Source organism: Monodon monoceros, unplaced genomic scaffold, assembly GCF_005190385.1.
Source record: "Monodon monoceros isolate NGI ecotype Baffin Bay Population unplaced genomic scaffold, NGI_Narwhal_1 Super_Scaffold_16, whole genome shotgun sequence".
In the NCBI taxonomy this organism is placed as follows: Eukaryota; Metazoa; Chordata; class Mammalia; order Artiodactyla; family Monodontidae; genus Monodon; species Monodon monoceros.
The window spans coordinates 105855577-105999755 of NW_021703772.1; positions in this window are offsets into that span (position 1 = coordinate 105855577).

Sequence of the window (144179 nt, forward strand, 5' to 3'; positions counted from 1 at the left end):
GTACTCTTATCTTTAGAAATTACCTCTTCTGGATTAGACTATGAACTGTTTGAGAAGGGATTTTTTTTTTAATTGAGGATATGGTATTGAAGGTTATATTTGGGATTTGGAAGCAGATAAAATATATTTGTACCTGAATTCAAATACTCAACCCCACACAAGCTGGGTGCTCTTGAACAAATTTCAAATTTTTATTGTCCTCACTCCCCTGCCCATTATAAATAGAGACAATAATAGAATCTACCTGTGCAAAGTTTAACTATGCTACTCCATTATATTGTTGACTTGGCATTCATATTGCTTGACTAAGCGGTCTGCTGGGGCCTTAAAATTACATAGCCCTTCATATAAGTGCATGATCTAGATAGCAGCTCACAGAGGTACAAGTAAAGGTAAGTTCCCAATGTGACTTCGCTACAGTCTTTGGGATAAAAAGTCTTCCCTACCTTCCAGGGCCCTCCCTTCTGTGCTTGTTAGATAGAACCCCCATGGAGCTTATCATAACCTGCACTTTTTGGTTTGAATTGACCAATCCAACCTTAGACTGAGAATTCCATGGCACTCCACCCATAGAGCTTAATAAAGACATGTGCCCTGGGCCCTGCCACTGTCTCTGACTGCACCTTTGCTTTGACCTCCCTGTGTGGCCCCTCAAGGCATGCCATGTACTTTCTCCAGAACCAGTGAGTAGTAAATTCTCTATTTCATTTCCTTATGGTCTTTTGTTGAACCAAAACACACCATCTGACACCCTGGGGCTCTACTTAACTTAAATATTAATTTAACAAAGAACACAGCACTACCTAATAAAAGTTTTGTAATAATTAAGATGACTCACATATCACCATAGAAGACTGTCTGACACACCAAAAATTTAAATAGGTATTAGTTGTAATTCTGGCTATTAGAATAGTGAGTCACAATATGGTAATGAGTGGCACAGCTTTGGGATACAACAAGTATTAGAAATAATAAATATAGATATAGTAGCCTTCATAATTGAAAAAAAATAATAACCATGTCTACTTCTTCAAAGTACTCGAGTATCGAAACATATAATTGTTTTATGATCTTACAGAAGTTGTTCCCATTTACCCTCTCTTTTCCGATTCTTTTATGTGCACCTTTATTCTATGGAAATAAGCTCAAGTGGCTGGCTCAGAATTAGGATAAGAAATTGAATCTTGGGACATTGCATTACTACATACTCTTCAAGAGTGTTATTCAGTAAGTTCAAGCTTTACAAAGAATTATCTCTTAAGTGATTAGATATATGCTTACTAAACTTAAGGAAGCATATTTAAAAAAAAATTTCTCCAGGAAAAATAAGAAATAATAAAAACAAAAACAAGAAGGTTAAGAATTGAAGAATACTGGTGTAGATAGTGGAAATACACCACAGTAAGAGAGAGCCACATAAATCACCAAAATTGCATGCTGACTTCTGTTAAGTCTCCAAACTATGATAATTTTTAGGCTTCTTAAAATATCATGCCATTCTCATTGTGTGATTGTTTTTGTTCCTGTTCCATAACTATTATCTCTCTACTCTTTGACAAGTAATTCAAACCTTTGAGGTTTGACTTTGTAATCATACTCTCTAGAACTTCATTAGATTCAGTTTTGTGCCTGTCCTAAAAATGGTACTTTTTAAAAGTGTTGCTTCCCATCTACTGAAGATCAAATGCAGCAAAACCCTCTGACCTTTGAAAATGTGGGTGTAATAGTCAGATTGAAGGACAGAAATCAAACAGGAGATGGATGAAATAAAATCTGTTTTATGACAAGCATTGATCTTTTCTGTAGCTGCAAATTCCCAGGAAAGTTTTCCTTGATTTCCAAGGTCATTAAGCAACAGAATAGAGACAAAGTCAAACTAACTCTATCTGCCATTCTGAGTGAAGATTTTCCATTAGTCTGGCAGCTCAACTACATAACAGGTGTGTGACTTTGGGAGAACTTCTCTTTCCTCTTTAGGAAGAGTGTGACTGTTCAGTTTGATAATTTTTTTCAAAGGGATTTCTATTTATAGGATTACATTTTAGGAGCTGGTCTATGGCAAGTGTTCCAGGAGTGATTAACAACCTTTTGGATACCATGTCCTTATTGGAGAAGAGGAAAAGAGGGCATGTAGTAGGCAGAAGGAGGCTGATCGATAAGCATGAATAGATTGGTCTATGTCTCCTACTCCTCCCTCCAATCTTATAAGTTGGTTTTATGGCTTGTGAATGCTGCTTTTTCAAAGCATTTATAACATTTATAACTACATGAGCAGAAACATGTGAAGGATGTTCTTGAGAGATTCAGAATTATTGTCATAAAGAAGAAAGTGTTAAATGACTCCCTCCTGTGCCAAACTCCTCTCTCCTGGGTACAAGTCTTCATGGGGCAGGCCATGACTCAGAGTACTTGGAAAGGATTGTGGAGATCTGGGTCACTAGTGTATGTTGAGGGGAGGGTGTGCTAGGTAGTTCTGAGGTCAAATTAACATAGATGATAGTAGGGAAAGGGAAACAGATGTGGGCTTCATTGCCTAGGAGCAGAGCCAGATGGGTGTTGGAAACCTCAAAAAAGATGAAATCCAAGGACTGTATGTAAGATTGGGGTCTCAACTATTAGCTCTTAGCTGTATGATTGCTTTAGTGGGTAAATCAGTTGGATGGATACAAACTATAATTTTATTGATATAAAGTTATCTGGTAATTAACTATAAAATATCTCTTCACCTGTGTAAAAAGCATTGTGTGAGAGGCATCCTACTTCCCAGCAGATCCTCATTTAAAATGCAAATGCTTTAGCTTATCCTATCCTTTTATTCCATTTCTCTTTATGAGATCAAAACACAGAATAGCTATTATTATGGAAACACCACCAGACTTGGGACCAACAAAGAGATCTATCAGGTACTAGCTATTTGACATTGAGCAAGTTAATTCACCTCTATTAATTTATGTAATAATGGGTGTCTTTTTCACAATAATATATATTAAAAGCTTCTATTATGTTTACTATTACAGAATTGGTATATTCCACATATTAGGTGAAACTTTGAAAGGAAGCAGATATGATTATACTGGACAAGGCATTAGTTGGTTGAGAAAGAGGGTGTATTACTCTAGCCAAGAGTTAGAGAAGACAAGAAGGCCAGAGAAAGACCAGGAATGTGCCAGGAGGGAGCAGCAAAGGTGGTCTTGAAACCAAGCAGGACCTTGTGAGGCTCCTGGGCATGAAAGACTTTCTGTGTCCCCCACTTCTTGTTTGTAGGAAATAGGCTTCAGCTTCTATGACTTTCCCTGAGTTCCAAAGGGCAGGTTCCAACAGTTGTTAATCAGGGAAGGAAGGGGATGCAGAGACAAGAGAGGAGCTGTCAAATGGTGGTGCAGCCTTGGTGCAGGGTCCTGGTTCCCCCTCAAGGGATACACATAACAATATCTTTGAGCTCTTCTGCAAAACAAAAACCCCCACCTAATAGAAGTTAACTAGTTGATAACACATTCTTCATTCCAGAGAAGGTCACAGTTTGATAACCTCGAGAACCACAAAGCTCATCAGGAGACCACCTGAGGACAGATTAAAGGAGTGCAGGCCCTGCACACACCCTGATCCTGATCAGCAACCCAGCCCTTGAACCACTGCTATAAAACTCCTCACTAGGTCCCCCTGGGTTAGGACACACAGTTTTTGAGGGCATGAGCCTGCTGTATCCCCCTTTGCCTGGCAAAGCAATAAAGCTATTCTTTTCTACTTCACCCAAAACGCTGACTCCAAGATTCAATTCAGCACTGGTGCACAGAGGCAAAATTTTCAGCATCAGTCTTACAATGAATACATTGCAACTTCCAAACTCATGGGCATTCTGTCACATATTTCTTTCAGTTTGACCTTGGACCACAACTGTCTCGTAGAGTGACACTGAAGAATTGAGTTTGCCATATTTTGGTTAATATGCAGCTCTAGTCTTTGACATTATGGTAAGAAGTTTCCTGTATGATAGACTAATAGATTTACTTGAAAAAAACTGGAATCCAATTTCTATCTCTGCATTGACCTTCAGGATGTCCATTAGCAGTTAAGCTGTATATTGTTTTGGAGAGTTGGCAATAAATTAGGAGATAAGAGTAAGGTACTATAGTTAAAAGAGAAAATAGTGAGTGAGCAATAGAGTAATTTCATTCTGTGGTTCACTCCTCCATATATCCTTCAAACACTAATTAACAAAAGCCATAGATTTACCTTGCTTGATGGAACCGTTCAATTAAAGTTAAGCTATAGTTTAAGACTAATGAGTGGTTTAAGACAGGAGATTTTGTGACAGGACATCATTTTAATATTCGAGGGAGATGAAATAAAGTGCAACAAATTCTCTGTCATAATGGGCTTATTTATAATAAACCCTTAGGAAACCTCATTTCAGTTTACCTGCACTCTTAATGAATAGTGAGCAAGTATATTTTTCTAAAGGATAGTATTGAAGTCACTCAATTTCTTCCAATGATATTTGGCACCTCACACTATCTGAACTTAGAATGTTCACTAGAAATCTCTAGTGATAATAATCATTCAATACTCATGTAAAAATGTCTAGTATTTAGCAGTTCTCTTTCTTTCATTCTGGATCCAGGTAATAAGGACTCTCCCTCAAGAGTTAGTGATAGTGAGGAAAGCAGGAAGTCATAAAGAATTAATAGTGAGGAAAAGTTCGTGTTGTTGTTTAATATTGTATATGCATAGAAGAGAAAAGCCATGGAGGAAGAAACACCTGTGTTGGAGTTTGGAAGATGAAGTATAAACAGAATTTTATGAACATTATGGAGAGCAGGGAATAGGAGGGCAGGAGACAGAAGTAGGAAGGAAAATTTCAGCAAATGTGAAGGTGAATTAGAAAAGACAACACAGAACATGACAGCAGACTCAATTAACCCTTGTTCATAAAGAATTATTCACTGCTTCACTTTTTGATAATTTTACTGATACTTTGTAAGATGTATGTAAGGCATTTATAAATCATCTTTATTTGTTAGGTTATGTGATGTATAACAGTGCATCATCACATGATATCATGAAAATAAATTTGATTTATCAAATCCTTGAAAACTGAATAACTATTGAATAGCTCCAATAATTGGCATCATATACAAAATCATTAAAATTTTATGTTATTGGAAAAGCTTCATGAACTAAAGGTTCAGAAAACTAAGGTCTAGTCATACGTTAAAAAGCTGGTAAATATGATGACAGTAATTCACTCTTCTAGTAGGATCACTGTGTAGAGAGAGAGAAAATAGAAAGAAGGAAATAATGCTTGTTTGGGTAGGTATATAGCAAAGTGGTTTCAGAAAAGCACACATATTGCTCTGGCCTTCATTCTTATAAGCAAGGAGTAACTGCTATACCTTAGGAAACTTCTAGGTAGAAATTAATAAAGCTGATTTATCTTTGGATCCATAAATCTCAGTAGACATGGCATTGAGCCTGGTTAGTCAGGAGGTATGCTCACCCATTCCATCTGTGCTTTGGATATATTTCCAGTCCTTAATGCACTTTGATTATCTTATATCAATATAAAATTCTTATTTCTTATGAAATATAGCTTCTATGAAAACTATTTTCATTTGTTTATAATTTTAAATAGTTATCATTTCATGGGCTCTGATCTAGGCACACAGAACTGTAAAATGGCCAACCCAATCAACTATTTAGTTACTGAAAATATACATATTAAGGAAAAGAAAGAAGATTTGGGGGAAGCCATTATATGACTTTTAGGTGTCTATATTTGGAAGACCTCAGAAAAGGAAGGTTTCTTCATTTGCTCCCACTATATCCCACCCTTTTTCCTCCACTATGTCAATACCTTTTATGACAAGGATAATGCCAAATATTCTTAATGCATTAAAATTAAAGTATTTAAAATAATGTCAAATAAAATCTTCTTTAAAACCTTGATCTAATGAACAATCCATTTTATCCTCCAGAGAGGTTCTATAACTCTTTGTAGATAGCAGACAGTGATACTCTCTTTTCTTCAGTAACCAATGAAGGCTAATGGTTGCATTTAAACTAGAATTTAGATTCACTCAGCCCTGACATTATGCTGAAGGATATTTAACTGGCCTTTGCGGGTCATAAAATAATTACTACTGAGAGACCATACAACAGAGCTACCTGCATGAGGCTCAGAAGGCAAAATAAATGCTTTTTTATAGACCCTCAGTTATGTTAATTAAAGACTAATATATTCTTTAAACTTCTTGAGGTAATACTACTTACTATTTTGGATCCTGGTGATGGTTTTGTTTTAATGCCTGAATACTGAAAAATTTTGTGGCATTTAGAAAGTGATGTCTGTATCTTAAATTGTAAGTGTGATTTTTGTTAAATTTAAACTTTTTTAATGAGGACTATTTCCTCTGCATTATCCTCAAAGAGATTATAGAAAATTGGTATAAATTCTTCTTTAAATATTTGGTAGATTCACCACAGAACACATCTGGGCCTGATGTTTCTGTTTTCAATGATTAATTACAGATTTAAATTCTTTAATAGATATCAGTCTATTCAGATTATCTATTCCTTCTTGTATAAATTAAGGCAGATTATGTCTTTCAAGTAATTGGTCCATTTCATCATAGGTAACCTAATTTATGAGCATAGAGTTGTTCATAGTATTCCTTTATTACTGTTTTAATTTACATGGGAACTGTAGTGATGTCATATTTCATTTCTGATATTAGTAATTTGTTTTCTCTCTCTCTCTCTCTCTCTCCTTAGTATGGCTAGAAGCTTATTGATTTCATTGATCTCTGCAAAGAAACAGGTTTTGGTTTTGTTGATTTTCTCTACTGATTTCCTGTTTTATTTTCATTTATTTCTTCTTTCATTTTTATTACTTACTTTCTTCCACTTTACTTTGGATTTAATTTTTCTTTTTTTTTTTTTTTGGTCAAAGATAGAAGCTTTGATGACTGATTTTAGATCTTTCTTCTTTTGTAATATATGCATTCAAAGCTATAAATTTCCCTTTAAGCACTGTTTTCACTGTATCTCACAAATTTTAATAAATATGTTTTAATTTAGTCCAAAGCATTTTACAATTTTTCTTGAGATGTCTTAATTGATCCATATGTTATTTAGAATTTTGCTGTTTAGTCTCTATGTGTTATAAGATTTTCTAGTTATCTTTTTGTTATTGATTTCTAGTTTAATATTATGTTGGTTTGAAAGCAGATGTTGTATGATTTTCCCTTGCCAAAAGCCTGAAGAAAATTTTCTACAATATTTATTGTGGGAACCTGGTTGAGCTCTTGTTGGTAAATCTCACAGAATTGCAGGGGCCCCTCCATGATTGGGTCCCTCTGGAGTTTTTAACTCATAGTCTTCCACACTGCAGCTCCAGCAATTTGTCAATTACAGTTCAGGTTTTCCTAACCTGCTGCAAGTTCCTGAGGTGGTTTCTCCTGGTGAGTCTCTGTTCCAGTAAGCTGTGATTCCCTGTATTCATCTGTCTCTCCAGTCTTGGGAATAGTCTTTCCCCTATTTCCTCTCTTCCTTCATAGTTCCAGAAAGAGCTGTTGATCTTTTTGGCTGTTCAACTTATTATTTGTTAGACTAGAGTAGTGTCTTCCAAGCTCCTTTCATGTGGAACCAGAAAGTGGTCGTTTCCTCCTGTCATTTCTTTATCCTTTCTTTGTCTTCTATTTTTTGAAGACTAGTGTGTGTGTGTGTGTGTGTATGTGTGTGTGTTGTGAACAACTGTTGCTAGATCATTTTTCACTGAATCTCATTCTTTTTTTCTTTGCCTACTTTCCATTAGATATACAAACTTCTCTTTTGTTGGTTAATATTATAATTCTATTTTCATTCTACTAATTAACCCTGCTTATGTCCATTTTTCTCTGTCAAATTCTAAATGTAGCAATAGGTGTGTCTTCCTCTTAAAAGGAAAAGTATCTTAGCATTTGTCACCTCCCTTATTTCACACCTTGTGGGTATCATCTAGAGTTTTAGTTTAAGATTGTTATAAACCCATTCTTTTATTGTTTTTGCCATTTTGCAAACAGTGTGTTTTCTTAAATTCTTTACTTACTATTTATTTTGACATATCCTTCTGAATTTTTTTTCTAATGAGTGGAGCTATTCTTCCAGACCATTTTACAGGATATAAAATTGTGCTTTATGATTCTGAGTCCTTATATTTTGGTTTATTTTTGCACTCAAAAATATTTTTGAAGTGTTATTTCTTTAAAAATAAAATAAATAAATGTTTATTTGTGTGTATAATAGTGGTTTTATTGAGGAGTCTTTATCATCTCATCCATTTTTAAGTTTACAGTATAATAGTGTTAACTGTATGCATATTACTTTTAGGGAGGCTTATTCCAATTTTATTCTTATTCCAATGTAGAATGTTTGTGGTTCTTTGAATACTCTCTTTTTCATGGTTATCCTTAAATTTCACTCATGTGATATTTCCTTTTCCCATATTTATCATTTAGTACTCTGTGTGCCCAGAGATTTTTGGCTTTTCATGTCTTAAAAGTCATTTCCTTTTTTAAAAAAATCCCCTTTGTTTACTTTTTTCTCTGTCCTTTGGTGATTTTATTGTAAAAATATCAATGTTTCTACCTCTATGACATAATGTTCTTTTAAATTTTCACCTCTTTCAGCCTTCCTGATGCCTCCTGGCAGACTGCTTTGGCCTCTTCCTCCAGTTCATCAATTTGAATATCTTGTCACAGATCACCTTTTGCACTATTTGAAATAATCCTTTATTTTACCATTTAAAAATTTTACCTTAATTTCTACATTTTCTGGTTTCAATATTGATTTTTCTTATGTTTTTACTGGGAAGGGTGAAGGAGAGTTCATTTTCCTTATGTCTTAGTTCATCTTACTTTATTAAATATTTTTTTAGTCTCATTGTTTTGAGGACAAATGCTTGGATTTATTCTTAAGTGAGACTCACAATGTTTGTCTTTTGTTGAAATAATTTCATTGATTTGCATTTTTGAACTGACATATGTTTTATGCATTTATGCTTTAAATTTACAATTTTTCTTCATTTGAGTATTGATTTATCTTTCCCCCCACTCCCCACTTTGTCTTACTTTCACTGGACTGTCCATTCCTTTCAGTATTTCTCTTTCTCATCTATATCCTCATCTGGAAGTTTGGCAGTTCTACTATGATTTTCAGTTCAGCTACCGTTTGCCATCTTCTCTTTAACTGGTATATACAAATTGCTATTTCCTTGGTCGTATATTTACACTACATAATATTTCTGCTTCCAATCAAACAACTTAATTGCCTATATCTTTTCCTTCACCCAACAGTTATGATTTTCTGAAAATCTATATTTCTATTTTTCTCTCTACAAGATTATGGGGTTTTTTTCCCTGATATATTTAGACCATTATTCAATTTTCCTTTTTAATATATATTCTCTGTTCCAACAAAAATTACTAATGTCTTACAAATTCACAATTATATTATTATCTATCATTTTAAAATACTCTATATATTGTGAGATTAATTCTTTACTTCTGTTTATCTACTCCTTTTATTTATTTATTTATTTTACCTTGAGATCAGTCTTCTAGTTTGTTTTCATTTGGTTCTAATAGTTGAGCAATTATTTTTGCCATTTTGGGTACAAAGTTCATGTATTTTCTGTTTTGTGGAAATATGATTCTAAAATTCTAGAGTGATGTCCTGTTTGCTGTTGTTTTATTCAAGCAAGCTGTATTTCTATCTGGGAGTTTGTAAAGTTTAATATGTATCTTGGTCATTCAAAAATTTCATCAGAAACCTTTATATATATAAATAAGGGAGGTGACAAATACTAACTTTTATACATATATATACAATCTCCTCCCTGGAGCCAGTTGTCCTCCTTCAGTGTGAATAGAGAAGCCACAAAAGTTCTTTAAAAATATAGTCCACGTCTGCCATTTCTTCTGTTAGAACAGCTGTTGCATTATATTATGTCTCAATATCAGCTATTCAAGTCTCCCATTCATTCTCTCAGTTTTTCCATATCTGTGGGGTTTTGCCTGCATTGTAAGATTCTTCCAGTTAATCTTTTCAACTACTAATTCAGGTCTCAACAGTGCTTATTCTTTTTGTTTTAGTTCATCTCATGTTATGAACTTTTGGAAAATAACTTCTATATCTGGACAGATTTTTTTCTGTATTTGTGTGCAAATATACTCTAAATAAATGTTCCCTTACTTACTTTTTTGTTGCTGTTTTTGTTGAAATTCTCTTTATTCTTGTCCACATTTTTGTAAATTTGGCCCTCTTTCCTCAGTTTACTAATTCTCATTAATCTTGATTTGTGTTCTCATTATGTCAAGCTACTTGAATATCCCGAGAAATGCCAAATAAACCTTTAGTGGAAAGCAGTAAAGGTTTTGGTTCTGGCTGTTCTGAGGTGAACAAGCTGCATAACTAAGACCCCACTCCCTGTCTACCCCTTTACCCCTCTACGGAAAGTTGAACTCTGCTTTCAGGCCTCTCTGAGCACACACATTGGGGAGCAGTCCCCAGCACCTCCACAGTCTGTGGGAAATCTTTCCCCAGTACTATTCTACTTTACAGGCCACTGATAATACCATCTCTTAATTACAGTAGCAGTTCACTTGGACTTATGATGGCTAGACCAAGTCCTCCCATGTTTCCTCTTCTTTAATCTTTCTTAGTTATATCCATATAGATATCAAAATAATTTTGTTAATACTACCAAAAATATATAAATAAAAGAAAATAAACACACTTTGTTTTTGTTGTTGTTGTTATTGTTAAGCCATTTGAAAATAAAAAAAAAATCATCCTCAGCTGGAATCACCATACCACCATGTTTTTGTGGATGTAACTGTGATGCTGGCACACAAGCACTTAATCTGTTTGCCAAATCAGTTTTTTTTATCACCTTAATTATATTGCTTACCACATGTTGAATGCATGTATACATGTATGCATGTGGTATGTACTTATCTACCTAATAATATCTATTCATATCAGATCAATCTATATAAATCTGCAGCTTATTTTATTAGATTGAGATATAATTGACATAAAATAGCCTATTGGTTTTAGGTGTAAAACATAATGATTTGATATATGTATACATTGCAAAGTGAATACCACAGTAAGTTTAATTAACATCCATCACCACACATAGTTACAATTTTTTTCCTTGTGATGAGAACTTTCAAAAGTTAGTCTCTTAGTAACTTGTAAATATAAAATATTGTTAACTATCTTCATCATGCTGTACATTACATCCTCAGGACTTATTCATCTTATAGCTGGAATTTTGTACCTTTTGACCACATTCACCCAACTTGCCAACCTCTCTTCCCCTGCTGCCCACCCCCTGCAACCTCTAAACTGTTCTCTGTAGGTATGAGTTTGGTTTTTGTTTGTTTGTTTTCTAAATTACACATATAAGTGAGATCATGCACTACTTGTTTTTCCCTGTCTGACTTATTTCACTTAGCATAATGCCCACAAGGTCCATCCATGTACTTGCAAATGGCAATATTTCTTCTTTTTAATGACTGAATTATATATATATATATATATTTACAGGTTTCTTATCCATTCATTCATTCATCAATAAACACTTGGGTTGCTTCCCAATCTTGGGTATTTTAAATAATGTTTCAACGAATATGAGGGTAAGCACATTTTTTGGAGATAGTGATTTTTGTTTCCTTCAGACAGATATCCAGTTATGGAATTGCTGAATATAATAGCTCTATTTTTAATTTTTTGAGAAAATTCAATACTTTTTTCCATAGTGGATGCACCAATTTATATTCCCACCAACAATTTAAGAGTGTTCCCTTTTCTCCACATCCTCACCAAAACTTGTCATTTTGATAATATCCATTCTAACAAATGTGAGGTGATATCGCATTAGGTTTTTGATATGCATTTGCCTGATGATTACTGACGTTGAGCATCTTTTTATGTACTTGGTCATCTGTATGTTTTCTTTGTAAAAGTGTCTATTCAGATTCTTTGCCAATTTTTAATCAGATTGTTTATGTGTTTTTATGCTATTGAGTTTCATGAGTTCTTTATATATTTTAGGTATTAACTCCTGATAAAACAAATGATTTGCAAATATTTTCTCCCAATATGTAAGTTGTCTTTCCATTTCATCAATAGTTTTCTTTGCTGTGCAGAGCTTTTAAAATTTGATAGAGTTACAGTTAAAAAATTTTTTTGCTATTGTTGCTTTTGGTGTCAACTCCGTAAAACCATTACCAGGGCCAATATCAAGAAGATTAGTACTGATGTTTTCCTCTAGTTTTATTATTTCAAGTCTTACATTCAAGTCTTTAATTTATTTTGAGTTAATTTCTGTGTATGGTGTAAAACTGTGGTCCATTTTCATTCTTTTGCATGTGACTATACAGTTTTCCCTTTATCAACTACTGAAGAGACTGTTATTTTCCCTTGCATATTTTTGTCATAAATTGATTACCAAATATGCTTGAGTTTATTTCTAGGCTCCATATTCTGTTCCATTGATCTACATGACTGTTTTTATGCCAATACAATACTCTTTTGATTACTATACCTTTGTAATATAGTTTGAAGTCGGGAAGTGTGATACTTCCAACTTTGTTCTTTCTCAAGATTTCTTTGGCTATTTGGAATCTTTTGTGGTTCCATGCACATTTAAAAATTTTTGATTTTATCTTTGTGAAAAATTCCTTTAGAATTTTGATAGAGATTTCATTGAATCTGTAGATTGCTTAGGGTAGTATGGACACTTTAACAGTTTTAATCCTTCTACTCCATGAGAAAAAATGTCTTTCGATTTATTTGTGTCTTCTATTTATTTAACCAAAGTCTTATAGCTTTCAATGTAAAGCTCTTTCACCTAATTAGTTAATGTTATTCTTAGGTAATTTATTCTTTTTAATGCAATTATAAATGGAGTTGTTTTCTTACATTTGGGATTTTTGATTGAAAAAAAATTAAATCTTTAGAGCAATCTGTATACAGTTATATATTTACAAGATTGAATCTTCAACTCTATTTAGTCACACCTTTAGAATTTTTCTCAGTAGTGTTTTAAAGTTTCCTACTTAAAGTCTAGAAGAGGGTTTTTGTTTCTGTTTGTTTTTATATATTAATCTTTAACATTTTTATACTATAGGACTACTTTATATATTTTTAAAATTTCTAACTAATGCTGGGTATAAAACATTATTTTCCATCAATTTTTAATTCAGCAACCTTATTAAACTATCTTCTTATGCAAATAATTTTACTGTAGTATCTCTTAGGTTCTCTTTTCTTTGCACTTAATTATATCAACCAAAAAATAGTAAAATTTTTACTTCTTTCCAATTTTCTCTCTTTTTTTGCTGCTTTATCCTGCATTGGTGCATTGCTTAGGGACTTCTGTCCAATAATCAATAGAAGCAGTGAGAATAGCCTCCTTGTTTTCTCCCCAATAAACCAGTGAAAATTTTAATGCTTTACCAACATTAATAATGTTTGCTGTAGATAAAAGTTAGATACCTTTACAGATGAAGAAAATCCACTTATATCCAAAGTTTGCTTTCCTTTTAATGAATGTATATTAATTCTTATTGATAGTTTTGGCATATGTTAAGAAATTCTATGATTTTCCCTCTGTTGTGTTAATATTTTAAGCTATATTAATTGAATTTTAATGATAACACATTTTTCAACTAAATTTTTCATATTTGATTATATAATTTTTATTTATTTATTGCTGAATTAATTTTGTTCATATTTTCTTTATGAGTTTACTTCAATCTGAGTACATGTGGCTTGTAATTTGATTTTGTTAAAATATCCTTGCTAATGCTTTGTTATCAAGGTTTTACTGGTTTTATAAAATGAGTTGGAAATATTATTTCTTCCTTAAATATTTGGTGAAAAATTTACTGGTAATACCTTTTGGAACTGGAAGTGTGAGGACATTTTTAAATCCTTGTTTTTTAGTAGAACTAAGATTAATCCTTTTTTCTTTTTCATTCTATATTCATTTCATCTAAATACTTAAATTTGTCTGCACAATGTTGTTCATAATATTCTCTTATGATCATTTTAATGTTAGTGAGGAATGTCATTTATTTCTGATTTCTTATTGATTATATTTTGTCTGCTTGTTTTGTTATTCACTGAGAGGGATGCTTTCAAGTCTCTGACTATGATGGTGAGTACCATTGTTGCTGACTGAGTCCCTCACCACTGCACAGCCCAGCTTATTGCAACAGTGCTCACAGTAAATACCTCCAAGTCTCTGGCTTGAGTTTTACTTTACCGTGCATGAGTGGCAAGCTCTAAGAACCAAGGTATTTAAAGCTAAGAGGAGAAATCTTTCTCTCATAAAAAATAAGTATTAAAGCTTCCTTACACCTCAGATGGAATTGTTGTAAGGTAAATTGACTATTGGAGTTCAACAGTAGCACAGAGCCTCAGAAACCCATAGTGGGAACTTACACAAAATTTTCTGGCTTTTTATTTTCTTGGTCTCACTTTCCCACTTCTTAAGACCTCTTCAACTCATCTCTCAAAAGACTACTTGTGCCTAAATATATTTGACCTTCTTCAAAAGAAGTCTAAATTAAAACAATTCTTCCAGCATTTTTCAAATTGTATCCATTGTGTGACAATATGCAAGGGTGTACATATTTCAAACCATTATACTTCTAGATAAACTGAAACATTTGATATTTATGAAGCTAAATATCTATAGTAAAACTTGGTGCCTTAGAATCTCTTTGCTCTGGATGGATACAACTTCACCAGTTGTATTTGTTTATTTAGACTCGTTATTATTTTTATATTTTTGATCTTCTTGTAAATTTATACTCAGATGTCTTTTGATAGCAGCATATACAAGTAAGTAAGTCCCCTACGTACAATAGAGTTCCACACTAAGAGCACGTTCATAAGTCCAATCTATTCATTAAGTCCAACAAAGTTACCCTAGGTACCCAACTAACACAGTTGACTATATAGTACTCTACTGTAATAGGCTTATAATACTTTTCACACAATACATAAAAAACAAACACAAAATATAAAGAAAACATTTTTAATCTTATAGTACAGTACCCTGAAAAGTACAGTAGTGCAGTACAACAGCTGGCATCCAGGGGCTGGCATCGAGTGAACAGGCAGGAGAGTTACTGACTGGAGGAGGGAGAGGAGGTGGGAGATGGTAGAGCTGAAGGATTGTCAGCAATAGGAGACAGAGGGCAAGCTGCAATTTCACCCAGACCTGATGTTGATGGTACAGGTTCTGATTCCTTGCTGGATTCAATTCTATCTACCCTCTTGAACAAACAATACAGTGATGTCTGCGTAGTAGCTCTTTTTTTCTCATCATAGATGACAGGGTAGTACTGGATTGCATTTTGAACGGCTGCTGCAAACTTCGTGCATTACTCTATGTTCAGGTCCTTTGTCTCAAAAACTGTGTCTCATCAAAGAAAGAAAATCTCCTTGCCACTTCCTGCATCATGAATCTCTTCATTCTGCAGTTACTTCTTCCTCTTGTCTCTCTTCATCCTTTCTCTGGGTATGTTCACATCTTTGGAAGTTTGCAACTTGAAGGTTCATATGTAAGGGATTTAACTGTTTTTCAAAGTCTAAACTCAAAACATTTGCCTTTTAGCTACAGTATTTATTCAAATTATATTAAGTATAATACTGATATATAGAGATTTAAATATACGATTGTATCCTAAGCTTTCTACGTGGCAGCTTCTATGACATTTTCCCACTTCATCATTTTTTGAATAGATTATTTGTATTAAACCATTTTCTTTCTATAAATTTAAAAAGTATGCCCTCAGTTATGTAATCTTGTATAGATTATTCTAAGAGTTAAAGCATAAAACCTTGATAAAGCCTTATCAACATACAAAATTATCTGGCAACTTTTTCCTCTTCTCAGCAAATGTGAAAACAAAGTATTTAATTTCATTAAAGTACCTTCAGAATTATATGACATACTTATGTTCAGAAACATGACAGGGAGGTCAAGAAAGTAAAGTGAGGATTTATCTAAGCGATAGTACACTCTCAAGGGGAAAGTTGGCAGGCTCAGGTGAGTAGCTCTGCCCTGAGTTTCTTTGGCAAACTGGTTATGTGAGGTGTAGAAATGAAAGGGTGGAGTCCTCATTGGGGAAGGAGGGACTTGAGGGTTGTACTCCCTGATTTTCATCCCAGCTCCACCTTCCGGAGGGAAATTTCTGTCCTTATTTAGCCTTGATGGGAAGTGTCATGGCCTCAGTGTATGAAGGGAACCTCTTATCTACAAGGTTCATTTAATTGTAATAAGAGCATAATGAGCAAAAGGTTACATTCAGTTGCTGGAGATTCTCCACTTGTCCCACATTTCTTTGTCTAGCTTTAGAACACTTATCACCCAAAAATGTGTGGTTTTCTGTCAGCCTAGAAGTTTCTGCTTTTCTTTGTCTGACCAAGGACGCCTGTTGTTTACAAGATGTGTGGTTTCATGCCATCTGGTTGGTACCCCCCTTCTTCTTCTCCTACCTAGCTACCTGCCTGCTGTAACACTTATAATTTTGTTCTTCTCAGACATGTAAATTTCAGAAAGCAATATTATTATTATTACTATTTTAATGTTCATTTAAATTTGCCTATATATTTATTATTTGTTTATTGCATGCTTCAGTTATGACCTTTTTTTTTTTTTTTTTGCGGTACACGGGCCTCTCACTTTTGCGGCTTCTCCCATTGCGGAGCACAGGCTCCGGATGCGCAGACTCAGCGGCCATGGCTCACGGGCCCAGCTGCTTCATGGCATGTGGGATCTTCCCGGACTGGGGCACGAACCCATGTCCCCTGCATCGGCAGGCGTACTCTCAACCATTTCACAACCAGAGAAGCCCCAGTTATGACCTTTGATCTGAAATTATGTTGTTTTTTCCAGAAGAATGTCTTTTAGATTGTCTTTTAATGTAAATCTACTTGTGTTAAATTCTTATTTGGATATTCTTTGATGTTTTAGATTGTATTCTTATGAAATACTTTTGCTAAATAGAGTTAATAATATTAGAACTTTAACATGTTAAGACTTTTGGTTGTTATTACTTTGTTTTTGTCTGAGTCAAATATTAGTGTTGAGAAATAATTTTCTGGTCAAACTATTTCTACTTTGAAAATAATGTCTATTGTCTTTAACTGCTTTTAACATTTTATCTTTGCTATGTTTCTCTAATTTCACCCTAATGCTTTAGGTATGGATTTCTTTATAGTTTTCTGCTTAGGATTTACTGGGCTAGTGGACTTCCTTTTTCATTTGTTATGAAAAAACTTCAGCCATTATATCTTCAAATATTACTAACTTACTCTTTCTCTATTTTCATCTTTGACTTTAATTCAACCCATAATAGGCCTTTAAATGATTTTTTTTTATTTTTCCAGTTTTATTGAGATATAATTGACATATAGCATTTGTGAATTTAAGGTGTACAACACGATGATTTGATAGATGTGTGTACTGCAAAATCATCACCACAATAAGTTTAGTTAGCATACATCACCACACAGTTACATGTTTTCTTGTGATGTGGACTTTAATATTTGATCCTAACAACTTTCAAATGTGCCATATTGTTAAGTGTAGTCACCATGCTGTACATAACATCCTCAGAGCTTAATTGTCTTACATGTGGATGAAGAATGTCACCTGACATATCGGTAAACAAATGATGTTGTGGCCATCAAGCCATCAGACGCTGTATCCACCCTCAGCTGTGCACCCTGAGGGGATTCAGGATGGAGAAAAACAGGACACTGGCCCTAGATAGTTAAGGTACACATCAAAGGAATGATTTCAATGAGCCCAGACTGTTACATCTTCCCATACAAAGAAACGTGCTAAATTAATTAACTTGACAAGTCTGGTTTTCTGTAATTAATAGTAATCTTTTGATGCTCTGACTACCTGGTTTGTGTTACAAAAACTCCTATAGGTCCTGACATCTCCCTGACCTCTTCAGAGCTGCCCCTCTGAGCTAACTGGAGGCTGTCTTCCGGGCTTAAATCCTCAGAAAGTCTACTGAATAAAAACATAATTCTCAACATTTAGATTGTGCTTTTTTTTTTTTTTTTTTTTTAGTTGACATAAAACTGGACATTTGTACTCCCTAAACCTCCCATCTCTGGCAACCACAAACATGTTCTCTGTTTCTGTGAATTTAGTTTTATTAGATTCCACACATAAGTTAGATCAAATGGTATTTGTCTTTCCCTGTCTGATTTATTTCACTTTATCCCATGTGTTTCTATCTTATATCCTGTATTTTATATATTTATGTCTTTCCTTGATTTATTACACATGCTTTCTGCTCATTTATATTAGGTTGCTAACTCTCTTTTGAATTGTGACTAAGCAGTTAAAAATTTGTTCATTAAGTTTTAAATTTTGGTTATTTTATATATTTAGTTCTAAAGTATTGATTTTAAATTTCAAAATATAATAGTGATATGTTTACTGATAATATTACAATGTTGTTAGATTTCAAAGAATGCCTCCAAGATCCCCACTTCCTGATATACACATACCTCATACTCCCCAGAACTGTGAATATGATGGACTTTGCTGTGAGAAACAATTGATATGCCTTTGCTAGTTTTCAAGATGGAGGAGAAGAACTATGAGACAAGGAATGTGGGTAGCCTCTACGTGATGAAAAAGGAAAGAAAATGATTTTTTCCCTAGAGCCTACTGAAAAGAATGCATCACTATCAATGCCTTGACCCTCTCTCACATTCATGGTAGTCTTAAAAATCAGCAGCCTTGCAACCAGCAGAAGAGTTAATGGGGTTTGGAACTCCTCAAAATGTCAGCATGTTTTGCAGCTCTCTGGAAAAGCCTTATTCTCAGAGCATTGTGATTTTTTGACCTGACTTAGAGCTCTTTCCATGGGAAAAGTGCTGTCTCTAGGGTCTTTTCAGAACAATCAGAAAAAATTAGTAACTGTTAAAGGCAGTTACTAATATTGCAAATTTCTGAGGCCATGATATTGGGTTAGGAAACATTTTAAAAGCCTGGTCAAAAATTAAAAGAAATACCTGAGCTATTAGATGTCTATAGAGGGCTTCAAAAAAGTTCTGACGTACCTGGGATTTCTAGGAGGTCATGCATTTTTGCAAGGCAGTGTGTGCACTAGCTCAATCTTACACTTCTGCCTGACTTTTCTTGCTCACTTTGAGGACCTGCACAAGCAGGAAGTGAATGCTAAAGCAGAACTGTAAACATCAGAGTGTTGAAGATGCACCTCATCATAGTGCCCCTCATGAAAAGGTGGAACTCATTGGTTCAAGACGATTAAGGATAGTTGTGAACAATCTTTTGTTTATAAGTAAGCTAACCAAGCAGAGACATCAGTGGTAGCATACTACAGGGAATAGAGATAGAATAGAACACAAAAAAATGGGGTCCAGAAAAGTAACTAAACAAGCAATATAGCAAACACAAGCAATATAGCAAACACAACAACAACAGACTCTGGAAGTTGTATCTTATTTCCAGAGTCACTATATTTATATTACTTTAAATATCCAGTTTTCAAGCAAATCATGTATGAGACACAAAACAAACCAACTGTAAAATAGAAAAAAGGGGAAAAAAATAATAAAATTGTGCAAAGCCACTAAATTGTGAACAAAAGAATATATATCTAAAAAGTAATGAAAAAAGAACACTTTAATTAATGAAGAAACTTATGTTGTTTCTAAGCAGAAAAAACTTTACAATAGAAAGATGTTATTGCTCTAAAAATCGATTTAAAAATTTAACTGAGATTAAAATCTCAGTAATAACAATATTGGAAGTCCTAAAGTAACCTAACTTATTGCAAAAGTAGTCTGAAGGAGAAACAAACAAAAAAAAATGGGAAGGGGAAATAATAATTAAGAACAATGTGAATTATTGTATCAGAAATTACAACATACAATTAAATCAGAGTGATTAAAACAATATAGTGTTCACCAAGAATTTGAAAGTAGATCAAAACAGTACAGTGGTCCAGAAATCAAACTGAACATACAGCGATGTAGCATGTGTTAAATGTTGCATTTCAAAATGGTAAATATAAAATAGACCAGTCAATAAATATTGTGGGAATTGAATAGTATGGATCTGGAAAAAACATAAGTCAGGTGCATAAATTAATTATACGTTAAAAATTGAGATGTAGTAAAGAGCAATTTATTTTTAATTATAAGAAACTATTATATACAGAGATTATATTATAAAGAATGGCTTAAAGAAGGATACTATGAGAACAATACAACATTTTAAAAAACATAAAGAAAAAATACATGTGAGTTCCCAAATTAAAAAAAGAAAATTGACTGGTAAAAATACTAAATAGAAAATAAATAAATGGGAAGATATTCCATGTTCATGAATAGGAATACAACATTGTTAAGATGCCAATACTCTCCAAAATTATATACAGATTCAATGTAATCCCAATTAAAATTCCAGCTTCTTTTTTTCTTGAAAAAATGGCAAAGATGATCCTCACATTGATATGGAACTGTAAGGACTCCAAATAGTCAAACTATTCTTGAAAAAGAGGAACAAACTTGGAGGACTCACACTTCCTGACATCAAAAGTTACTATAACAATTAAAACAGTATGATACTCACATACGGACACATATATAGACTAATGGAATAGAATAAAAATCCTGGAAATAAATCCTCAAATATATGGTCAATAGATTACTGACAAGAGTGCCAAGACTGTTCAATGGGTAAAGGGAATTATTTTCATCAAATGGTGCTGAAAAAACTGAATATCCATTTGGAAAAGAATGAAGTTGGGCCCTTATTTCATACCATATATAAAAATGTACCTCTCGGGCTTCCCTGGTGGTGCAGTGGTTGAGAGTCCGTCTGCTGATGCAGGCGACACGGGTTCATGTCCCAGTCCAGGAAAATCCCACATGCCGCAGAGTGGCTGGGCCCATGAGCCATGGCTGCTGAGCCTGCACGTCCGGAGCCTGTGCTCCACAGTGGAAGAGGCCACAACAGTAAGAGGTCGTGTACTGCAAAAAAAAAAAAAAAAAAAAAAATGTACCCCAAATGGATCAAAACGTAAAAGCTGAAGTTATAAAACTCATGCAATAAAGCAATGGGGGAAAATTCAGGACATTGTATCTGACAACAATTTCACAGATGTGACACCAAAATCTCAAGCAGCGAAATAAAAAGTAAATAAATTAGACTTCAACAAAAATAAAAACTTTTGTGCATCAAAGGAAACTATCAAGAAAATTAAAAGTCATTCTACAAACTAGGAAAAATATTTGCACATCATTTATATGAAAAGGATTTAAAATCCAGAGTATATAAAAATCCTCAAACTCAACAATGACAACAACAAAAAAAACTAAACAAACAGAAGAAAACAATAAAAATAGGCAGTGTTTGAGTAGGCCTTTCTCTATAGAAGATATACAAATAGTAACCACTTGAAAAGATGCTCAACATCATTAGTCATCAGGGAAATGCAAATAAAAATCACAATGAGGGGGACTTCCCTGGTGGTCCAGTGGTTAAGGCTCTGCACTTCTACTGCAGGGGGTGTGGGTTCAATCCCTGGTTGGGGAACTAGGATCCCACATGCCGTGGAGCATGACCAAAAACAATCACAATGAAATGCCATGTTATATGCATCAGAATGCTACTAAAAATAAATAATAATTTTTTGGCAAGGACATGAAGAAATAGGAGCATGTGCATTTAAGATGGGAATGTAAAATGATGCAGGTGCTGTGAAAGACTGTCAGTTACACAAAAAAGTTGTACATAGAATTATCATTGATTTGGCAATGCCAATCTTGAGTAGTCATTAATTATAAACAGAATTATATAATCAGAATTAAAAGCAGAGATGCAAACACATATTTTTATAACAATGTTTATAATAATGTTATTCACAACAGCCAAAATGTAGAAACAATCCAAATGTTCATCAATAGATGAATGGATAAACAAAATATAGTATATAAGACAATAGAATATTATTACTCAGCCATAAAAAGGAATGGATTTTTGGTATATGTTACAGCATGGTTAAATCTTGAAAACATGCTAAATGAAATAAGTCAGACACATACAATAAGGACACACATTATGTGTGTGTGTCCCATACCCCATATCCCTATATGGGATAGGTAGGATAAGCCAATTCATAGGGACAGAAAGTAGTGTAGAGTTTGGGAGAAGGGGAAAGAGAGAGATGGGATGTTATTGTTTAGTGGATAGCGTTTATATAGAGAATGATGAAGTTTGGGTATAGATAACGATGACGGTTGCACAACGTTGTGAATGTACATAATGGAGCTGAATTATATACTTAGAGACTGTTTAAATGATAATATAAATATAATTATGTATTCACCAAAATGGAAAAATATATCTTAGGGAAACATTTTTTTAAAAGATAAGTGACAAGTTACAAGAAAATATTTTAAACATATATACAAGTTAATAACTATAATAAAATATATGAACAGTTTTCTTATATGAATAAGAATTAAACATCCATATAAAAATATAAAAATTATATGAATAGTAAATTTAAATTAGAAGAAATATCAGTGACCAATAAGTATATGAAAATTTTCCCATCTCATCAGTAGACTCAGTAAGAATGAAAACAATGACCTGATTAAAGAAAAATAAATAAAAGAATCAATCCAGTAGTTTTTTAAATGTAGGAAAAATAGTTAATTATAGATAGCTCATGGTAGCATACATTGGAATAGCACTTTTGAATGCAGTTCAGCAGTTGTTCTAAAAATAAACAAATACATATTAAAGGAAGTGAAAAAAGAAATCAATCTGATCCTCTGATCCAACAGTTCTAGATAATTATCTTACAAACATATGTCCACATGAGAAAATGGTACATATTGAAAAATGTTTATTGCAGCATTCTTTAAAATGACAAATATACTGAATACAATCTAAAATTCCATTAGCAGAGAAAACTGTGAAAGACTGAAATTGGCATAAAAGATAACTTGTGGCCTGTCAAGCACACCCTCTAAGTTATCTCTGTCTGTCATGGTCTTTGAACAATTCTGTAAATTGAAGTGAACTAATAGCAGGTTCATTTACATATAAATGCAAATGAATTGAATCTATTGGATCTGTAAATATTGGCTAATTTTGTATGTATCTATAAATTCATTTTGGTTTATGTATCTATAAATTCATTTTGATGGTGTTTGTACGAGTGTGTGTGTGTGCGTGTGTGAGTGTGCTGGATTCTCCTTTGAACCAGTTCCAATATCTTACTGGTTTAATTAACTGAGGAACTAAAGAAAGTCTTTGAAATGTTTTCACTTTATGGTTGTATAAGAGTCTTTATATTACCCTTTAAAAGTTATCCTTTAACATCATAATTAGGAAATTATTATTCATCTATATTAATAGAAGTTTGTTCATCTATATTCAGAAATACCAAGGAGTTAAAGGAATGATTCTGAGCCATATATTCTGTTTTGGAAATTTCTTTAAGGAGTATCATTATTAAATAAGTTGCTACAATATATACAATAACTTCTTTCTTAAAATTTGCATATGTGGAAGGTATATAAATTTAAATATGTAGAAGAAATACATTTACACTGCAAACTGTTAACTAAGGTTGATTATATGATTTATCATCGAATTGGTACACTTCTATGAATGGAAAATGTTGCCATTACTTTAACAGTCACAGTTACCCCAGATCAGCAGGTATAAATTGGCATGTATGGCCACTCAATTCCTAAGAATTGTTACTTCTGGGAAAGATAGTGTAATTTTTTTTTCTAGTCATCTTATTATTAAAAAAATTAAGAATGTAGTCATTTATTCTTCTACATTTTTAAATAGAAAACCGTTTTTTAACTGGCTGAGCTTAAAAGTGCTGTTTGAAATGCAAGTTTGATTACATTATGGCTAATAAGTCAAATCTTTAACAATGGGGACTGATTAAATGTATTGTGTCACAACTGTAAAATAAACTATTATATGGCTTTTAAACATACCAGTTTTAGGGCTTCCCTCGTGGTGCAGTGGTTGAGAGTCCGTCTGCCAATGCATGGGACACAGGTTCATGCCCCAGTCCAGGAAGATCCCACATGCCATGGAGTGGCTAGGCTCGTGAACCATGGCCACTGAGCCTGCGCGTCCAGAGCCTATGCTCCGCAACGAGGCCACAACAGTGAGAGGCCCGCGTACTGCAAAAAAAAAAAAAAAAGAAACATCCTTTATAGAAAATATAAAGTCATATGCTGTCCTCTGTCCATTGTAGAAATATAAGTATTGTTTGGCTGGTTGGAGGTATTTCAATCTGTACCAATGCCTAACTTTTATAACTGAGGAAACTGAGGCCCTAAGTTATAAATTGACAGGCATAAAATGACTTGGCAAACCAATGGCAGAACCAATTCCTGGATACATGGTTTTCTGACACCTAAAAATAATTAATTATTTTTAATTATTAAATTAATAACATTTTTGTAAGCATAGGGTTATTCCAGTTACTTATCAAGAATTTTTAGGAGATAGCCAAGATGGTAGCATAGAAAGACCCTGAGATCAAATCCTCCCAAAGACATATCAAACTTATGACTACTTACAGAGCAACTTCCTTTGAGAATAACCTGAAGACTAGATGAAAAGAGTTTCCACAACTAAAGACACCACAAGGAGACAGGTAAGAGGGGGGGATATGGTATTGTCAGGACCTACACTCCTGAGTCAGCAAACCCCAAACAGGAAGAATATCACAATCATAGGGGTTTTCCCCAAGGAGTGAAGAAACAGCCCAACATGAAGCTCTCCAGCTCATGGGTCCTACCCTGGGAAGATGAGCCCCAGGATGTCTGACATTGAACCAATGGAGCTTTTGTTCAGGAGAGCTGGAGAGCTATAGGAAACAGAGACTTCATGCTTAAAGGGTACCTGCAAAAATCTCACATGCTCTGAGTCACAGCACAGAGGCAGCAGTGAAAGTAGCCTAGGTCAGGCCCACCTGTGTATCTTGAAGAGCCTCCTGAAGAGGAAGGAGACAACTGGGACTCCCCCAGGGACATAGATGTTGGTGGCTGTCATGTTTGGGAACTTGTTCTACTGCAGTAACACTGATGGTGGCAAGTGCCATTATGTAATCCTCCCTCTAGCCCATTAGCAACAGGGAACCAGCCCTGCCCACCAAGAGTTTGGTAGCAACACCAAATATCCCATGGCCATGCAGACAGTGGAGGAAGGGTCTGGTCCCTCCCTTCAGTGGGCCAAGACCAGCCCCAATGTTCCCTGGGTTGTACAACAGAGCTGTACTGAGAATCAGCCCCACCCTCCAGCAAGACAGCACCAGCCCCGAGACTCCCCACCTTGAGGAGCACACAGACAGCCATGCAGGAAGCCAACTTTGTGATCCAGCTGGCCTGAAGCCACCACATGAGGCACAGCCTCACAGACAACTTGGCCAGGGGCTAGCCCCACCTACCAACATGTCCACAGTGGTCAGCCCCACCAGAAGAGAAGGCACACAGAGTGGGCAACCCTAGAGCACATATCTCTGGTGACTGGAGAGGACCATACTGCTAGGCCACATAGAACATCTCCTACATAAGGTCACTTCTCCAAGATTAGGAAATGTAACTGACCTACCTAACACATAGAAATAAACACAGAGAATTGGGCAAAATAAGGAGAAAGAGGAATACATTCCAAACAAAAACCAGACATAACCTTAGAAAAAGAACTAGATGAAGTAGAGATAAGTAATCTACACAATAAAGAGTTCAAGGTATGATTATAAAGACTTTCACCAAACTTGGGGGAAGAATGGATGAATACTGTAAGAATTTCAACAGAATTAGAAAATATAAAGCAGAACCAAACAGATCTAAAAAAATACAATTACTGAAATAAAGAAAAATACACTAGTAGGAACCAAAAGTAGATTAGATGATACAGAGAAATGGGAATCACCAAGATGAACATAAAAAAGAAAATTAAAGATGAGTATATATTAAGAGACCTTTAGGACAACATATAGTATACAAACATTTGCATTATAGTGGTTCCAGAAGGAGAAGAGAGAGAGAAAAGGGAACAGAAGTTATCTGAAGAAATAGCAGCTGAAAACTTCCCTAATCTTGGGAAGGAAACTGACATCCAGGTCCAGGAAGCACAGAGAGTCCCAAACAAGATTAAACCAAAGAGATCCACACCAATCACATCATAATTAAAGTGACAAAAAAATAAAGATCAAAAGAAAATCATAAGTGTAACAAAAGAAAAACAATTGGTTATGTTAAACACACACACACACACACACACACACACACATACACAAAACTTCCATAAGAATATGAACTGACTTTTCTGCAGAAATATTTCATGTCAGAGTGGCAAGATATATTCAAAGTGATGAAAGAAAAAAACAAACATTCAACAAAGTATACTTTACCCAGGCAAGGTTATCATTCAGAACTTAAGGAGAGATAAAGTGTTTTATAGACAAGCTAAAGCTAAGAATTCAACTCTAGGCAGAAAAGAAAAGGTCACAGTTAGAAATATGAAAATTCAGAAAGAAAACTCTCATTGGCAAAGACAAATATGAATAAAGTTAGACCAACCACTTATAAAGCTATTCAGAAGCTTAAAAGACAAAAAAGACAAAATCATCCACATCTGCAATAAGTAGTTAGGGGCAAACACAAAAATTATAAAATATCATGCCAAAAACATGAAATGTGGAGTAAGAGGGTTAAAATTGCAGGGCTGTTAGAATGCTTTCAAACATAAGAACACATCAACTAAAAATAATCACATTTGCATATAGGTTACTATATATAACCAGCATGGTAACCACAAGTCAAAAAACTATAATAAATACGCACACCAAAAAAGAGAATGGAATACAAACATAATATTAAGATGGTCATCAAATCACATGGGAAGAGAGAGAAAGAAGAAGAAAAAGAGGAAAAAGAACTACAAAAACAATCAGAAGACAATTGGCCAAATGGCAATAAATACACATCTATCAATAATTTATTTAAATGTAAATGTACTAAATGCTCCATTTAAAAGACATAGAGCACCTGAATGAATAAAACAAACAACAAAAACAAAAAAAGACCCTTATATATACTACCCACAAGAGACTCACTTCAGATATAAAGACACCCACAGACTGAAAGTGAGGGGATGGAGAAAGGTATTCCATTCAAATGGAAACAAAAAAAAAAGCTGGAGTAGCAATAAGTATATCAGAAACTATACATAAAAACAAAGACTGTAACAAGGGACAAAGAAGGACATTACTTGATGATTAAGAGATCAGTGTAAGAAGAATTTATAACAATTGTAAATATATATGCACTCAACATAGGAGCAACTAAATATGTAAAGGAAATATTAATAAACATTTAAAAAGAAACTGATAGTAACACAAAAGTAGGGGTCTCTAACATGCCATTTACATCCATGGAGAGATCATCCAGACAGAAAAAATCAATAAGGAAACATTGGCCTTAAATGACATATTAGATGAACTGAATATATATATATAATGAACAACCTAGAATAAATATATTATATATATATATATATATATAAAATAAACAACCTAGAATAAATTGATAAATTCCTAGAAAAGTATAATTTCCAAGACAGAATCAGGAAAAAATAGAAAATATGAACAGACCAATTACCAGTAATGAAATTGAACCAGTATTAAGAAAAATTCCCAAGAAACAAAAGTCCAGGACCAGATGGGTTCACAGGTGAATTCTGCCAAATATTTGAAGAAAAGTTAACATCTATCTTTCTCCAACTCTTCTTAAAAATTGAAGAGAAAAGAATACTTTTGAACTTATTCTTTGAGGCTAGCATCACCCTGATACCAAAACTAGACAAAGACATCAAGGAAAAATAAAATTACAAGCTGATACTACTAATGAACATAGATGCAAAAACTCTCAACAAAATATTAGTAAACCAAATTCAGCAATGCTTTCTAAGGATATATGATGGTCAAGTAGGATCTATCCCAGATATGCAAAGGTGGTTCAGTGTCTGCAAATCAATCAGGGGGGTATACCACATTAACAAATAGAAGAATAAAAATCATAAAGTCATCTCGATAGATGCAGAAAAAAACCTTTGAAAAAATTCAACATCCATTTATAATAAAAACTCTCAACAAAGAGAGTATAAAGGGAACATATTTCAATGTAATAAAGGCCATATATAACAAACTCACAGCTAACATCATACTCAATGGCAAAAAGATGAAAACATTTCCCCTTAGACTATGATAAGGCAAGTATGCTCACTCTGGCCCCCTTCCATTCAACACAGAAGGCACAACAATCAGACAAATAAATAAATGAAAGGAATCCAATTTGGAAAGGAAGAATTAAAATTGTCAGTGTTTGCAGATGACATGATATTATATATAGAAAATCCTAAATATACTACCAAAAAACTATTTAGAACTGATCAATGAATTCAGTAAAGCTGTAGGATACAAAGTTAATACACAGAAATCTGTTGTATTTCTCTACATTGACAATGAAATATCAGAAAGAGAAATTAAGAAAACCATTTACAGTTGCATCAAAAATAATGAAATACCTAGGAATAAATCTAACTGAAGAGATAAAAGACTTGTATTTTGAAAGCTCTAATACATTGACTAAAAAAATCGAAGCTGAGGGATACACATGAAAATATATACTGTCTCATGGACTGGAAGAATTAATGTTGTGAAAATGACCATACTACTGAAGAATTAATGTTGTGAAAATGACCATACTACTGAAGGCAATCTACAGATTTAAAACAATCCCTATGGTAATACCAAAGGCATTTTTCACAGAACTGGAACAAATAATTCTAAAATTTGTATGGAAACCCAAAAGACCCTGAATGGCCCAAGAAATCTTGATAAAGAAGTACAAAGCTGAAGATATCATTCTTCCTGAGTTCAAAGTATACTACAAAGTTACAGTAACTAAAACAGTATGGTACTGATCCAAAAACAGACACATAGATCAATGGAACAGAATAGGGAGCCAAGAAGTAAACCCATGCTTATATGGTCCATTAATCTATTGTAATAAAGGAGGCAAGAATATACAATGGGGAACGGACAACTTCTTCAACAACCTCTTCAACAAATGGCGTTGGGAAAACTGGACAGCTACATGAAAAAGAATGAAACTGGACTACTTTTTCATGCCATATATAAAAATAAATCAAAATGGATTAAAGACTTAAATGTAAGACCTGAAACCATAAAATTCCTAGAAGAAACATAGGCAGCACACTCTTGACATTGGTCTTAGCAATAATATTTTTTGGATCTGTTTCTTCAGGGAAGTGAAACAAAAGCAGAAAGAAATAAAGATACTTTGTTTAGTCAAACATCAGAGTAAAAAGCTTTTGCACAGTGAGGGAAAGTATCAACAAAATAATAAAGTAGTCTACTGAATGGGAGAAGAAATTTCAAACAATATATCCAATAAGAGGTTAATATCAAAAACATGCAAAGAACTCATATAATGCAATATCAAAAAAACAAACAACCCTATTAAAAAATGGGCAGAGGATCTTAATAGACATTTTTCTGAAAAAGACACACAGGTGGCCAACAGACACATTAAACTATTCTCAACATCAGTAATCATCAGGGAAATCAAAACTACAATGAGAAACCAACTTACACCTGTCAGAATGTCTATTGTCAAAAAGACAAGAAATAACGACTGTTGGAGAGGATGTGAAGAAAAGAGAACCCTGTTGCACTTTTAATAGGAATCTAAATTTGTACAGACAACTATGGAAAACAGTATGGAGTTTCCTCAAAAAATTAAAAATAGAACTACAACATGACCAGCAATTTTACTTCTTGGTATTTACTTAAATAAAATTTAAAAAAACTATTTCAAATAGATATATGCACAACAATGTTCATTGCAGCATTATTTACAATTGCCAAGATAAGGAAGCAACCTAAGTGTCCATAGATAGATGAACAGGTAAAGAAGATGTGTGTGTATATATATATATATATATATATATATATATATATATATATATATACCCACAATGGACTATTACTCAGCCATAAAATATGAGATCTTGTCCTTTTTGACAACATTGATGGATCTAGAGTGTATATGATAAATGAAATAAGCCAGAGAAAGAAAAATGCAGTATGATCTCACTTATACATTTAATCTAAAAAATAAAATAAAAACAGGCCCATAAATACAGAAAATAAATGAGTGGTAGCTAGAGGTGGGTGGGGGGAGAAATAGGTGAAGGGGATTAAGAGGCACAAACCTCCAGTTATAAAGTAAATAACCACACTGATGTCATATGCAGCATAAATAAAATAAATAACCACACTGATGTCATATGCCACATAAGGAATATGGTTAATAATACTATAATAATTTTATATAAATTGGGTCAGTAGGTTACTTAACTTATCATGGTGGAAATTTTATAATGTATGCAAATATCAAATCAGTATAACTGAAAGCAACATAATGTGCATCAACTATATTTTAATTTAAAAAATAACAGTCTTAGTTATTTTAGGATTACTCATGGATCCCAGCAGTTGGTGGAGATGTTTTCCCTGCCTTCCATTGGTAACTAGTTTGGATGGTGATTTTGATGATTCATACCTAAGCCACCATGACAGTATCAGAAATGATGAGTAATTGCTGGTATTCAGTTGGTAGGCACAAAATTACCTTGTTTTGACAGTTTTGCACAATTAAATACCTGTGTTTCCCTTGGTGTTTTCCAATTAGTAACCAAGACCTTGTTTATATAACTCCTTTAACCTGCCTTGACCAATATTATTTAAACATCTTTGAGTTTCCATCTCTTCAACAGCACCTTTAAAACAGACTTAGCCTAATTTCATCAGGTGGTTGATAAGAGTTCCTTTCTAATGATGTTTGAAAATCCTACTGCTTGGTATAGAGCACTGAACTTGCTCAGTTGATGGTCTTCTTCTTCCTCCCATGCAAGCCTTATTACACTGGAGAGATTCCTGTCATTAGAGAAAGATTGGCAGAAGAATTAAGGGCTGAGCTGCAAAGTAATTGTAACTCGAGGATCCATTCCCTAAATAGTCTCAAAAAAAGAAGTATTTTTTCAGGACTAGATATTATCTGTAGCATATGGACACACTGATATTAACTAACTCCTCTCTGGCTCATGTTTGTCTCTTTTGTTCACTATTCCACAGTGACCAGCCCTCTGTTGTGTCCAAGATACATATACAGTGTTTCTGAATGTAATTTTATCCTGGATATTTTTCCTTATCCATTATTAAAAAGAAAGGGGAAAAGTTCACAACTAACCTTAGGGTAATGGGTTAATTTTGTAAAGTCAGGAGTAAAATATTGATTTATATAGTAAATAAACTAAAAGAGACAATCACATTTTTGAAATCAAAGGTTGAGGAAATCTCTTCATTCTAGGGTGGTCTTTGTCAATTTTACAGAAAAGCCTTTAGATCTGGCTTAAAGAATGGATACACAACTTACAGAGCCTTGGCTGAAACAATATAAAGCCCTACACTTCCACACTTATGAGTCAAAAACTTTCACCTGCCAAAATAAAACACTTAAGACACATCAATGTCTATTTTATGAATGAACATGTTCTATCACTGCACCTTAATTTTAAATGTGTCATGGATCTGCTTATCAATGTCCCATGCTGAAGAGTGACTTCATGTTGTTTGTCAAAGGTTTGGCTGGTAGGAGAATGAATATGAAATGATTATGGTATATTATACTCTGTAAAGAGTCTATGGTGACTCCTGAGGGGACTGGAGGAGAACAGGTCCACCCTTCACTAATGAAAATCAATGTAGAACTGCTCAGTGTCTGCATCTCATGAAAATCCCATAATTGACTTTTAAGGGATAATCTTATTAAACTTTGAATTTCTCTTTCCTACACAGTTCTATTTCACTCTGCCAAATATTTAGTAGAAAATATTAATTTTATAATGTGCACATTGACATCTTGGGGAAAAACTTAAATATCTTATAAAAAGGTAGCAACAAATCAAAATGATGGCATACCCACTCAAAGGTTTGTTATAAACCATTGGAAAAGATTTAGATAAGGACAACACCATGCAATGAAAAAAAATGCCTATATGAAATGAAAGTAAGGAGTGTCAGTTGTTTATGCAAAATGATTAGTTAAGTGTATAAAGAGAACATATCTAAATTGGTAATAGCAACAGAAAGATTTTTAAAAGATTTTTCCTTCTTCATACTCACTTTTTAGTATTTCCCAACCATGTTTATAAATGTTTGTTAACTTAGAATTGAGAAATGATTGTTTTCATCCAAAATATAAAAATCATGGTTCTGATTTTTAAAGAAAATCTACAATTCATTTTTCTTATGATTTACCCCACCCCACTCCTGAGTTCAAATTTCCTACTTTTATTTTTAACAATATTTTCATGTTTGTGTATGTTTGGTTTGGTTTGGTTTCCTTTTTCTTTTGTTTTTTGGATCCAATGTTGTTGTTGTTGTTTGTGGTGGGAGTATGTTATTAATAATCACCGACTTTCACAAGCCACCAAATAGCCCTTATAAGCAAACGCTCTTAGTTGAGCTTTACTTATGAATTAGATGTTAAAACTTTACTTTTTCCATGCAAAACAACTTTTTGTTCTACCAAATTTCTTCACAAAGAGCAATAATACAAGAATTGAGACCCTGATATTTTGTCCAACCCTCTCCTTTCTCTCTTATTTCTAGATTCATCTAGGTCTTGTTTCTTATCAAGGCCAAAAGGTACAGAGAGATGAAGAAAACATAATAAGGTTGATAATGTAATGATAGCAGCTAACATTATTTGTGCAATCTCTCTATGCTAGACATTATTCCAAGTATTTTATAGGTGTTATATCATTTATTGCTCTCTTTTAAAATAAAAAGGAAGAAACACTACTCTCTTTTCCTGGGCTTCATACCTGCATGTTTAGCAGCATAGAGATCTTGAGAGACAGCTCCACTTATAAGTCTCTGACCTCACTTCTAGAAAGTTCAAGAAGACACTTCACTGTCTCGTTTGTAACTCACTGCTTTATTCTCCTACTATTTCTCATTTCTTTAGCCAATCAATCATTTATTAAATGTATACTCTATAGGCACTGAAGGTACAGAAAATAATAATTAAAAAAAAGAAAATGGCTGCCCTCATGGCATTTATGTTGTTAAGGGAGGAAAAATAAGTGAAGTATTTAATATGTCATAGAGTGATGATGGTTTTACCCTGAGAAAAATACAGCAGGGAAGTTGGGGGAGAGAATGATGATGTGTGGGATTTTAAATAGAGTAATTTGGACCAGTCATGCTGAGAAAGGGAAGTGTAGCAAAGACCTGAAAGAGGTGAGCGAATGAGCCTGAGCCATATTACCTGGGGGAAGGTCATTATATTCAGTGAAACAGCAAACTCAAATGCTCTGAGGCAAAGCACACCCAGTAGAAGCCGGCTTTTCCTAGTGAAACCTTGAAAGAAGTGATGCTGGATATAGGCAGAGTGGGCCAGACATGAAGGCACAGATGTTTCAGGGGCTAGATTAGAGACACAGAAGCCATCAGAAGGACTTTGGTTTTTATGAGTATTTGGGGGAAACTGTTAGTAGATTTCATCCAGAGAAGTAGCATAGTTTTACATGTGTTTTAAAATAGAGTCTCTATTATGGAGGGAATAGATCACATAGGGGAAGTGACAGAAGCAGGAAGCCCAGGGGTAATCAAGTGAGCGGGTGATTTTAGGAGACTACGGTAATAATCCGATAGAGAGATTATGGTGACTTGTTTCAGAAGAGTAGCAGAGAAGTGGTAGGTTCTGGATATATTTTGAAGGAGGAGTCAAAAGGATTACTGAGAAATCAGAGGTGGGGTATGATAGGAAGCAGGGAGTACAGAAAGACTAAGCTTTTTGTCCTGAGCACCCGTAACAATGGATTTGCCAATTATTTAGTGATTTTTATGAATTACCTATCACGGCTTAAAATATCCCAAAACTTAGTGACTTAAAACAGCAGACATTTATTATCTCACAGTTGTTCCTGGGATCACTTATCTGGGTGTGGCTTAGCTGGATCCTCTACTTCAAGTCTCTGACAGGCTGCAGTCATGGTATCAGACAGACCCATGATCTCAGCACCAAGCTCAAATGGGGAAGGATCTGCTTCCAAGCCATATATGTGGTTGTTCGCAAGATTCAGTTTCTTGCAATTGAACTGGAGATCTTAGTTGCTTGCTGGCTGTTGACTGAAAGCCACCTTTACTTCCTTCTAACATGGATCTCTCCAACATGACAGTCTACTTTATCAAAGCAAGCAATAGAATGAGCGTCAGTTAGTAGACATTTTTTTTGTAACCTAATCACAAAGGGATACTTCTATGCATACTCTCTTAGCTAGAACCAAGTTACTTAATATGAAGGAATTATACATGGCAATAAATACCAGGGGAATATTTTGGGGGGAGGAATATTTAGATGGCTTCTCACTAACAGGATATTTTTTCATAAATCACTTTATTTGTATGTTACTCATAATAACCCTCTGTATTGATCACCATTTCAATTGTTTTAAAGATTAAGAAGATGAGGTCCCTAGACTTAAGTGATTTATCCAGAGTTACAAAACCAGTAAAATACAGAATTTGGATTCAACTACAAAGCCTAATTCCTTTCCTCTGCAAGGATACCTCATTTTCCAAGTTTGGTTGGCTGACTACCCAAGAAATAACATTTCTTGGATAGTCAGCCCAAGAAATAAGGTAGTCCCAAGAGCCTTAAGGAATACAGACAAGTTATATTTCTCTAAAGCTTGACCTGTGGCATCCTTGAGTTTTATTCTTTAAGATATCAGACATTCACAGATCCTTCTTGGACCTGATTAAAGAAGTCAATTCAATTAAATTTAATCAATATTTACTCAGATCTACTTTATGACAGGTCCTGTGCTGGACATTAAAAATACAAAATGAGTGAGAAAAAAGAAATCCTGTCCATGTGAAGCTCAATATTATAAGAGAGAGTTTAAAGAAAGGGACATTCAGTACCCCTTTTACACAGTCCTTTATGAACACTTAATTTCTTCTGAGGTTAATACTAGTTGTCACTGGAAGCAAAGGAAGTCCAGAAAAAAAATATTATCTGTGTAACTATGGACGTTCTCAGCAGAACAGTTCTGCTTAGGCCCTTCCAATATGTCTTCTCCCTCCTGCTTCATCTTAGAAAGCAATTTATATTCTCTCTTCTCTTTTGCACCCAAGCACTGCACTTCATGAGAATAGTGAAGAGAACTCAACACTTGATTTCACAAAGACCTCTTAAAGGAAACCGTAAAGACAAGGGTCTAAGAAAATCTCTAGAAAAACCCACAAATTACAGCTAAGTGTACATGCACTTGGCATTATCTAAACCTCTTCTGATCATAATTGTGGAATAACTGAAGTTGAATGTGTTTGCTGAGGGCTACTTCTCAATTGTAATTCTTCACTTAAATAAAAGAAAGAAAATTAAAGACCAATTACATTATTGTTATAGAAATACTCTTTAAATCCATGTATATATATATATATATATATATACACACACACACTGTTTACCATCTGAATTAGCAAAGATAATATGAAGAAAGAGGAAAGATAAATATAATGATATAAATGATTTAATAGCAGTCCTTAACTGAAAGACTCTTGAAGGTGAGTTGTACCTTTTGATCTAAAAATGTACTTTCCCAAATGACACATTTCTTTATAAAGATGCCCCTAAGAGGGCATAAGAAGTTAAATTAATAATATTTATTTTCATGAATTGAGATGCCAAAATTAATTAGAAAATGTGTTTGATCACAAAAAAAACTACCAATTTTCTCCCTGTTTTCCATGATGAATTTAAATATGTACTTGATAAAGGACAGCAAAAAGGGAGAAAAAAATCACGACATTTTTTGAGGATGTTACAAGGACAAGCATACTTGACAGCATATTTATTAAGAAATCCATTATATTTTCTTATTTCTTCTGTATGACCAGTATGATTTTGTGTTTGTAAAACAAAGCCATTATTAAAGTTATATAACAAGATAGTGCAGTTCTATTTATTAAATGAAACAGGCAAGTTTACTCATCTTTTGATATTCACCTGGATCTAAGTTCCATATGTATAAATCAAAGTCAGTTACTTTGGGCTGGGGAGAGATAGAGGTTGGTGGGAGAAGTGAATGAATACAGATATTCACTAGGAAGTTGACCATGAAGCCATCATCACCGGGGAAATATTTACTGATCACCTCATCTACTCTGGTAGCTTCCAAGCACAGAACAAAATGTAATAGTTAGTTCACATACGTTTGGTGTAGATTATCATGGTGCAGTGGCTGCTGGTAATAGTGTTTTTGTTGAAAAAACTAATGTTTCTTTAAAGACACAGTCAATTCCTCATAGTTATTTATAGAACCATATAACCATAACAGGCCAGAAAAAGAGAAGAAGTTCTGATGTTATAGACTAGCACATCCATTTGATTAAAGACCTCAATGTATTAAGAACTTACCCAAAGGCATAAGGTAGCTATTGTCAATGGTGTTGGTTATACATTCAGATATCTTCCTCCTGACTTTGCCAAGTGATGATGTCTTTCTCTTAGCTCATCTTTATGGGAGAGCACACTGTCTTCTCTATTCAACACTATATATGAAATCAGTGAATCTTCATGAACAAGTGGAAATTTAAATAAAAAAAACACTGCAACACCATATAAATTAGCACCCAAGACATGAAATGTTAAGGTATAAATATACCAAGTTATATGCAATATTTATATGAGGAAAACTATAAAACTCAAAGGAAGTATATTAAAGAAGTAAATAAATGAAGTAATGTTCCATGTTCATGTATAGAAATACCAGATATTGTCAGGATGCCAGTTCTTCCTAACTTGGTCTATAAATACTACATGATCTCAATCAAAAGTTATCTTGTGGATATTGAAAAACTAATGCTAAATGTCATGTGGAGAGCAAAAGCCCAAAATAACCAATGCAATACTGAAAAGAATAACAAAGTTGGAGGACCAACTCTACCCAACATTAAAACTTCCTCTAAAGCTCAGTATCAAGACAGTGTGGGTCTGACCAAAACAAAAACATAACAAACAAACAGAAACTACTCAATGGGACAGAATATAGACCCATAAAAATGTAGTCAATTATCACTGACAAAGAGGAAATGGTAATACAATGAAGAAACTATAGTTTTTTTTCAAGAAATGGTACTGGAACAACTGGATATTACATGCAAAACAAATTTAAAAAGGAACCTAGACACAGACTTTACACACTTTAAAAAAATTAACTGAAAATGAATCACAGACCTAACGTAAAACTAAAAATCTACTAGAAGATAACAGAGAAGAAAACCTAGATGACCTTGATTTTGGTGATGAGGTTTTAGATATGACACCAAAGATGCAATACATGAAAGAAATCTAGATAAGTTGGGTTTCATTAAAATTAAAAATTTCTACCCTGCAAAAGATACTGTCAAGAAAGTGAAAAGACAAGCCACAGACAGGGAGAAAATATTTGCAAAAGACATATCCAATAAAGGATCATTTTCAAAAATATACAAAGAACATATAAATCTCAACAATAAGAAAACAATCTATTAACAAACTGAATTCAACAATACATTAAAATAATTATATATCATAATCAAATGAGATTTATTCCAAGGATGCAAGGATAATTCAACATCCACAAGTCAATCAATGAGATACATCACAATACCAAAATGAAAGATAAAAACTATATAATCATCTCAATAAATAAAAAAAGAATTACACAATTTAACATCCATTTATGATTAAAAAAAAACCCTCAAGAAAATGAGTATAGAGAGAAATACCTCAACATAATAAAGGCCATATATGACAAGGCAAGATAACACCAAACTCAATGGTAAAAAGCTGAAACTTTTCCTCTAAGATGAGGGACAAAAGAAGGGTGCCCACTTTCACCACTTTTATTCAAAATAGTATTAGAAATCCTAGCCAGAACAATTAGACAATAAAAATAAATAAAAGACATCCAAATTGGAAAGTAAGAAGTAAAACTGTTACTATATGCAGTTGTCATAATATTATTTGTAGAAAACCCTAAAGAATCCACCAAAAATAACCTGTTAGAAATAATAAATGAATTCAGTACAGTTGCAGAATACAAAATTAGTATACAGAATTCTGCTACATTTCTATACACTAATAACAAACTATTAGGAAGATAAATTAAGAAAACAGTCCCATTTACAATTGCATTAAAAAGAATAAAATGCTTAAGAATAAATTTAACCAAGAAGTTGAAAGATTTATACAATAAAAGCTGTAAGATGTTGATGAAAGAAATTGAAAAAGACATCAACAAATGGAAAGATATTCCATGTTCACTGATTGGAAAATTATGAGCATTAAAAAGCCCATACTACCCAAAGAAATCTACAGATTAACTGCAATCTCTGTTAAAATTCCAATGGCGTTTTAAACAGGAATAGAGCAAACAATTTAAAAATTTGTATGGAATCACAAAAGACTGCAAATATCTCAAGCAATCTTGAGAAAGAACAAAGTTGGAGGCATCAAACTTTCTGATTTCAAATTATATTACAAAGCATTAGCAATCAAAACAGTATTGTATTGGCATGAAACATACACACAGATCAATGTACCATAATAGAGAGTCCAGAAATAAACCTAAGAGTATATGATCAGTTAATTTATGACAAAGGAAAAGGATGGTCTCCTCAATAAATTATGTTGGGAAACCTGGACTGCCACATGCAAAAGAATAAATCTTGACCACTAACACCATACACAAAACTAACTCAAAATGAATTAAAGACATAAGACCTGAAAACCAAAATACCCAAGAAGAAAACACAGGCAGTAAGCTCTTTGGAATCAGTCTTGGCAAAGATTTTTTTGGATTTGACACCAAAATCAAAGGCAATAAAAGCAAGAATAAGCAAGTGAGATTACATCAAACTAAAGAACTTCTGCACAGCAAAGGTAACCATCAACAAAATAAAAAGACAACCTACCAAATGGGAGAAAATATTTGCAAATCATATATCTGAAAAGGGGTTAATACCCCAAAATATAAAGAACTCATAAAACCTAATTTTAAAAAAATCCAATTAAATAATGGGCAGAGGATTCAAATAGACATGTTTCCAAAGAATACATACAGATGGCCAACAGGTATATGAAAAGGTGCTCAACATCACTTATCATCAGGGAAATGCAAATCAAAACCTGAGATATCACTTCACACCTGTTAGAATGGCTGTTATCAAAAAGACAAGAAATAACAAGTATTAACAAAGGTGTGGAGAATAGGAAAACCTCATGCAGTATTTGTGGGAATGTAAATTGATGCTGCCATCCATGTAAAACAGTATGAATGTTTCTCAAAAATAAAAAAAAAATAGAAGTACCATATGATCCAGTAATTCCACTTTTAGGTATTTATACAAATAAAATGAAAACACACTAAGTTGAAAAGGTATATGTACCCTCACATTAACGGAAGCATTGTTTACAATAGTCAAGATATGGATACAACCTAAGTGCCCATCAATGGATGGATGAATAAAGAAAATGTGGTGCATATATGCAATGGAATATTATTCAGCCATAAAAAATAATGAAATCTTGCCATTTTTAGTAGCATAGATGGATCATAAGGACATTATGGTAAGTGAAGTTAGTCAAATCAGACAGAGAACAATAAATACCATATGGTGTCATGTATATGTGGAACTTAAAAAAAGAAAAAAAGGAAGCTTGTAGGTACAGAGAGTAGATTAACAGATTAGTGGTTGCCAAAGTGTGAGGGAGTGGGCAAAATGGGTAAAGGGGGTTAAAAGTACAAACTGGAAGTTATAAAATAAATAAGTCATGGAGATGCAATATACAAAAATAATAACAATACTGTATTTTATATTTAAATTTTTCAAAAGAGTTGACCTTAAATATTCTCATTACAAGGAAAAAATATAACTGTGTGGTTACGTTATGTTAACTAGTTCTATTGTTGTGATCATTTTGCAATACATACATATATCAAATAATTATGTTGTACCCCTAAAACTAATATAATGTCTTATGTCAATTATTTATCATTTAAAATAATGATAGTCTGACTTCTAACTGGACTTAAATATTCAAAAATGGGCATACCTATACTCCTAAGTAAAAATAGAGTTATTAATTTATTAAACATTCTACCAAAATTTGACAGCAGCTAAATGCCTGACAAATTTTATGTTTCAAACCAATATTTGTCATGCCTATGAGACACAAATCTACATGGGTCCAGAGTAATGCTCTTTATGATTCATTGGGAAAGTTGGCAGGAAAAAGAATATTAGTTTACTTATAGCTTTAGTTAATCTTTTCTTAGCATTTGTTCTATATGCAGGGCATGGTTTCCATAGAGTCTCAAGGTAACCTAAAAAATGCTGTTAACAGCCCTTTCATAGAAACTTGAGAAATTATCCTTTAGAAGTCAAGATATATTATGGATATAATGACTCAAGATTATTTTAAATAAGTACACTTTGTCCTAGGTTTATAAAGCTCCAGAAACTCAGTTCCTCAATCAAGAGGAGAGTGGAAAGTGTGGCTTTTAATGTCAGTCTTTTCAGTCATGATAAACACATCTTGACATTTTCAAGCTACCTCAGAATTTATGGAATCATGAGTAACATTTCATTTTTGAGGATTCCAAGTTAGTTAGTTTTTAAAATAATAGGGAAATCTATCATGACTTTAAAAGGCACTAGTGAGAATAATATCAAGAGTGTCTTATAAAGAAATGTCTTACAAACACACGAGATACGAATATATAGAACAAAAGAAAGTCTATGTGCAAATATATGACCTGTGGGCAATTTTACCTTAAGAAAATTGTCAAATCCCTAGCAAAGATGGTGGACAGGGAAGTATTTACAATTGTCCCTATTTTTCTATAGGTGTTACTCCATTATAGATTAATATTTAATGTTATGGATGAGTTATTGGGCAAGGATTACAAGCTCAAAATAGATTTTCAATTATATATTCCTCATCTCATAAGAAGCAAAGCCAATAAGAATGATGTTCTGATTTTTAAAAAATAATAAAAGAAAACAAACAACCTTATTAAAAAATGGGCCAAAGACCTGAATGGATACTACATCAAAGATATAGAGATAGCAAATAAGCATATAAAAAGTTGGTCCACATCGGATATCATTAGGGAAATGTAGATTAAAACAACATTGTGACACCAATACACACCTATTAGAATGGCTAAAATTCAGAACACTGACTTTGCCAAATGTTGGCATAAATGTGTTAAAATAGGAATTCTCATTCATTGCTGGTAAGAATGCAAAATGTTATATCACCTTTGAAGACAGTTCAGTAATTTCTTACAAAACGAAACACACTTTTACTATAATATCCAGCAATAGCACTCCTTGGTATTTACCCAAAGGAGTTAAAAATGTATGTCCACATAAAAACCTACACACAGATGTTTAGAGCAGCTTTATTCATAATTGCCAATAGTTGGAAGTAACTAAGATGCCCTTTAGTAGGTGAATATTAAACAAACTGTGGTACAAGCAGTGAAATATTATTCAGTACCCAAAATAATTGATCTATCATACAATGAAAATACATAGAGGGAATTAAATGCATATTACTAAGTAAAAGAAACCAACCTGAGAAGGCTTCATATGACATTCTGGAAAAGGCAATACTATGAAGACAGTAAAAAGATAGGTGGTTGCAAAGGGTAAGAGGGGGAAGGGGTGAATCGGCAGAGCACAGAGGATTTTCGGGCAGTGAAACTACTCTATACGATACTTCATAATGGTGGATACGTATCACTATAAATTTGTTAAGCCCATAGAATGTACAACATCAAAAGTGAACCCTAATGTAAACTCTGGATTTGGAGTGATAAGGATGTGTCAATGCAGGCTCATCAATTTTAACAAATGTACCACTCTGATGGGGGATGTTGAAAATGGGGGAGACTATGTATGTGTGAGGGTAGGAAATTTATAGGACATCTGTAAATTTCTGCCCAATTTCGCTGTGAACCTAATACTGCTCAAAAAATAAAGTCTATTTTTTTAACAAAAGACATATCTCATAAATACTAAAGCAATAAAGAAGACCACTACAGACATCATAGATTTTCTTTCATTCTATTTGTATCTCTTGTATGTTTATAGGACATCCTTGATAGTATTCTTGCTAATTCCCTTTTATAACCATAAGATATTTAGAGGACTGGTTTAGGAAGTCCAACAGCCTAAAAACATCAACTCCAGAGAGAAAGAGAGAGAAAGTGAGAGACAGAGAGAGGAAGGGGAGAGAGAGACAGAGACAGAGAGAATAGAAGATGTGGTGGGAAGAAATTAACAAACTATCCAGACCTTAGGGACATGAGTTTTGGGAATGCAAGAGTTCACTGAATTTCCATCATTATAGTAAAAAATTAAACATAAAAAAATGAAACCTCACATGAAAGCTCATCATAGAAAAATTGTAGACAATTAGCAATAGGGAAAAATGGTAAAAACATATAGAAAAAAGAATAAAATGCTGTTAAACATCATGTGTATCAAGGTGGAAATGACTTTCTCAACAGCACTGGCAGGCAGAAGACAATGGACAATGCTTCAAGTGTTTATTTGAAGGAAACAAATGTGAGCTCAATACCAAACAAAACTTTCAGTAAATTGTGGAGGAATTTTGAGACTACAAGACTTTTAAAATTTACATTCCATGTATATTTTTTCAGGAAGTACGAGAGGTAGGTTTTATAAAAATAGGGAGTACACAAAATAAGACATTGAATCTAGAAATGGATTCCTCCAAATATCTTTTAATGTAATTTCAATTCAAATCTCAACAAGATTTAATCACAGAACTTGATATTGTGATCCTAGAATTCACATGGATGTTCAAAGGGCCAAGAATTGTCAAGACAGTTTGGGAAGGGAAGAGAAGGAGCAGAGTCTTAGTCAATGAGATATTAGGACTTCTCCAGAAGCTGTATTTCTTAAGACAATAAGTTGTTCTCAGCAGTGACTGGGAAGAATTTAGAATATATTAGCATTACAGTAGAGAACTGAGAATCGAACTCACCAATATATGGGGAGCTGATATATCACTGTGATACCAATGTAGATCAAATAGTTGTAGACAGAAATAACTATTCAATAATTGGTGTTTGGAAAGCTGGTTAAAAATATGTAAAATATGAATTAAGGCTTCTGTCCCATACTATAATGAACAATCAACTTCAGGTAAATTAAGTATCTTCATATGAAATAATTAGTATTAAACTTTGACTAAAATGTAAAAAAAAATAAATATCCATATTGCAGACATAGTGAAGTATTACTTAAGCAAGACAGAAAAAGCATACATCTGAAAAGAAAGGATTCAAGAACTTGATTATTTTCAATTTCAAAACTTCTTTGATTCAAACCACAATATAAAACATCTGAAGATAAGCCATGGACTAAAAAAGATGTATATAATCAAAACAAATTATGTTTTATAGTATAATATAACATAATGAACATTAAAATAATGTACATAATAAAATGATTTAGTATTAAATATATTTAAAAGTCCTATAAGTCAATAGGAAGAATATGGAGACCAACATTTATAAATAATTCATTCACAAAGAGGAAATCTAATCACAACCAATGAAAAATGATTTTCATTAGTTCACCCCTTAGTTTCTATGGCGTGATACTTCTCTTTTGTCATCTAGCCCTCAAAACACAAAACAAAAATCATATGTTTCGCTCTGTAAGGACTGCTATCTATCACAGTGGTACCTAAATATTCCTGAATTTAGAATCACCTGAAACTTTTGGTAAAAAGTCAGAATTTCCCTTCATTATTTACAGCGTCAACGATTCTCTGGTAGGACTCGAATAAGCACCTCAGGCAATTCTTTTTGACTGTTCTTTGATTACTTTGTACCTTATCTTTCTTCTATGGGCATCAAGCCTAGATGGTGGATATTCTATGAAAGCCAGTCAGTTAATTTTCTGGATCACAAGACACACTCCTCCTTGGTACCAGACAGGCTCACAGAGTTACAATGATAAAGTCAAAGCATGACACAACTTCAAACCCAAACAGGGAAGTGACACCAATGTGTTAGAACCCCACTCTTTGATATTGACCAAGAAAGAAAAAAAGGAAATAACCCCAAAATCAATTAATGGGGGCAAGGAAGATGGAGCTGGAAAAGCAGGGCTTGGAAAACATAATGCTGAAAGCACAGTTGAGGAAGTTACCCTCCTGTATCATTTTGTAGGGGTAGTCTATTTTTTTTCCCTTTCAAAGGCAATTTGATAGTTCTTTTTTTTATTTGTTTTTGCATGCATGTCACAATTCTTTTCCTACTCATCTCTACTCCTTTCTTTATACTATTATTCCAAAAGACAAGACTGTTCGTTATCTTTGTAAATTATGGTGATTAGTACTTTAGATATTATGTTGAAAGCCGAGGGCTTTCAAGTCTAGTTTACTGTCTCTGTGTAATCTCCTTCATTCCATCAGGATGAGGACTCAGGAATCCACAAAATTCATGCACCCCAGAACTGAGCATAATTGAGGGGTACTGTCATCCATGGCCAAATCACACAGGCACACATAGACACACACACACAGTGCTCTTTCATGTAATGTGTAAGCTCATTTATATCTTATGTGACAGGAAATAGTTTTCTATCCCTAAGTGAAACAATGCATTTAGTAATTTGATGGTGGGGGTAAGGAAGTATTATGTTTAATTGGAGTTGTCAGGTATGAGTCCCTTCCCTCAGAAATTAAAATTCTTTTCTGTTTTAAAAGAGATCTGATTTATAGTGCTTCAAACCATTGTCACTTAAATTTCCAATAATGATTAAAATTCTTTTCTTTTAAAATTAGAATTGTCAACGCCTTGACCTTTGAGAAGGTTTCTTAGAAATAGGGCCTACATTTAAACTTTTTTCTTTAAAATGTGGTATTGGATGTTAACTTTGACACCATTCTGAGCACTGTTAACAATACCTGGAAAGTATTTTGAGAGATCAGTGGAAAGTTAAACATTCTAAATTTAACATGAATACATTTCTTTTTGATTTAGAAAATAAAATCAGATTTTTCAAAGTAAAGAAAAAAATGTATCCTATGAGACAGGAAGAATGCTGATCTGTGCAGATGCTTTTTAAAATTACAGGTGTTCTGTAGTAGAAATAGACTTTGCAGCCCTAAAGATAGATGTATGTTCAAGTCCTAGCTTAACCACTCTAGTCTTGGAAAAGACAGTTGAATCCTTCTTCCACAGTTTTTCCGTGTGGACAGGTACATTGTAGAGTGGTTATGAAAACCAGAGATAATTCATGTACATTAATCAGCATGATACTAAAAGGTGGTCTAGAAATAGAAGCTGTTGTTATCAGGGCATGGAAACTATGTCAGTCCAAAAAAGAATTGAATATTTGTCCTTATAGTATTATATTTATACATATTATATATATATATATATATATATATATATATATCAATACCATATTGACCTAGGGTATGGTATGTAAGTCAGCTCTGGACAATGACATGTAAGATAAGTCTTCAGACTGAGGGTGGAAGAGAGTTCTGGGAAATATTTTCATCTCAGAAAAAAATGGAGTTTTATGAGGAAAAAGTCTCCTGCCATCTTGTCTTCTTGCCTCAAAAATGGTATTGGTGACGGAAGATGTTGCCTGGAGCATAGCAGCCACATTAGACTTAGAGATGACAAGGTAAAAGGTTGTGGAGGACGGAATTATAAAATAGAGACACCAGGGCACCAGGTTTGAACACGTCTGTCCTCTCTCTCAAACGTTCCATGGATTCCCATCTCACTCCCTGGAAAATACAAAGTCTAATGGCCTGCAAGACCCAGGTGAAATGTGCCAGCCCTTCCATCTTACTTCCTAGGCTTCTCAATAGCTTCTTCTGTTCCAGACACACAGCCCAACTTACTGTTCCTCGAATGTGCCAGGCATGCATTTGCATCAGAGCCTTTGCATCTGCTGTTCCCATCGCCTGGAGTACCTTTCCCTCACAGGTGTGCAAGATGCTCCCCCACTTTCTGCAGGCCTCTGCTCCAAGGTCACCTTCTCACACACAATCCTCTCTTTTAGGTTCTCAGCTTCTTTGTCCTCTTGCCTCTTGCCATTCTGCCTGGAAAACAAAAACAAAAATAAACAAACCCTGGATCCTACATTCAGACTTCTTATTTAGATTAGTTGCTATGATTGGTTTTCAATCTTAATCTACTATATAATTCTGTTACAGCAGCCTAATCCTTCTACAGCATCAGAGAAGGACTTATACTCACTTTTCCAAGCTCCCCTAACTGGTAGGGCCTGGATACACATGACCATGTCTCAGCCACCAAACAGATGCAGCCACCTGGATCTTGAATCTGGAGTTAGTGTCACAAAGAAGTAAGGATGAGGGAATTCAGGTCTTCAGTGCCAGCAGCATGGTGTCTGCCCTGTTGTGGGGAAGCAGCGGCTATTGCATCCCTGGAGGGTCAGGAGCAATGCCTCCCAGGCAGGCTGCCAGGAGAACTGAGGGGATTCTCTGTGGTCCTGGTTACCTTTCCCCTCTACATCGCTCCATGCTTCCCAAGCTTGGTTCTCCAGCTTTCCTGGGGAATCTAAGAGTTCCCATTACCCTTCTAATACATTCAGACTAAGTTGGTTTCAATCACTTGGAACTGAGGATAATAATTGATACATAAATATTCTTGTGCCTAGTCTAGGAAGGTCTAAGGTGGAACTCCGGAACATGGATTCTGGAAAGATTCCCCTGGTGGTTCACATTGTCAACTAAATTTGGAGCTTCCTGGACAGGTGACCTCTAACGTATTTTTCACTGTTGAAATAGTTTCCATTTCTGTTTTATGCTTCTTAGATGCAGATGAAATGCCCATTTTCAAGCTCTGTAGGAGCAGAATTAGCCTTTGGTGAAAACTCTGTTAGCTAAATTTCCTATAAGAACCCCTTCACCCCACCTGTTTTCCATCCCATCTTCAGCTTTCTTGTACTCAGATGCTCATCTTCTTTCTCCCAGTGCAGAGGGCCCTCCTCCCTGCCCCTCTTCCCTACCCCGGCTCCTTCACCAGAAGCCCTGTTCAGGACAGAAGGGTTTGATAGCAAGCATTCCCTCTTTAGTGTGAATGTAAGCCATTTTTTTCTCTCTTAAAAATATTTATATTTAGCTTTCTATTTCAATGTGGAAAAAACTTTATCCTTAGGAAAATGTGAACACCATACCAATAAAATGAATGGGTTTTATTTATGAATATAAAGTTTTATTCAGGAATTCAGGAGTTGGGAAGAGTTTCTCTTATCCTAAACACATGTGAAGTAAGATTTCCTAAGATGGAGAATATAAATTACTCAATTTGAAACTGTGTTTAGATATTTCAATAGCTAAAATAGATATTTAATAAAATAGATATTTCAATAGTTTGAGGAAATAATTAGCTGTTTGTATTAATTCAGATTTTGAACTAAGATAAATGAATAAATATAACAAGGACATTTATTCTGGGTCAAACAGGAAAGGGTAAAAATTACCTTTTATTGAATGTATCTAGATTTGACACCAACAAGTACAAGTCTCCAGAAAAGACTCTGCTTCCCTTAATCATAGGGTCTCAGACTTGGAAAGGAGCTGAAATGTTTCCAGATTAGCCTCTCGCTCATTTAGAAGTTTTGTTGCTGTTTTTTTTTGTTTGTTTTTAACAAAGGATCTACCAACTAGTGAATTTTGCCTTTGCATAGACATTACTACATACTTTGTTTCTTTACACACTCACAATGATCTTGTGAGGTAAGTAATATGCATTAATATACATTAGTCAGAGGAAAACCCCGAGGTTCAGAAAGTTTAATCAGTTTATAATTACACAACTTGCTAGTATCAGAGCTGGAATTCAGATTCACGCTCTGAAACAAAGTGTCTTCTACTACCTTTTGCAGTTACAATTTAAGAGAGAAATGTCCAGGAGTCACCCCTGGGAATTATGAGTTTCAAGGAATAAGAGATTTGTGAGTAGAGGCCCTTAAGCCTTCATATATTTAATGATCTACTCTTCTGATGAGAAATTAAACCTTTTCCTTGATGACCAGGCTGTGAAGACACTTTGATCCTCTAGGAAGAGCTTCGGAAAACTCTCACATATATGCATATGCATTGCTTCTCAGCCGAGATGAGTGTGTAGAAGGCTTTAGGACAGGGCTGCATTTCATTCATCTCCCAACATATATCCCAGTGTCTGACTCAGAGATACCTCAGTAAACATGTGTGGAGTCCCTCACAGCCACAGGCAGTGTTCCGAGTAAGGAAAATAAAAGGTGTAAAGTGGTGTGTTGATGTCTTCCTGCCCAGTGCTTTTCCAGATCTGAAGGAATTTATGTCAGCACAAATCTTTCATTTACAGAATTCCATCCATGCTGTGTGTTCTGGTTCAGTCTTAGGAGATATGTAGAGTTTTGCAGAACAAGCACTACTTAACGTTGGGAAAGTAGGTGGGGAATCATCTCATTCCCTTTTCCTGGAGCACTAGCTGACAATTCTTCAAAAGTTGAGAGATACTTGAAACCCAATATGTTGTTTTTTTTTTTTCTTTTTTTCGGTACGCGGACCTCTCACTGTTGTGGCCTCTCCCGTTGTGGAGCACAGCCTCCAGACGCGCAGGCTCAGTGGCCATGGCTCACGGGCTCAGCCGCTCCACGGCATGTGGGATCTTCCCAGACCGGGGCACGAACCCGTGTCCCCTGCATCGGCAGGCGGACTCTCAAACACTGCGCCACCAGAGAAGCCCGAAACCCAATATATTGAAGTGAGATATTAGGAACTTATTCTACTTGGAATCCTTGACTTGATGAACAATTAAATTGTATTCTTACTTTGAAACTGCAGAATTGAGAGAGCCCGGTTACTCTGAGCATCCTTCTTTAGAGTATCTTCTATGGCAACATTTTTGTAGGAAAGTAATTTCACCTTACTGTTGGAGAAATTCTGCCTTTGTGTATTAGCAATATGTTTTGTGGGGCATTATCCTTTTGAGGTAGGAGATAGATGGGCTCTAGGCTGAGCAGCTGCAACCAGCCTCCTGCTGACAATTTGAGATAAGATAACAGCAGGACTAGAGCCCTGACTGAGTAAAAACCACATTTTTCTCATTCATGTGGTCAAGGGGCTTTCCCAACCCACACATGCACAGAGAAGGTACTCAGCAGTCAAAGGAGGGAGTGGGAGGATGCCAACCTTCCAGAAACCTTTGCATTTGAATCCATCTTGGGTAAAGGATGCATGTGCACACCGGGGAGGACCCTGAGTCAGACAAAATATGGGCATAAGCAAAATGATTGGCCAAGAGAGAACCCAGAAATCTGCCCTCATATAAGTGATTTAAGCCACCCTTATTGTGCATGACTTACTCCAAGTCTGCCCGTGTGTTATTCCACACATACTTTGCTTCTAATAAATGCTTTATCTGCTTCACATCTGTCTGTTTGCTGAATTATTTCTTCATAGAAGACAAGCGCTGAGGTCCTGCTTCAAGCCACCTCACCCCTTGCCTCCCCGAGATCACTTTGAAGACAATAAATGACATTTTGTGAAGATACTAAAGATCATTTATAAAGTGATTTCCGTTGAGAAGTCAGTAGAGTGAACACAAGCTTCGGAGATAGGCAATCCTTTGTTCAAATCTTCTGCTGACATTTACAAGTTAGGTAGTCTTTTCAGGCAGTTTAATCTTTCTGTATCTAATTTTCTGTATCCATAAAGTTACAATAATGATAGTTAACCTCACTGATATGCTAGAAAGATCAAATGTGTTTATGTGCATGTATAGTTGCTATATAATTCCTAAGATGTACAATGCTTCACCAACATTTCTTCTTCACATTGTTGAGTAAAATAACATCAAATTGTTGATGCTATGTTATGGTTAGAGAGAGATAAGGCTACTTGACAGAAGGAGTGCCAATGACTTTGGGAAAGTCATTTAACCTCATAGAAACTTCAGGTTTCTCATCTGTTAATGACAATAATAGCTTTAGAATTTCATTGTTATCGGGGAAATGAAATCAGAGTGTGTCATTCACCCAGAGACTGAAACACAGAAGCATGTAAGGAAGACTTGATGTGAGCTTGCTAACTGTAGTCAAAGACATCACTGGTGACATTGAGAAACTCACTTTAAAACACATCAAGTCTTTCCGAGAATACATGTACGATCTAATGGAAAAGGTCCTGGTTAGGAAGCAAGATTTCCTTCAGAGTCATTTTGACTCTGTTCCTTAATGGTATTTGTTGTGATCTTCTGCATTCAAAGGCTATAGTCATTCCACTTGCCATATGTTTATGATACTGGAGAGTCGTATCTTGTCTCATCACAGAAAGAATTCAGAGATGAGACAGGGAGGTCAAGAGAGAAAAGTGAGGATTTATTCAAGTGATAGTATGCTCTCAAGGGGATAGTGGGCAGACTCAAGTGAGGAGCTCCCCTGAGTTTTCTTGGCAAGCAAATTATGTGGGGTGTAGAAGTGAAGGGGCAGAGTATTCATTGGGGCGGGAGTGGTTTGGGTGTCGTATTCCTTGATTTTCATCCCAGCTCCACCTTCCCGAGGGGAGAAGGAATTTCTGTCCTTATTTACCCTTGATGGGAAGTGTCATGGCCTCGGTGCATAATGAGAACTTCTGATCTGCAAGGGTCATTTTTTGTAATGCAAGCACATTATACAACAGGTTACACTTGGACACTGGAGATTCCCCCCTTTTCCCACCTTTATTTGTCTGCCTCCAGGACCCTGATCACCCCAAAACATGTGCTTTCCTGTCAGTCTGGAGGTTTCTGCTTTTCTTTGCCTGCCCAAGGACCCGTGTTGTTTACAAGACGTGTGGTTTCCTGCCATTTGGCCTGTATCCCATTTCTCTCCTCATATCTAGATATCTGCCTGCTTTAGCATTTATGCGACATGGCTTAATATAAGTTCAAAACTGTACAATTGTCTCTCTGGGAAGCTTAAGCTGATCTTATCTCACTAGTGTAACTTCTTTAGTTACATTCTGAGTCATCTTCTACCATCACATGAAGAAATTAAATTAAGGAACCTGTCTTACTGGATAAGAAAATGTCCATTTTATTAACTTATTACAAAAGCCAATAAAATAGTAGATGCGTTGAGCAGTGGCTGCCCTTTAATCCTCCACCTGAAAAATGGGGAACTGGGTTAGATATTTCTCTTAATGTAAGCTTCTGCATAAACTTCCACACTATTTCTTTCAAGGTAGACAGAGATTGCAACTAAGAGTCTTGACCACAATTAGTATTGCCAAGTATTATCATAAAAGTAATTTCTACGGTAAGAGTGTTGAGAGTTTATAAAAATAGTCACATACAGTCTTGGTGTTTTATAAATATAAAAGTAAACAGACCAGATTTTACAATTTTGGAGATACTTGAGAAACCTTTTAAAAAAACACTGTAGTAGTTACAACCAAGCATTATAACTAAAATCTCCAGTCCAGCATGGACAGACAGTACATCTTTTGAGCACTTTTTTGTTGTTTGTTCATTTAACCTTGCTCATATCTAACTATCTCTAGCTACAAAAGAGAAACGAGAAGCACAGTAGCGTGAGCACAGGTTTTGAAGTCAGATGTATACTGAAATCTTGATCTGTTACCTAGTAACCGGGTAACTTTGGGGAAGTTATCTACCCTTCAAATCTTCAGTTTCTCTATCTATAGCATCAGAATAGTAGTGATTATTGAAGAAGGTTTCTGTGTGGATCAAACAAGATAATGCATTTAATATTTCAAGCTCAGTGCTAGAATATAACAGCCCAACTACTATAAGTGTGATTAACATTTTTACTATGAAGCTAGTCATTATGAAGAAGGAATTGATAGGGGAAGCAAAAGAAGAATGAAGAGAAGTATAAAACTAATCTAGCCAATCTACAGGTCATTCAACCTCTTGGAACAAATATTAGTATAAGTAAAAAAGTATATTATTACAAGGCCTACTATAGCTTTCTGTGTAAGAGGCCTTATTGACACTGTGACAGACACACACAAATGGATCATTCCATTTAACCTGTGAAAAGTAACCTGTAAAAAAGCATTTGGGAGGAAGCTATGGTTTACATTTCTTCTGTGTTCCTCTATTACAGAGCTGGCATTCTGGTATTAGGGTGATTTATTTGTAAGTAGTCAACGTTTTCTTCATGTTAAAGATGCTCTTATTTTGTTTTCAATGTTTTTATTCTTGTTGGTATCATAAACATCAGATATAACTAGGCAAATGAATTGTGTAGAATAAAGCCCTATTACAATTGCTCAAGAAAAGACTATCTTCTCAGAATTCTGACTGCCTCACCAATCACAGATGGGGATGCCTTGGGGCGCCATGGCCCGTCTGCTTTGCTGACGTGAATAAACCCATGAGCAGGTTTTAAGAGAAGAAGGAAAGATAATTCCTCAATTAAAAATGTATGGGGACCTTGAGCTTGGCAGAATACAATTACTCAATTTGGAAAAGAGCCAAGATATTAAGGTTAACCATCATGCCTGAAAACATTATATATGTCTTGGGACATTTTTAATGATCACTTTCTTTCAGTATTTCAACATCCACTTACAATCCCAAAGCCCCCAAAGTGGGAAGCACTACACAGAAAGAGTCATTCCAACCCAGTATGACAGGGTCTGAATCAAATCTGGCAGGTGGTTGAAATGCTTCAAGGACAGAGATGCTGTGTTCTCAAGGACCATGGTCTCTCCAAGAAAATGAAAACTCCAATCTCAGAGTTGAGGCACCTTCTGGAAACCTACTCTCAAGTGTTCAGAGAATGCTCTTGGCTATTTTCATTATTACAATTGTGTCCAGGTGAGATAATGTGTGATGTCTCATTTGTAACTCCCCTGGGCTAGGCTTGGTAAGGGAGGATATCAAGGAAGAGCCCATCTATCAGGATCTGCTGTTCACCCAGGTGGATCCAGAGTGACCTATCTTCTTCACCCTGTCACCTTGTCATATAGGTTATGATGTTCAGACTCGAAAAGGCCACCTTGAGGAAGAATAGAGGGTATTCATCATTAGTCATATGAGGAACGTTCCATAGAACAAAATCAAAGTTCCTTAGGGACATCAGAGGCTGAACTGAAAGTTATAATTAATCAAGAAAGGGAAAAGTAGGTACATTTCATCTGACAAACTGTACCTTGGGAGGATTATAATTGGCAAGTCATGACATTATAATCTGTGCAAGGCATTGAAATGCTGCTGTTTGATTTCAGGTGACCTTATGTGATTGCAGAAGGAAAGTAATGAGCCTCACCAACTGCTAGCCAGAAAGAATAAGAAAAGGAAATATTGTTTATGTTGATTATATCTATTGATTCTCCTGAGGAAACTCATAATATTTTCCCCCAATTTTTCATGATGGGGTGTGGTGGCTGGCTTGTGCCAGGATCCCAGAGGACTGAGTATTCACAGATGACCTTCTACTGAGACAAAGGAAGACATGAAATTTGGGAAATAAGGACTCCAGGGGCACTGCACTGATCTCCAGGGAGAGTCAGAAAGACAGCAAATCCAGAGGGCCCAAAGCAGAAACTACCCCAGGACAGAGAGCCAAGAATCTGCTCTCTGGAGACATGACAGTGGATATGCTGGGATCCAGTAGGAGTGACAAAGACTGGACCTGAGAGGACATGACTCTGAGGGTCACATGGCTGCAGAAGACTTCTTGTCAGGGATGGCAGGATTGTGTATTGTGGGTATGTTACTGAACTCAGATTCTGCTGTTCACCCCTCAAAAGCCAATAATTCAAGAAGAAAGTGTCAGTAGAAAGGAAAGGTGCTTTAATCAAAAAGCTGGCAATCAGGGGAGATGGTGGACTTGTGCCCAGAGACAAACTCCCAAGACTCTATTCAGCCATGACAGTTTTTAAAGGGAAGAAAGGAGGAAGAATCTCAGTGACTCATGGAGGCAGGATGTTGGGTTCTGCATCCTTCTCCATTACGTCCAGACTGGCTGACTCTCTCTTCAGATGTTATCTTGCCCACGTGATCTGCCTACAGGATTCCTTGTGGGGAGGTGTTGGGGGTAGAGAGCTATTCATTTTTTAACTGCTTAATTCTTCATTCTTACTTCTTTTTATCTAGGAAAAAAATCAACACGTTAGACAAGGCATGGTGTGCATTCAGGAGAGCATGTCAGGAGTTAGTTTCAATTGCTTAGTGATCTCATTTCTGTAATTAGGTACTTTTAAGGTTAGAGGGGAACAGAAATGGCAAACAGGAAAGGGGCAAAAGAGTTGCTTTCAGGCACTTCAACTTGGCTTAATATTAGACCTTATGGATAAAATAAGGTAACTGCCTAGTCAGCCCCGTGTGGTAGATAAATAGATAAAAATTCTTTGCTAACATTTATTTTTCATATACAGCATGATTTTTAAGTTTTTCAATTCCAGAAGGATTTTAAACTTCAGTTAACATCAAAGAATATGAGCATCTTTTTAGCAGCAAATGAAAAATGTACTACAGGTTTTTCAGACAATTGCACAGAAAGTAGGAGATTCATTCAATCACTCCAATCCCCCAAATTATTTCAAAGTTCTCATTTTCATTTTCTTTCTGTAAATATGTACTGTTACATACTTTTAAAATCATCATAATCAGCATCATCTAAAAGAAAACTGTAAAAGCATCAAGTGAACCAGACATCCAATTTTTAGATTCAATATTTGCTTAAATTACAGATGGTCACATATTTGGTTAGAAAAAAAATTAGTATCTGCCTCTGAGGCATCACTAAATCTATTTTCTTCTCTGGTTTCTGTTATGGCTTCATACTAAGATTCATTCTCTGTCTAGCTCATTCTAGTGGATAGATTTGTTTGACAATAGAGCCATTTACATAAATTAGAATTAACCAGAAGAGGAAATATTTTGGATCTTCTTCCTCAGCTCCATGTTATGAAAATAAAGAACAAGTTATATTTCAAGTCTGAACGAGATATCAGTTTTTTTTTTAACACCTTTATTGGAGTATAATTGCTTTACAGTATTGTGTTAGTTTCTGCTTTATAACAAAGTGAAGCAGCTATATGTGTACATATATCCCCATATCCCCTCCCTCTTGCATCTCCCTCCCACCCTCCATATCCCACCCTTCTAGGTGGATGCAAAAAACACCGAGCAGTTCTCCCTATGCTATGCAGCTTCTTCCCACTAGCTATCTATTTTACATTTGGTAGTGTATATATGTCCGTGCCACTCCCTCACTGCATTCCAGCTTACCCTTCCTCCTCCCCTTGTCCTCAAGTCCATTCTGTATGTCTGTGTCTTTATTACTGTCCTTCCCCCATGTTCTTCAGAACCATTTTTGTGTTTTTTCAGTTTACATATAAATATGTTAGAATACAGAATTTGGTTTTCTCTTTCTGACTTACTTCACTCTGTATGACAGACTCTAGGTCCATCCACCTCACTACAAATAAATCAATTTCATTTCTTTTTATGGCTGAGTAATATTCCATTGTATATATGTGCCACATCTTCTTTATCCATTCATCTATCGATGGACACTTAGGTTGCTTCCATATCCTGGCTATTGTAAATAAAGCTGCAATTAATATTGTGGTACATGACTCTTTTTGAATTATGGCTTTCTTGGGGTATATGCCCAGTATTGGGATTGCTGGGTCGTAGGGTAATTCTATTTTTATTTTTTTAAGGAGCCTCCATACTATTCTCCATAGTGGCTGTATCAATTTACATCCCCAACAACAGTGCAAGAGGGTTCCCTTTTCTCCACACCCTCTCCAGCATTTGTTGTTTGTAGATTTTCTGATGATGCCCATTCTAACTGGTGTGAGGTGATACCTTATTGTAGATTTGATTAGCATTGCTCTATTAATTAGTGATGTTGAGCAGCTTTTCAAGTGTTCCTTGGCCATTTGTATGTCTTCTTTGGAGAAATGTCTATTTAGGTGTTCTGCCCATTTTTGGATTAGGTTGTTTGTTTTTTTTTAATATTGAGGTGCATGAGCTGTTTATATATTTTGGAGATTAATCCTTTGTCCTTTGATTCATTTGCAAATATTTTCTCCCTTTCTCAGTGTTGTCTTCTCGTCTTGTTTATGGTTTCATTTGCTGTGCAAAAGCTTTGAAGTTTCATTAGGTCCCATTTGTTTATTTTTGCTTTTATTTCCATTACTCTAGGAGGCGGATCAAAAAAGATCTTGCTGTGATTTATGTCAAAGAGTGTTCTTCTTGTGTTTTCCCCTAAGAATTTTATAGTGCCTGGTCTTACATTTAGGTCTCTAATCCATTTTGAGCTTATTTTTGTGTATGGTGTTAGGGAGTGTTCTAATTTCATTCTTTTACATGTAGCTGTCCAGTTTTCCCAGCACCACTTATTGAAGAGGCTGTCTTTTCTCCATTGTATATCCTAGCCTCCTTTGTCATAGATTAGTTCACCATAGGTGTGTGAGCTTATCTCTGGGCTTTCTATCTTGTTCCATTGTTTCTGTTTTTGTGCCAGTACCATATTGTCTTGATTACTGTAGCTTTGTAGTATAGTCAGTCTGAAGTCAGAGAGTCTGATTCCTCCAGCTCCGTTTTTTTCCCTCAACACCGTTTTGGCTATTTGGGGTCTTTTGTGTCTCCATATAGATTTTAAGGTTTTTTGTTCTAGTTCTCTAAAAATTGCCATTGGTAATTTGATAGAAATTGCATTGAATCTGTATATTGCTTTGGGTAGTATAGTCATTTTCACAACATTGATTCTTCCAATCGAAGAACATGATATATCTCTCCAACTGTTGGTATCATCTTTAATTTCCTTCATCAGTGTCTTATAGTTTTCTGCATATAGGTCTTTTGTCTCCCTAGGTAGGTTTATTCCTAGGTATTTTATTCTTTTTGTTGCAATGGTAAAGAGGAGTGTTTCCTTAATTTCTCTTTCAGATTTTTCATCATTAGTGTAAAGGAATGCAAGAAATTTCTGTGCAATAATTTTGTATACTGCAAATTTACCAAATTCATTGATTAGCTCTAGTAGTTTTCTGGTAGCATCTTTAGGATTCTCTATGAATAGTATCATGTCATCTGCAAAGAGTGACAGTTTTACTTCTTCTTTTCCAATCTGTATTCTTTTATTTCTTTTTCTTCTCTGATTGCCATGGCTAGGATGTCTAAACTATGTTGAATAATAATGGTGAGAGTGCACATCCTTTTCTTGTTCCTGATCTTAGAGAAAATGCTTTCAGTTTTTCACCATTGAGAATGAGATTTGCTGTGGCTTTGTTGTACATGGCCTTTATTATGCTGAAGTAGGTTCCCTCTATGCCCACTTTCTGGAGAGTTTTTATCATAAATGGTGTTGAATTTTGTGAAAAGCTTTTTCTGTACCTATTGAGATGATCATAAAGATTTCTTATTAATTTATCATTAAGATATATCTTGAACTTTTTCTTTCAATCCTACTCAGATTTTCATAGGTCTCACCTGGATCCCTAAAATTGCCTTCTATCTGCTACCCTGCCTCAAATATTGTTCCTTATAAAGAATACATGTAGCAGCAAGGGTGATTTATCTGAAACACTAAGGCAGCTGTTTCCTTCAATTGCTGGTAGCCAACAAGCCTTTAATGCCTCCAGTTCCATGTATACACAGAGCTGATGTTTCCTTATGCTTCCTATGGCAGGTCATATTTCTATTCTCATGCTGTTTCTTCTGTGTGGAATATATCCTTCACAACCACCATACTCTCTTCTCTTCTTTCTTTTCCTGCTAAACATCCCATTCTCTTTTCCTGGATAAATCCTATTAAATAAACAGGACCCAGCTAAGATTCATTCTCTAGAAGCTCCTCTGACCTCCATTCTGTATTATCTCTCAGGTCTAGGAGTTTACAGACTAAAGTTGCTGACCCCTGAGCACATCATGCTGCTCTTTATCAGAGCATTGCCATGTTATATGGAAATCTTGTTCCTATATGGCCATATCTCCTTCAATTCAACAAAGTTCACAGAGGCTTATCTGAGGCTTTGCATGTATAGTGTTTGTCTGGCATAAAGTGGGATTCACTGTGTGTTTGTTGAATTGAGTTGTAACTTTCATTGAACTTCAATGAGTTATCAAGCAGAAAATTCAACATCTGTTTCTTATCAAGATTCTAAAATGTAAAATGCCATTTTAAAGCAACCTTGTCTCCAGAAAATGCTTAACTCTTCCTCCTTCTAATAGAGTGGATGTCACTCCCTCCTACATTACCTTTATACCTGTACCTCAGCTATCACAAAAAAATAATATTGCATATTAACTTATATACAATAAGAATTGCATTTTAACTCATAATGGGAACTCATATGTTCCCATTACTATATTCATATTGGGTATGATGAGAGGAACTATTTTTTATCCATTCCTACAGATGCATGATTTAGCACAGTATATTATACACTACTCAAATTGTTTAAATTGCTAGTCATTTTAACTCTGCTAGTAGGAGACATTTCAAGAAGACATGAGGTAGCATAATCCACTGGGTTCTTCACTAGTCTCAGATTTCACACTTAATTTCTGGCTTTCATTAAGTTGATTCCCTAGAAGAATTTGTTTGGAGATTACCTCCCAAATAGAATTGTTATAAAATGACATAAAATCATAAATTGAAAATTTGTGTTGCATGCCAAAAGTTCTATTAAAATGTAAAATTCTGAGTGGTATCACACTAAATTTTATCACCATTATTGCCATCATGGTCAGTATCGTATTCTATTTAAACAGCTGTATTGAGTTGGTTGCCTAGTGCTTCTGTGAAATGTCTTTGAGAATGTGAATAGGAGGTTGTATAGCAACACAAGCAGAAACTGATTGGAACTCCATCATTTGGAAGGATATCTGTTATTTTCCTCCATTGCTTTGCTTTATTCCCTGAGTGCTTGTCTAATTCCCTTTTCAGTCTAGGAGTACAGCTTTTGCAGCCTCAGAGATCCCTTTGAATGAGAAACTTGGCTTGGGATAAACTAGACCTGAACCTACACAGTAGGGTGGGGCCAGACCACAAATTAACTGCACTCCAGTGAGTGCTGTGAATTTGAGGAGTTATTTCCCAGGCATCTGAATTAAGGATTAGGCACTAGGCTGGCTGGGACTTTGAATCTCATCTTTGTTACTATGTTTCTCTTTTCTCTCATCCTATCAACTTGAAGCTAAAACCTTGAGGTTAAATTTATCATTTTTCACCTCAGAGTAGACACTCCTTGAATTTCTAGTGTGAAGTTTATAAGCCTTTATACAGTTCACTGGTCCCTTACTGTAGATTTTTCTTGCCTCTGTGATTCACCCCATTACAGTTAATATTTCTATCCCCAAACAAAAAAATATGGAAGTGCCACAAAACCTCTCTTGACATTTACAGTTTCCAAATAAACAAATCTATTAAGACTCTCATCATGTTTTTTATTTATAAACATAATTTATCTAGTCTGGATTTTCTCTTGGTTGCTGCTGTATCTTCACTGTTTCCCTAGAATATATCTATCTATCTATCTATCTATCTATCTATCTATCTATATATATATGTATACATATTTTATATATAGAGAATATATGTGTATATGTATATAATATATATTTAATTATAGCCATATTTCTTTGACCACTTTAAGTTCCTCCCACCTTAGAAATAAAATTTTTTCATTAAGATGCTCATCAGATAAAATATTTCCCCCCAAATATATATTTACTCAAGTTGCTTTAGAAAAGTAAATTTGTGTCATATTGTGGGCTATAAGAGATGCTGGCAGCTGTAAATCCATGTCAAGAAGCTTGCAGTTTTTTTGTGTTAAATGGTAAAATATATGCTAGAGTATCTTCTTCTAATTAGTTAGTGGATAACCCTTTACAGTAATCCAGAATTATTGTCTTAAGGGAGATGTCACATGCAAAAGCCATGTAGCCTTTGATTGCACCCCTTTTCCATCCTCTTCAGAGCCATGATGAGCTGGTATTCACCTTGACACTTCCTTCTGGCACCTTTGTTTTTATACTTCCTCTGACAGGATTAAAATATAAACTATTAAATATTTTTAAATCAATATGACTTCATGATTCTTTATTAAATAGTAAGGTAATATTTGTTTTCATTACTTCTTTATGTAATAACATAAATCAGAGAGGTGGAGTCAAGGTGGGGGTGTGGGAAGACACCAAGTTAGCATCTCCTCACAACTAGGGCACCTGCTGGCTGCTAGTAGGGGATGCTGATGCAGATGGAGATGGGAGAGAACCCCAAGTGAACTGGTAGGATGTGGGGGGACTGAGGGGGGAGGAGAAGTGGAGGCCAGACGAGATCGGGGACCCTGAGGTCAGGGAGATCAGGAGAGGCAGGCAGGAGGGGCACTCTGGGACGAGTGGGAGAGGAGTAGAGAGTGTTTGCCCCACCCTCTCGGGCCCAGTGAGACTGTTCAATTCCCATATGAGGTCCCCTGGCTTCTGAGACCAGGGGTAGGGGGCACGCCTGGGCCTCTTCTGTTCCTTGAGGCTGAGCCCCACCACCCCACAGCCCCCAGGGCCTTTTCCAGCCCTGTGGGTCCTAAGCATAGGTCCCGCTCCCTGCCCAAACCTCGCCCTTGCTTAGGCCCCACACTCCACAGCCAAGGCATTTTCCCCATTTCTTTTTTTCTTTTTTCTTTTCTTTTCTTTTCCCTCCTCCTCTTTTTCATTATTGTGGTACTATTGTACCTTCTGGTTGCTGTTTCATCTATATTTTTATTTTTATATTATTTCTAACATATCCATTAGTTTCCTAGTCTAATTTTATTTTTTACTTTGTTATTGTTCTCTCTATCTTTTTTCTTTTTTTTTTTGCTTTGCCACCCTACACGGCTTGTGGGATGTTGGTTCATGAGCTGGGTGTTGGGCCAAAGATCCTGCAATGAGAGCTCTGAGTCTGAACCACTGGACTAACAGAGAACCTCAGACTCCAGGGAATATTCATCAGAGTGAGGTTTCCCGGAGGTCCTCATCTCAACACCAAGACCCAGCTCTACCCAACAGCCTACAAACACCAGTGGTGGAAACCTCAGGCTAAACAACTAATAAGACAGGAACACAATCCCACTCATTAAAAAAAAAAAAAAAAAAAAAGATGGCAAAAAAATATGTCACAGATGAAGGAGCAAGGTAAAAACCTACAAGACCAAATTAATGAAGAGGTAATAGGCAATCTACCTAAAAAAGAATTCAGAGTAATGATAGTAAAGATGGTCCAGAATCTCAAAAATAGAATGGAGGCACGGATTGAGAAAATACAAGAAATGTTTAACAAACATCTAGAAGAACTAAAAAACAAACAAACACAGATGAACAACACAATAATTGAAATTAAAAATACACTAGAAGGAATCAATAACAGAATAAATGAGACAGAAGAACGAATAAGTAAGTTGGAAGACAAAATGGCAGAAATAATGGCCAAGGAGCAGAATAAAGAAAAAAGGATGAAAAGAATTGAAAATAATTTCAGGGACTTCTGGGACAACACTAAATGCACCAACATTTGAATTTTAGGGGTTCCAGAAGAAGAAGAGAAAAAGAAAGGTTCTGAGAAAATATTTGAACAGATTATACTTGAAAACTTCCCTAACATGGGTAAGGAAATAGCCACACAAGTCCGGGAAGCACAGAGAGTCCCATTCAGGATAAACCCAAGAAAAAACACACCAAGACACATATTAATCAAACTAACAAAAAATAAATTCAATGAAAACATATTAAAATCAGCAAGGGAAAAACAAAAAATAATATACAAAGTAATCCCCATAAGGTTATCAGCTGATTACTCAGCAGAAACTCTGCAGGCCAGAAGTAAGTGGCAGGATATACTAAAGTGATGAAAGAAAATAATTTACAACCAAGATTATTCTACCTACCAAGGATGTCATTCAGATTTGATGGAGATATCAAAAGTTTTCAGACAAGCAAAAGCTAGGAGAATTCAGCACCACCAAACCAGCTTTACAACAAATGTCAAAGAAACTTCTGTAGGTGGGAAACACAAGAAAATAAAAAGACCCACAAAAGCAAATGCAACACAGTTAAAAAAAATGGTAATAGGTACATACATATTGATAGTAACCTTGAATGTAAATGGTTTAAATGCCCCAACCAAAAGACACAAACTGGCTGAATGCATACAAAAACAAGACCCATATATAGGCTGTCTACAACAGACCCACTTCAGACCTAGGGACACATACAGACTGAAAGTAAAGGGATGGAAAAAGATATTCCATGCAAATGGAAATCAAAAGAAAGCTGGAGTAGCAATATTCATATCAGATAAAATAGACTTTAAAATAAGACTGTTACAAGAGCTAAGGAGGGAACTATATAATCATCAAGGGATAAATCCAAAAAGAAGATATAACAATCATAAATGTTTATGGACCCAATATAGCAGCACCTCAATACATTAGGCAAATGCTAACAATCATGAAAGGAGAAATCAACAGTAACACAAAGATAGTAGGGGACATTAACACCCCACTTACATCAATGAACAGATCATCCAAACAGAAAATAACAAAGGAAACACAAGCTTTAAATGACACAATAGACCAGATAGATTTAATTGATATTTATAGAACATTCCACCTGAAAGTGGCATAATACACTTTCTTCTCAAGTGCACACAGAATATTCTCCATGATAGATCACATCTTGGGTCACAAATCAAACTTCGGTAAATTTAAGAAGATTGAAATCATATCAAGCAACTTTTCTGACTACAACACTTTGAGATGAGAAATCAATTAGAGGAAAAAACTGTAAAAAAGTTTTGGAGACTAAGTAGTGCACTACTAAATAACCAAGAGATCACTGAAGAAATCAAAGAGGAAATCAAAAAAATACCTAGAAACAAATGACAATGAACACATGAAGACCCAAAACCTATGGGATGCAGCAAAAGCAGTTCTAAGGGGGAAGTTTATAGCAATTCAATCTCCCCTCAAGAAACAAGAAAAATCTCAAATACACAATCTAATCCTACACTTAGAAGGAAGAACAAAGAAAATGCAAAGTCAGTAGAAGGTAAGAAATCATAAAGATGAGAGCAGAAATAAATGAAATAGAAATGAAGAAAACAGTAGCAAAGATAAATAAAACTAAAAGCTGCCTCTTTGAGAAGATAAACAAAATTGATAAACCCTTAGCCAGACTCATCAAGAAAAAAAAATAGAGGACTCAAATTAGAAATGAAAAAAGGAGAAGTCACAAAGGACACCGCAGAAATACAAAGCATCATAAGAGACTACTGCAAACAACTATATGCCAATAAATGTGATAACCATGAAGAAATGGACAAATTCTTGGAAAGGTACAATTTTCCAAGACTTAACCAGGAAGAATTAGAAAATATAAACAGACCAATCACAAGTAATGAAATTGAAACCGTAATTAAAAAACTTCTAACAGACAAATGTCCAGGACAAGATGGCTTCACAGGCGAATTCTATCAAACATTTAGAAAAGAGCTAACGCTTCTTAAACTCTTCCAAAAGATTGCAGAGGGAGAAACACTCCCAAATTCATTCTACAAAGCCACCAACACCCTGATACCAAAACCAGACAAAGATATAACAAAAAATGAAAATTAGAGACCAATATCATTGATGAACATATATGCAAAAATCCTGAACAAAATACTAGCAAACAGAATGTGACAGCACATTAAAAGTATCATACACCATGATCAAGTGGGGTTTATCCCAGGAATGCAAGGATTCTTCAGTATACGCAAATCAATCAATGTGATAAACCATATTAACAAACTGAAAGATAAAATCTACATGATCATCTCAATAGATGCAGAAAAAGCTTTTGACAAAATTCTACACCGATTTATGATAAAAACCCTCCAGAAAGTAGACATACAGGGAACTTACATCAACATAAGAAAGGCTATAGATGAAAAACCCACAGCCAACATCGTTCTCAATGGTGAAAAACTGAAAGCATTTACACTAAGATCAGGAACAAGACAAGGTTGCTCACTCTCTCCACTCTTATTAAACAAAGTTTTGGAAGTCCTAGCCATGGCAATCAGAGAAAAAGAAATAGAAGGAATACAAATTGGAAAAGAAGAGGTAAAAATGTCACTGTTTGCAGATGACATGATACTATACATAGAAAATCCTATAGATGCCACCAGAAAACTTCTAGAACTAGTCAGTGAATGGTAAGGTTGCAGGATACAAAATTAATGCACAGAAATTTCTGACATTACTATACACCGACAATGAAAAATCAGAAAGAGAATTAAAGAAACAATCCCATTTACCATCACAACAAGAAGAATAAAATACCTAGGAATAAACCTGCTTAAGGAGGTGAAAGACTTGTACTCTTCAAACTATAAAACACTGATGAAAGGAATCAAAGATGACATAAACAGATGCAGAAATATACCATGTTCTTGGATTGGAAGTATCAATATTGTGAAAATGACTGTACTACTCAAAGCAATCTACAGATTCAATGCAATCACTATCAAACTACCAATTGCATTCTTCACAGAATTAGAATAAAAAAATTTGCAATTCATATGGAAACACAAAAGACCCTGAATAACCAAAGCAATCTTGAGGAAAAGAAAATGGAGCTAGAGGAATCAGGCTCCCTGACTTCAAATTATACCACAAAACTACAGTAATCAAGACAGTATGGTACTGGCGCAAAAACAGAAATACAGATCAATGGAACAGGATAGAATGCCCAGAGATAAACCCACACACATATGATCACCTAATTTACGACAAAAGAGGCAAGAACTTACAATGAAGAAAATACAGCCTCTTCAATAAGTGGTGCTGGGAAAACTGGAAAGTTACTTGTAAAAGAATGAAATTAGAACACTACATAACACCATACATAAAATTAAACTACAAAAGGATTAAAGACCTAAAAGTAAGATCGGACACTATAAACTCTTAGAGGAAACATAGGAAAAACACTCTTTGACATAAACCACAGCAAGATCTTTTTTTAACCCACTTCCTAGAGTAACAGAAATAAAAACAAAAATAAACAAATGGGACTTAATTAAACTTGAAAGCTTTTGCACAGCAAAGGAAACCATAAACAAGATGAAAAGACAATTCTCAGAATGGGAGAAAATATTTGCAAATGAAACAACAGACAAAGGATTAATCTCCAAAAGATACAAAGAGCTCATGGAGCTCAATATCAAAAAAAGCAAATAATCCAATTAAAAAATTGGCAGAAGACCTAAATAGACATTTAACCAAGGAAGACATATGAATGGCCAAGAGGCACATGAAAAGATGTTCAACATCACTAATTATGAGAAATGCAAATCAAAACTACAATGAGGTATCACCTCACACTAGTCAGAATGGTCATTATCAAAAAATTTAGAAACAATAAATGCTAGAAAGAGTGTGGTGAAAAAGAAACCCTCATACACTGTTGGTGGGAATGTAAACTGATACAACCGCTATGGAATACAGTATGAAGGTTCCTTAAAAAAATGAAAGTAGAACTACCATATGACCCAGCAATCCCAATACTGGGCATATAGCCTGAGAAAACCATAATTTAAAAAGAGATATGTGCCACAGTTTTCATTACAGCACTATTTACAATAGCCAGGACATGGAACCAACCTAAATGTCCATCGACCAATGAATGGATAAAGAAGATGTGGCACATATATACAACAGAATATTACTCAGCCCTAAAAGGAAACGAAATTGACTTATTTGTAGTGAGGTGGATGGACATAGAGTCTGTCGTACAGAGTGACGTAAGTCAGAAAAAGAAAAACAAATACTGTATGCTAACACATATATATGGAATCTAAAAAATAAAAATAAAAATGGTACTGATGAACCTAGTTGCATGGCAGGAGTAAAGATGTAGACATAGAGAATGGATTTGAGGACATGGGGTGGGAGAGGAAAGCTGAGGTGAAGTGAGAGTAGCATCGACATATATACACTACCGAATGTAAAATAGCTAGTGGGAAGCAGCAGCATAGCACAAAGAGATCAGCTCGGTGCTTTGCGATGACCTTGATGGGTGGGATAGGGAGGATGGGAGGGAAGCTCAAGAGGGAGGGGATATGGGGACATATGTATCCATATGGCTGATTCACTTTGGTGTACAACAGAAACTAACATGGTATTGTGAAGCAATTATACTCCAATAAAGATCTATTAAAAACTAACATAAATCAATTGACTGTGGTCTTCTTAAAGCCATATAAAATTGAACAGTAAATTATGACAATAGACTATGGTTTGTTTGGAAATTGTCAATAAATATAATTTTCTCTGAAATCTCTAGACATTGGATTTCTTTTTTACTTCAAGTGCTGTAATGCCCTGGTGAAAATCATTTTTTTTAAAGCAGTTTTATATATATAATCAACAGTCCCTGAGCTTTCTGGTTGCCTGGATAGATCCTGAGGCATTCTTAACTTTTTCTTGATCACTGTTTGTGAATTTTCTCAGTTGCTATACACACCACATTCAGATCTCCAGATCTACAAGGACATTTGGAAGCTACTCATTTTCATGAAGACAAGGCTAAGCTGGAAACCCAGTAACACACTTATTGGAAGGCAATGAGAACAATCACTTCCCAAATAATTCACAAAATATAAAAATCAGAGAAGTCTATCTACAATGTGATTTAACAAATAAATGTGTTCTGCACAGGCAATCCATATGTTCTTTTTTAGGTAAAATATTTATAGACTGTGTTCTTAGAATGAAGTACATGATAAGGATATGGTATCTCAGCTTCTGAGGGTTTAAAAATCTGTTGAGAAAGACATGATTTCCCTAGACAAATATTTCTTCTGCTTTTCAGAAATAAATTCTTTATAGGTGGAGATAAATCTCACCAATGGGTTTGATGAAGATCTTTTCCACACAGTCAGAATGGGCAAGTAAAACTTTACATTAGCTGAGGCATGGATTTTATTATTGTCTCCCTCAGCTGCCTGACCCTAAACCTATAGCTCATCTTAGTTACACTCAGTTTTTGAATCTGTATAATGGATACATTGTATGGGTCACAGCTTAAGTCTGTGGAGATTAGTTTTCTTGCCTCAATTGTAGTCAATATGTTTTTCCATCTAGGAAGGTCCTATAAAATAGTATCACTTCCAGCAAATAAATATACAATGGCCAAGAAAAGAATTTCATACATACAAGCTTTGCATCCCCAGCACATGAATTTCTAGATGAATCGTCTCTCAATCTTTTATCTGTTTACACATGAAATGCTGTCTAGATTGAGGACCCCCTACTATTAATGACATTTGTTCCTGAATGGCGGAATTTGGAGACCATGTATCGATATTTTTTTCCATGTTCTTATTTGAACTTTCCTGTTTTATTTTTTCAGTGGGGGTGGTAAATATATTTTCTCCTTGCAGTGCCAAAAAGGAGGGGGAAATTCTTCCAGATCTCCCAAGAATTGTATTCTTTTTGTTTACTGTTTTTAAAAAGATGTATTCAGAATTCTGTCTCATTCTCTTAATAATCTAGCAGTTATAGAACTCTTGTGTGCTTATGTATTGAGTTATTGTTGTTGTTTTTTGTTTGTTTGTTTTAATTAAACAAAGAAATAAAAAACCCTGAGTATTTTTGTGGTCCTCAGAAAAAGAACTACTTCTCTGTGTACTGGGTTGATGCTAATTTGTTGCAAAGATCTGATCATGTATGCTACTGCTGTACCCCTCACCCATGGTGGACTTTACAAATTAAGTATAAACACAGTCAGACTCCATCTTAGCACAGAGCTTCAGGTACAAACTGCAAATCTGACTGATAGCAGTCAAGGTAAAGCTTACTTATCAACACAAATTTACAAAATCAAAAACAAAACCCCTGGCATGGCACATGAGCCCTCCACAATCGGACCCCTGCCTACAGTGCTAAGTTCTTCTCTGATCACAGTCTTTCATTTTAACCATGCCAGAAAACTCTACCAAACTACCTTGTTTTCTCACTCTGTACCACTACTGCACATGTTCTTTCCTTTCTGTGCTTTGTCCTTCTGGCAACTTTGGCCCAATAAGTGAATTCGTGTTCATCTTTTTTTCAGCTCTCATGTCAACTCTTTCATAAAGCTGCAGTGACTTTCCAGGCAGAGTCAAATCCTTTCTTCTTGTTTTATCCCAATTGCTGAGTATGTGCCTCATTTTTAACATCTATCTCTCTGTTATACTTTTGTTTGTTTTCTGCCCCAGATTGTGAAGCACTACAATCATAGTTGGGTTATATTCTTCTTGGGGTTCCTAGTGCTTAACAAAATTCCTGGAATCAAATAGATATCATAAATGAATGACTAGGTAAATTAATGATCAAACTTTACTCTCTGAAATCTAAATATTAAAAACATTCTGGAAAAAGGGAAAGTATCTGAACTAAAACCTGTTAGGATAAGCTAAATAATGCTGCAGTAACAAAGAACTCCAAATCTCAGAGCTTTCCTTTCCACTCCTGTCAAGTCTGCCCTGGGTTGTAGCAGCTCTCTGGATCATTCATCTTCTCAGAGATCCAGGCAGATAGCAACTCTGTCACCCTGTAACTTCACCATCTGGGACCTGTTGTCTCCTCAGTTGATGTGACATGGGAAAATAGTGTATAAAGATACCTATGGTCTAGAGAATTCTTGCATCTAGAAATGATATAGCACAAGCCCACTCAACCCCATAAGCTGGAATTAGTCACATGGTTACACCAAACTACTAGAAGGAGGGGAAGTGTAATATTTTCTCGGCCCAGAAGGAGAGGATAATCATAAGTGGGTGAGTACTCTTAGCACTTAACATCAGTATAGACACAAAACAATTGTGATTCTCTTAATTTGGGATATGAACACAGATAGATATGAATACAAACAGAAACTACACTGCTATGAATCCATTGTGAGCCAACAGTCTGCCCTGTTGGATACCAACTGTTTTGTGTAAGGGGAAAGATTGTTTTGGGATCTTGTTAAATAATAAGACATCCACATTTGCATAGAATGAGAAAAAAAATGAAGAAATACAGATATTGCCTGTGGCAATGGTTTATTGGAGTGATTTAGCTTAGGGAAAAGGTGAGTGAGCACAACACTTTAACTATCTTCGTATTCCTAATGGTGTTTCATGTGAATGGACTTGGTGCATCTGATAGGAGTAAGCAAAGGCTATGTGAAAGAGTTCATCATTTCTGCAAGTGTTGTACAAGAGAAGATATACAAGAGAAGTTATAACATCTGTTTAGAGATTCATCAATTTTTCTGATTCAGATGTAGTGTGGTATTGTGGAAAGAGTGCTGAGTTAAGTCTTCAAGTTTCTAGACATGGTTCTGTCAGAAAATGCCTGAACCATCTCTTATAAGTTACCCAAGCACTCTGTGCCTCAATTTATTTATCTATAAAAGGCAGGAAAATCAAAGACATGAGTTCTCAGATGTCTACCAGCTCCAAAAGTTTGTAACTGTTGTAGGTCATGTATTCATTCATAGAATCCTCTTCTTTCGGTCAGGTACAATAGTTTAGTTTCAAATATTCAACAAAATCACTTCCTGGATTTAGTCCAACATCACTTTTCACCTGCTTCCTCTTCTGCGTTTCATGCTGCCTTTTTCCAGTTGTACTTTCTTCCTTTAAAAGATAACCAGGTGTTCAACATGCTTGTTAAAATCATTAGTTCCCAGTTGAAAATTTCTCTTTGGTGCAATCAGAATATATGAAAGGAGATTTAAATAGGAAGAAATTGAATGAGTGCAGCTGTCAAATAATGTGTTTGGGGCATGAAATACTGGCTTATTTATGGGATCCTCCAGAGCTACAGCCAAGGAATAAAAAAATCTACCTTCAACATGCCTTGATAAAAAAAAATCCAAAAAAAAAATAAGATAGAAATTACTTAGCTCTGATTTTATATAATTTTTTCAAAATACCAAATTGATTTATTTCATACAAGGCCACTTGAAATTCAAGTGATAGTAATAGAGCTCTTTTCATATATTCCAGTAGCCCCTAGTAATTTAACTTATGAAGACAGGACAATTTACATTGCCACGGAAACTTGTAGAGGCTTTTCTGCTTTCTTATTCCAATTTATAAGGTTTTCTTTAATATATATATTGGTCCTTGGAAAGAAGACAGAAATCCAGAACTTCAAGAAAACAGTTTAAAGTTTATTTTCACCTAAGGTCCAGAATTTGTCTGTGTAGCTTTGCCTTATACAAGTGTAATTTTTGGAATTGGAACTTGTAGTTTTTGGAGGATTATCAGGATGTAGGGACAGCCAGGGGCAATGCTTAGAGATCTAAAGGGCCAGGTTAAAGTCCACGGAAAAGTGACACGTGTGCTTCTGAGGACATGGAGTGACCATGTAGCCTTCATTCTGATTGTTCTGGTCATGCATTTTAGTCAGGTTGAACTGTTATTAAAAAAAAAAAAACACCGTAGACTGGGGAGACTTAAAAAACAAACATATATTTCTCACCATTCTGAAACTGGGAAGTCCAAGATCAAGGTGCCAGCAGTTTGGGTTCCTGGTGAGAACCAGTTTCAGGGTTTGCAGATGGTCACCTTTTCACTGCATGCTCATGTGGCTTGTCTTTTCTTATAAGAGCACTAATCCCGCTCATGAGGACTTCACCCTCTAGACCTAATCACCTCCCAAAGGCCCCACCTTCTAATACCATCACATTACGAGTTAGACTTCACCATATGAATTTTGGAGGAACACAATCATTCTGTCTACAGTGTTGTGGTTAGCCACAATAATGCTCTGTTTTCTCTCAGACAGGCCAGAAACCCAAGGTATCAATTCAAAGGGCTCTTTCAGAGTCTCTCAAGTTTTTACATTTTATAAATCATTTTCACTTCTTTTTTTTTTTTTTTTTTTACTGTCCTGCTGCTCAGAGTTCCCTTTGTTGAAATGCAGTTCACTACTTAGAAGAGGCTACCCAAATTTTAGCTCTCTAAAGATGTTGTAAAAGATTGTGTCATACAGCAGAATGTAAAAGAGCTTTGTGAAAAGAAAAATTAGGATTTGGATATCAGTCTTTCCAGTTACAAGTTGTATCATGTTAGATGTTAATTTTTCTGAACTCCCTTCGCTCACTTTGCAAAGTTACTGTAAGGATATGTTGTTTCAGTTTTAGGATGACTGTGTCCAGCTTTGAGGTGAATCATTATTGGTCCAGGCCAATCCTATCAGCCCTAATAACAGGCTTAACAGTAAGCATGCAACCCCTCCTGGACAGTGAAGTGTAAGGTGAGTCTGCTGACAAGCTTCAGGGAAAGGATTTTACTCCAGGATAAAAAGGACCTAACAGGACCTGGAAACAATCTTTCCTCATGCAAAGCTGTTAAGAGAACATGTGAGGCAGGTATTGGCTGCAGCCACCTTGAGGACAAAGACAACCAGCCTAGAAACAAATGGCAGGCACACTGATGGCTGCTCAGATGGATGGGGCTCCTAGGTTCCTAACGACACTGCTTCTTTGTTGAGCCGGTCCCAGGAGGGCCGACTTTAGAGGTTTTGTTACGTACACAGACAGGACTTTAAGTGACAACTGGCTATAATTTGCTGCTTCTTTTTGCCAAATGTGCCATATTAAGGCATCCACTCTTCCCAGTTTTTACCTCACTCCTTCAGTCTATCAGTGACTTGTATAGTTATGCTCAGATCTGGAGCCCGTGGCTCTTGAGATTAAAGTAGTAGCTCAGTCTTCTATCTCTCTGTCTCCATTCTCTGATAAGTAATTATTCAAATTCGACAGAGAGTCTGTGCTGTATTTAATTAAGTCACAAATCAAAAGGTATTCCAAACAGAGCCGTCATATCCACAAGGTGATTTTTCAAAACCTCTTATATATCTTCATCTAATTATTAATCTAAGTAATATCAGTCAATCTCTAAACCAATGGTGGTATAAGAGCAACATATTCCATCTGGCCGAACCAGATGGGCAAATGGGATGAAAGTTATGCAGATGGAAATTATGAGCTGTAGGAAAAAAAAATATCCTGACTTTAATTTTTTTTTTCTTAAATGACAGCATAGCCACTCATCAAGGATGATATCTGTCTTCTAGTATAAGAACATTACAGTAGGGAAACCTAGTTCCCACCACTAAATTTGTTCCCAATTTTAGAGTTGTAGGACTTAAATACTACTACTACTACTATTCTACTACTAATACAACTACTACTACTATTACTGTTACTAAAATTTTGGGAGTATAGTTATCAATATAAGTTAGATATACAAATATTTATTTAAGTTTAGGGGTATAAACATCTATGTGATTTGAGAAGTGTAAACAACTTAAATTAGATATGTTAATATCTATATATTTAAGACCATTGAGATCCATTTAAGTAGGGATCATAGCTCTCTACATAAATTTATTGGTGTACATATCTATATAAGTTTAGGATTGTGAACTGTCATATAAATTAGAGATGTAGACATCTATATAATTAAAGGTATAAATATCTATGTAAGTTTGAGGTATAAACTTCTGTACAAGCTTAGGGAAATAGCTGCATAAGTGAGGACATAGATATTTATATAAGTGTTGGAATGTAGTGGTCTACATAAATTTAGAGGCGTAGATATCTATATAAGCTTATGGGTACAGATATCTACTTAAATTAGATGTGTCAATATCTGTTTAAGCTACAATGTAGATGTCCACATAATTTCTGTTCTATTCGTATAATTTATGAATCACATATTTGAGCACCAACTAATAAGATATGATATATATTTTTTAACTTTTATTACCTAACTGTACTAGGAGCCCTGATAAATCAGATTTTTTATGAGCAGTGTACTCATTATTATTTCTTAGAAACTAAGGAAGTTTGTCTTTCCTGCACAAATCTAATTTAGTGATAGATCTAGTCTGTTACTATAGAACTTGTAATCAGAGGAATCTAGGTTCAAATCTTTTGTCTGCATTATATTAGGTAAGTAACTTGTTTTACTAAATTTGAAAGTAATAATTGGTTAATTGTAAATCTGAAAACAGTATGACAGGTGAGGATTTCTAGCAGATTTTGTCATGTATGCATTTTTCACATAGACCCTTAAATTGATCAGGGTAAATATAGCCCTTGTGGAGCCTATGAGGCTCTGAATTTCTCTTGTGAAAGTCACGTATATATTTTGCAGATGGGGAGACACCTAGATGCCACCAGAGACAGAAGACAGAGAATCCCCAATAAATAAGAACTAATAGAAGTCCCTTCAACTCTTAGAAGGAAGGGGGCTAACATGGCAAAAAGAGTGGACCCAAAGATTAGAACCAAAAGTCATTCTTGTTATAAATTCAAACTCCATTTGTAAATTCAAGTAATGCCCCTATGATTTACCTTCATCATCTAAAAGGTGATGATAAATATACTAAAGTACTGAGTTAAGACTCTACTAGACTTCTGCAAGAAACTCAACCCAATATCACAGCAGGAGGAGGCATTCTTTAGCTAGACATTGGGTGTGTTGGTCTTGAGGTGAGCTGGGGGAAACAGGACACAAATACTGATGTATACTGTGTGCCACCAGTGTAAATGCTGAATCCTATATACACCATTTTATTTTGTCTTTACAATAATGAGACATAGTAGGTATTAAGTTGCCCAGTTTGCAAATGAGAAAGAAAGAGTCGTAGAGATTAAGTAACCAACCTAGTTTACACAGCTGGTAAGGAGCAAAAACAGAGAGATAAAGCTAGCCAGTCTGCCTCTACTTAAGTTGGTGTATAATACTTCGAAATCTGCACAGCAGTGTGCTTGTCCCCATGAAAAACTGTTCAGATATTTTCTTGACTACATGGATCATTTTTTTCTTTGCCGAATATCTCTATTTGGAGCCAACTTCACCCAGATGTCCTAACACAAAGGCTAAACTTTCAGAGACTTGCTTTCTCATGAGGTTTCTTCCTGTTTGCTAAATAAATAACTCTGTAGTCTACCTGAATAGATGCAGCAGACCTGTGACTCTCAGACTCATAATCCCAAACAGGATGCTGTGGCCTAGTAAAACAAGCTCTCACTTTCCTATCATTAAGTCCACTTATCCAACTCTCTGCTTTATGCACCAGGCTCCAGTCTTCATTTTCATCATTGTTATGATTTAGCATCTATATTACACTTTATATATATAAAACTTAAAATCATTGGGAGGCATTATTTTATGTTGTATACTGGCAGCTATATAGTCCATTAAGGTAATGTTACAGAGAATTTGTGAAGAAATCTGATGGTGAGGAGAGATGCAAGTATGAAACATGGCCAGTCACCTCAATTACCATGAGCCTTTGATCATAAGTGAATGAATGTGAAGGGTACACATTAAGAAACACTTCACGGAATTAAATCCTGACAATTTTCAAAAGCACAGCACAAAAATATTATAATATCTATGTAATACACAAATCCTTGAGAATAAGTAAACACAACTTGAATTGAATATTTACTCGTATGTGAAAATATATTTGAATTATTCACAGTATGACTACATAGTCCAAACAAATCTATGAATATTTATGTGTTGCCTTTTTCTGGAAACAATTTGTTGTAGACACCACCATGCACAAGGAATTTCAGGATACTCATTTCTACCTTGTTTCACTATTCCTTGAAAGTTGTCCTGAAGAAAGTGCTAAATTGAATGCTATTATTCCACAATTTTCTTTATGCCTCAAGAGACCAGGGCTATTTCTATTTTGCACATTGCTGTATCAACAAAGTCATGCTGAAGCAAATGGAGGACACTCAAGAAGTATGTGTTGCATGAATGGACAGAACAATAAAAGCACAAAAGAGCTACATTTTTTTTCAAATTTTAACAATCATATGTCTGCTGGGGTGACAGATTAGAATCCAGAAAAATCCTACTTCAGAACAAGTTTGCCTTTACCAGCCAATTTCAATGAATACATTGGCAGATGGTGGTCAAAGTGGATGAGTTACAAAGAAGAGATAAGAGACAAATTGCCAGAGGCATGTGGAACCTCCCCCAAGAATGAAGTCCCGAATAAGGCTGAAAGACAGCTGGAGAATGGAAAGAAATCCTTTAGAGATATTTCTTCTTTCAGCTGAAGAAAGCTGCAGGTTGGACAGGACAGCATTCCAGTATTTCAATCCCTGAAGAATGAATATGGGGCAAGAGAGGAAAAGAAAAACCATTTCAAGAGCTTCAAGACCTTTAAGGAGCCTATGATGCCTGCCATATGCCTTTCAAAGCTTTGGCAGGAGAATTAAGCTTGTAAGAGATCACCAGAGGCACAGGGAACAGTGGATAAGGCTGGAAAACAAAGAATGTCCATCAATGATCTAAGAGCCTGCTGGCCCTATATAAAGCCATCTACTTGTTTATATATGTATGTATGTATATATTGTGTATGTGTGTATAATATATCAAAATACAAGTTACAAAAAGGGCAAAAAAAAGTCCATGGTTAAAAGAGAAAACAACCAATGAATAAAGTCTCAGAAGTTGGAATTCTTAACAAAGTCTCTAAAATAATTATGAGAAAAATGATAAAGAATATAATAGAAAATATGGGTAATATGCATGAAGAAATGGGTCATTTCAGTAGAGGCACAAAAATGTTAGAAAGATACAAATAGAAATGCTGGAAATGAAAATAAAATATCACAAATTATGATTTGTGCTTAATAACAGACTGAAGAGAGCAGAAGAAAGAATCAGTGACTATGAAAACAGATTGAAAGATAAAACCTAATTGAAACATAAAAAGAACAAACTTTGGGGAGAAAAAAAAAGAAACAGAAAATTTGAAATTTGTGTTTTAATAAAAATTAGTATAAATGTGTATTTAATTGGAATTCTCCAAAAGAAGAAGAGAGATAAAGGACAGAAATACAATTTGAAGAGAAAATGGTGAAGCACTTTCCAAAAATCATGAAAAGAAATCCACCCATAAATTCAAAAAGCTTTGTGAATCCCAAAAGAATAAATGCAAAAAAAAAAAAACCCAAAAAACAACACAGCCACACTATTATAAAATTTTATAAAGCAAAGGTAAAGAACAGATATTAAAAGGAATGGTAAGAATACTGACTTCTCACAACAAACAAAGGTGGTTAGAAGATAACAGAATGAAATATTGAAGGTAATAAATAAGAGAAAAAAAACTGTCAAAGTAGAAATCTGCATCTGGTTTAAGTATTCTTCAAAATTGAAGGTAAAATAAAATCATTCTTATAGAGTCAATATATGGGAAAATTTTTTTAGGAAAAACTTTTTTAGGAAGAATTGCACAACACAAAATGTTAACAAATATTTTTCAGGCTAAAAGGAAATGATAGAAGGAACAAGTCCAGATACTTAGGAATAACAGAAGCCATAAATATTTTGGTAAATATTAAATGACCTTTTAAAATTGTCTGTCTATATTTGAAAAAGAGTATTGTGTAAGATAAAAATAATAAAAAATATAGCAATGTTTATAGCATAGTTATAGAAATAAAATTTAAGGCAAGAGAAGTGAAAAGATCAAAGAGGGTCAAAAAGGTTATATTCACATAAGTTTTTTACATTGTACATAAGGTAGTGTATTATTTAAAGATATACTTTTATAACTTGAAGGTATAAGTTCTAGAGCAACTGATAAAGCAATAATACATAAAGATATAGCAAAAAACTCAATAGAGAATATTAAAATGGCATCATAAAATACATAATTTACCCAAAACAAAGTAGGGAAAGAAGAACAAAGAAACAGAAAAAAAAAAACTACACAAATACAGTTATGAGAAATGTAAATACAATCACACCAATGATTATGTTATGCTTAATTGGATTAAATGCAAATTAAAAGGCATAAATTATTAACTGGATTTTTTTAAAAAGCTAAAATAAAGCAGAAAACAAATCAAAACAAAGCACAAGACTAAACTATGTACTATTTACAAGAAATGTAAAGAACCAGATTGTTTGAAAGAATGAAGATGGTAAAACTTCTATCATGTAAACATAAAAAAAGATGGAATGACTCTATTAATAACAAAGAAAGATTTCAAGAAAAATTAGATGAACATTTTGTAATAAAAATATTATAAATTATATATAAATACTAAGTATTCTTCCAAATTATTAAATAAAATTGATAGATCTTAAGATAAAAAGCAACAAATCCACAATTAAATCTGGAGATCTTAACACATACTTATTAGGAATTAAAATCAAGGGGACAAAACTCAGTAGAAGTATAGAAAATTACCAACCTCAGGCATAAAGGGAGAGCATTATTACAAATAGCACATATTAAAATGATAATAAAGACTTGTTATGATCAAGTTCATGCCGACAAATAAGATAATTTATAACGAAAAGAACAAATTCCTAAAACAAACAAACAAAAATAAACTATCAAAACTGACACAAGAGTGGGAATTCCCTGGAATTCCAGTGGTTAGGACTCAGCCTTTCCACTGCAGGGGGCCTGAATTCCATCCCTGGTTGGGGAACACCCACAAGTCACACAGTGTGGCCAAAACAATACAGCAAAACAAATAAAAACAAAAACAGAAAAACTGACACAAGAACAAAAATAGAGTAGTCAAAGAGCTCACATCTACTAAAGGAACTGGCTTTGTAATACAAATTTTCCTAAAGAAAACTTCTGGTCCAAGTAATTTCACTGGTGAATTCTACCAAAGTTTGAAGATGAGAGAATACCTATCCTTTGCAAGCATCTTAAGACTATAAGAGAGAAGTGGACATCTCCCAGTTTGTTTATGAAGCAAGTAATAGGGTAACCAGCTTTTTAAAGAGTCAGTCATGGGAACAACCATACCGGGGGTGGGGTTGGGGTGGGGGACACTGGGAAATATATATATATATATATATATATATAATTTAAACTGAAAAATTAAGTGGACATTTATTTACAGTTATATATTATTATGTTTATTTCTGTTACATAAATACTCTTAATGAAATAAAAACCTGTACTTAGTTACTAGTGACAATTAGTACTAATTAATAATAGGACTAATTAAACAAATAATATGTGTTAGAAAAACATAACAATATCTTATAATTTTTTTTCTATCTTCCAACACTTATTTTAACATTTATTTTATTTATGTTTTAACTCTTCACTGAGTATGTAAACTTTGTAGGTTTTATTATCATATATTCTTAAGCCACCAAAATGTTTGACTGTTTACAGGGAGATTACAATTACAATATGACTAAGTAAACATTTCCTGTTTAACAAAAAATAGCATTGAACCGTTTTATTTTTGTCCAATGATAACACAATATTTTTACTCTACCTGTTTCTCTTTCTAATAATACTTCTTTCATGCTCAGCAAAATTTTAAAATTTCCTCTTTTTTTATATGTAGTGGTCAAACTGAATACAGTGGAACATATTCTCTGAGTAGCAGCTCTTCTCTCATTAAGCTCACCTTACATGGACTCTTGCTATCAGGCCATGTGATGGCATCAAGTTAAATACGTTCTTAATACAGGTTTAAGAATGGACCACTTCAGAAATTATTAACAACAGCAAGTTTGTAGGCTTGTAACAGTTAGTTTCCAGATTTTCAAATGTGGCCATATGCCCTAAATCTATAGACATATTTTGGTATATCAGCTGTTTGTCAATCAGGTCCTTTGCACCTATAAATTCATCAATATTTTATCCATGTCTAAACTATTATTTTTTTTAACACTATGAAAAACATTAGATGTCATGGATTGAAACTTTCTTTCTCAGGTCAACCTTTTTTAGGCAAAGAAATAATTTGAAATTGTGAAATTGAAGCTGGAATTTAAATAAGTGAGAGTTTTAGTAAAGAAATTTAGCAAGTTCTGTTTAACTTGGCTGCCCTTTTCTCGAGACATATTTTTGAGTTCTGAAGAAACTTTGTTTCCAAAATATTAAGATTTTTTGCATTGTTTTTGTTGCAAACTACACATAAAATTGAACAACTCAGGTGCAGTCAATTTATTCATTGTTAAAGTCCTTATGGCCTCTTCAAAGATCATCATGCAGTTTTGGAAAAAACACATATACATTTCTGTATTTACTGTGATCCTTTTTCTGAATTCATATCCTCAATACATTTCCAAATTAGAGAAGGACATTATTCTTGTCTCACATGCACAAAATATGATTTTATGGCAAGCTAACATTTTAACATCTTTTCTATGGCCAGCAACAGTGATAGTCATCTTGTAGGCAAATGATAGGGAAGCTATCTTCTTCTTTTTCTATGAGTCAAAAAATTCATTAAGTGCTTCTGCACATTTTGGTGTGATCAAAAAGTGACTAATCTCATATTCATTGCTACATATCATGCAGTAGGCTCTGTTTTGATTATGCACCATACAAATCCAGTTGTATATGCTCTTCCAACTGTCATTGAATAACACAGTTGTTTAGCTTTCTATTATTGTGATGTCTGGGGTGGTGATACAATTGTGCTCACAATATTCAAAAAGTTAAAATTTATACCAGCACTATGGCAATACAAAGTACAATAGTTATACGGCAAAATCACAATTGCAATATACTTAAGTTGTATTGCACACTTAAGTTGCGCCGTTCAGAAGTTTGCCTATATTTGGAAAAAATATATATAGGGACTACTACGATATATCATATCATTTTGATACTAAAATCAGTGTAGTCTTAGTCTTTAATTTTTATTTTAGATGTTGTATGTGTTGTGTAATTTTTCTACAAACTTCTTCATCTGTCATAACATTTTTTTTTTTTTTTAAATCTCAGAGAGAGGTTTCCGGAGACATGGAAATTTCAGTATTAAAACTGAGACAATCTCAGACAAACAATGAGACTTGGTCACCTTACAAGTCTAACAATGATACCAAAATCTGAAAACTATATTTGAAAAAAAAATGTATAGAACACTAAGCTTCATGTCCATACACACAAAAATTCTTAATTAAATAATAATAATCATATTCAACCATTTAAAATGTGATATTATATCATGACCAGGTAAGGTACATTGTAGGAATGTAATGTTGTTTTAACATTCAAATCAATTCAAAAGATTTCACCATATTAAAAAAATAACAGAATAATCAATTTCACCTTTGACATGCAAAGATTTTGGAGATTATCATTCCAGTTCTTTCAACAAGAAAAAAAAGCTTGAAAATTGAAAAATCAATGACTTGCCCTGGATACATTAGACAATTGATGACATAGGGAAAAATCACCATCCAGTAATTTGAATAGACAGACAGCTGCCTCCAGAGAGAAACAGCATCTAAAATTTGATTACCAGGAGCAGAAGATGCTGGATGCATAAACTGGTAGGAACAATCAAATGGTTATTTGATAATTGATGGAAACAGTGGGTGGACTAACTTGAGAGTATAAAACTCCTGGGAGTGGCAGGCTAAGAGGATCCCCACAGTTTTGTGGGCTTTCCATCCAGTAACTCCATCAGATTCTCATAGTAAAAATGTGAAAGCATCCCCTCATGGCCTTGGCAAGAAAAGAGAAGAGTAGCCTTCTTAATACATGCCTAGATTCTTCTCTCTAAAGGACTAGTCACTAAGAGAAAGAAATTCACAAGAGAAGAAATCTGAAACTTTATCCTAGCTGGGAGAATAAAAGGCAGTGTCTCTCTTGCTTAAAGAAAGGCAGGAAAGCCAACACAAACAGAGCTTGGAGGAAGTAGATTTGAATTCTAAGAATGCAGCAGTCTGGAAATGAAGTAAGAGACAGAGGGAACTATCTATATACTTGGAAAAGAAAAGGAAGACCTGTGGAGGGTGAAAACCCAGGCACAAGTCAATTAAAAGACTGAGGTTGAAACAAGATTCCTGAACATTTCTTCTCCCCTGGGCCTTGCATCCACAAGAACAAGCTTCCTGTGTAATAATAGTAGATGAAATTTGAAATGCTACAAATCTTGGAATATCTCTGAGGAGAAACCCTAATGCCAAAGGAGGTGGGACAAACAAGGAAAATAGAAGAATTAAAAGATACTAATAACTAGAGATAAAACAAACGTTATCTATAGCCCAACTCAATACCAGATTAACAAAATTCTTTACATTCAAGACCTGTTTCATCCAGTAACTGTCATCTAATAAAACATCTCTGTCATTCAACAAAAAATAAGAAAGCATGCTAAAAGACAGTATGAAAACACAATTTGATGAAACAAAGCAAGCATTACGACAAGACTCAGATCAACACACATTTAGAATTACTAGACAAAGAATTTAAAATAACTATGATTAATATGTTGTGAGATCTAATTGGAAAAAAGATCGACATCATGTCAAACCAGATGAACAATGTCATCAGAGAGAGAAACTTTAGAAAGAATCAAAATAAAATGCTACCCAGTACAATCAGGAACAAGGCAACAATGTCCCCTTTCACCACTCCTTTTCAACATTATGCTGGAAGTTCTAATTAATGTAATGACACTAAAAGGAAATAAAAGGTATACAGTTTGAGAAGAAAGAAATAAACTGTTCACAGATGACATGACTGTCTATGTTGAAAATCTGTAAGAATTGTAAAAAAATATAAAAACCCTCCTGGAACTAAGTGATTATTGCAAGGTCGTGTGATACATGGTAAATATATTTTTAAAAATCACTTTTCTATACACTACCAATGAAAAAGTAGTTTGAAATTAAAAACAATACTATTTATGTAAGCTCCCCACAAAATGAAATATGTGAGTATAAATCTAACAAAATATGTACAAGATCTGTATAAGAAAAGCTATAAAATGATGAACAAAATCAAAGTAGAACTAAATAAATGGAGAAATATGTTCATGGATAGGAAAATTCAATATCATCAAGATATTAGTTCTTCAAAACTTGATCTATAAATTCAATGTTGATTTTAACCAAAATCTCTGAAAATTATTTTGTAGATATCAACCAACTGATTAAAAAATGTATATGGAGAGGCAAAAGACCCAGAATAACCAACACAATATTGAATTCCAGGAAAATTTGTCATAGGTACTAAAAAAGTGTTGTAAATTTTTTTGGAAAGCAAAGGACCTAGAATAGTCAACACAATTCTGAAGAGAAGAACAAATTTAGAGAACAAATTTTACTCAATTCAAAAATTTCTAGAGCATCTGTACTAAGGCAACATGGTACTGGCAAAAGAAAAGACATGTTAATCAATGGAGCAGAATAGACAGTCTAGAATTAAGCACACACAAATATAATCAACGATTTTTTACAAAGGTGCAAAGGTAAGTCAGTAAAAAAGAATGGTCTTTTTTATAAACGGTGCCAGAACAATTGTATGTCCCCGTGGGGGGGGGGGGAAATAACCTTGGCACAGATATACTATACTAAACAGAGATTAACTTAAAATGGATCTTAGTTGCTAAAAGAGCAAATCTTAAAAGTTCTCATCACACACACAAAAATAATAAATAGACTTTAACTTTGTGAAATAATGATGTTAACTAAAATTATTGTGGTAATCTTTCTGCAATATATGCATAATGTGAAACCACTTATTGTACACCTAAAACTAATATAATGTCATATGTCAATTATAGCTCAATAAAAATGTATCAGGGAATAAATCTAAAACCTATACTTTTTAAAGTAGGCATAGAGAGATTCCTTTATAACATTGAATAATATAGAGATTTCCACCCAAAAGAACTAAAAATAAAGGAAAAATTGAAAAATGGGACTTTCAAAGTAAAAATGTCTACTTATCAAAATCCATAATTAAGAAAATTAAGAGACAGGGAATTTCCTGGGGGTGCAGTGGTTAGGACCCTGCTCTCACTGCCGAGGGCCTAGGTTCCATCTGTTGTCGGGAAACTAAGATCCTGCATGCCACACAGCATGGCCAAAAAAAGAAAAAAAAAAAAAAAAGAAAATTAAGAGACAAGTCACAGAATGGGAAAATAATACATGCAACTTCCTTACCTGACAAGGAAGTTGTGTTCCAAATAGATAAAGAACTCGTACAATTCAGTAGGAAAATAAAGAACACAATACAAAAAATGAGCAAAAGATTTGCATATATGCATCACAGACCTATAAAAGGCCAATGAGGATATTAACAGGTGTTTCAAAATCATTAGTTATCCAGAAAATAGGAATTAAAGCCACAATGAGATAGTACTACACATGCACACAAGAATAACTAAAATTCAAAAGGCTGGCAATGAGAAATGGTGGAAAATGTACAGAAAATTTGAAACTCTCATATATTGCCATGGGGGAGATAAAGTGGTACTATCACTCTGGACATTAATATGGAAAATAGCTTCTTACAAAGTTATGCATAGTATTACTATACCACTCAGCAATTCCATAGTTAGGTATTTAGTCCAAAGAAATGAAAACATATTTCCAAAAAGAACTGTGTATGAATGATGCTTATATCAACTTTAGGTGTCCCAAAACTCAAGGCAACCTAAATGTTCATCAATAGATAAATGGGCAAACAAATTCAGTTAGAGTCGTACAATGGATACTAAGAGACAGTAAACAGGAACCAACTACTGATTAATGCAACAGTGTAGACGGATCTCAAAAATATTATACTGAGGAAAGAAGACATTCATAAAAGTATGCACAGTGCATAAGTCTGTTTATATGAAATTCTAGAAAAATACAACTCAACTACAGTAACGAAAAGCAGATTGGTGACTGTCTGATAAAGGGGTTGAGAGTAAGGCTTTCTGCGAAGGGGCATGAGAGTGTACTTGCTTATATCTTGATTATGGTGGTAGCTCCATAGGTGTATATATTTGTCAAAACTCATTAAACTAGGGGCTTCCCTGGTGGTGCAGTGGTTGAGAGTCTGCCTGCCGTTGCAGGGGACGCGGGTTCGTGCCCTGCTCCGGGAAGATCCCATATGCCGCGGAGCGGCTGGGCCCGTGAGCCATGGCCGCTGAGCTTGTGCTCTGCAACGGGGGAGGCCACAACAGTGAGAGGCCCACGTACCGCAAAAAAAAAAAAAAAAAAAAGAAAAAAAAAACTCATTAAACCAAACACTAAGATCTATGCCTTTTATGTTATGCTAAATATGCTTGATTAAAAATGGCTAAATAGCTGTGGGAGTTTGGATTACAGAACAGAATACTAATATTATAAGCCTCCATAAAACCTCAATTATATAATATAATCAAGAAAATTCAAGAGATTATGGAAAATGTAAAATAATTATTAATTATTATTATCAATTATATTATTTATTAATTATTATTATCAATAAAAAATTTAAGGCATACTGTCTATGAATAAAACATGAAATTTACCCCCAAAATAAATTTAATCTCAAAATTATTTATAACCATTTTACCTTTTACTTCCAACTTCAAAGTAGCTTTTAAAACCTTGTTTTTTTGTGGTAAATAAATAATTATCCTAAATTTAGCATTATTTATCATTGTGTTTCAATTTTTCTTCTCTGAAATTAATTTCAATTGAAATTAATGTTAATAAATTTATTAGAAATCAAATGCATACTATACTTCCATTTTATTAATTGTTACTATCCATCTGTCTGCCTACCTACTCACCTACCAATATCTCTTTACATATCCATCCATCCATCCTTCAATCTTTCCATTCATTTATTGACCTATATGCTCATAATGATGATCAGTATGTTGATTTATTCAACAGCAATTGCGACCCTCTTCTCATGAGCAGAAATGAGAAAGATAAAATCCTCTGTATTGCTGACTTGCTTTCCTGTAGGGTTTTAAATGTAATTTAGAGTCTACCGATCAGTTGTAGTTACACTAGATCCTAGATCTTGATTTAGAATGAATTGTGTAGAGGGAAAGGCACTTGAATACGATTTTAATATTGGACTAAGTTAGCAGGGAGAGAGAGGTAGGATGCAGATCATCTGTTTTGTTGATGGTTATCTTGATATAAGGGGCATGGTTATGATGGGAGTATCTATAGTTGTGGCTTCCTGATTTGCTTTCTTCTTGCTATTGGCAAAAACAGCAGTTCCATTGGACACTCAGTTCTATTGTGTGGCTGGACATTTAGCCTAGAGCTGTTTCTTCAGCCTTCTCAAAGATTCTTAATAAGTTGCTTTTTGCTAAACTCTCTGTATTGCATTCTGTTGCTTGTAGATATCGTTAGCACATCTTGATACTGGGTATGTTTAGATTTAGCCATTTGAACTAATTTGTCACTTTTCTCTTCATATTATTTTATGATTTTTTTCTTTTTAAGGAACATATCATTATAATATATTCAATTAAATTATTATTTAGAAATGATGGGTAGGGCAGTTAAGTCAACATTTTCTTCTAATCATCTCTTCTATTATTGTATATGTTATATTTGACACATTACGTATATGTATATCTATGTTTGTATACATAAATGTGCATTTGTATATATGTATACATACATACATGCCATAGATACACACATAAGTGTCTTTCTTATTATAATTCATTTCCTGAGGCCAAGGGAATTTAACATCATTATCCATTTGTTTCCCCTACCCCTGAACATGGCCTGGTATGTAATGGGTATCTAATATATAATTAATTGAACAGAAACATTTATGCAGTGTTTTTGGAGATTAAAAAAATTCCTGTTATAAAAATTGTTTTATTTTCAAAATCTTTACAAAAATCAGGAAACTCTAACTCAGTGAAAATTTGTAAAAAAAACAGTGCAAATTTGTATGATACCTGTAGGTTTAGAAACAATGAGTGAAATAGTCTGTTTTCAGGGTTAGACACTCACATAAAGTGAACAATTCAACATAATTTCCTACCCAAATATATGAGGACAAGTCCTTCAATGCTTGCAGTTTGCAATAACTTTCTTCTTTTACAATTCCTAGTTTGTGAATTAAAAACTATTCATCAAGCTCATTGTGGATATTAATTTGATTTGAAATAGACTGAAAGTTCCAAATATCACAGAATCTAGGTATTTCAGTGTTACTTTAAGTGAGCTAGCCGTCTCTAAAATGTCATCAGTAAATAATCCTGTCGTATAGAGAATTAGCCTTTTCAATAGAGAATTAGCCTTTTCACAGAGACATGAATTGAATCCTTGTCTGAGTAACCAATGTTGAATCCTTATGTTGGCACTACCTTCTCTTCACAGAAGCTGACTGATATGAGAATTACCTAGTCCTGGTGCTCTTCCAAGTCAGCAGCAACATTTCCCCATTTATCTTCTCAGACACAGATGCCTGAGCACCTTAATAAATTAATTATCAAATCATTAATTTACAGAAGAGATTCCCTTGCCTTTATTGTATAATTTGCTTGATCTTACTAGTGCTCTTATTATACTTTGCAACAATTGTTTATTTAGAAATTTAGAATTATGTTTTCTCCAATAGAAGCAATTCGAAGAAAACAAAGAACAATAATATACAGTTTTACTTTATTTAGTTTCAGGTTCAAGCATAATTCTTAAGGCATAATTATGAATCAAGAACAGATCAACAAGGAAATCTTGACAACAAAGCAGTTTAAAATGAGTCAAAAATAAACAATAAAGATATTTATTCAAATTAGTTTATTGGTATGAGTACTATATGCTACAATGTGCTTCAAGTTAGAATATGATGATGGAGTTTACACTATCTGGTAGATCTCCAAATTCTATCAGATTACTGTGACATTTATGTGATTGTTGACATTCACTCCAGCACCTATTTATTTAATACAACTTCTATTAAAGACATTCCAATATATTTATCAATAAACAACATTTTATAATAAACCATTTAATTGAAATATAACACACTCACTCAAAAATAATATCATAAGTGTAGAGATGTATGGATTATCACAAGGTAAACACACACACATAACCACCACCTGAAACAGAATCTTTTGCCAAAGTCCTCTAGTCTCTACATCCCACAATTTTCCCAATGTTAAATACCATCTTCACTTCCAAAAATCTAAACTAGTTCTGCCTATTGTTGAACTTTATAGAAACAAAATCCCACAGCATGTACTTTTGGTTTCTGGGTTTCTTCACTCAGAATTATGTTGCAATAATCATCCATACGGTTTAGCAAAACAAGACATTTATTTTCAATATTGTATGCAGTTCAAGTTAGTGTATCACAAATTATTCATTCTATCATTGTTGAGTACTCAGTTTGTTGCTAATCTTTGGTTAAAATGAATAACACTGCTATGAACATCCTTGTACATGTCTGTTGGTGAGCATATTTCTATTGATTATATAGCTAGGGGTAAAACTGCTGAAAAAATAAGTAATACATATGCTCAAATTTAGTAGGTACTGTTAACAGATTTCCAAAGACATTATACAAATTTACAATCCCTTCAGCAAAGTAAAATTCCAGGTGCTTCACATTCTTGCCCAGACTTGATATTTTACATTTCTTAATTTTATTTCTTAATACTTTTGTGCACATTTGTATCAAAATGTTGCTTTACCTTGCATTTCCCTGATTACTAAATGAGGTTTTATAATAACTCATGTATTTATTTTTCTTGCTGGATTAAATTGAAAATGGATGTTTGCTTCTTGTTTATTTTTCTATTTGATACCCTCATTAATTTTTATTAAATTATATTTCATTATAACTTCTAGATATAAACCATCATCAGTTAAATGCATTATGTATATGTTCTTCCATTTCTTTGTCTTTTTTTTTAAATCAGTCTTTTGATGGACAGAATTCCTAATCTTAATTTTGTCCTATTTGTTTTTAATTTTGGATTCCTATTTAAGAAACATTTTCCTTCCCTACCCTACGGTCAAGAAGATATTGAATTTTAAAAGTTTTATTATTTTAGCTATAATATTTGGATTTAATTTCACCTGGAGTTGATTTTTGCATATGAAATGAATTAGGTCACATTTTTTTTTAAATTGAAGTACAGCTGATTTATGAAATTATGTTAGTTTCAGGTGTATGACACAGTGATTCAGTATTTTTATAATTATACTTTTTACATGGTAGTTTGTATCTCTTTATCATCTACCCCTATATTGCCCCTTCTTTCCTCTCCCCACTGGTAGCCATTAGTTTTTCTCTATGTCCATAAGTCTGTTTCTATTTTTTTAATACATTCATTTGTTTTCTTTTAAAAATTCTGCATATAAGTGATAACATAGAGATTTTGTCTTTCTCTGTCTCAATTATTTCACTAAGCATAATACCCTCCAGGTCCACCCATGTTGTTGCAAGTGACAAAATGTTATACTTTTTGTGGCTGAGTAATATTCCATTGTATACATGTAATGATCACACAGGTTGCTTCCACAACATTGCTATAGTAAATAATGCTACTGTGAACATTGGGATGTATTTATCTTTTCAAATTAGTGCTTTTAATTTTCATTTCTCTTCTTTATATGTTTGTTGTTAGAATTCCCCTTTGAAGCCATCCAGTCTTGGGCTTTTATTTGCTGTGAGTTTCTTTATTATAACTTTAATTTTACTACTATGATAGGTCTGTTCAGATTGTCTATTTCTTCCTGATTCAGTATTAGAAGTTTGAAAGTTTGTAGAAATTTGTCCATTTCTTCTAGGTTGTCCCAATTCTTGGCATCATTTTTAATATTCTTTTATGATTTTTATATCTCTGTGATATCAGTTGTTATTTCTTCTCTTTCATTTCTTACTTTTTTTTATTTGGGTCCTCTCTCTTCTTTTTGATGAAACTGGCTAAAAGTTTCTCAGTTTTATTTATGTTTTCAAAAAACAGCTCTTGGTTTCATTGGCATTTTAAATTATTTTGGGGGTTGTGTCATTTCTTTTCTCTCTTAGTTTATTATTTCCTTCCTTTTTCTGATTTTGGGTTTTCTTTATTTTTCTTTGTTTATTTCCTTTAGATCATAGGTTAGGTTGTTTATTAGAGATTTTTCTTCCTTCTTGATGTAAGCTTGTATTGCTATGAACTTTCCTCTTAGAAATGCTTTTGCTGTAATTCTTAAATTTTGTAAAGCTTTGTTGCCATTTTCATTTGTCTCAAGGTTTTTTCTGATTTCCTCTTTGATTTTTTCATTGACCCATTGGTTTTCTAGTAGCATGTTCTTTAGACTCCATGTGTTTGTACTTTTCCCATTTTTCTTCCTATGAATGATTTCTAGTTCCATACTGTTGTGGTCGGAATATATGTTTGATATAATTACTATCCTCTTAAATGTGTTGAGACATATTTTGTTGTCTAGCATGTTATCTATTCTGGAAAATGTTCCATATGCACTTGAAAATAATGTGTATTCTGCTGGTTTTGGATGGAATGTCCTGTAGAAGTCCATTAAGGCCAGCTGGTCTATTGTGTCATTTAAAACCACTGTTTTCTTATCTTCTTTCTGGTTGACCTGTTCATTGATATAAGTGAGGTGTGAAAGTCTCCTACTGTTATTGTATTACTGTCAATTCCTCCCTTTATGTCTGTTAGTATTTGCTTTGTGCTTTTAGGTGCTACTGTATTACATGCATATATGTTAATGAGTGTAATATATAGTATAATATATAATGACAGACAAGTTTGTTTTAATTTTTTTTTCCAATACACACCTCCAATTGACTCAAGTTTATTAATTGAAAATCTAAGTCTTCCTGAAAAACTTCTTGAAAAATTATATGGGTTCTTATTCCAGACAACTCTTTGCCATTTGTTTATTTTTTTAATCCTTCTGTTAATACCACACTTTTCACTATGTAGCTTTGTACTAAGTCTTAATATCTTACAGTGTGTGTTTCTTTCAATTTGGTTCTACTTTTTCTAGACATAATGATTTTTCTTCAACTTGGTATTTCTACATAATTTTTAATTGTATTGAGGTAAAATTCATATAACATAAAACAATCATTTTAATGTGAACAATTCAGTGATACATAAGACATTGACAAAGTTGTTCAATTACATTTTCAAAACTCCAAAATTAAATTCCATTAAATTGCTTAAATTCTATTAAAGAGTTTCTTCCCATCCTCCCTTCTCCTAATCCCCTGTCAACCACCAGTTTGTGTTTTGTCTTTATTAATTTATCTATCTTGCACAATTAATAGAAATGTTCAATCCCTATCAAAATTCTAGTGGCCATTTGACAAATTGAATTGATCCTTAAATTCATATGGAGCCTCAAGTAGCCCTAAATAGTCAAAACAATATTGATGAAGAAGAAAACAACAATAGAAATTAATATCCATGACCTTGAATTTGGCAATGAATTTGTAGATATTGATGCCAAAAGCATGAGCAGCAAAACGAAACATAGATAAAATGGACACGCTCCAAATTAAAGAACTTTTCTTTATCAAATGACATTATCAAGAAAGCAAAAAGACAGCCTACAGAATATGAGAAAATATTTTGAAATTGTGTGTGTATATATATGTATATATAATATCCAGAATATATAAAGAATGCCTAAAGTTCAACAATATAAAGACAAACAATGTATTTAAAAGTGGTCAAAGACTTGAATAGACATTCCACACAGAAGATACACAAATGGCCAAATGCCTTATAGGAACATGAATAACTTCTCAACATTATTAATAATTAAGGAAAATAAAATGAAAACCACAATGAGATACAACTTTACACTTATTAGGATGGAGATAACAGAGAGACACAGAGAGAGAAATGAGTACCTTTGTACATTGCTGGTAGGAATCTAAAATTGCTCAGCAGCTGTGGAAAACAGTTTGGTGACTCCTCAAAAATTTAATCATAGAATAATCATATGGCTCATTAATTCCACTCCTAGATCTATGTCCAAATAAATGGAAAACAGATGTTCAAAGAAATATAGGTAAATAGATGCATGTATGTTCATAGAAGGACTATTTATGATAGCCAGAAGTGGAAACAATCCAAACACCTCTCAACAGACGAATGGTTAACCAAATTATAATACATACATAAAATGGAATATTATTCAAATTTTTCAAAAAGGAATGAAGTACTGATACATGCTACAACTTGGATGAACCTCACAAACATTATGCCAAGTGAAAAAATCCAGACACAAAAGCTTGCATATTCCACATAAATTTTTAACACATTTGCTAATTTTCATTAAAAATATGCTACAATTTATCTGTATATTGAATTCATAGCTTGAGTTATGCAGAATTGATATTTTTCTACTATTTAGTCCCTCAATACATGAACATTGTATATACCTTCACTTACTTAGGTTTTTAATACCTTTCACTTAGGTCATATGATTAATTTTGTATATAGAGATTTAGAACACCTATCTTTAAATTTATCCTCAGTAATCAGACTTTTTGGTATTATTGTAGATGATGCCTTTATTTTTCATTTTCTAGTCACTTACACTTATATACAAAAAGTGAAAAAATATATATTAATCTTTTATCAGTGACCTCACTATATTAACTTATTAATTTCAAGATGTTATCTGTATATTATTTTTTTCTTTTTATGTATGCACTATTGTGCATTGTGTGAAGAGTGACAGTTTTATTTTTCAAAAAATATTAACTAAATATTATAAATGTTCCTTACAACTTTTTTCCTAAATATACCAAGTGGGGATTGTGATTAATAATGGTGAAAAAATTCAATACAAATATCAGCACATTTCAAAAATAAGAAGAGTGTAATAAATAATGAGCTAAACATTATTTACCTCACACCATGTGTGAATATTTTGAATCCACTGCTGATATCAAGAGAAGCACTATTGGACAATAATGTAAATGATGAGAGAAACGTAAGGAATGAAGAATGGCACTTTGAATGTAATCAAGTGAGTAATAGGAGAGCTGGACTTGATTACATTTCTAAGTAAGGTCCATGCGGTTTTTAAATTTGTTGAATTCAGAAAGACCTCTGTGTGTCCCTTAAAATAACTTAAAAATTACATTTATTAATTTTTCCTTTTGAAGGAAAACCTTCAATATCAAAATAAGCATCCTACTCTAGTCAACTAAATCTTTTTTTCCCCTTAGAAACTTATTTATATTTTGAAAAAGAAAGATGGCTCCCATAATATAAATTAAGGTAAAAATTTGTTCCAATTTCTGCCTTTTGACCAATTTCTTTGAGAACATTATGATGCATCAGCAAAGCTTAGAATTTTAGAGCATTCAGGAGAATCCTTATGAAGGTTTTATGTCTTTGCCGCTCTTTTTGTACGTGCTACGTTTTTCTTGACAAGTCAGAAAATGGAAAGAGGTTTAACCTATATTTGTTGCCACATAACTGTTTTGGAAAAAGCAGTTTAATACAAGATAGAGGTTATCCTTGTATTTTGAAAGCCAGATATTGCTGATAACTTGAGATTGATATATCCAGAGTGTAACTGTCACATCCACCATGAAAGATCCTGAAGGGTATAGAATATCACCTCTGAAATCCCCACTAACATGACTAATTCTCCTCTGAACCAGTATATGTAGCCGTGGCCTCCTTGTACAGTGACGGCGCTGTACACTTAATTGTCTTCAAATGCGCATCACACCATAAATCTGTTTACCCATTTGTCTCTATTTACCCATTTGTCTCTACCAGTGAACTTAAACAGTGGCAGGGCACAGAATGCATCTTTTTAATTAGTGTTCTAGCATTTATTGTACATGCTTGGACTACCTCAACAACTGTTTGTTGGTTTAAATGGAACAGAACAGAGACCAATTTATTTCAGTTGAGTAGACAGTCAAATTTTCGATTGTGAAAGGGAAAGGAATATTTTGCTGATGTGGTCTCACAGGCTAGTAAAGCATTTGAGGATAACTGCAGGTCAAGATATCTCTACTTGCTGAGATACATAATTTATAAAATAAAAAAGGGAAACTTAGTTATGGCCTCAGAAAGATAAAGAGAATGTATAGTTTCTGAATATCTATTTTGTAATTTAGATACAAATGCATTTTTGAAAGGACTCTTTTGTCAAAGATCTTTTCACCCCAGCTATGTGAAATATAAACCCAACAGTAATTTTTGTTTCCATGAATTAAAGCCATCATTTTTAAAAGTAGCAACTAAAACATACAACCTTGCTTTTCTGTTAGTCAGAATGTCTTTGAGTACAATTGCTACAAAACTAGATTTACTCTCAAGTATTAAATGTATTGATTGCAGTAGCTGAAGGGCACAGGTAAATATAAAGAAGATTTCATTGGCTCAGCATCCTCAGGACAGATTCTCACCCTCTCTCTCAGTGTTTTTTGTTTGTTTTGTTTTGTTTTTCTAACTGACACAATTCTGAGGCAGAAACTCTTCTGGTTTATCCCAGTTTGCCACTGACAGTTTCAGACTTCCATACTAGCTCCAATGGAAGAGAGATTTTCTCAGGCAAATAGTCTCAAAATATTCCAATTGGATCATGCTGTTTCCTGTTTTGCTAGTAGTTCAACTCTGACCTATGACTGTGGCCAATGTGATGACATACTTTGGCTAGCTATAGTTACATGACAACCACTGGAGTAGAGATAGAAGTCACAGAGATTAACAGTGGAGTTGTTTAAAAAATTAGAAATCTGTTACTAGAAAAATGGGTAACTGATGCTTAGAAAATAAAATAAACAAATTTTACAAATTCTTCCTGTAAGATGTTGCCATTGCTAAAATGTTCCCATTCTTTCATCAAAATTTTAGCTTGTGAAAATAACATCCTTCTTCAGCCCCATGAAATGCCATATACTTGAATTTATTTGCACATTGTCTTCCCTCTTTAGAGGATACCATTTTTGTATCTTTGTTTCTAGAACTCTTGATACTCCACCTCCTCCTGCATGGCTTCCTTTGACTTCCAAGCTGGTGTTGTGTCTTTTCATTGCATTTTTATAATCTAAAGCATATGTATCCCAAATCTAGCACCTAAAATATAGCACCTAAGATAAACTTTTCTGTTTATCCACCTAGATTATAAATTCTTTGGCTACAAAACCCCCTTTTTTTCCAAGGACATCAAAAATCCTAAAATATTGCAATGCAAAATATACCTTTCTCCTATACAGACTAAAGATAATAATATTTCACCTAAAATAAGAATCTTGACAAAGTTAGTTTTAAACAAGCTAATCTAGTGTATTTGTATTGCTCTCAATCTTTTAAAGTAGAAGTAGGAATCATACAAGTCATATAAGTAGGAGTCATACCTGAAATTTTATGTAGAGGTAAATAGAGTATAAGAGTATAATTTGTTGACCAGTATTTTACACCTAACACCTTAATTATCAGTACAGGCATACCTTGGAGATATAGTGTGTTTGGTTCCAGACAACTGCAATACAGCAAACAATGCAGTAAAGTGAGTCACACAAAACTTTTGGTTTCCCAATGAACATAAAAGTTATGTTCACACTCTATTATTAAGTGTGCAATATAATATTAGGTACTTTTTAAAAAAACAATGTACATGCCATAATTGAAAAATACATTGCTGCTAAAAACCACTAACCATCACGTGTGCCTTCAGCAAGTCATAATCTTTTTGCTGGTGGAGGTTCCTCCTTCGATGTCGATGGTTGCTGACTGATCACAGTGGTGGTTGCTGAAGCTTGGGGTGTCTGTGGCAATTTCTTAACACAAGACATCAATGAAGTTTGCCACATCAAGTGATTCTTCCTTTTATGAACAATTTCTCTGACCATGCAATGCTGCTTGATAACATTTTACCCACAGTAGAACTTCTTTCAAAATTGGAGCCAATCCTCTCCTACTCTGCAGCTGCTTTAATCAGATGGGTTCCTGTAATATTCTAAATCCTTAGTTGTCATTTCAACAATCTTCACAGCATCTTCACTAAGAGTAGATTCCATCTCCAGAAAACACTTTCTTTACTCACCCATAAGAGGCAATTCCTCATTCAGTAAAGTTCTATCCTGAGACTGCAGCTGTTCAGTCACATCTGCAGGCTCCACTTCTAATTCTAGTTCTCTTGCTATTTCCACCACATCTGCAGTTAGTTCCTCCACTGAAGTCTTGATCCCTTCCAAGTCATCCATGAGGGTTGGGCTTAACTTTTTCCAAAAACCTCTTAATAGTGATAGTTTGATCTCTTCCCATGAATTATGATGATTTTAATGGTGTCTAGAATGGTGAATCATTCCAGAAGTTTTTCAATTTACTTTGCTCAGATGCATCAGAGCAGCCACTATCAATTGTAGCTAGGAACTTATGAAATGTACTTCTTAACTAATAAGCCTTGAAATTCAAAATTACTCCTTGATCCATGGGCTGCAGAATGGATGGCATGTGAACAGACATGAATACAATGAGAATCTCATTGTCCGTCTCCATCAGAGCTCTTGGGTGACTAGGTGCATTGCCAATGAGCAGTAATATTTTGAGAGGAGTCTTCTTTTCTTTTTCTGGGCAGTAGATTTCAATATTGGGCTTAAAATATTCAGTCAACCATGTTGTCAATAGATGTGTTGTCAATAGATGTGTTTTCATCCAGGCTTTGGGTGACATTTATAGAGCACAGGCAAGTAGACTTAGCATAATTCTTAAGGGCCCTAGGATTTTCAGAATGGCAAATGAGCATTGGCTTCAACTTAAAGTGACCAGCTGCATTAGGCCCTAACAAGAGAGTCAGCTTATCTTTGAAGCTTTGAACCCAGGCATTGACTTCTTTTCTCTAGCTATGAAAGTCCTAGATAGCATCTTCTTCCAATATTAAATCTGTTTTATCTATACTAAAAATCTGTTGTTTAGTGTGGCCAGAATCATTAGTTATCTTAGCTGAATCTTCTGGATTACTTACTGTAGCTTCTACATCAGCACTTGTTACTTCACCTTGCACTTTTTTGTTATGAAGATGGCTTCTTTCCTTAAACTCATGAAGTTCATGAAACCAACCTCTGCTAGCTTCAAACTTTTCTTCTGCTGCTTCCTCGCATTTCTCAGCCTTCGCAGAATTGAAGATAGTTAGGGTTTTGCTCTGGATTAGGCTTTGGCCTAAGGAAATGTTTTGGCTGGCTTAATTTTCTATCCAGACCACTAAAACTTTTGCCACATCAGCAAAAAGTCTGTTTTACTTTCATACCATTTGTGTGTTCACTGGAGTAGCACTTTTAATTTCCTTCAAGAACTTTGCATTCACAATTTAGCTATTTGTTGCTTTCAGTTTATCTTAGCTTTTGACATCCCTTTCTCACTATGCTTAATCATTTTTAGCTTTTGATTTAAAGTGAGAGGCATGAAACTATTCCTTTCACTTGAAAATTTAGAAGCCAATGTAAGGTTATTAATTTGGCTAATTTCAATATTGTTGTATCTAAGGGAAGAGGGAGGCTTTAGCAGAGGGAGAGAGACAGGGGAATAGCCAAATCAGTGGAACATTCAGAACACACACAATATTTATAGATTAAGTCTGCCATTTTATATGGGTGTAGTTTGTGGGGCCCCAAAATAATTGCAGTAGTAACATCAAAGATCACTGATCACAGATCACGATAACTAATATAGTAATAATGAGAAAGTTTGAAATATTACCAAAATGACCAAACTATGACACAGAGACACAAAGGGAGCAAATGCTTTTCAAGAAATGGCACCAACAGACTTCCTTGAGGTAGGGTTGCCACATATTTTCAACTTGTTAAAAAACACAGTGTCTGAAAAACACAATAAAAGTAAAGTGCAATGAAAAGAGGTAAGCCTATAAATTCTCTTCCAGGTAAGAGTTGACAACTAACTCGGAAAAAAAAAGAATAGTAAATGCAATAGCAGGTTAGGTAACCTCTAAGAAAAAGTCTATGGAATTCTGAGGATTTAGGCATGAAGAAAAGGGGAGAAATAAGAGGGAGGTGAAAAGTTGCCAAATAAAGATTATTTTCTTTATCTTTATAACTGAGCCAACGGCAAACCCTGGAATGTTGGGATTTGCATCCCCATTAGGAGACTCCTAACAGCCTGTCTTGTAATAACGGATCTCAACATCTGGTTGTCACCCATTTAACACCCGAATATGCAGAAAACCTTTCACTAAGAATTTTGATGCTGCCAACAAACACATGAAAAGATGCTCAACATCACTAATTATTAGAGAAGTTCAAATCAAAACTACAGTGAGGTATCACCTCACACTAGTCAGAATGGCCATCAGCAAAAAATCCACAAACAATAAATGCTGGAGAGAGTGTGAAGAAAAGGGAAACCTTTTGCCCTGTTGGTGGGAATGTAAATTGATACAGCCACTGTGGAGAACAGTATGGAGGTTCCTTAAAAACTAAAAATAGAACTACCATATGACCCAACAATCTCACTCCTGGGATCTCAATCTCCCTACCTGGGGAAAACCATAATTCAAAAAGATACATGCCCCCTAATGCTCATTGCAGCACTATTTACAATAGCCAGCTGAAATAGAAACTTAAATGTTCATCAACAGAAGAATTGATAAAGAAGATGTGGTACATATATACAATGGAATAGTACTCAGCCATATAAAGGAACAAAAAATGTGCCATTTACAGAGACGTGGATAGACCTAGAGACTGTCATACAGAGTGAAGTAAGTCAGAAAAAAAAATATCGTATAATATCACTTATATGTGGAATCTAGAAAAATGATACAGATGAACTTATTTGCAAAGCAGAAATACAGACACAGACATAGAGAATGGACATGTAGATACCAAGGGTGGCGGGAAGGAGGGATAGGATGAATTGGGAAATTGGGATTGAAACATGTACACTACTATGTATAAAATAGATAACTAATGGGAATCTACTGTATAGCACAAGGAACTCTACTCAATGCTCTATGGTGGCCTAATGGGAAGGAAATCCAAAAATGAGGAGATATATGTATATGTATAGCTGATGTATAGCTGATTCACTTTGCTGTACAGTAGAAACTAACACAACATTGTAAAGCAACTATACTACAAAAAAGTTAATTTAAAAAATGTCACTGATCTAACACACATTTAATTTACTACTAGGAAGACACAAGGAAATATAAAACAGTTTTATATTTCCATAAACATTGAATATACATAAAATAAAAATAAAATTTATACAAAAAAAAGAATTTTGATGCCATCTCTCTCACTTATTTTTCTCCCTGCCAAGGGTTAAAGTCTCTTATAAGCATGGCATTGAAAAGGAGTCTGTAAACTCTGGCCCCTCTCTTATACTGTATAAGCTGTGCTAAATGATGGCTTTTACCAGGTTGTTTTTTATCTGTTACTGAAGTATAACATATTGTAAGATGTACGTGAGGCATTCAAGATTATTGAAAATGTAATCAGTGTTCTCTTGTCTCTGGCCTTCCACAGGAGCAGAGTACTGCAGCCCTGCCTTGGAGAGACACAAATGCAACTCAAGGAAAGGCTTAAATAGTTTTATTTATGTAAAGATATTATAGCTGATTTCATCTGCTACTGAAACATCATTCGTTTCATATCTTGCTTGCTCCTTATTGCTCAGAGTACAAATTAATTCCCTATGGAGAAAGGCTGATATTATTTAATACTGAGCACCTATCAACAAATCACATTGGGATACATAATTAATTATCTAACTCATTTGGGGGGGGTAATAAAATTATCTACTTTTAAATGTCCTTTGGTAATATATGAGTATAACTTCACCACGTTTTTAATGGCCCTTAGTATTAGAGGCGATCATTTAAAAGTTCTATTTTTTTTTCCTATATCATACAAGTAAAAGGTTTTTTTTAATCTTAATATTTTATAAACATATGATTTAGGACTTTAGCTGAATTATCAAAAAAGGGGAAGACTTGACTATGTCAAAAGTTGGAGAGAGAATATCTTGACTGTATTTCCAATGTTGTTACATATGATTATTAATAGTTTCTTCTCATCAGATGCTGGGTTTACCTAGTTAAATAAGAGTGAAATGAGTGGGCTAGTCTACTGTTCATCAGGTGTAAAACTCTTGGTTACTGCGTTCTCAAAACAGTAATGCTCTGCATTGTACATAAAAGACCATGAGTAGAATGCAATTTTGCAAATAAACTGGAAACACTCCTGATTTGAGTTTCTTACCTTCCCCATTTTATCCTTAGTAACAGCTCATCCTGGATTCCACTACTCCCTCTTCTACCCAACCTTTTAAATTTCACCATGAACCTCTACCACTGTTGCATGCTGAGAGACCCTGAGCTGGGCAAGACCTCTTGGAGAAATTAAACACTGATCACTCTTTTCTTAAATATTCTCTTTCTGCCCTTTCCTGTGTTTCCTCTCCTTCTTGGGCTCCCATTATGGTATGTTGATATGCTTGATGGCATCCCACATAATTCTGAAGATTATTTGGTTCATTTTTCTTTATTCTTTTTTCCTTATGTTCTTCAGAATGGTTGATCTCTGCTGACATACCTTCAAGTTTATGGATTTTATTTTTCCTCTGACTGGTCAAAGTCCCTCCAGTGATATTTTTTTCAGTATTGTACTTTTCAATTCCATAATTTCTATTTGGTTATTTTTATAATAACCTATATATTTTTATTTACACTCTCTATTTGCAGAGACATTTTTGTATTTCTCTTTAGTTATTTAGACATGATTTCCCTTGGTTCTTTGAATGTATTTAATATAACTGATTTATAGGTATTTTCTATTAAGTCCAAAGTTTTACCTTTCTCAGGGACAGTTTCTGTTAATAAATTTTGTTTTCTGTATGTGATCTATACCTTGCAGTCTGTGTGTGTATGTGTGGGTCTGTGTGTTCGCATATCTCATAATTTTTGTTGAAACCTAAACCTTTTACAATGTATTGTGAATTAAATATGAAACTAAAATTCTTCCCCCACCCCAGGAATTGTTGAGGCTACTATTTGTTTTTGATGCTATTGATACTGTAGTTTGTTTGTTTAGTGGATATTCTGAATTAATTCTATAATATATGTAGTCTTAATCATGTGTGGCCATTGAAATTTCTGCTCAGTTAACTTAGTGGTCAGAGGGAGATTTCCTTAAACTCCTGGAATCAGTGAGTCTCCTTGCTTTTGCTGAGGAGTTCTGTGTGCATGTTGGACACACCTTCAACAATGACACAGGCAGTTTACCACTTTGCCTTAACCTTCTTTCTCTGTTTACATAGAAACTCAGAATCACACAGGATTAAGAGCTTAGATCTCTCTTAGCTGTTTAATGGGTATGCATACAGCCGTACACATGTGTGTGGCTTTCTAGATTACAAGGAATACATTGGAAATGTTCCAACATTCTACAAACTGCTTGTTGCTCAGATTTTAAACATTTTGGTTAATGTATTGTTCTTCCCAACTGTTATGCCCTGCCTTGAGCATATGTGAAGTTAAGATTTCTGTTTCAATCGCTGATAAACATTCCTGGGAAAAAGGCTTTTCTCACTGAGCAAGTTCCAAGTCAGGTCAGATAAAGGCAATCTTGAAAATGTGCTCTTCCAGTGAACAATCACCCAGGGTAAATAATGACAATTCTCTGAGAATGAGGCTATAAAGGAGCTCCAAACTCATTTTTCCTGCTCTGGTTGGCTGCTGCTGGTTTTTACCATGGTGCATTTGTTGGTTTGCAAGGTTATCTTGCAGTTGAAAAGAAAAGGATGAGAAGACAGCAAGTTAAAATGCCATAAACTTACTCTCCTTACCAAGATTTCACTGTTTTTCTTGAACAAATGCTGCAAACCTGTAGTTGGCATTTTTAGTTGACATCCTACAGGCTCTCATGCTCACTGAAATGTTTCTAGCCAGTGGTTTGTGTGCACAGGGGGGTGCAAAGCACTGTGCATTCATGGCCCTTGATCTATCCACCATTCATCCATTTATTCATCTTGCCTACAACAAGACAACAACAAGATCTGACCCGTCAGGCCCCAGGTTTCACAGCAAGGAGGGCTGGGCTCCCAGTGGGCCCACGATTCAGGTCTTAGCCTTCACCCAAGGGCCTCCAAGAATAACAGCATCTTTTTCTAAGGCAACAGAAGCTGGGGCTAAGTGGGTAATTAACCTTTAAGTCTCTAACCTCAACTGGACAGGGCAAGCCTAAACCTCAGCCTGTGAATACCCTGAGACAGGTAAAAAAATCAGAAAAATTTTAGAATGCTGAAATGCTGATTGTTTACCATTTTGCAAGTTTTCTCATTGCTTTTATGAAGAAGAGATTTTCTGGAGGTCTTTATCATTTCCACTTATATTCCCCTAGGATTTAATTATAAAAAAAGGGAAATGAGAAAGCAATGCAGGTGAAGGCATCTGCCTAGGTGTAAGCATAAAAGCAGGAATTAACATAGAATATGCTAATTAATGAAGCAATTAGTTGGGTAGAAGCAGTGGGAACTTATGGTATAATTAGGGTAAGTTGGTTGTAGCCAGTGACTGAGGGTTTTGTAAAAGAGGATGAGGAGTCTAGCTATCATATTGAGACAATAAGAATCTCTGTTTTGGTTTATAAGAATTCCACTCAAGCAATCCCATCATGAAATCCCAAAGTCTAATCTCTCACATATAGTGAATTAAACCACTTCTCTCAAACAGGCTTTCTTGGTAAATTAAAAGCAAAATACTATCTATTGTTCCATTGTTATTTCCTCATCTTCGTTATAAACAAAGATTGTTGAGATCCATTTTATTCAGGATAGGCAGGTTGTATTGGGGTAACAATAATAACAGCAACAACAATAATAGGAAAAATAGGGAATTAAAATAAAGAGTTGATCCTTATTCATGCCATAAGACCATAATGGTTTAGGAAGTCTACTTTGCCATCATCTTGAAGTTCTCCAGTTTCTTTCATAGTGAGAAGAGAGTTCTCTGGAGAGCATAACACCAGTAATTATATGATGTTTGTCACAGTTACTCAAAACTCCTTGACCCAATCTTGTCACATAACTTCTCCCTCACATGGGATCCCAGACATGAAATACTGCCATCTACCAGGGAGGCAGAGAGAAAGAGATTCAGAGAATGTCCCAAGTGGTTACCACAAGTTTCTCAAGCATGCGTCCTGCCAGGCACTGATCTTAGCAAGGCTGTTGTTGTGTTAACTTTACGATAGTGGCTATAGGATCAGAACAGATCACCCTGATCCTTTCATTCCTATTACACCTTTGGGACACGTCCTGTAGGGAGACTTACTGACACTTTAACTGAAATCCTTTGATTACTATTGCTGAGAACTTGGCACCTGTTAAACAAATGTGTGTCTGTAAATTTTCACCAACGTGGACCAGGATTTAAAACAGAACAAACAGGGCTTCCCTGGTGGTGCAGTGGTTGAGGGTCTGCCTGCTGATGCAAGGGACATGGGTTCGTGCCCCGGTCCAGGAAGATCCCACGTGCCGCGGAGCGGCTGGGCCCGTGAGCCATGGCAGCTGGGCCAGCGCGTCCGGAGCCTGTGCTCCGCAACGGGAAAGGCCACAGCAGTGAGAGGCCCGTGTACCACACACACAAAATAAAACAGAAAAAGCAAACAGAAAATATGAAGATAGCAACAAAAGTCAAACAACAATATTTACAATAAAGAATGAAGAGGTAATTTAGTTCAGTAAAGCAAAGAAGAAATAGTATTTGATTTGTGTCTCTGTGGTGGTAGTAGTGGGGAATATATTTCAAAAATTAAGCGGTATAGTGTCATTCTTAACCCTACATCCATCTTTCTAGTTCCAGCAGTGCCCCTCTAAACACACAAAAAAATCCAACCTAGATTCTACCCTTGGAACAACCAAGAAACAAATGTAAAATTTCCTAGTTTTCCCAAACAATGTGATCTTGGTTTAAATATGTGGTAGCATTTAAAAAACAAAGAAGACTCAAGGATGTTAAAGGAGAAACTCACATGGTAAAACTGGCTCAAAACAATTTAATAAACTTTTTTGAGGCTCTATTCTATGTAAGACATTTGGTAGGCTTTGCGATGTTTACAAAGCTCCATAAGATAGCTTTTCTTTCAAACTCAAGTTTCCTTTATTTGTTACTGAGACCAATAGTTGTCCCTATATTCTCTTCTTCTGCTTTAGGAATGGGACCCTAAATTGTACTCATGCATATTGTTACCAAATAAAGAGTCTGAGCATATAGTGTACCTAGGTGAGGTGCTACAACTCAGATCTGACAAAAGAGATATATAACTAGAAGAGTTATGTGAAATTTTTAAGAAATATCTTTAAAAAGGAGGAGAATGGTATATACTTTTTTTTCCCATTTCTTCTCATTCCTTTGTTAGCCTAGAAAATAGACAAAAAAATTTAAATTCCTGCACTGACTCTTAACTATAAGGTGACCTCATAGCTGGAAACAACTTACAGAAGGGCTAAGGGAAAGAGAAAAGGCATAGATCTCTGATGAAACTGTTGTTGAACCCAAGTTTGTATCCCTGACCCACAGTGAGGCCAAACAAACCAAAATGTCAGAGTTTGGAGAAGAGAAAGGTTTACTGCAGGGCCAAGCAAGGAGAATGGGTGGCTTATGCTCAAGAGACCCAAAGTCCCTCATGGATTTCGGGGAAAAGTTTTAAAAGACAAATTTGGGGGGAAGGGCTGTGGGGTGTGTGACTTTCTTCTGATTGGCTGGTGGTGAGGTAACAGGATGGCGTTCCAGGAATCTCAGTCATCAGCCTTCTGGTTCCAACAAGTCTGAGGGCTACATTCTCATGGTCATCATGAAGTTAAATTTTTCCACCTGGTGAGGGTTTTAGTACCTTCAGAACAACTCAGGAATGTGCATTGTTATCATTGTTCCTCCTTCAGAGAGGGACTAAAGATTCTGTAACTGCTATGTGGCTGATTTATTATTTAAATTTTTACCAGTTTTCCTGGCCCAACTGCTATTTTTATTACTACATTTTTACGTTCTTTCAATTATTAACACTTGAGCCAAACTTTTGTGACTCAGGGGAGGCCTGGGAGACTAAAGCTTTCTACAAACAAAAGGTAAGCAGAGGCCATCAAGAGGCCTGTCCCAGAAAAGCCCCACAGTCTTGCTTTGTTACAATTTATTGGATCTATTATATGCATCATGAACTCTAAATGTGGAAATCTTTTATGTGAAGAGAAAACAACCTATATTTGTCAATGCCCTCAAATATTTGTTCATAGAAGATGAACATAAATCTTTACTAGTAGACTTCTAAACACACTAAAGATTTCACACTGCCACCCAAGCCAGAAACCTAGAATCAACATTGATCCTTTTCTATTCCTCATTCACTTCACCTAACTGATCATCAAATTACTCTCCTTCTCTATTACCAAATAGTCTGTAATCCATTCCCATTTTGCAAGTTAGTTGGAGTCTTCCTCATCTCCCACTTGACTATATCAATAGCTTTCTTTTTTTATTTTTTTCAAATTCTTTTCCCATTTCAGTTGTTACATAATATTGAGCAGAGTTCCCTGTGCTATACAGTAGGTCCTAGTTGGTTATCCATTTTAAATATAGTAGTGTGTACCTGTCAATCACAAATTGACACATCCCCCAACCCTTCCCCCCAGTAACCATAGTTTGTTCTCTAAGTCTGTGAGTCTGTTTCAGTTTTCTAAATTACTGAATAAAAAGTTAGCTTTATCTCCCAAAGAACCTTCTCAAAAAGTAATACTCAAATTACTTTTTTAAAGTAATTATATGAATAAAAGAGAAAATGTTTTGAGCAGGGTAAAAGAACTTAATTATAGAACCTAAAAAAACATTGTGGTAATCCTAAATAATACCTATCTTAACTTCCCACTCAGACAAAATCTCAGGGGGCAGATGCTAGAATAGCTTTGAGAAGTGGAAACTGACTACTCAGGAGAGACAAGGTACTAAAGTGGTTAATAGCCCAGGCTCTAAATCTTGATTTTGTGTGTCCCAGTCCTAGTGCCAATATTTACTGGTTCTGTGACTTTGGACAAAATACTTAATTGTATTGTGTTTCTCTAGACGATCTGCAATACCAGAAAGAAAAGTACATCTCCCTTATGAGGTATGTATGAGGATTGAGTTAATACATATGAGCACAAGCCCCATATAGACCAAGTGCTTGGTAACTACTTGTATTGTAATGACATAGTCCATTCCACTGCTTTACTTTCTAACAGTTCACCCTTATACTCTTTTTTTAAATTGAAGTAGAGTTTATTTATAATGTTGTGATAGTTTCTGGTGTACAGCAATGTGATTCAGTTATGCTTATATATACATATTCTTTTTCATATTCTTTTCCATTCTCATGTATCTACTCTTTGTTGGCACTTACTATACGCCACACACAGTGCTATACCATATACTTGCAAGTAGTCAGAGAATAAAATGAAACAAAAAAAGTAAAATTGCAATATAGTGTGGTAGTAAATTCAGTAAAACCATTTAAAGTATATAATGGATATGTATACGGAAGAGTTTGAAATGCAGGGAAAGCTTCCCGGAAGAGGTGATCGTTAAGTTGTACAACTAAAGGATATCCAGGTGTAGAACCAAGTAAAGGGGAGTGAGTATTGGAGTGAAACAGGGTATCCAGAGCAGAGGTGTAGCAGGAGGTTTCCCACTGATTTTCAGGAAAAAAGAAATGAAATCACATTTGGGGAAGGCTCAATTGCTGTAGTAATTGCTGCCTAGCAAAATACTCAAAGTTTAGCAGTTTAAGACAATGCATACTTATGTCATTGTTTCTGTAGATCAGTACGATGGGCACAGTTTAGCTGGTCTCTGAATCAGGGAGGCTATAATACAGGTGTTGACCAGGGATGCAATCATCTAAGTCTTGTGTAGGGAAGTATCACTTCCAAGCTCACTCACATGACTGTTTCCAGGCCTCTCTTTCTTGGGCAGAGACACCACTTGGTTATTTTCCAAAAGAGTCTCTTTGTAGGAGAGCTCAGAATAGGATCACTGGCTTCTGTCGAGCACCAGAGGGCATCAAACTTGATGAGCCCTTGACTCATTTCTAAACACTGGTCAATTCTTGACATAAGATGTGAGGTTCTCAGGTGTATTCCAGTATTCAAGATAGATCCCTGATTTTCCAATTAGGAAAAGTAAAACCCAAAATGTTAGCAAAACAATGTGCAATATTAAATGTTTGCTTTGTAGATTTTATTCTATGGCTGTTTGTAATTTCTCTCTTTTTTTCTTCTTTTTTATTTTGGTGCTGAATATGTCCTTGTAGACCTGTTTTAAGAAAACAATATGTGAGAAATGATTTAATTTTTCCCGTTGCTCTTCCTTGTGGAAAATAAGTGTTTCACTTTTTTCTTTTTAGTAAAAAAAGAGGGGTTGGGGCACCCAGGATGGAAGCCAGCATATTTTTGTAACAATCTTGGAAGTGATATTCCATCATTTTTTTTTACATTCTAATTGAACTAGTCTAGGTTTGTCAGATAAAATACAGCATACCCAGTTAAATTTAAACTTTAGATAATACTTTTTAAAGAATATTACATGGGGCATGCTTATACAAAAAAAAACTGTTGTTTATCTGAAACTTAAATTTAACTGATCATCCTGAAGTTTTGCTTTCTAAATCTGACAAATCCAAGCTAGTGACATCTTATGACTTTCATCACATTCTATTCACTAGGAGCAAATCCCTAGGCTCAACTTGCACTCACAAGGGTGGAGGATTATAGAAGAGCATGGGGATTAGTATGTGGGGATCATTGGAGAGCTTCTTAAAGGCTGCATACAGCAGTGACCATAGAAAGATATTTAATTATGTCCTTTCTGGTACTTTCCTGGTCTTTGTAGAGGCATTCCAACATATTTTTCTTACATTGTCTTATACTCACCCTCCCTACCCCCCACCAAAGAGTTCTACATTAGTCTGCTAGGAATACCATTTTAAAAAAGACCATAGCCTAGGTGGCTTAAATAACAGACATTTATTTTCTCACAGTACAAGAGGTTTAAAGTCCAAGGTCAATGTGCCAATGAGGTTGGTTTCTGGTGGGTCAGCTCTTCCTGGGTTGTAGACAACCACTTTCTTGCTGACCCCTCACATGACCCCTCGGTGCTGGTTTGGAGAGAGAAATCTTGGTGTCTCTTCCTCTTATAAGGACACTAATACTATAGGACTAGAGTCCCACACTTATGACTTCATTTAACCTTAATTACCTCTCTAAAGATCCTATCTTGAAATACAACCTCATTGGGGGGTAAGAGCTTCAACATACGAATTTTGGAGGGTACATGGTTCAGACCATAACATGGTCTTTAACAATAAAAGGACAAATCAGTGCAGTTCAGGCTGCAATGTCAGAGCCCAGCCTACCTTACTATTTAAAAACAGAAAGTGTTTCCTTTCCGCATTCTGGGTTTGGAGACTGCAACATAGGAAAGAAAACTTTAGCTTTCCTTTTGCCTAAAATCAAGCCCAGGTGCAAAATCACATGATATATATTTTAGCACCTTTGCAATATAAAGCATGTTCATGGAGAATTCTCTCTTCATGCTTCACAAGGGGTGCAATCATGTTTAAAGTTTGATTGTTTATATTTTATGGTGCATAATTTATGCAATATGATAACCTAAAGCTATTTTGTGGTACTTAATTTAGGCAATTTGATAGCTTAAAAGTTAATGTTGAAAGTCAGGCATAAAGAAAACTCCCAACAATTTAGCACTCTCTTAGGAGCTCTGTAATAAAGCCAGCATACAAAACAGAAGTATAAAATTGATACTCCTTGAGTTGGGAGTTAGAGCATTTTAGCTTACACCTAAGGGAGTTTAATATCATAAGCTTATTGGCTGTGCTTAGGATTAAGGAAGGTCCATCAATACTGTTCTCTCAGTCACTCACTGATGAATCCAAAATGAGGCTCTTCTTTTATCCCCTCCCCTTATTTAAATATACTAGCTTAACATATTTTTAGGCAAAGCTTCCTAGAGTAATGCTTTCTCTCTGCTGAAACTCCAAATGGAACATTTGCTATGAATGTTAACTGCATGCTTGGCATTTTATTCTGAAACAACGTCACAGTCTCATTCTCTCTGGCAATCTACAAAGAATTGGGGAAAATAAACACTGCTAGGGCAGAATGATGAATAGTAAAGGTTGGAGGTTGGACTTATGGGGCTTGAAGAGTGGGATCTCATGAGACTTTGTAAAATCATGCAGTTAAGTGGGTAAAAATTCTCCTTCAGGATAATTCAACATTTGAGATGACACATAGCCCATCACGATGTCAATTTTGCCTAACTCCAGTCGGTCTCCCTCTTTCTCCTTATGTATCAAACATAACTATTTTGTTAGTTTATTTTCTGGAAGTACCATACATTCTTTCTCACCTCTGTGCCTTTGAAGATAACTTCCCACTGCTAGGAATGCAGTACTCCTTTTTAATTGGCTAACTCCAAGCAACCCTCTACAATTCAGCTGACTTTTTAATATCCCTAAGAGGAATTTCTTGGTTAACACCCCTCCACCTCCCTGGGTTAAAAAAAACCATATTTATTCTCCCATAGAAATCTGTTCCTACTTATATTTACCATGTATTATATTTTGTGATTATTTGTTTACTTGCTTATCCATCACTCCCAAATAAAATAATACATAGCCCTTTGAACACAGGGATAATTCTTCTTACGGTTGCATTCCTAACTTATAACTCCTAATGCAGTGTGTAGTACATATACATGCTCAACCTTTTTTTTTTTTTAATTTACCTCTTTATTATTTATTTCTTTATTTTTGGCTGTGTGGGCTCTTCATTGCTCCTCGTGGACTTTCTCTAGTTACAGCAAGCAGGGGGTTACTATTCATTGCGGTACGTGGGCTTCTCATTGCGGTGGCTTCTTTTGTTGCAGAGCACAGGCTCTAAGCGCATGGGCTTCAGTAGTTGTGACGTGTTGGCTCAATAGTTGTGGCTCATGGGCTCTAGAGCACAGGCTCAGTAGCTGTGGCGCACGGGTTAGTTGCTCCGCGGCATGTGAGAATCTTCCCGGACCAGGGATAGAACCCATGTCCGCTGCATCAGCAGGTGGATTCTTAAACACTGTGCCACCAGGGAAGTCCTCAAACATTTTCTTTTTTTTCTTTTTTTTTTTTCCCCGGTACGCGGGTCTCTCACCGCTGCGGCCTCTCCCGCTGCGGAGCACAGGCTCCCGACGCGCAGGCTCAGCAGCCATGGCTCATGGGCCCAGCCGCTCCGCAGCATGTAGGATCCTCCCAGACTGGGGCACGAACCTGCGTCCACTGCATCGGCAGGCGGACTCCCAACCACTGCGCCACCAGGGAAGCCCAAACATTTTCTTAATAAAGTTATGAATAAAGGATGAAATCTTTTTTTTTTAACATTTGATTTATTTTTTTATTTTTTTATTAGTTATCGATTTTATACATATTAGTGTATATATATATATCAATCCCAGACTCCTAATTCAAAAGTATGAAGCTTTTAAAATTCCAATTCGTTGTAGTTGCAATCAAATATTATCAGATCAGTTATGTTAGTCATGATAGTAAATTACATCATGCAATTGTATAGAAATATGTCAATCAGGACAATTTATTGGTCTCCTAAAAAATAGTCCTCTATGTTTTGTGCTAAAAAGCTTAAGAGATTATTCTGGCCTTTAAAGCACTTACACTACATTTGGAGGTAGCCAACACATATTTAACTAGAATTATAACTAAAATATAACAGTAAAGATTTACTGAATTCCTAAATTGTACAAGTACTGTGCTAGGCAGAAAATAAAACTAAATGTAACATAGGCATTGCCCTTAAGTTTTTAACATTCCAGCCTGAGACATAAACAAGATGCAGATGGTTAAAGTATTTTTCAAGAACTGCTTTATAGAAGTGTAAAGCTTATACTAAAGGATCAAATCTAATGGCAAGGAAGGAGAAGGTTCATATTTTTCCTTGATCCCTCTAGCTTAAATTCAAATGATTTGATCAGTAATTAAATACTTTTTCTTTCTAGGCAAACAGTTGCAGGTATAGCCACACTTCTGTGATCTCTTCCATATTTGGAAGAACACCTTGAAGTTGCAAGGAAGAAATTATTTTTTCTCTACCCTTCATGGTTCTTGGCTTAGACCCCTGTAATAATAGACATATTAACAAGAGAAAAACAAACAGGGCTACATCATTTTATATTCCCATTGATAATGTATGAAAATTCTAATTTCACCACATCCTCACCAGCATGTGTTATTTTCCTTTAAAAAAAAAAAACACATTTATTCTAGTGAGTCTAAAATCGTACTGTAGTTTTTACTTGTATTTCCCTAGTGACTATAACATTGAACATCTATTCATGTGATTTTTAGCTGCCATTTGTATATCTTCTTTGGAGAAACATCATTTTTTTTTCATCCTTTGTTAAATTTGAAAGTTAACATTTTATTTTATTTTTTTTTGTTAATTTTTATTGGAGTATAGTTACTTTACAAATTTTTGTTAGTTTCTGCTGTACAGCAAAGTGAATCAGTTATACGTATACATATATCCCCTCTTTTTTATATTTTCTTCCCATTAGGCCACCACAGAGCACTGAGTAGAGTTCCCTGTGCTATACAGTAGGTTCTCATTAGTTATCTATTTTATACACAGTAGTGTGTATATGCCAATCCCAATCTCCCAATTCATCCCACCTCCCATCCCCACTTTGGTATCCATAAGTTTGTTCTCTACATCTGTGCCTCTATTTCTGCTTTGCAAATAAGTTCCTCTGTACCATTTTTCTAGATTCTACATATAAGTGATCTCTGTCAACCTTTAAATTTAATTGTTGGCTTTTTGTTGTTCAGATATGAGAGTTACTCATATCTTGGCCACTAGATACTGGTCAGATATATGGTTTGCAAGTATTTCTTCCCATTATGTAGAATTTATTTTCACAATCATTTTTTCTTTTCTTTTTTCTGTTAACCATTTTTTTTAACTATCTTTATTGCAGTATAGCTGCTTTACAATGGTGTGTTACTTTCTGCTTTATAACAAAGTGAATCAGTCATACATATACATATGTTCCCATATCTCCTCCCTCTTGCATCTGTCCCCCTGCCCCCCTCCATATCCCACCCATACAAGTGGTCACAAAGCACCGAGCTGATCTCCCTGTGCTATGCAGCTGTTTCCCACTAGCTATCTATTTTACGTTTGGTAGTGTATATATGTCCATGCCACTCTTTCACTTTGTCACAGCTTACCCTTCCCCCTCCCCATATCCTCAAGTCCATTCTCTAGTAGGTCTGTGTCTTTATTCCTGTCTTACCCCTAGGTTCTTCATGACATTTTTTTTTCTTAGATTCCATATATATGTGTTAGCATATGGTATTTGTCTTTGTCTTTCTGACTTACTTCACTCTGTATGGCAGACTCTAGGTCCATCCACCTCACTACAAATAACTCAATTTCGTTTCTTTTTATGGCTGAGTAATATTCCAATGTATATATATGCCACATCTTCTTTATCCATTCATCCGATGATGGAAACATAGGCTGTTTCCATCTCCTGGCTATTGTGAATAGAGCTGCAATGAACATTTTGGTACATGACTCTTTTTGAATTATGGTTTTTCTCAGGGTATATGCCCTGAAGTGGGATTGCTGGGTCGTATAGTAGTTCTATTTGTAGTTTTTTAAGGAGTCTCCATACTGTTCTCCATAGTGGCTGTATCAATTTACATTCCCACCAGCAGTGCAAGAGTGTTCCCTTTTCTCCACACCCTCTCCAGCATTTATTGTTTCTAGATTTTTTGATGATGGCCATTCTGACTGGTGTGAGATGATATCTCATTGTAGCTTTGATTTGCATTTCTCTAATGATTAATGGTGTTGAATTCTTTCATGTGTTTGTTGGCAGTCTGTATATCTTCTTTAGAGAAATATCTATTCAGGTTTTCTGCCCATTTTTGGATTGGATTGTTTGTTTTTTTGTTATTGAGCTGCATGAGCTGCTTATAAATTTTGGAGATTAATCCTTTGTCAGTTGCTTCATTTGCAAATATTTTCTCCCATTCTGAGGTTGTCTTTTGGTCTTGTTTATGGTTTCCTTTGCTGTGCAAAAGCTTTGAAGTTTCATGAGGTCCCATTTGTTTATTTTTGTTTCCACATCTCTAGGAGGTGGGTCAAAAAGGATCTTCCTGTGATTTATGTCATAGAGTGTTCTGCCTATGTTTTCCTCTAAGAGTTTGATAGTTTCTGGCCTTACATTTAGGTCTTTAATACATTTTGAGTTTATTTTTGTGTATGGTGTTAGGGAGTGTTCTAATATCATACTTTTACATGTACCTGTCCAGTTTTCCCAGCACCACTTATTAAAGATGCTGTCCTTTCTCCACTGTACATTCCTGCCTCCTTTATCAAAGATAAGGTGACCATATGTGCGTGGGTTTACCTCTGGGCTTTCTATCCTGTTCCATTGATCTATCTTTCTGTTTTTGTGCCAGTACCATACTGTCTTGATTACTGTAGCTTTGTAGTATAGTCTGAAGTCAGGGAGCCTGATTCCTCCAGCTCCGTTTTTCGTTCTCAAGACTGCTTTGGCTATTCGGGGTCTTTTGTTTTTCCATACAAATTGTGAAATTTTTCTACCACTGCCAGTGGTAGTTTGTTAGGGATTGCATTGAATCTGTAGATTGCCTTGGGTAGTAGAGTCATTTTCACAATGTTGTTTTTTCCAATCCAAGAACATGGTATATCTCTCCATCTATTTCTATCATCTTTAATTTCTTTCATCAGTGTCTTATAATTTTCTGCATACAGGTCTTTTGTCTCCTTAGGTAGGTTTATTCCTAGATATTTTATTCTTTTTGTAACAATGGTAAATGGGATTGTTTTCTTGATTTCTCTTTCAGATTTTTCATCATTAGTGTATAGGAATGCCAGAGATTTCTGTGCATTAATTTTGTATCCTGCTACATTAAAAATTCATTGATTAGCTCTAGTAGGTTTCTGGTAGCATCTTTAGGATTCTCTATATATAGTATCATGTCATCTGCAAACAGTGACAGCTTTACTTCTTTTCCGATTTGGATTCCATTTATTTCCTTTTCTTCTCTGATTGCTGTGGCTAAAACTTCCAAAACTATGTTGAATAAGAGTGGTGGGAGTGGGCAACCTTGTCTTGTTCCTGATCTTAGTGGAAATGCTTTCAGTTTTTCACCATTGAGGATGATGTTAGCTGTGGGTTTGTCATATATGGCCTTTATTATGTTCAGGAAAGTTCCCTCTATGCCTACTTTCTGCAGGGATTTTATCATAAATCAGTGTTGAATTTTGTCAAACGCTTTCTCTGCATCTATTGAGATGACCATATGGTTTTTCTCCTTCAATTTGTTAATATGGTGTATCACGTTGATTGATTTGCGTATATTGAAGAATCCTTGCATTCCTGGAATAAACCCCACTTGATCATGGTGTATGATCCTTTTAATGTGCTGTTGGATTCTGTTTGCTAGTATTTTGTTGAGGATTTTTGCACCTATGTTCATCAGTGATATTGGCCTGTCGTTTTCTTTCTTTGTGACATCCTTGTCTGGTTTTGGTATCAGGGTGATGGTGGCCTCGTAGAATGAGTTTGGGAGTGTTCCTCCCTCTGCTATATTTTGGAAGAGTTTGAGAAGGATAGGTGTTATCTCTTCTCTAAATGTTTGATAGATTTCGCCTGTGAAGCCATCTGGTCCTGGTCTTTTGTTTGTTGGAAGATTTTTAATCACAGTTTCAATTTCAGTATTTGTGATTGGACTGTTCATATTTTCTATTTCTTCCTGATTCAGTCTTGGCAGGTTGTGAATTTCTAAGAATTTGTCCATTTTTTCCAGGTTGTCCTTTTTATTGGCATAAAGTTGCTCGTAGTCATCTCTCATGATCTTTTGTATTTCTGCAGTGTCAGTTGTTACTTCTCCTTTTTCATTTCTAATTCTATTGATTTCAGTCTTCTCCCTTTTTTTCTTGATGAGTCTGGCTAATGGTTCATCAATTTTGTTTATCTTCTCAAAGAACCAGCTTTTAGTTTTATTGATCTTTGCTATTGTTTCCTTCATTTCTTTTTCATTTATTTCTGACCTGATCTTTATGATTTCTTTCCTTCTGCTAACTTTGGGGTTTTTCTGTTCTTCTTCTCTAATTGCTTTAGGTGCGAGGTTAGGTTGTTTATTCAAGATGTTTCCTGTTTCTTAAAGTAGGATTTTATTGCTATAAACTTCCCTCTTAGAACTGTTTTTACTGCATCCCATAGATTTTTGGTCATCATGTCACCATTGTCATTTGTTTCTAGGTAGTTTTTGATTTCCTCTTTGATTTCTTCAGTGATCATTTCGTCATTATGTAGTGTATAGTTTAGCCTCCATGTGTTTGTATTTTTTACAGATCTTTTCCTGTAATTGATATCCAGTCTCATAGCTTTGTGGTCGGAAAAGTTACTTGATATAATTTCAATTTTCTTAAATTTACCAAGGCTTGATTTGTGACCCAAGATATGATCTATTCTGAATAATATTCCATGAGCACTTAAGAAAAATGTGTATTTTGTTGTTTTTGGATGGAATGCCCTATAAATATCAATTAAGTCCATCTTTTTTAATGTATCATTTAAAGCTTGTGTTTCCTTATTTATTTTCATTTTGGATGATCTGTCCATGGGTGAAAGTGGGGTGTTAAAGTCCCCTATGATGAATGTGTTACTGTCGATTTCCCCTTTTATGGCTGTTAGTATTTGCCTTATGTATTGAGGTGCTCCTATGTTGGGTGCATAAATATTTACAATTGTTATATCTTCTTCTTGGATCGATCCCTTGATCATTATCTAGTGTCCTTCTCTGTCTCTTCTAATAGTCTTTATTTTAACTGTCTATTTTGTCTGATATGAGAATTGTTACTGCAACTTTCTTTTGGTTTCCATTTGCATGGAATATCTTTTTCCATCCCCTTACTTTCAGTCTGTATGTGTCTCTAGGTCTGAGGTGGGTCTCTTATAGACAGCATATATATGGGTCTTGTTTTTGTATCCATTCAGCCAATCTGTGTCTTTTGGTGGGAGCATTTAGTCCACTTACATTTAAGGTAATTATCGATATGTATGTTCCTATTCCCATTTTCTTAATTGTTTTGGGCTTGTTATTGTAGGTCTTTTCCTTTTCTTGTGCTTCTTGCCTAGAGAAGTTCCTTTAGCATTTGTTGTAAAGCTACTTTGGTGGTGCTGAACTCTCAGCTTTTGCTTGCCTGTAAAGATTTTAATTTCTCCATCAAATCTGAATGAGATCCTTGATGGGTAGAATAATCTTTGTTGCAGGTTTTTCTCCTTCATCAATTTAAATATGTCCTGCCAGTCCCATCTGGCTTGCAGAGTTTCTGCTGAAAGATCATCTGTTAACCTTATGGGCATTCCCTTGTGTGTTATTTTTTCCTTGCTGCTTTTAATATGTTTTCTTTGTATTTAATTTTTGACAGTTTGATTAATATGTGTCTTGGCGTGTTTCTCCTTGGATTTATCCTGTATGGGACTCCCTGTGCTTCCTGGACCTGATTAACTCTTTCCTTTCCCATATTAGGGAAGTTTTCAACTATAATCTCTTCAAATATTTTCTCAGTCCCTTTCTTTTTCTCTTCTTCTTCTGGAACTCCTATAATTCGAATGTTGGTGCATTTAATGTTGTCCCAGAGATCTCTGAGACTGTCCTCAATTCTTTTCATCCTTTTCTCTTTATTCTGCTCTGCAGTAGTTATTTCCACTATTTTATCTTCCAGGTCACTTATCTGTTCTTCTGCCTCAGTTATTCTGCTATTGATTCCATCTAGAGTATTTTTAATTTCATTTATTGTGTTGTTCATTGTTGCTTGTTTCATCTTTATTTCTTCTAGGTCCTTGTTAAATGTTTCTTGAATTTTCTCTATTCTATTTCCAAGATTTTGGGTCATCTTTACTATCATTATTCTGAATTCTTTTTCAGGTAGACTGCCTATTTCCTCTTCATTTGTTAGGTCTGGTGCATTTTTATCTTGCTCCTTCATCTGCTGTGTGTTTTTCTGTCTTCTCATTTTGCTTATCTTACTGTGTTTGGGGTCTCCTTTTTGCAGGCTGCACGTTCGTAGTTCCCGTTGTTTTTGATGTCTGTCTCCAGTGGCTAAGGTTGGTTCAGTGGGTTGTGTAGGCTTCCTGGTGGAGGGGACTAGTGCCTGTGCTCTGGTGCAGAGGCTGGATCTTGTCTTTCTGGTGGGCAGGTCCACGTTTGGTGGTGTGTTTTGTGGTGTCTGTGTACTTATTATGATTTTAGGCAGCCTCTCTGCTAATGGGTGGGGTTGTGATCTTGTCTTGCTAGTTGTTTGTCATAGGGTGTCCAGCACTGTAGCTTGCTGGTCGTTGAGTGAATCTCGGTGCTGGTGTTGAGATGGAGATCTCTGGGAGATTTTTGCCATTTGATATTATGTGGACCTGGGAGGTCTCTTGTGGACCAGTGTCCTGAAGTGGGCTCTCCCACCTCAGAGGCACAGCACTGACTCCTGGCTGCAGCACCAAGAGCCTTTCATCCACATGGCTCAGAATAAAAGGGAGCAAATGTAGAAAGAAAGAAAGAAAGAAAGAAAGAAAGAAAGAAAGAAAGAAAGAAAGAAAGAAAGAAAGAAAGAAAGAAAGAGGATAAAATAAAATAAGATAAAATAAAATAAAGTTATTAAAATAAAAAATAATTATTAAGAAAAAAATTAAAACAAACAGCAACAACAAAAAAAATGGACGGATAGAACCCTAGGACAAATGGTGAAAGCAAAGCTATACAGACAATATCTCACACAGAAGCATACACATACACACTCACAAAAAGAGGAAAAGGGGAAAAAATAATAAATCTTGCTCTCAAAGTCCACCTCCTCAATTTGGGATGATTCATTGTCTATTCATGTCTTCCACAGATGCAGGGTACATCAAGTTGATTGTGGAGCTTTAATCTGCTGCTTCTGAGGCTGCTGGGAGAGATTTCCCTTTCACTTCTTTGTTCTTACAGCTCCCAGGGCTCAGCTTTGTATTTGGCCCTGCCTCTGCGTGTAGGTCTCCGGAGGGCGTCTGTTCTTTGCTCAGACAGGACGGGGTTAAAGGAGCTGCTGCTTTGGGGATTCTGGCTCACTCAGGCCGGGGGTAGGGAAGGGCACGGAGTGCGGGGCAAGCCTGGGGTGGCAGAGGCCGGCGTGACGATGCACCAGCCTGAGGCACGCCGTGCATTCTCCCGGGGAAGTTGTCCCTGGATCCCTGGACACTGGCAGTGGCTGGCTGCACAGGCTCCCCGGAAGGGAGGTGTGGATAGTGACCTGTGCTCGCACACAGGCTTCTTGGTGACGACAGCAGCAGCCTTAGCATCTCATGCCTGTCTCTGTGGTCCACGCTGTTAGCTGCGGCTCGCGCCTGTCTCTGGAGCTCCTTTAAGCAGCGTTCTTAATCCCCTCTCCTTGCGCACCAGGAAACAAAGAGGCAAGAAAAAGTCTTGCCCCTTCGGCAGCTCCAGACTTTTCCCTGGACGCCCTCCTGGCTAGCCGTGGCGCACTAACCCCCTGCAGGCTGTGTTCATGCTGCCAGTCCTCTCCCTGCGCTCCGACCGAAGCCCGAGCCTCAGCTCCCAGACCCGCCTGCCCTGGCAGGTGAGCAGACAAGCCTTTCGGGCTAGTGATTGCCGGTCGGCACCAATCCTCTGTGCGGGAATCTCTCCGCTTTGCCCTCCGCACCCCTGTTGCTGTGCTCTCCTTCGCGGCTCCGAAGCTCCCCCCTCCGCCACCCACAGTCTCTGCCAGTGAAGGGGCTTCTAGTGTGTGGAAACATTTCCTCCTTCACAGCTCCCTCTCACTGGTGCAGGTCCCGTCCCTATTTTTTTTTTTTTTTTTTGCAGTACGCAGGCCTCTCACTTCTGTAGCCTCTCCCACCGCAGAGCACAGTCTCTGGACACACAGGCCCAGCGGCCATGGCTCATGGGACCAGCTGTTCCGCGGCACGTGGGATCCTCCCAGACCGGGTTACAAACCCATGTCTCCTGCATCAGCAGGCGGACTCCCAACCACTGCGCCACCAGGGAAGCCCCCCGTCCCTATTCTTTGGTCTCGTTTATTCCTTTTTATTTTGCCCTACCCAGGTACGTGGGGAGTTTCTTGCTTTTTGGGAGGTCTGAGGTCTTCTGCCAGTGTTCAGTAGGTGTTCTGTAGGAGTTGTTCCATGTGTAGATGTATTTCTGGTGTATCTGTGGGGAGGAAGGTGATCTCCATGTCTTACTCTTCCGCCATCTTGCTGAAATCCCCTATTTTCACAATCTCGATAATGTCCTTCTATACGCAAAAGTTGTTTACTTTTGAAGTCCAATTTATGCATTTTTGTTGTTGTTGCCTGTGCTCTTATCATATGGATTGCACATTTCTTAATCCAAGGTCATGAAGATTTACTCTCGTAGTTTCTCCTTAACAGTTTTGTATATTTTGTGTCTTATACTAAGTCTCTGATACATTTTGAGTTAGTTTTTGTAAAGGTGTAATGTAATGGTCCAAGTTCATTATTTTGCATGTAGATCTATTTCTAAGCTCTCAGCTTTAATCCATTGATCTATATTTCCAGTCTCATGACAGCACAACACTTTTCTGATTATTGTAGCTTTGTAATACATTTGGAAATCAGGAAGTGTGAATTTTTACAACTTTGTAAATATTTTCAATGAATCTTTAGTCTATTCTGGTCCTTTCAAATCCATAAGAACCTTAGAAGGGGGTTTTCCACTTGCCAAAAAAAAAATGCTACTGGGATTTTAATAGATGTGTTAAGTCTGGAGATCACTTTAGGGAGTATAATTATTCAAAAAGATTAACTCTTTCAATCCATGAACATGTGATATAGTCCATGTATTTTGGTCTTCTTTAATTTATTTCACTAATGTCTTGTGTAATTTTTAGTGTAAAAGTCTTGTACCTCTTCGGTTAAATTAATTTCCAAGTATTTTATATCTTGATGTTACTGTAAATAAAATTGTTTACTTAATTACATTTTCAGCTTGCCTGCTGCTAGAATATAGAAATATTGCTAATTTTGTGTGTGCATCTTTTACTGTGCAACTTTGTTGAATATTTATTTTTTTAGTTCTAACAGTTTTATTAGAGCCTGGAACAAAAAAGTATTATTTTCCAGACTTAAAATATAACAGAATTTGTTCTGCTAGATTTCAGACTAGCTTGGGACACATGACTTCCTTCTTCCAACTTGCCTCTTTTAGAATGGGAATGTCTATCCAATGCTTGACCCATAATTGTATTTTGGAAGCAGATAACTTCTTGTCTAGGTTAATAATTTCACAGATAGAGAGGAATATTGCACAGAATGAGTCGTACCCGGAGTCTCATCCACATCTGATTTAGATGATATTAAGAAAAGATTTTGGAATTATATTTGATGCAGGAATGGGTTAAGGTAAGTGGAGGCTTGTGGCAATTGCCCCAAAGTTGGAGAAACACCATGGTACGTTGTCTGGACATTAGAGACGGGCTTGTTTTCCAAAGCTACTAAATATTCTTCTTGTTGAGTATAAATTTCCAAAGTGTAATAAAATAGACCTGTTAGCTCATCAAAACGCAGGTTTGGAGAACTGGTGAGCTGGAGAGTCTGCAGCCCATTTGCACTGCATCTAAAACACTGGGGACACAAGTGATATCTTTGAAGAATGTTTGAAATAAGAACTAAAAAGCAGAGAACAAGAAAAGACATTTAAAGAACAGAACTAAGGCAAACTTTCATTCAGGAAAAAGTTAAATCTTCCATTGTTCAAAATCATTTTGCCCCCAAAAGTGGATCAATCAGGTATCAACTGAGGCTGAATCCGTTACTTTGACACTAGTTGTTTACTGAAAAGATAATAGTTACATCATATTTTAAAAATCCATTGTCCTACTCACATTATATTTTCAGTCTATTTTTAAATGTTTTAGATATCTCTGTGGTATAATATGTTTTCAGTATAACAATGATTCAAACTAAGATGACATTGTTATAGGGTGCTGGGAGAGATTTCACAATGTTTGTATTGAGAGGAGATGCACCCTTGCAAAAATCATACAGGATAACGTGTGAGAATTGAGTGTTGTTTTTTTTTTTTTAAGTGACATTGCAAAGAGGACTTCTATTTACTGTGAAAATAGAGAATAGAAAATAAAAAAAGGGAATTTTTTTAATGTGTTCAACAATGTATAAATGTGCAGGTGTATGTATGTATGGTAAGTATGTATAGTAATACATACCTATATCCCCCAACTGTCAACTGAGGTGCCTTGGGAGCAGCAAGAGATCAATAGTAGTGGATATATCAAATATTTAGATCTGGGTTAATTAATACAGTTCTCCAATAAAAGGAAAAAGATTCAATTAAAATTGTCTCCCCCCCAAAAAAAACGGTAAAATATTTGAACAGACATCTCACCAGAGAAGATATACAATTGGCAAATAATACCATGAAAAGTGTCCAATACCACCAGTATTAAGAAGATGTGAATTAAAACAACTAATGAGATACCATTCATATCTATAGAATGGATAAAATTCATGTTAGCAAGAAAAATGAGGAAGAACCAAAACTCTCATAAACTTCTGGGAGAAATGTCAAATGTTACAAGTACTTTCAAAAACAACTTAGCTCTTTCTTAAAATGTTAAATGTATATCTTCAATCGGATCCATCTCTTCCACTCCCAAGTATCCACCCAGAAGAAATTAAAGCATATATTTATGCAAAAACTTCTGCATTAATGATCATAGCAGCTTTATCTGTTGTAGCCAAAAACTGGGAAGCAGCCCAAATGCCCATCAATAGCTGAATGGTTAAAAAAATTATGATATACATGTACAACAAAATACTACTTAGAAACCTAAAAGAAGGATTTACTTATACATACAATAACATGGATGAATCTCAAAATAATTAAGCTGAGTAAAAGAAGCAGGATTAAAAAATAATGTGTATTTGACAATTTCATTCATATCAAATTCTAGGAAGTACAAAGTAATGTACAGTGACAAAAAAACAAATTGGTGGTTGTATGTGGAGTAGTGGGACATTGGAGGCAGGAGAGGCAGGGAATGGAAAGGTGAATAAGGAAACTTTTAGGGGTAATGTATCTTGGCAATGGCTTCATGAGTGTATGCATATATCAAAACATCAAATTGTACATTTTAAATATGTGCAGTTTATTGTATGCCAATCATTCCCCAACAAAGATGTTACAGTTTTTTTCATTCAGTGTACTTTGTGAATAAACTCTAAAAGAATAAATACAATCAATTCTATCTTTGTACACTATCAGCAAAAAATTAGAAAATAAAATAAAAACACATTTTATGACATCAAAACATAAGGTACTTAAAATACATGTAACAAAAGGTTTGTAAAATTGTACATGAAAAACAACAAAGTATTCTGAGTAATTATGAACATCTAAATAAATGAAGATATAAACTTATTAAGATGTAGTTCTTCCTAAATTCAGTGCAATCCCTATCAACACTCAGCACAGTTTGGTTTGTTTGGTTGATTTCTTTGTTTCCTTGTTTTGATGACAGGTAACAACGTAATTCTAAAAATTTATAGGAAAATAAAATAGAAATAGGTTAGCCAAAACAATGAAGAAAAATAAAAATAACATTAAGAGGACTTACACTACCTGATTACAGCACTTACTACAAAGCTACAACAATGAAGATAGAAATAAAGACTAATGGAACAGAATAGAGAATCCCAACAGACCAATTTATTTTCAACAAAAGTGTCAAGATAAATCAATGGGGAAATTATTTTTAACATATGATATTGAACAACTAAATAAATGTGTGGAAAATAATGAACTTTAACTTTTATTTTATACCATTCACAAACATTAATTTGAAATGGATTGTAAACTTAAATGTGAAAGCTTGGATTATAAACCTTCTGGTATAAAACAGCAGAATATCCTTATACCTTTGAGGTAGAAAAATGCAAAACACTAACTAAAATTAACACACTAACATCAGCAAATATTGGTACAGATATAGAGAATCTTGAAGTCTCAGACATTACTGGTGGGAATATAATTATGTACAATTCTTTTTGAAAATGGTTTGTACTTTCTTATAAAATTAAACACAACATACAGTCAGTTGTGCCTCAACCCAGATATCCCCCCTTTTAAATTTATTCAAGGGTAATAAAAGCATATTTTAAAATCACACACATACAATTTTGGTAGTGGCTTATTTCACAATAGTCAAAACATGAAATAACCAAGAGTAGAATGGATAACTAAATTGAAGTATAGTCATACAATGAAATGTTACTCAGCAATGGAAAAAAAAATAAGGAACTGCATAGGTAATAACATGAATGAGCGTCAGAAACATGATGAATGAAAGAAGTCAGGCACAAGGGTACCTACTCTGATTTTATTTATACAAGATTTAAATATAGATGGAAATTATTTATACTGGTAGATATAAGAAGAGTGGCTGTCAATCAAGGGGGAATTGATTGAAAAGGTACACAAGAAACTATCAGGACTGATGAAAATGTTCTATATTACAACTGAGGTATTGGTTCTGTGGGGTGCACATTTGTCAAAGTTATTTGAGTAATACACTTAAGATCTGCTCATTTAATTTCACCTGTTAGTGAAAAATAGACAAAAATACAGCTGCAATATTTATATTTTAGTAATGACCAAAAACTAGATATAATTCAGATGTTTATCATAGTAAAATAAATAAATTGAAAGATACTCATTCAATGTATATTCTTACAAAAATAAAAGTGAGCAAATTATATCTCCAAAGTATAAGAATGAATGAATCTTAAAAATATAAGGGTGAATAATAGAAGCCAGTCATGAGATAAAAACATGTGCTACAAATATTTTTATTAAGTTAAAAAAAGAAGGCAAAACTAATATTTGATGTTAAAAATAAGCATAGTGATTATCCATGAAGGGGATACTGAATGGAATGAAAAACAAAAGGAGCTGTGAGGTTCTGGTCCTGTTTTGTTTCTTGAACTGTGTGGTGATGGCATCGGTGTGTTTACGAAAATTTAATGAGATGTGCATACTAATATTTTGTATAATTTTCTGTTTGTTAGTTATCCTTCAAAATCAGTTTGCTTTAAAAACAGAACAATAAATGTTTATTTTCTAATTTAAAGCATAATGACAAATTTGTAAATAAATTGTCATGAAAATTAATGAATTTTAAAAATGCCAAGTAAGATTCACTGAAGAAACAGAAAATAGTGGTTTACCATTTAAAAATATATTAATGGGGCTTCCCTGGTGACGCAGTGGTTGAGAGTCCGCCTGCCGTTGCAGGAGACACGGGTTCGCGCCCCGGTCTGGGAAGATCCCACATGCAGCAGAGTGGCTAGGCCCGTGAGCCATGGCCGCTGAGCCTGCGCATCCGGAGCCTGTGCTCCACAACGGGAAAGGCCACAACAGTGAGAGGCCTGTGTACCACACAAAAAAAATATATATATATATATATATATATATATAAATGTAAAGCCACATCAATATACTTATGAGGAATAATTATACAGGTATTTCAATGGATATATAAAAATAATTCAATAAAAGCCAACACCCATTCACAGTAAAAATTATCCTTAGCTAAGTGGGAATTGAAGAGAATAATCTAAACCTACTTAATTTCAAACTTCTGAATGTTCTTTAAGTAAATAAACAGAGAAAAATAAGAGATATAAAAATGGAAATGAAGAAGCTGCATCACTTTACCTACAGATAATATAATATTTACATTAAAAATCTGATAGAATTTATAATCGATTAGAAATAATCAAGGAGTTCATGAGAATTGCTATATAAAATCCAAATTTAAAAATTAATACCACCTGTATACAATACCACAAAGGAAGTAAAATCTCATTATAAAAAGGTAAACTATTCAAAATAGCAACAAAACTTTAGTATTTAAAACCAATCTAAAAAGATAGAAACAAGATGTTCTTAGAGATGATGGTACAACCTGTTGAAAAAAATAAAAGAACACCTGCATAAGTGAAATAGTAGGCAATGTGTATGAATAAGAAGGCTCAGTGTTGCAAAGATGTCAATTAATCTACAAATCCAGTGACATTCCTATTAAAATCCTAATAGCACAGTGCAGTGAAAACGAGAAATTGACCTTTGCATTCATATGAAAAAATTAAAGGCTCAAGAATTGACAAGATAATTTTGAAGGTGAAGACTCTTTATTGATGATATATGCTATCAGGCATTTTAAGTCTACAGTAATTAAAACAGTGTCACATTTGTGACAGGAAAAACATGTAGATAGATGGATCCACACATATATGGGAGCTTGGTATATGATAGAAATATATATATAAATCAGTGGTTTAAATTTTTATTCTTCAGTAGACTAAGTCCTATAGATTGTGTTACATTCAGGAAAAGTAATAAAATAAGATTTGTACTTGGTGAAGACACTGTCATTACTCTGCCCAAATCCCCTATGATCCTTTTATCATTCCTGTACATGCTTCCTGAGTGCCTGTGTAGTTTTGTTCCCTATAACCAGCATCTGTGACTCTTCTAGGTGTACTGACCTTGGCCTCCTGAAGATGCTTTGCCTTTCTCACCTCCTCCCACAGCTACCAAAATTGTACCCGGTCATTTCTCCTTTGAGGCAAAAGCAAAAACAAAAACAAGTGTGTTTAAAGTCCAACCTACTGGGAGGACTTCTCTTCATTTCTGTCCTTCAGGGATGTCCAAGAAATGGGCACCACTTTGGGGTGGTGCCTACCTATAGTGCAGAACCATCTGTAAATAAAACCCATGTTCTCTTCCTGTCAATAGACTGTGGGAAACTCCTCATGAGGCCTTAGGACAGGCTGGGAGAGAAGATAAGGGGAAATTGTGCCACTACTTCATGTAATTTAACATGTAACTCAGTGCATATTCAAGTGCTATTCAAGTGCTGATGTGCATGTCCAAACCGATAGTTTGGTGGATCAGAAAACACCCTGTTCATGAAGGGCAACTCAGATTACATGGTTACTTGGTGGCCCATGGTTAAGTGTTCAATCTCTACAACAGTCCAGTAGGAACCCAAGAGCTGTTTCTCAAAAGGAGAGTAGTTTATCCAGAGTATGTCAAGGCTTTGCTCCAAAATACTAAAGGAGTATGCTGTTGTTCACCCATAGGGGCCTGCAGAAAGCACCATGCAATATCCCTATCTGTCATTGTCCCTTCAAACACCATATGACCATATGATCTACTGGATCATATGACCCAAGTAGAGGCCATCTCTATCATATACCAAGTGGCTCCATTAAAAACTAGCAGGTTTTTGAGTTACTTGGTAAATGGACCAGAGTAACACACCCTAATGAGAAATATGGTGCCTCTAAAATCCAAAGAGGTCCACTAGATGGTTTGTCTTGTTTTGGCCTTTAGAAAGGCCAGATGCCAGAAGATTTCTTCTTCACCTTAGAAGAAATACCTTGGTATGCTCTACCTCACTGGATCCTTAGAGTTGATATATCCTAAGGTAGAAAGTCTGAGAGCTAAAGAGAAACGATACTACTGACAGAGAGAAAACTGTGTCATAAAGTTGGGGAATGTTAATACTTATACTGGGTAGGGAAAATAAGTTTGAATTACCAAAGAGGAAGAGCATGAGAAATTAGAGAAGTAGAAGGAAATCTAAGAGAACGCTGCTTTATAAAATGTAGGAGTGTAAAAAATATCAACAAAGAGGTGTGAATAAGCGCTTTAGTGCCTAAGGTGAAGGGGGCTGTTAGAAAGGTGGAGGAGTGGGGGATGGTGAGGGGTCTCAAAGAACTTGAGAGTTAGTTGATGAAAAATCTTAACAAATTTTTTAATATAAGTAATCATAATTTTAATTTCTCATTCTGATTGATTTTTCATAGAAGATTATTTTTCTTCTGCTTTTTTAAAATAAATTTATTTATTATTTATTTTTGGCTGCGCTGGGTCTTCTTTGCTGCACGCGGGCTTTCTCTAGCTGCGGCGAGCGGGGGCTACTTTTCATTGCAGTGCGCAGGCTTCTCATTGCAGTGGGTTCTCTTGTTGCGGAGCACGGGCTCTAGGCACACGGGCTTCAGTAGTTGTGGCACGTGGACTCAGTCATTGTGGCTCATGGACTCTAAAGCACAGGCTCTGTCATTGTGGCTCATGGGCTTAGTGGCTCCCCGTGTGGGATCTTCCTAGACCAGGGATCAAACAAATGTCCCCTGCATTGGCAGGTGGATTCTTAACCATTGTGCCACCAGGGAAGCCCCTTTTCTTCTGTTTTTAAAGTTTTATTTTACGATCTAGAAAATAGTAAAATAAAGCCTTTTGAACCTTTCTGCAGGTATAATTTGATTTTTTTTAATGTTCCCTGGATTTTCTTTTTTTGTTCTTGTTATGTTTATCTGTTCTGTTGCTTTACTTATGATTTTCCATATCTACATGTTTCTGTAGTTCTATCATAAAAGATAAATATATTTTAAATAACTTGGAACATAATATTTAATTTTAAAGCACATACATATGATTTATATCTCCTTCATTAGAAAAGTTACTCTGAATTACATTCCAGAGATATTAACTAGAGGATATTTTAGTTACCAGACAACTGTGTAAGCTGCTCTTTTCAGGAAACCACCCTCAGTAGGAAACCTCTTTTCCTGTCACTTTAAGCAAAGATACATTGTAATTTTTAAAACAGGCACCGCCTTGCTCTACTCATCTCTGGCCCTAGTACACATTTCACATCTTTTGATCACACAATACCTTGCCCAAACTGTTGGTTCTTTCCATAGATCAAAGAAGTAGGAATGAAGAATATGTAATGAACAGATGACCAGATCTCTTCCCTAGCTTCCCCTTCAGAAATCTCCCAAGCAAACTGTGTGAACAAGATAACATCTAAAGAAAGATCACAAGGAGTCAACAAGCCTGCACACAGTGGGGTACGGTGAGGACTCTGACCCCCCACCATCTCAATGATTGAGATTACTTCCTCTTTCCTTTTAAAATCTTTCATGGCTGAGCATAATATTCAGAGTTGATTTTTGGGAGACATGATTCTGCCTTCTCCCCAGATTGCCAGCATTCTGATTAAAAGCAAATTTCCTTTCTACCAACAACTGCCTCTCTCTCGGGTATTGATTTTCCAGTGGTGAGTAGCCAGACCTGAGTTCGTAACAACTGGAGTCTTAAGTTATGGGAAAATGGAATTGTTTTGGCTCACAAACCAGATGAAAAAAAATTGTAAATTTAAAAATATCAGTGACCCAAATAGCATTCCTAATTTTTATCTTTGCTTCTCCTCAAACCATTTTTATTTCAAATCATTATTTCTCAACATACTTATTGCAGGAACTTCCTTCATTTCCCTGCCGAAGTCATTTCTCCTCTGTTTTTCCTTTACTGAACAAATTAATCTTAATGTTGGGTTCTGAAACATGTGGCTTCTCTGTTTCTACTTCATAAAGCTCATCCTTAACTAGGTATTCAAAATTCCAAAGTGTTATCAATCAATATTTCTAAGACTGCAATGAAATTTTAAGCATTGTAGGAGTTAGAAATATTTGTTTTTTGTCCCAAATCCCCAATGTAATCTACATCCATATATAGCCAGATTAAGTAATTGTTGATCCCATACACTTTAAAATGTTTCTTTAGATTGTACCCTATAGAAAACCGCCTGCACTGAATATTAATAATCATCATTTGAACAAAAAAGCAGGAGGAATGTCTGTGGTCAAATAAATTTAGTAACTTCTGTAAACTTAAAAATGCTAATGTACATTGTAAAGGCAGGGGATGCGTTGTTCACATAGTATTTCCAAAATTTGTAAGACAAGGAAAATAGTTTCATGTCTTTTCATCCCTTTGTAAAAGGGACAAGTGGTGGCCTTCAAATCTTTTTGTTTTACTACCCCCTAATTTTTTGATAGTACCATATTTCCTTACAGAAAGGAAGTTTATACCTAAAATGTTTCAACTATAGTTTAATTAGTTGCAAGGATATAACATCTACACTGTAAAAATTGACATTGAAAAAAAACAAAGAAAACTTGTTACATCACTTTTTAAAATCCATGTAATAGATTCTGAATATCATAGTAATTTGCTATCTATACATTTAAAATATGAATATGTTTTTCTTCATTAACAGTTAGAAATTTTAAATATCTTGATGCCTTTGAATTTGTATTTCTCTTCTACTTTCCACAGAGAATTTTAGCCTATTATCATGTGTCATGCCTAAAATTCTTTTATCTCAATACATAAAGAATGAGTTCACTCACCTTCTCAGAAAACTGAAATGGCTCTTCATTGCCCTAATGAAGGAAATCATTTTTTTTGTTGTTTTAAACTAACAATGCTGGGATTGTCAATCAATATTGCCATCTTTGTTCCATGATACTTTTATTTATTCCACACACTAGCACAAGTAGAATTTTCATTGAGTGACTTCCCTTGAGTTTTTTTTTTTAAGGTATCTGTCTATAAAAGCCCTTCCATTTTTCCAGAATGCCTAGTCCCATCCTTTACAATATTTATTTTATTTCTGATTGCTGAAATTCTGTCTGCTTTCAAAGTTTCACTCAGATGCTTTCATATAGTCACAAAAACTTCCTTAGTCACACTGTAAAATTTGACTGGGAGGAATCTCATGACACATTACATTCTTCTGCACATTTTATCTACATACATGTATGGCTTATGTGTCCTACCTGACAATTAAGATTCTTGAAGACATAACACACATGCCAGTCACCTTTATATCCATCACAATGAGAGCATCATTATTTTACTTAATTCAATTAACAGGAATTTATCAAGATATAGGTAAATAATATATCAACAGTTCTCAATCAATGAGGGATATTTTATCAGTTGAGTTGCCATAATAAAGCTGGCTTACAATAACCACAATATATCATAGAATTAACACAACCTATGTTTATTTCTTTCACTCCTCAGTGTGTGCATTAGTTGGGGGTTAGCTTGGTCCAGCAAAGCTTGGCTCCAGACTGCACATCAGCTTTTGGTGTGCTTCGTGTGTCCTATCTGAGATCTGGGTTGAAAGGAAAACGATGATCCAAGGGTATGTCTCCTCATGGTGATGACAGAGCATGAGGGGGCCAACCCAACCACACAAGCACATCCCAAGCCTCTACCTGTGTTAAGTCTCGGTAATATTCTATCAGACAAAGCAAGTTGCATGGATTCATAAAGTAAAAGGCACTGCGGAATAACATCACCACTTGGCAAGGCTGTGAACGTATAACATTACAATGCAGTAATGAATTCGGACCAAGAACTCAATCTATCATGGCCGTTTTGAATATAAGTATGAATGAGCGGCCAGTCCCTCCTTCCCTCTCTCTCTGACTGCTTCTCTCTCTTCCATCCTCCCTTCCTTCTTCCTTTCCTTCCTCTTGAAAAGGCACTTTCCCTGAAAAGACGATGATGGTCCTTAAAGAGATAAGAAAATGCAGTAGAGTGATAAATTATTTAGATAAAAATTGATGCAAATTGTTAAGATACAGAAAAGAAAATAAATGCTTGCTGAAGCAACAGAAGCGGAATTGTCTCAACCGACCACATTGACTCTGACTGCACCTCAGACAATTTATTTGCCTTTAGAACTATTCCAGGCAGGGCTGGCAGGAGCATAATGGCACTCGTCTCAGTTAGCAGGGCTTACACACACCCCTCTGCTGCCTTGGCCGTCCTGGGGCTCTCAGGTCTGCAGCACCAGGCTCGTGAAAATGGAACAGCAAAGGCTGCTGGCTTCAGCTTAGTCCTCTACTGCCACCTGTGTGATGGCAGTGGCCAGCACACTGTTTTGGCAAGAGCAACGTGCTCTTCCAGCCCTGGATGCAGGATCTGGGGCGGCACCTGAGGAACAGAAAGGAGGGAGAGGGAGCATGGGTGAGACTGGGTACTAGGGTCCTAGAGAACAAGGCTCATTATCTCCCCACATTGCAAAACTTTCCTCTGTGAACAAATTCAGAATTGATAGAGTGTAAGAGAAGGAGAAGCATTACAGGTTGGCCCAGTGTTTATCTAAAGAAGGAAAATGTCCTGAGGTCTTGGATGAATTTACACTGTGAAGAGACTTTGAGGGTATTCAAATAGTTCCATCAGAACAGAAAGGACAATTTTAGAAGTGAAAGTGCAGGCTCTTCTCTGGATCATGAATTCTAAATATTTATCTCTACCATATGCAGAATCAATAACAGAAAAGGAAACCAAGTCACAGAGAGGGTAAGTCATCTGGAAATATTAAATATTCTGGGCTTGGTAACTATAGGATAAAAATCAAAGTCTTTTAAGAGAGTTTTGGTTTCTAAACTGAATTTATGTTTGGAAAACAAATGTTTTGAATGTATTGGCTTAATTCAATCTTGCAAAACAAGCATCTATAATTATAGCAACTGTTGGTGAATTACTCTTTCAAGAAAGTTCTAATTTCAAATATTCTGTCTTGTCATCACCCATGTCAGACAATATGTTCTGATTTTGAAGTCATGGGAACAATGTTGATATTGCTAAATCAATAAGTCTATCTTTTGGGTAGAATATAGAATCTTTGTATAATGCAGATTCAGGGATCTAGGGAGGCATAAGCCTCCTAATCCAGGGGCAAAACAAATGGTCATGTTCCTATAGGATTTCAAGAAACCCAGGGAGGGCTTCTGAGTCACAAACACCTCACCACTATAGGAATGGCCCATAATAAGAAGTGATATATACACAGTCAATTTAAAAGGATTCAACTCACATCCTAATATATATTCTTGAGAGTGCATTTTTTATTTGTTTATTTCATTTTTCTAGGGGTTGAGTAGCGTGCAATCATTGGAGTAAAAGTTAAAAAAAAATGTTTCAAAGAGCCACAGATAGAAAATGCTGGGGCCTGAAGTTTCGCACTGGAACACGACAGTTTGACATGAGAAGGTGAGTCTGCCACATCATGACAGGCTGTGCTGATTTGTGTGCGGGCCACCAGGTGTACTTGGCCTAGTACAAGCGTGCCCAAACTAATGCAACAGGAATGAAATTAATGCAATACACAGTTTTTGTTTATTTGTTTAAAGGTAGTGGTTTGAAACGTGCTGTGGATTCAATCAGCCTGGGCTACAGTCCAAACCCTGTCAAATACCTTCCACTTAATCTCTGAGACGCAGTTTCCTCATATCTAAAATAAGGCAAATACTAGTTGGTTAGTTATAGGGTTTTGCCATGAGAACTAAACTGTCTCTTGCAAGAGTCCTTCTGACCCCAAATAAATAATCAATTAATAAAAACTATTTTATATTACATAAAATGTTTATATAAAAAGCTAAAGGTGCTAGTGGAATTCAGGTACTATTCTCTCTCTAATGGAAGCAGAATAAACATCCATATAAACATCAGTTATAATAAGACTAAGGTAGAGAATATACTAGAAGAAATTCCATGGAGTTAGCAAGGCATCTTAATATTGTGGATAAGGTTACAAAGCATAGTTTGTCATTTACAGTTTGTGCAATACTTGTTGTAGTTCCTTAACTTCTCTGGGAATTGCTTTCTTTGTTTTTGCTTTTTTTTTAAAGTGAAGTGTAGTTGATTTACAATGTCTTGTTAATTTCAGGTGTACAACAAAGTGATTCAATTATATATATATATATATATATATATTATTTTTCAGATTCTTTTCCCATATAGGTAACTAAAAAATATTGAGTATAGTTCCCTGTGTTATACAAGTAGGCCCTTGTTGGTTATCTATTTTATATATAGTAGTATGTATATGTTAATCCCAAACTCCTAACTTATCCCTCACCCCTTTTCCCCTTTGGTAACCATAAATTTGTTTTCTATGTCTGTGAGTCTGTTTCTGTTTTGTAAATAAGTTCATTTGTATCATTTTTTTTTAGATTCCACATATAAGTGATATCATATGATATTTGTCTTTCTCTGTCTGATTTACTTCACATAGCATGATAAGCTCTAGGTCCATCCACATTGCTGCAAATGGCATTATTTCATTCTTTTTATGGCTGAGTGATATCCCATTGTATATATGTATCACATCTTCTTTATCCATTCATCTATTGATGGACACTTAGGTTGCTTCCATGCCTTGACTATTGTAAATAGTGCTGCAATAAACAAATATCATAGAATTATTGTATCATAATAAGTGAACAAGTTAAAGCAAGTTTTAAACCAGAAAAATATTACAAATTGAAATTTTCTCAGAAGAAAAAAGTAAGAAAACAGGAGACATCTTAATATCTACTTATAGGAGGTGGGATTTCAGCTAGATCTTGAAGAAAGGAAAGTTTTCAAATGGCAGTTGACAGAGAGGAAAGGAGCTGACACTCCAGCAGAAAACAGCCCCCTGCAAAACCAAATAATTATCCACGTCCAAATTTTTTTAAAAATATTTATTTATTTATTTACTTGGCTGTGCTGGGTCTTAGTTGTGGCATGCGGGATCTTCACTGCTGCATGCGGGATCTTTAGTTGCATCATGCAAACTCTTAGTTGTGGCACATGGGATCTAGTTCCCTGACCAGGGATGGAACCCAGGGCCCTTGTATTGGGAGCACAGAGTCTTACCCACTGGATCACCAGGGAAGTCCCTCCACCTCCAAATATTAATACTGATGAGTTTGAGAAAACATTCTACAGACAGATGAGCCACTGGCATAGCAGACGTGGAAGTTCAGTCAGGAAATGTTCGTGGATAATGAATGCCAGAATAGGGAACTGGGACTTTTGTGTACAGTGAGAAAGTCAAGAAATTTACTTGTCAAAAAGTGATGCATTTTGCATGGTAATGAAAGACAATCATTATGGATATAATCATGTGGATATAATTTAACAAATCACTCTTATGCAATTGTTATAGCAGACTAAATATAAAGATAAATTAGATACAAAATAAATTTTAGTTGATTCACTGCATGTCTGTAACGTTTTCTCACTTATAGTAGGTCTCAAACAGTCTTTCTCATTACCTGCATTTCCAGCGAGATTTCATTATACATTCCGAGTAGACACAGGAGTGGTTGAAGTTATTTATCCCCTTGGTTTAGACCAAATGTCAGGGTTACTTGTTTTATCCAATGGAATGTGAGCAGAGTGAGGCATGCCTGTTCAACACAAAGGATGTAAGAACTGTTACATAATTCACTCTATCTCTTGTCATGGCACAGATGGGTATGTTTTCCAGATGTTTCAGATAAGAGAGAGTGGAGCTTCCTAACTAATACAAGACATGCCTTGTTCTATCTTACTGGACCATTAAATATGTGGGAAATGGGGTCAGTCATCTTTCTCTCTGGATTTCAGTCTCCATACATTTAAAATGAAGAGTTTAAGATAAATAATTTTTGATATTTCCTTTAACTCCAACTTTCTAAAATCGATATTAACAATGAGAAGACAGCTTTTTTCAACTTTTTTACCTAAACCCTTGGTTTTATGTAGGCTTACTGTTGGAATGGAGATTAAATATCCAATTACTCAAACAATTTAGAGCATTAGTGTCAGATCACATCTTCAATTTCCCTGAGGTATTATTGCTCCACTATGAGTAGACATATCATTAGAAAGGTTAGAAGATGGGAAAGATTTAATTGCCAAGGAAAACTGAAATGTTTAGGACTACGATATAATTTGGCTTGCGTAATCCAGATAACTGAAGAGCAGGTGAATAATTCTTCCACATATGAAGAAAATAAATTCCAAATAGGCTAAAGGACTCGGCCAGGGTTACCAGTCTGTAAAGGATGAGTCATAATCTATATCCCAGCTCCTGTGCACTGAAGTGACTTGATAACTTCACAGAATGGTCTATGTTACTCTAGTAAATATCTCACCTCAGATTTATTTGTATTCAGTATCTTTTATGCACGTTTAACCTCTTTCCACTTTATTGCACACTCCAGAATGAAAAGACTAGGGCCTGCATTTCCTCCCATTCTGTGTTTTTATTAATAGTAATAGTATTATTAAACATTTTATTTTGAGATAATTGTAGATACCTATGCAATTGTCCAAAATAATATAGACGGATCACGCGTTCCTTTTAAGAAGTTTACCCAGTGATAATTTTTAAGCTATAGTATAACATGATAATTAGATTATTGATGTTAATAGTCATAATACAGAACTGTTCCACAACCAAAAGGCTTAGTCATGTGGCCCTATTATAGCCACACCCATTTCTCCTGCCCTTTGTCTCCTTAACTCCTGACAATCACCAACTTGTTCTCCTGTTCTACTATTTTATTATTTCAAGAATTTTATATAAATGAATCATATGAGATGTGCATTTTGGGATTGGCTTTTTTCACTCTCATTAATTCCTTGGAGAGTATAGTTGATTATCAGTGTTGTGTTAGTTTCAGGTGTACAGCAAAGTGATTCAGTTATACATATAAATGTATTGATTCTTTTTCAAATTCTTTACCCATTTAGGTTGTTATGTAATACGGAGCAGAGTTCCCTGTGCTGTACAGTAGGTTCTTGTTGGTTATCCATTTTAAAAATAGTGGTGTGTACATGTCAATCCCAAACTCCCGAACTATCCTCCCCGCTCCTCTTCCCCGCTGGTAACCATAAGTTTGTTCTCTAAGTCTGTGAGTCTGTTTCTGTGTTTTATAAGATACTGCAACCTGAGAAGCTGTACCATTTTACATTCCTACCAATAATGTGTGAATGAGACAGTTTCTACACACAATCATCAGCATTTGGTGTTATATTTTTCATTTTAGCATATGTGATAATTATGTAGTGATACCTCATGGTTATTGTAATTTGCATTTCCCTAATGACTAATAATATTACACATATTTTCACATGTTTATTTGTCATTGAAATATTTGTTCATATATTTTACCCATTATCTAAGAAATCCTTTTTTAATTGAGTCAAGGTTTTACGTATTCCAGAGATTAGTCTTTCGTTGGATATGTGGTTTGCAAATGTTTTCTCTCCATCTGTAGCTTGTCTTTTCATCCTCTTAACAAGGTCTTTCACTGGGCAAAAGTTTTTAATTTAGATGAGGTCCAGTTTAAGGGCTCATGCTTTTGCTGTCAAATCTAAGAAATATTTTCCTAGTCCTAGATTCTGAAGATTTTCCCCCATTTTTTTTTCTTTTTCTAAAAGTTCATAGTTTCCCATTTTACATTAAAGTCCATGATGTGATTAGAGTTAGTTTTCACACAGGTAAGATGTTTAGGTCAAGGTTTATTTATTGAAACGACTGTGCTTCCTCCACTGCATTGCTTTTGCATCTTTGTCAAAAATCAGTTGTTTTAAAATTAGATAGTAGTAATGATTGCAAATTCTGTGAATATAATGAAAACCACCTAATTGTAAACTTTAAAGGGTGAATTTATGGTATATAAATTATATTTCATTAAAGCTGTTATGAAAAGTTCATGCGAAAAATGCACTGTGCTTATCAGTGTGGGTATATTTCTGGGTTCTCTAATCTGTTCCATTAATCTACGTGTCCTCACCTTTGCCAGTGCCACACTGCCTTGGCTACTGAAGCAATACAATAAGGCTTAATTTTATATGGAGTAAATCTTCATTTTATTCTTCTTTCTCAAGATTGATTAGTTTTTCCTGTAAATTTTAGAATAAGCTTGTTGATGTCTTCAAAGCACCTTAATGTAATTTGATTTTAATTGTGTTTAATTGTGGCAAGAACACAACAGGAGGTCTACCATTTCAACAATATTTTAAGTGTACAATCTATTATTGCAGACTATAATTATAATGTTGCACAGCAAATCTCTAGAGCTTAATCATCTTGCTTGGCTGTAACTTTTTTCTTGATTAGCAACTCCCCATTTTTACCTCCCCCCGGACCCTGGCAAACACCATTCCACTCTTTGATTCTATGAATTTGATGATTTTAGATACTTCATAAAAGTAGAATCATACAGTATTTGTCTCCTGTGCCTGACTTATTTCACATAGTGTAGTATCCTGAAGGTTCATCCAATTTGTCACATTATCCAGAATTACCTTCTTTTTAAAGGCTGAATAGTATTCTATTGTATGTATATGCCACATTTTCTTTATCCATTCATCTGTCTATGGACGTTTAATTTGTTTCCACATTTGGGTTATGGTGAATAGTGCTGCAATGAACAAAGGAGTGACAATATCTCTTTAAGACCCTGGTTTCAATTAGTTTAGATAAATACACAGAGAGGGATTGCTAGATCATAGGGTAGTTCAACTTTTAAGTTTTGGGGGAAATTTCATGCTGTTTTCCATAGCAGCTTCACCATTTTGCACAACCATTGATATGGGCAAGGGCTCCAATTTCTCCACATCATCACCACCACTTGTCTTTTGTTGTTTTTATTGTAGTTATTTTGATAATAGATATCCTTACAGGTATGAGGTGATATCTCATCGTAGTTTTGATTCACATTTCCCTGATGATTAGTTACATTGAAAACTACATGTCTTCTTTGGACAGATATCTATGCAAGTCCTTAGTCCTTTTTTACATTGCATTATTAGGTTTTTATTTGCTACTGAGTTGTAAGAGTTTCTTATGTTTTGGAGATTAACCTCTTCTTAGATATATGGTTTGTATATATTTTTTCCCATTCTGTTGGTTGCCTTTTTACTCTGGTGATTGTTTTCTTTGCTGTGCAGAAGCTCTTTAGTTTGGTGAAGTCTTACTTATCTATTTTTGTTTCTGTTGCCTGTGTTGTTGGTGTCATAGCCATAAAATTATTGCCAAGACCAATGTCATAAATCTTTCCCCCATGTTTTCTTCTAAGAGTTTTACAGTTTCAGATCATGCATTTAAGTCTAATCAATTTTGAATTGAATTCGTTTATAGTGTAAGACAAGGGTCCAACTTCATAATTCTGCATCTGGATATCTAGATTTACCAACACCATTTATTGAAGAAACTACTCCTTTTCCATTGTTTATTCCAGTGGTCCCCAACCTTTCTGGTCCCAGGGACCAGTTTCGTGGAAGACAATTTTTCCACAGATGGGATGGGGGTTGGTTCAGGTGGTAATTTTAGAGATGGGGAGCAATGGGGAGCAGCAGATGAAGCTTTGCTCACTTGCCGACAACTCACCTCCTACTGTGCAGCCCAGTTCCTAACAGGCCACAGACCAGTACGAGTCCACAGCCTGGGGGCTGGGGACCACTGGTTTATTCTTTGCACCCTTGTTAAAGATCAGTGGAATGTATAATAAAAGTGTGGATTTATTTCCTGAACTCTCTATTACATTTTACTGGTCTATATGTCTGTCTTTATGCAGTACCATATTGCTTTGATTATTTTAGCTTTCTAATGTATTTCAAAATCAGGAGGTGTAATTGTTTCCAGCTTTGCTCTTCTTTTTCAAAATTGATTTAATAATTTGTGGTCTTTTGTGGTTTCATATGAATTTTATAATTGGTCTTTCCATTAATACCTACCATTAGGATTTTGATAGAAACTGTATTGAATCTGAGGATCATACTAAGTAATATGGACATTTTAACCATAATAAGTCTTCCAATGCATAAACACAGGATGTCTTTGCATTTGTTTGTGTCTTTTTAAATTTCTTTCATCAAGATTTGTACTTTTCAGTACATCGGTCTTTCACCTTTTTAGTTAAGTTTATTCCTGAATGTTTTGTTCTTTTTGGTGCTGTTGTAAAGGAGATTGTTTTCCCAATTTACTTTTCAGTTACTTTGTTGTTACTATATAAAATGCAGCTGATCTTTGTATATTGGTTTTGTATCCTACAGTGTTACTGAATTTGTGTTTTGTTCTAATTGTGTTTTTTTATGGATATCTAGGATCTCTCTTCTTTTCTGATTTGGATATTTATTTATTTATTTACACCTAACTGCTCTGATTAGGACTTCTAGTACTGTGTTGAACAGAAGTGGTGGGATTGGGTATTCTTGCATGGTTCCTGATCTTCAAGGAAAGGCTTTCAGTTTTTTCACACTTGAGTATGATGTTAGCTGTGAGACTTTCCTATATGATCTTTATTATGTTGACATACTATCTTTCTATACCTAATTTGTTGAAAAAAATCTTTATAAAATGAAAGAATAGATATTACAATTTATGACACAGAAATTCAAAGAATCATACTGGACTATCTGGAACAATTATATGTCAAAAAAATGGATAACCTAGAAGAAATGGGTAAATTCCTAGAAACATACAACCTACAAAGACCAAATCATGAAAACATAGAAAATCTAAACAGAACTATAACTAGTATGGAAATTGAATCTGTAATCCAAAACCTCCCATCAAAGAGAAGCCTAGGACCAGATAGTTTTACTGGTGAATTCTACCAAACATTTAAAGAAAAATTAACTCCAAGTTTCTCAAACTCTTCCAAAGAATTGGAAAGGAAAGAACAATTCCAAACTCATTTTATGAAGCCAGCATTACATTGATTTAAAAGCCTGACAGTGCACCACAAAGAAAAGCTACAGACCAATGTCCCTGATGAATATGGATGCAAAAATCCTCAACAAAATATTAGCAAACTGAATTCAATGATACATTATAAGGATCATATCCAAATTCATGTGGAATTTATCACTGGGACACAACTATATTTCAACGTATGAAAATAAATTAATGTGATACATCATATTAATAGAATGAAGGATAAAAACCAGGTGATCAACTCATTAGATGCAGAAAAATGTTTGGCAAAATTCAACATATTTTCTTAATAATAGTTTAAAAAATACTTGCAATAGCTTTAACCCTATAATTCAGTTTGAGGAGAATTGACATCTTTTTAATGTTGAGACTTACAATCCATGAACACAACGTTTCCACTTATTTAGCTCTTCTTTGGTTTCTTTTTTTTTTTTCAGCCTTTAATGATGTTCAGTATACAGTTTCTGTATATGTGTTTTTAAATGTATACCTATGTATATCATTTTCTTTGGAGGAATTGTATATGGTATTGCATTTTTATTTTGGTTTCCTTATATCCCTCGCTAGCTTAGCTTAGCTGGGAGGAGAAGGGGGAGATGAGTCCATTTCATCTTGTCCAGACCAGGATTCACTCTGTGCTTTGTTATAAAAATTAAAATATATTGCCTAATGAGAGTGATATCTATGTAGAGTATAGATAATATCAAAAAAGTAACTATTTTTAGGAATAATGACACAAATTCTTCATCAGTTCATATCAAATTTATCTTTCATATTCCTTTCATGTTAAATGTTGGTATATTTTTATGTATATTTTATATTTCTAGCTACACATGATGTGGGGTCTTATATTTCTGTCCTATATTAATTTAGTTATTATGCTTATAAAGAAGTGAATCCATGGGTGTAAATAAACACTGCTTCACTGAGTAGTACTATCAAGGCAAGTCTGTTTTCCTTTGATGCTTTAATGTCATTTTGAGAAAAAGAATGCTGGGAGAATAATCTCCTCTCCTCATCCCTGTTTCCCAGGCAGCAAGGTCCATTTCCATTCACTGTACTTTCAAGCTTAAGTTACCTGTTATCTTCCCCGAGAAAACTGAGAAATAAAGCCATTTGAGATTAGAAAAGTAAATGTGCTCAGTATCAAGAACTTCTTCCTGCTGCTGGGTCCTGCATTTAATTTATCTCTCTCTGGGTTCCTACAATCTATCTATCTCTTCATCAGTTGTGGATGAGTCTTTCACTCATTTTCACTGGCTTTTCTTTCACTAGATTTACCTGTCACTAAGCTCCATTATCTTTGGAAGATTTCCCCTTTGCTACCTTGTTATGCTAACTTGCCACTGAGTAGATATGTTTAGGGGTTAACCAAAGAATATATTAGATGGAGTTTGTAGAATTTCAAAAATTGCTTCAAGGCCACAGCTGTCATCTTTGTTCATCCTGAGTGTAACTGAAACTCCTCTGCTATTTCCACAAACCTTAGTGTTTCATTTCCACTTTCAAAGCCATACATTAAAATCAACATTCCCCAGCTTGGTTAGAGAAGATGACAACAAAGCTACATGAATTTTATGATATCAACACAGGCACTTGCAGATGGAAAATGTAAGGTATCTGGAGACTTACCTTTTGGGAACTTGCCTTCCTTCTCATTCTTCTCTTTACTTTTAAAGCAAAATCATTTCCTCTGACATTCTTCGCTTTGTGTTTTGGCAATGTTATATTCTTTAATATTGACTTCTTGATAAATTACAATATTATTTGGTCCTTCTGATTCCTCCATTGTGATATAAATGTTTATTCAGTCATGTTTTTCTCCTTGCACCTGGTATTGTTGGCAGAGTTTTATGTCTTTTCTTACAATCAAGTTACCTAGCCTAGTAATCTGATGACTCCCTCACACATATGAAACCATAGGAGATTTAGTCTCATGCTGCTTTTGTTAAACAATGAGTGTTTGAAATGTTATCTCAAAAGCTGTGCAGGATGTTGAAGTCCTTGCTGTTCTTTCCAGACCCTGACTCCATACTGCTTCACACAAACTCATTTTGCTTATTATGTTTTCCTTCTGGTAATGTGCTATAGGCACAATTCTCTAATGGTAAGTCTTTTACAATGTCTTAAAAGTCAAGTAGGGCTTCCCTGGTGGCGCAGTGGTTGAGAGTCCGCCTGCCGATGCAGGGGACATGGGTTCGTGCCCCAGTCCGGGAAGATCCCACATGCTGCTGAGCGGCTGGGCCCGTGAGCCATGGCCGCTGAGCCTGCCCATCCGGAGCCTGTGCTCTGCAACGGGAGAGGCCACAACAGTGAGAGGCCCGCATACCGCAAAAAAATAAATAAATAAATAAAAATAAATAAAGTTCTTTCCAACAGACAATAGGATGACTTCTTTTAGTGACAAGCAGCATCTGATATTTACCAGTGGTGTGATGAAATTCTCGCATCATAGGTCATGAAGGTTTAGAAACATCACAACAGGTACATATATGCAATGGAATATTACTCACACCACTGGTAAATATCAGGAATGAAATTGGGTCATTTGTAGAGAGGTGGATGGACCTAGAGTCTGTCATACAGAGTGAAGTAAGCTAGAAAGAGTAAAACAAATATAGTATATTAACACATATATGTGGAATCTAGAAAAATGTTACAGAAGAACCAGTTAGCAAGGCAGAAATAGAGACACAGATGTAGCGAATAAACGTATGGACAAAAAGGAGGAAAAGTGGGTGAGTGGTCGTGGTGTGATGAATTGGGGGATTGGAATTGACATATATACACTAATATGTATAAAATAGATAACTAATAAGAACCTGCTGTATAGCACAGAGAACTCCACTTCACTGTATTGTAGAAACTAATACAACATTGTAAAACAACTATACAGCAATAAAAAAATTTTTTAAAATATCACAAAAATTCTTCGAGATTTTATATGTACTAGACAATTGTCTTAGCATGACAAAAATGCACTTCCTAGGTTATTATTATATAATAATAAATATAATTATTATTTAGTTTATTATCTTGATTTCAGACAAGACAATGAGAATTATATTCATGTATGGTTTAGAGAAGGATACACAAGAAGCATGTATCAGGGCTCACCAGCTCACCAGTCTTTACCAATCCACCTAAGTATACTGGTTTTTTAATCTGTTTTTAACCTGGTAAATCTGGTTTTAAAATCAGGGAGGTTGAGAGGTACATACACATGAGTGTATGCGCATGTGCGCACATGCACGCACATATGGAACTTACGTTAATATAAGCATACAAAGAAAGAACAAGTCCTCACGACATTATATTTTTTCCATAAACAAGTTTTTAGAGAATTTTAATACTTATAGGGTCATAGATTATCCAGTTCGAAACTCTCATTTTGTAAATGAGAAAACTGAAACCCAATCTGAATAAATAATATTCCTAAAGTCACACAGTCTATTCAAACCTGAATTCACTTAAGAATTTGCCTAATACTGATTGTTCTCCCTGTCCAGTCTTCAGTCTTTTTCCCTCAAAGCTGCTGTTACAGATCAGACTGATGTTTCTAAAAAATAAATATATACATATACACACACACACACACACACACACACACACAGAGGGATTGTTTAGCACAGTCTATAAGGCTGTCTGTTATCTCCTGCTCTGTGGAACATTTTCAACATGCCTCTCCTTTTGCACCAGTTCTATTTACTTACATTTTGGCTGTAAATCAGGATTTCTGAGCCTTGGCACACTTACCATTTTTACCAGATCACCCTTTGTTCTGGGAAAGAGGTCTATCCCATTCATTGTAGGTTGCTTAGCAGCATCTGTGGCCTCTACTCACTAGCTGCCAGTAGCAACCCTGCACTCAACCCCAGTTGTAACAATCAAAAATGTCTCCAGAGATTACAAATGTCCCCTGGGGGAGGGGCCAAGTTCCCTCCCTCCATTTTAGAAACACTGCTTTGAGACAGTAAACCATGGATTGGAACAATTTACAACTTTTAGAAACCTGAGAATGTTGTCAACCAGAATCCCATTATTCATTCTTCTCCTGCAAGGGACACCTTTGACTGTCTTGCTCTACTTTTAAACAACAACTCCTATTTCAAGATTTCACATCAACAACAACCTCCTTCATGGAATTTCTTTTAGGGTAATTTCCTTAGGAAGGATTTCCCTTTTTTGAGGAATCAGGATAACTAGTGTGAATTTCTAACATGGAATCCTTGACACTTCATTGTGCTCCTTAGTAAATGTGTGCATCTCACTTATGAAATGTGAACCAATTGAGGGCAGAGACCACTCAGATCCATCTTTAATGTCTCATCCAGTCTTTCCACATATTCAATTTCAAAGCATTTTCTCTGATTGGGCAAGTCAGTGAGTGAGTAAGTTAATGGATGAATAAACAAATCAGTGAGTGGATAAATAAATGTCCCACGTAGCTAACCTGATTTATATAAACTCAGGTTGTGTTAAACAAAATGTTCTTACCAAATTGTCAACTAAATCAGAACCTAATAGGTTATGTAAAAATCAATCATGAAAGTGACTCACAAATCTAACAGGAAAAAATAGAAAAGGATTCTGTCACCCTTTGAAGGTATAGTGACATTCTCTTCTGCTCCAACTCAATCTGACACATATGCTATATTCTCATTTAATTAGTTGTCAAAAAAGATTTTATGAAAGCTATAATGTAAGCAGTGCAAGCAATGGCTTTGCCAGAAGGATTTTCTTGCAAAAGAAAAGCATACATTTTGAACTCTACACCACTTATCACATCTTTACATATACAAAAGATAATGAAGGGCTTAATATGCAAAATAGCCATATCATTCATTATAACCTTCCATTACTTTGATTAACCCAACCCAAGTCCCATCCCAATAACTTTGGGGCAATTTTCAATATCTTAATAAATATTTTATTTTTACTAATAATACTCAATATATTATTCAGATATTTATGGGGTGTGGGGTTGCAAATATCTTTTTCTTCTCTCTGCTCACATATATTTATTGTTTCATTTATGTGTTGGTCTTAAATAAAACACATGTCAACCTTACAGACTAAAGACAATTAAATGTAGAAATACATTTTCGTTAAGCTGACATTGTTTAGCCAGCTACCATTTATGTTCAAGAAAAAACTTTCAAATTTCCTATGGAATGATCAAAGAAACATGGTTATTTTTTTATAAATACATAAGAAAAATAGAAACAATACACTCTTTCCCAGGCTTTATGTACATTTGACTTGTTAATCTACTAACTTTTTTTTCAAGCAAGAAGTGTTGGATTAGGGTACCCAGAGGATTTATTGTGCTTGCGTATAAGTGTATGGAAATACAGTCACATATATATCACGTGTATATATATATGTAGAGAGAAGTGAAGCAAGTAAAATATAATCATTGAAATACATTAGAATAACTATCAATATTAGTTACAGAGGAAAGTAACTTATGAAGAAGAAACGTCAGTAAATGAAATGTATTAATTTCTTAAACTTGTTGACATTAATTTCCCATGCTATTTAACAATTG